Source organism: Colius striatus, chromosome 18 (assembly GCF_028858725.1).
Source record: "Colius striatus isolate bColStr4 chromosome 18, bColStr4.1.hap1, whole genome shotgun sequence".
Taxonomy (NCBI): Eukaryota; Metazoa; Chordata; class Aves; order Coliiformes; family Coliidae; genus Colius; species Colius striatus.
The window spans coordinates 10,383,376-10,525,530 of record NC_084776.1 but is presented as its reverse complement, the minus strand read 5'-3'; the positions used below and the strand labels follow the sequence as shown (position 1 = coordinate 10,525,530).

At 52.7% G+C, this 142,155-nt stretch overlaps 1 protein-coding gene across 5 annotated transcripts; it reads right to left on the bottom strand.

Annotated features, from left to right (window-relative positions):
* Nucleotides 1-53,353: 53,353 nt before the first annotated feature.
* On the bottom strand, nucleotides 53,354-120,568 carry MGAT5B (alpha-1,6-mannosylglycoprotein 6-beta-N-acetylglucosaminyltransferase B). Of its 5 annotated transcripts, none has more exons than XM_062010761.1 (17): nucleotides 120,338-120,568; nucleotides 114,963-115,075; nucleotides 96,971-97,115; nucleotides 87,525-87,637; nucleotides 86,131-86,204; nucleotides 84,527-84,697; nucleotides 83,608-83,772; nucleotides 82,765-82,955; nucleotides 72,064-72,195; nucleotides 71,087-71,220; nucleotides 70,269-70,399; nucleotides 67,246-67,401; nucleotides 66,461-66,607; nucleotides 63,833-63,949; nucleotides 57,444-57,518; nucleotides 56,387-56,661; nucleotides 53,641-53,921 (listed from the first exon to the last, which is right to left on the bottom strand). In XM_062010761.1, the coding sequence occupies exons 1-17, from the start codon at nucleotides 120,403-120,405 to the stop codon at nucleotides 53,723-53,725; spliced, it is 2,406 nt and encodes an 801-aa protein (XP_061866745.1). In that variant the 5' UTR covers nucleotides 120,406-120,568; the 3' UTR covers nucleotides 53,641-53,722. The 5 variants fall into 5 exon arrangements, with proteins under 5 accessions (XP_061866743.1, XP_061866744.1, XP_061866747.1 ...); XM_062010762.1 differs by having other exon boundaries at nucleotides 82,786-82,955; XM_062010759.1 differs by lacking the exon at nucleotides 56,387-56,661 and having other exon boundaries at nucleotides 53,354-53,921.
* Between the last annotated feature and the right edge of the window lie 21,587 nt (nucleotides 120,569-142,155).

The following is a 142,155-nucleotide window of genomic DNA, read 5'->3' as shown; positions in this document are numbered from 1 at the left end:
CATAGTCCCATGCTGTTCAAAACCCACCCTGAATACCAAACTGTTCATTTGCCTGTGATTTTCCTCACGGTGCTTGTGAATATACAGGCAGAGTGTTTTACAAATACCCGGGAATGTCTTTCCTGTCCCTCTGAAATCAGAGGTCACGATCCCCATTGTGCACACAGAGCTGTGATGCAAAGGGATGAATGGAAACAGAAATGCCCCCAGGTCTGAGGAGCTGTGTCTGCACTTCTCAGGGTACAAAGCCCTTTCCTTCTGCCCCTTGACCAGTGGTCGCTGCCTGAGGGACTTTGCCAACATAGCCCAGGTTTTCATGGGATGCTGTTTTAACGTTGGATGTGGTAATGCTCAGTGTTTGGTATTCTTCTTATGATCACAGTGACATCCTTTAAAGGTAGAAAAAGGTATCTTGAGTATGGTGGAAGAGCCCTGCAGCCAGTCTGCCTGGGGCTGGACCCTGGGATCTCTTGTGCAGTGGCCACACAAAACTCCTCACGGGGCCAAATGTGGGGACCCCAGGCACCCTCACAAAAGAGATGGGCTTTTCCAGCTGAGCTGGAAGGGCTCTGTGATCATAGAATCATAGAATGGGAGGGTTGGAAGGGACCTTTAGAACTCATCCAGTTCAACCCCCCTGCAGAAGCAGGGTCACCTAGATCAGGTCGCACAGGAACATGTCCAGGTGAGTCTTGAAGCCCTCCAAGGAAGGAGCCTCCACAACCCCTCTGGGCAGCCTGGGCCAGGGCTCCCTCACCTGAACAGGGAAAGAGATTTTTCTTATATTTAAATGGAACTTTTTCTGTTCCAGCTTCATCCCATCACCCCTTGTCCTTGTGATCCTCACAACCTTGTCCAACAGCAGCCTGGCAGGGAGATACAGGGGGCAGCCGCACACCCTGCTGCACACAGACATCCCCTTCCCCCAGGGCATCACGTCAGGGTGGCACAGGGTCACACATCTGCAGAGCCTGAACACAAAACCATTTAAGCTGCATACCTTTGCCATGTCCCCCTCCCCTCACACATCCTTTTGTCTCTCCTCTCCTCTCCTCTCCTCTCCTCTCCTCTCCTCTCCTCTCCTCTCCTCTCCTCTCCTCTCCTCTCCTCTCCTCTCCTCTCCTCGAGAGGAGCTATGGGAACACACAGCAGCCCAGCATCCACCATCCACCCTCCCCACAGCCCCAGGCTTTCATTTCTCCTCGGTGTCAGGCTGCCAGGGCTGCAGCCAGTTTTAAATGTTATGTATCTCATTTGTGCAGCTGAACCCCGGCCGTCTGGCTGATGGCAGGGACAGTTCTGTAAACAAACGAATCCTTCTTCTTCCTTTTCCATAAAAGAAAACATTTCCCCTCTGAGATTTACACACTAGATCAAGCAGAAACCTGAATTATCTCCCACTTGCTTTTTTTCCAGGGAGCAGATAATAGATAGATCCATCCATCCCTCTGCTTTGTTCCACGTCTCCTGGCTTGGCAACGTTTCTGTTGCTGTTAAACCGTGCTCATCCCCCTTGACATTTAAAGGGCTGTTACATGATTACTGTCACAGTCTCATACATGGATCCTTAAACCAATTCTCTCCTCTTCCCACTGCTGATGGATTTGCTCGTTTATGCCTTAGTAATATGTTTTTTCCTCATACTGTGCTCCAGCAAAATGCTTTCACTGTCAAAAGTGGTTTTCTGTGCAGCTCTTCCCCGTGGTGCCATGTTACAACCGAGCAGCTACAGGCAAATTGGAGCTGCCCCATCTTTCAGCTGCAGTAGGAAAAGGAAATAGCAGATGTCCTGGGGAGTTTGATTGTGCTGGGACTGGATGCTCCTGTGCTCACAGTCATTGCTGCACAGTCTGACATGTGGCGGGTCACAATGCTGTGATTCCCAGTGAAAGGGCCACCAGCTACCACAGCTGCTCCATCACCCCCATGCAAGATGTCCTGTGAGACATGTGTGAGGAGAACATGGCATTTGAGAGGAGGGAGTTGAGGTAACAGGCACAAGCTGGAACATGGGAAGTCCCACTGGAACGGGAGAAGAGACTTGTTCAGTGCTGAGGTGAGGGAGCCCTGGCCCAGGCTGCCCAGGGAGGGTGTGGAGGCTCCTTCTTGGGAGGTTTCCAAACCCACCTGGGCACGTTCTTGTGCCCCCTGCTCAAGGAGAACTTGCTTTAGCAGAGGCTTGGGCTGGGTGAGCTCTGGAGGTCCTTTTTGAGCCCTGGGGATGAATGCTTGACACCCTCTTGCTCTGAAAAACCTGCAGCCCTGAACATCCCCCCTCCTCATCCAGGCACTGCACCACTGGCAGAGCTCTGGCTGCCTCCCCACCACCTTGACAAGCTGCTTTACATGACACAGGAGATGCTTCCAGTGAGGGTGCCTCAGGTGAGTTGGTGCCCTTTGCAGTCTCCTTCTGTGCATTCCTGTAGAGTTTTGCCAATTTGCATAACAAACACGTGATACAGGTGTCAAAATCAGCCACATCAATATCTTATTTTCACTTCAGACTCCAATGGCATCATTTTGACTCTGAGTTGCCTTTACAAATAGATGGAACCTGGCACACCAGGGATGTTGCCTTCCCAGATCCCTGGGGCTGTGCTGGAGAGCTCAACATCCATCTCACTTAACAGCTGCCTGAGAGCTCCTGCCTTTCCCACAGATGCAATTAGCAGCTCTGCCATGGCTGCCTGGCACAAATGAGCCCAGGGAGGAGAGAAAAAAAACACATGTTGAGCCAAGAGACAGACCTGCATGACAGATGGTCTCTTCTGCATGCCAGGAGGGAAATTGAGGCAGAAGCAAACAGGGGCCTGGCTCTCCATTGCACTCTGCAGATCTGGGCTCCTGATGCCACCTTTATCTCACACCCTTATCTCATGACCTGCCATGAGAATGGATGTGCTCAGGGTGCTTTTGCAGATATAGGGTGAGAGATGAGGAAAGAGGCAGCTCCAAACCCTGGGCCCTTCCAGGCTTATCTGGGGTCTCCATTCCTCCTGCAGAGCTGTGGATCAACTCTATATAAACTCTAAGTGCTGTGTAAACTATAGAAACCTACGCTGCTGCTCTCCTCGACAGCCCCACTGCCTGCATCCATTGCCTCCTGTGGGGCACATTTTGAGGCTTGAATCTTACCATTTCAGCATCCCTAAAGCACCACTTTTCATTTAATTCTGCAGAGGCAAATGAGGATTTGCAGGAAACCATTTGATTCACGGGTTCATCCTCTGTTTTGGCAGATAGCATCAGTTAAACGCCTGCTTATTTCTGCTTTGTGAGAATAATATAAACCACTTAAGTACACATCCAAGATAGACTGATCCATAAGTGCTTATGAGCTGTTTGATTTACCAGGGTGTCTTTATCTTTGCTGAGTATCTTATAAAGTCATTTATTATTTAGCAGTAAATTAAAGCAGAGGGGCTTGTGATTTTCAACGACAGGAATTAATATCCCAGCACTGCTTTGTACTGTAGATCTCTGTAATTTACAGCGCTCAAACGGGTCAGATGGAGCTGCAAGACAATCCCTTTCCCCTTCTCCCTTGTTACCTCCCTGCTCCTGCTGCACAGGGGGGAAATAAAACATGGAGCTCACAGGAGAGACACTCAAGTCAGTGAAAGATAGTTTTAAATTAAAAGTCCAGTTTTTGTGGCTCTCATGAGATGCCCTTCACTTCCCACTCTGCCCTCCCATGCACATCACTTGTGGATGATGTATTGAGCAGGCTGCAGCCTTGCCTCCACACAGATGGTTTTTAACCTTGCTGGGCCTATGCTTAGGGTTAAATAATGATACTAATAAAATAACAACAATGATAATAATTAGAATCACAGAATCATTTTGGCTGGAAAAGACCTTTGAGATCATTGAGTCCAAGCCCTCCTCTCACTCTGCCAAGCCCTCCACTGACCCATGGCCCTCAGAACCTCAGCTCTGCAGTATCTCCAGGGCTGGGGACTCCCCCAGCTCCCTGGGCAGCCTGGGACAGGGGCTGACACCCCTCTCAGGGAAAAAGCTCTGCTTCATCTCCAATCTAAACCTCTCCTGGTGCAACTTGAGCCAATTTCCTATTGTCCTGTCATTCATTACTGGAGAGAAGAGACAGACCCCCACCTCACTGCAGCCTCCTGTCAGAGAGGGCTTCTGTCTCCCCTCAGCCTCCTCTTCTCCAGGCTGAACACCCCCATTCCCTCAGCCTCTCCCCAGCACCCTTGTGCTCCAGCCCCTTCCCCAGCTCCACTGCTCCAGCCCCTCAGTGTCCCTCTGGCAGTGAGTGAGGAGCCCAACACTGAACACAGCCCTCGAGCTGCAGCCTCCCCCAGCCAAGTACAGGGGGACAATCACCTCCTTGGTCCTACTATTTCTGATACAAGCCAGGCTCTGCAAGCCTCATGAACAAATCCTGTGGGGTGCTTTACCCACCTATGCACAGCAGAGGGGTGGCCATGGTACCCACAGAGCTGGAGTAAGCAGTGGCTATCCAGAGACATGAGTGACAGAGAGGACAGAGCTCTTTCCTCTGAGGCTCCACAGGCTCATGAAGTCCATGAGTGATTTTAGGAGCAAGGCTGAGAGTGTCACACTGGAGAAAAATGCACCCTTTGAGTTTGTAACCTCTTCCTTTGGGTCTGGGCCAGGTTGCTGCCAGCAGCCTGGTGCTACATTCAAGCACAATAACATGGCCAGAAAGTTTTATGGGCTGTGTCAGGCTCTGGCTGACACAATGAAGCCAATAATTTATAGCAATCTCATGTACTACAAAGGCAAAACACGTCTCTCTCGGATGTAGCTCTGCAAGCCATGAGGATAAATCAGCTCCAGCAGGGAGTAAAGATGAGGAAAGCAGACAAATTACCCCAAACTTTCCACTTGGCTTCTCTGGAAGGAGGAAAGCAAAGGGGCCCTGCAAACACCCTCCCCGTGCTGGGGTTTGAGCCCTGCCTGCAGGCACTGTAGCTGGAGCCTGGCACCCTGCCTCCAGCATCTCCTTACATCACCTTTTGTCTGTACCTACATGAGCCTCTCACTCTTCTGGAGCCCACCTGGGCTGCAGAGTAGAAGGTTCTGCACCCCTGAGCTGCAGAGGGGCTGGGGGCTGTGCCCTAGGAGCTGGTTGGGTGATGGCAGGAGTGCACCCACCAGCCACTCCTTGTGCTCACCAGAGAAATGAGGCAGCTACAAAGCCAGATCCTCACACCTGGAGCCTCTGTGGGGACAGGATTTTGGCCAACAAATCCATCTTCTGGACTAACCCCAGGAAAATCAGCACTACTCAGGTGGGAATGGCATCTGTGGGCACTACAGATGCCTTCCCCACTCTCAACCCACCACCTCAACCCACACAAGCAGCACAAACCAACCTCCCAGTATCTACCAGAGGTGTTTCACCACACAGTGACTGGAGTGTCACCAGGACCATGGCTGCTCTTACCATAATGCCATGCAACATTCTGCCACAAAAGCCAAACTCCTGACCCACTGATTCTCTGGCATCAGATGAGATGCAACACCCCATCACCTTATTTTCACCACACTTCCTTACTGGGGTTCCCCAGCAGCTGGCTGGATGCTCCCAAATTACATGGGTGCCTTTCAACTTCTTAGCTAAATTGAGTTGTTTGTCTTGCAGTGAACCAGATAAAAAGGAGAAAAACATGAAGAAATTCAGCCTTTAACAAGTCACACTTTCCCCCTTTCTCCTTCTCAGTCTGGAGAAATTTCCAAGGAGAAACCTTTGCAGTATTGTTTGTCTTTGTTTTGGGGAAGAAAAGCAAGCTGATTAAAAGCAAACATAGAGCAAGAGCTGTGGGGCCCCAGAGGCTCCTTTGCAAGAGGTTCAAAGGCAAAAAAGGAATAAAAGTCTGGAAGCATTAGAGCAAGGCATTTAAGCTTTGAAGATCATATCAGTTCTGGATGAATTTAAGCAATAATTAGCACTGAAAACTACAATACCTGAAGAGATGGGGGAGAATCATCAAATCCTTCCAGGGATGCTTGTGCCAGGCTGGGTTTATAGTCCAGGAGCTCTCATCATCGCTGTGTGAGCCACAGCATCTGGGATGAGAGTTATTGTCAGGAAACAAGCTGTCCTTTGGGTTGTTGGGGCCCACAGCCCTCTCCCAGCCCCTGCCCCCAGCAGGATGGGGACAGCAGTGCTCTGCACTCCCACTGAGGCCTGTGCCAAGCCCTGGGATGACATGACCTGGGGGTAGAGATAAAGTGGAAGAACAAAACTCCTCCATGAGCCTTTGGAGGCACCTGAAGCTTATCTCCTCTGCACCTGCCAGTTGCAGATTACCAGCTTTTATTTCCTTCTTCCCAGTGGCATGGGAAATATAGAGAAATAGGGGGGAAAAGCATCCTGCCTGCAGAACATGAGCCTCAAAGAAATATCACAGTGATGTTATCCCATTAAAAAAGCATTTAGATTCAAGCTTTGAACACCTTGGGCCTTGCAGTACTGGGCTCTGACTGTGGTGAGCAATGGGAATATACACCTGCCAGCTGCTGTTGGCTCCTACCTGCTTGGCAAACTGGTTCCTCTCAGTGCAGAAGTTTTTTAAACAGAGCTATTTGGCTTCAGACCTGCCCAGGAGTTAATTTACTTGAAAAGCAGCAAAAACTCTGTAGATCAAGGGGCATGGAGCAAGGTCTCACCTTCCCCTTTAGAGTCAGCTCAGGCACCCCTCACTTTGCTGCTGTCACCATGGAGTTGGGAACAGGGCTTTCAGGCTGCTAATTTCTCTTCTAGATCTGCAGAAAAGGGATGGCTGGAGCATTGTGCTTCAATAGTCCTTTGAGGGCAGTGAATCAATCAGATCTGTAGCAGATGAATGGGAAGGAACTGATTTCCTCCATGCACACACACAGCCAGGGCAGAGATAAGGATGTACACTGGGCAGAAAAAACACAGGCAGATTCCTATCAAATAATGTGTTCCTGCAGAGTGGAGGCTGAGCTGGGCTCTGTGGTACCTTGGGAGGGAAGTTCAGAGCTGTGAAGGTTTTAAAAACCTGCAAAACTCTGTTTGCACAGCAACCAAGTTAATCAGATTCTGAGCTTTTTTGATAGAGAAGGTAAAATCAGTGCAGGTAGCAAAGGGCAGCTCCAGCCTGGGAGCCCCTCTGCACTGAGGGATGGGCTACACTGGCTCTGGTTTTACAAACTGGCTTTGCAGGTGCAGAGCAACATCATCTATTGGCCTCAGTGACAAAACCAGGTGGCATGTCACCCACCTCCCATCGAGAGAAACCCACCTCTGTGGAGCTGGGCACATCCCAGCCTCAGCATCCTCTGCTCTTCACACCTGCCTCTCCTGCTGCTTCTTTCTTTTCCCATTTTTCCAGCTTTTAGCTCAGTGGAGGCTGACCCAGGCTTGCCCCTCCTGCCAAAACTTATCATTCCTTGAGAAGGGAAGGGTGTGAGAAACCCATCCTTGCCCAGGAGGGCAGCTGTGCTCCTGGCTGCTGGAGGAGCAGGGCAAAGGGTGACAAAGCAGGTAACCTGCAGCCAGCCAAGGTGTGCTGTTGTATCTAAACAGCCCTGGCACAGGCCTTTTAACTCTGGATCACATATTTAAAAAGCCTTTTCATGCTGGACCATTTAGTGACTCCAGATGTCCCCATCTGCAGAGCCAAGTTAGTGGCAAGGACACTATTTGCAAGGTCCTGAGCTGGTGTGTGCAGGTTGGGGGTGGCGTTCTCCAAGGGGGTGACATTGCACCAGGGATAGGAACCTGCAGGAAAGGCTGCACCCCGCTTTCTGGCTCCTGAGCAGCCACTCCACTGCCAGCTCCACCTCTCCCCATTGCCACTAGGTGTCAGTGAAGACTGGAGCTGGGACGTTGCTTGGGAAGGGCTGATCCTGACAGCAGCGATAGGAAAGCGAAAGCGAGGTCTTTGGCTACAGGCATCCCACAGTAGTGTCCAGCAACGGGACAAGCGGTATGGGACATAAACTGGAACAAAACCAGTTCCACTCAAACACAAAGAGAAGCTCCTTTGGTGCTGAGGTGAGGGAGCCCTGGCCCAGGCTGCCCAGGGAGGGTGTGGAGGCTCCTTCTCGGGAGGTTTCCAACCCCACCTGGACATGTGCTGATTGAATTATGACACATTGGCTTCAGCCTCCCGATGAGAAGCTGCTGCCCTCCACCAGTGGACAATGATTGAGGCAGAGTTTGAAATAATTCTCCAGCCTCTCCCACCAAAACCCATCAAGAACAACCCTTTTCCCCACAAGTATTCCCTGGAATGATCATTTTCTAGTGTCAAATAAAAGGGCTTTACATCCAATTCTCAGCTACCTCTAGGTGTGGGGTGTTCACAGATACTAAATCTTACAGGAGGGTATAAACCCCATTCTCTTGCCAACCCTCCTCAAAGTAGATTCAGGGTGCTGCCTTTGTCCTCCCTGTTTCCAGTTCCACCACCCATCTGCCACACATCCCATCCCATCCCATCCCATCCCATCCCATCCCATCCCATCCCATCCCATCCCATCCCATCCCTCACATGCAAAAAGGGACAGTTGCAGTCACATTTCTATTCTTACACATGCTTTCCAAGATTCAGAAGGCTGCAGAGGAGCAATCTCTGCACCATCAGAAATCCACCTGATTAAAACAGACTTGATTTTCACTACAAAATCATTTGGGTTTTGGGGGGGTCATCTATTTCTTTCTTTCTTTTGGATTCATTTGATTTTTGGGGTTGTTTTTAAATGAGCTATTTACTGAAGGCATTCTTGGAGAAAAAAATGATTGCTTAGCACTCACCAGGCTTGGACAGAGATTAGTTGGATGGGCTGGAATAATCTCTGCTGACCCAGGGCAGAGTGAGGTGGGATGCTCTGCCAGATCTCCCAGGATTTTTAGCCAAGGCTGTGAGGGTTTTGTTGCAGGGGTCACTGGCTCTGCAGTCAGAGAAAAGCCAGCAGCAAGCAGCTTTGCCACATCCATGGCAAGCTCAGAGATGTGCACAGAGATGCTGTAAATACTAAGTGGGATTTGCAATGTATTAATCCTCAGCAGCTTCGGCAGTCCTGCTCCTGGGCTCCAGTCATACCTGTTCTTGCAGAGGGCTGATAAAAACCCATCCAGCACCACCAAATGCACAGAGCCCAGCAAGGCTGGGGGCTGCCTCTGACTTAATTGCATGCAAGAAAACAGCTATTAGGCTTTCTGAAGCCTTCTGAAGAGAATTAAAAGGGAATTAAGTTGCTCACTTCAGCTTAGTCTGTACAAATAAACCTTCAGCTGTTGGATTAGTGATGCTGGAGCAGGAGCAGTGGCTGCTGCCATTTTTTTTTCTGTCCCTTTTTTCTTTTCTATTCTTGTAATTCAGGGCAACAGAGTGTCACACCAGCCTGGATCTTGTCCAAGAAAGCTCTGCCTTTGTGGCCATGGTGCTATTGCTTTCATAACTCACAGAAATAAAGGAAGAGGCAACCCCCCCCCCCCACCCCAGTCCAAAGCCCCAAACCAAACCTCTATTCTCAATTCACACTTGTGCCTTTGATCCCCATGGAGATCCCCAATGAAGATCTCATTTTTCATATGAGATTGGACAAAGCAGCAGAACTGTCAAATCAAGAGATGCTCCCTCTCCCTCATCTGCCTGGGGTTTGCTCTGCACAGTCTGAACTCACCCTGCACCCGACGAGAGATGAGCCCAAGCAGAGGATGAACTGCCAAATAATGGACATGGAAAGAAAGATTTGACTAAAGAAACCCTCCCCTGAGGGTACCAAAGGCCAGTTTGAGAGGAGAGGCATCCCCTGAGCACCCTCACCCACCTGCTGTGGGTTTGTAACCTGGAAGCATTTGCAAAAAGCCTGTCCTGAGCACTGGGTGATGCAGAAGTGGCACAAGGGCAAGCAAGAGCACCCATCCCTTCCCTGGGGTCATTGACTGGGAGGAACCTGCCTATCTTCCCCCAGCAACTCCAGGTACAAGCCAGCTGTCTTGTGCCTCAGTTTCCCCAGCTGCAAAACCACACTGCTCTACAGTGCCAGATTGGATATTGACTTGCAAATCTGTCTGGTTTAGCTATATAAACACACACATATATAATATTTATAGTGAGAGAAAGAAGTTTCTGGCTGTGATGCAGGACATCACCTGCTCCCTACAGCCATGCTTAGGGGAGGTCACTGCCTACAGCTGCATTCACCAAGTTAAACCCAAGCAGAAGGGCTGACAACCACCAGCACAGCAGCTGGGCTCAGGTAGGGGATGGATCCAAAGGGGCTGCAGCAGGTCTCAGGGGATTCCATCAGCTGGGCCAGGCTGGAAACAGCTGTTTTGCAGAGCATCAGCAGATGTTGCATTTCTGCTCTCTTCCTGGGCAGGCAGTGAAGTGCTGGATGTCAGCTGGGGTCACTTAACTGGGGTTTTATTAATGGTTTCCCTGAGGGGTTTTGATGAGGTTAGAAGCACTAAGCAGAGCCCTGAACTCCACCAGTGTTAAAGCTCTGGTGCCACGAGGTGTCTGCAGGTCAGGTTTATCCATCTCCAGTTCCCCTCCCAGCAGGATCCAGCTTCAGCACAGAGCCAAACCCTGCACCCAAGATGGGAAGCATCACCTCAGCCCTGCTGACAGTCAGCTCCTGCTGCTGAACAAGGACCTAGGGCCATAGAATTATAGAACCATTTGGACTGGGAAAGACCTTTAAGATCATTGAGTTCAATTACTCACCTCACACTGCCAAGCCCATCACAAAACTAACCCATGGCTCCCAGCATCTCATCTATACATCTTTTAAGTACCTTCAGGGCTAGGCACTCCCCCAGCTCCCTGGGCAGCCTGGCACAGGGGCTGGCAACCCTCTCAGGGAAAAAGTTCTTCCTAAACTCCAATCTAAACCTCCCCTGGGGCAACTTGAGCCCATTTCCTCTTGTCTTATCGTTTGTTACTGGGGAGAAGAGTGGTTGAAAACTAAGCATGTGGTTGGGATGAAGGGGTGGGTTGCAGTGGGACAGAGAGAACAAACAGGAAAGCATCAATATGTATGAATATCTTGACTGTGCACTTCCTTGTCTCCTCATCCTCTGCAAGGCAACTCTTCCCAAGGAAGGAGAAGGAGGTTGGGGAGCTTGTGCACACCAGGATGGGCTTTTATGCCTTCAGGCCTGAGGGTATGGCCCCTTTTGGAGGGTCTTGGGGAGGACCTAGACATCCTGGCTCCCATTCCAGCTGCCAGCCATAAAGCAGGGGAACCTCAGCAGAGAGCATCAACTGTGGCAGGGTTTGCACCACATAGCTGCTGACTCCATACCCCATGTGAGCAGTGACTGTCTGCAAGGGCTGCAAACCCCCACTGCCCAGGAATGGCAAATATGATTGCTACATGCAGTTATTAATTGGATCAATTGCTTGTGGAACTCTTTCAGGGAAGTTTCAGTGGTCAAGAGGTTGGCTTGGCTGCTCTGGGAACACTCATGGTTGCTTGGTGCTTGTGGGTACTGCTACACCCAGGCACTTGGAGAATAAAGTCCCACTGTGCACTCATTTGTGAATATAATGGCTTGTGGCAGAGAGATGGCTTGGGGAGACAGAAAGGGGAATTACCTGAGGGCACAGGATACCCACAGCCTCTGCTCACTTTGGCATCACCACCTGGAACACAAAGGCTGCAGCCTGCTGTACCCCAGAACATCCCAGCTCCCTCAGTCCCAGTCCCAAAGGGCTATTCCAGCCACTTTCAGGGCTGCTCCCTACTAATGCACCATTGCCCAAGATGTTATCCCAAACACCAGCTCAAGAGAGGTTCAGGCAGCCAGGACAAACATGTTTGAAAGACACAGGCACATACTTATGACCCAGAGCTGGATTAGGCAGCCAGCAGCAACACTGCCTGTATCCTCTAACACCCTCCTGCTCTTCTCTCTGCCCCTACTCTCATCCCTCCCACTGCTGAGAGCCCCTCATGCCCTAGGAAGGTGGGCAGCATACTGAGTGCTGGCTGCAAAATGTTCCTGTGGCAGGTAAAACCCTACAGTGTGGTCTGTGCTGGATGCTGATGCTGCCCAAGTGCCCCCCAGCATCTCTGGGGTTGGCAGGGTGAGGCACTGCTGCTTTTCCCAGTCATAAGGTGAGACTGGATAGCAGAAGAGTCAAGAGCAACACTCAACTGAAGCAGAAAAGGAGGGAGATGCCTCTACAGAAAGGTCATGCCTACAATATTTTCATGCAGAGATAATGATCCACATAGGTCAGGGCTCCTCACCCTCACCCTATGTCCTGATGGCAAATAAACCTGTTTGTGCTGTTAGCACTGAGTTACTCAAGCTGTGGGCAAAGCTATCAACCAGTTTTCCTCTTGCAGAGCCTGGACATGAGGGGAAGGACAGGTAATTTCAACCTCAGCACATGCAAGGAGATGGCTGGCATGGGGAAAGGGTGATAGAGCAAAGGAAAGAGGCAAATCCCCTTTGGAGTACCAAAAAGTTGTGTGATTGCTGTGGATAACACCCAGGGCAGGAAGCACAGGCAGCCTGGGGCTGGCTGCAGCAGCAGCATCACCCCAGGGCTTTAACTGAGGCCTTTCCAGGAGGGAGAAGAGGATTCATCCCACGGTTGACCTCTGACCAAGCCTTTCCACAGTTCTTATTTTCAGCACCATTCTTCCCTTCAAATAACATTCTGTCTCCCTGCTGCCACCACACAGGGTGGACATGTCACACACTTGGGGACAAATCCCAGAGCTGCCATGTCCTACAGCCCAAGGAAGAAGCTGCAGGGCCAGCCAAGCCCAGGTGTCTGTCCTGCTGATGCCATTCAGCCTGACAATGTCTTTGTGATTAAACTCTCCAGATGTCAGGGTGCTGCCTGCCTGGCCTGTAACACTTCAGTTGCTAACAGGGTATTTCACCTTTGCCTTCCCCTTCTCACTGCTGCTTGCCTTTGGGCAACACTGAGGACTGTGTGTGCTCCCTCCCCTGCTTGGATGCATCTTGGCTTTCCTCTCCTCAGCTGCAAGACAGGGGTGGCAGGGCCCTTGAGGAGCCTGAGTGGTATCTTGGGTTTATTTGAGGGTGGCAATAGACCAGAATTGCTTTCTATGAGTCCTCTGGGATGAATGGTGCAGGAAAAAAGAACAAAGCAGGGCTGGGGGATCCTGCTGCCTCCTGTGCAATGTCCCACTGGGTCCAGGCAGCCCCAGGGACACAGCCCTGCACAGGTGTCATCTTTGCCTTGGCTTTGTGTGCCAAGAAGCATGAGCTCACTTTGCCTTCAGACCCACGTTTCCATGACTGCTGGGGACATATAAAGCCCCTGAGCTCCTTGGCCCAGCAGCATCCCCCAAGGGATGGACCACATGCCCCCAGGCTGCAGAAATGCTCCATGAACAGCTCCTGTGGGCTCTGGCTCAGGGGTTTAACTGGGCAAGATGTGCTTAAACACAATCATGACAACAGGATGATGGCAGACAGGACAGGGCTGTGGGACTGGCTTGCTCCCCACTGCCCTTGATGGCTGCAAGGAGCAGGAACATCCCCCCTCCATCTCCCCCTGCAAGCACACGAAGGCAGCTGTGGAGCTGCCTGACAACTGATGTATTTGGCCCTGGCCTAAAAATGTCAGTTGATGTTCTTCTTCCCTGTGACAAATGTGCTGGGGTTTGATGTGAATAAAACTGGGGGCAAGAACTTGACAAAAACTCCAAATACAGACACAGCAGCTGAACTGTCCCAAAACCCACCCCATTTAACCCTTGATCACCCTGTTTTGATGCAACAGCATTCTTTTGAAGATAGAATAGAAATTACTTCGTTTTAAGCAGCTGCCATGTGGCCCAGAGCAGTGGGGAGGGCAGATGGAGTTCAGAAGCCCTGAGGGGGTGGGGAGGGAACTGGACTGACCATTCTACCCGAGTGAGCAGCATCTGGCCCCACGGCGAGCACGGAGCTGACACGGAGTCACTGCCAGGAGCCTCGTCTTGCTAATGAAATAACTGAACATGATCGCCTGCCCTACTCGGATCGGGGCCAATCTGCATCACAGAAACATCATCCACCAAGAGATTTAGTTGTTAATGAGGGAGGAGAAGAAAAAAAAGGCAGTGCAAGGCTCAGTTCTGCTCTGAGTGATGCTGCAGAACACGGCCCGGGAGCTCCTGTGGCCTCTGCCAAGGGAACGGGGATCAGAGGGCACCTGAAGCCATCCAAGGAAGGCTTGGGCTCCTGCTGAGCTGGGGCTGCAAGTTTGCTCTGGGATGACAGAGCACTGAGGGTTTAAAAGAGGCTGGTTAGCCTCAGTGCCCATCCTCCAGCTCTAATTAATGGGGTTTGCACCCTCATTACCCAGCTGAGCAGTGGGGAACAGCCCAGCTGCTCCTGAGGGAAAGCAACAAAGCAGAAAGAGAACGTGGCCTATACCTTTGCTAACAAAGTTAACCTGTCACACAGCTGATACAGGTTGCAGGGATTTTGCACTTTTCTTATGGGCAAACAGCCATGTGGTGTTTAAAAGCTTATTGCATAGAGAAAATTCAGCTAGATTAGCAAAGCAGAAAACCCAGAAGCTCCACACTGGCAGTACATTATGGCAACAGAGCTCAGCCTTACACAAAAGGAGGTTCTATACCTTCTGCCCATGGCAAGGAAAGGCATTAGATTGTGGCTTATTTGCTCTCCAGATAGACTGCAACACCCCATCCCTTCATTCTGTACTTTGATGGTAGAACACACCCTGACTAGGGAAATATGTGCAATCTTTCCTTGGCCACTTTTCCTGTTCCAAAAGCCATTCCTTACTCTAAAGAATTTTTCTCCTTCACTATAACCAGCAGATGTGGCTGTCTGGTGTGGCATTTTCATTCCAACTCAGTGCAGAAAGTATCTGGGTCTGATCTCACAGGCTGGATCCTCACAAGGAATGGATATTGGTGACCATTTGGGGTGGTTGGCAGCTGCTCCTCACTCAGCCATGCAGGGTAAAATAACCAAACTGCTCCAATCACTGGGTTTAAGGGATTTAGAAAGGTTTGTGTGTTTTCAAGTAGCATCTTCTGGATTTGGCTCTGGAGGCTTTACATTTTGATATTGTGTATTAACTCTTCCCAGATGTTATGAAGCTCAGCAGTGACCCAGGATCCAGCAGCACAGTCCCACATCCCTAGGCTGCAATGAGGAGTAAAGGATTTCACCCTGGGGGGAAATCCCAGAGCTTGTACACATTTGTACATAAGCAAAATCCCATGTTTCTGTCCAGGCAAACCCCAGGATTTACTGGAGGTTTGGGGCAGCATCCTGGGGACACCAGCTCTCAGGGCTCCCGACAGCAAACCCACCACCCTTGGCTGAGTTTCCCATGCATCAGTTGAGAAATATAGGGGATTTTAGTGAAAATCACCCAGTTCATGAACAATTTGCAGATGGAGCACGGGGCAAAATGCCCACAAGAACACCTCTCACCAGCTCCAGTCTTGACACAGACCCTTTTCTGAAGAGCACCCTGGGCTTTCCTGCCCATCTGCAGTACACAGACACAGCCCTCCACCCACCCCAGCATGGCTGAGGCCACAGCAAACTATACACTAAACAGGTCTGAAAAATCAATCTCAATCTTCTCCTTTCTCAGAGCACTGGCAGCTCTGCAGGCAAACCTTCCTCTGCCAGGCAAACCCTAGCTCCTCTCATCCCTCAGCATCCACCTCGCTGTTGAAGTTGAGGTCAAAGGCAAAACCTGCCAGACCCCTCTTCTTTTTTCCCCTTCTTGTTTTCTATCTTTCATATTCTTTGCACAGCCTTCCTGTCTGGTGATACACTAAGACTGCCACCAAATTGAAGCTGGAAGATTAGAGCAATCAAATCCATTTCCACAGGGTACATTTATCTGGACAGGTTTTGCTTTAAACCTAAGTACCCTACTGGGGATTCATTACCAAAATCCATCCGCTTCCCATTTGTTTCTAATGGGAAGGAAGATGAGTTTTGAATAATTAAAAGCCAGCTCCTCTCTGCCTGCCCATCACTGGACAGAGCAAAGGTTGTGCTGCTGGTCTGCCCAGTCCCCCTGTGCTCCAGGGTCTGAGCCCAGCCCTCTGTGATAACCCTGCAACAGCATTTACTAACCCTGTGAAGCCCCAGCTGTTCAACCCCACAAAGACCCCAAACTACCTAGGGACCCTACAAAAGCCTGGTTGTAGAATCAGAATGATTTGGGTGGGAAGGGCCCATTAAAAGCCATCTAGTCCAATCTCACAAATGTTCAGAGCCCCATCCAACCTGAGCTGGGATGTTTGCAGGGATAAGGCGTCCCCCACCTCTCTGGGCAGCCACTGTCTCCCCATCCTCGTTGTACAAAATGTCATCCTTGTACCTAGTCTGAATCTCCACTCCTTTAAAAACCATTACCCCTTGTCCTACTGCTACAGGCCCTGCCAAAAAGCCTGTCCCCAGTAGAGTAACCCTCCAAACTCTCACCTAGCTCTTATTTGCAGGACACAGGCAGGATCCTGGCTGGGCTGTGAGCTCCTGCTGCAGGTGCTGGGTTTTGCAGTGCACATCAATCCCAGGACCAGGTAAAAGCAGTGCTTAAAAAAGAAAATCCCTCTAAGAAAGGAGCTGGGGAACTGATGTTTTTCCACACTCAAGCTCTTCCACATTCTGGTCTGTAGCTGCATCATCTCCAAAGGGCTGGGCTGCCCAAGCCTGTCAGATGGCAATCACTTTCCCCTCACAAGGGCAGAGGGAGAAAGTGATGACAAATTCCTCCAGTTAATTAAAATGCCCCACTCCAACAATGTAGCAGAGCTTTTGAAGTAATTTATGAGTGTGTGTCCCAGCACAATCTCTGTGGAAATGTAAAATTCAGCTACTGTATGATTTTCTCTTTGCAGCGACTGGAAGGAGAAAGAACGAACAGATTCTGTTAAATTAATTATCAGCATTGATTTCTTGTCTGTCTTATATTTTTATTCAGAGACAGAGCCTTCAGTAACTTTGAAGAATCTCTAGCACTCAGGCTTGGAAAATTGATCTAGTGGTTTGTGTGAAGCAGCATTTCCAAGCTCCCCCTTCCTCAAAACACACTCTAAATGTTAATTTGCATGCTCGAAAGGAACCGGCCGATTTGTCATTATATTTGCCTCCTCTCCCCACTCCCAGATGTAGCTACTCCTTCTCTTCTTAATTGATTTTCATATTTAGATTCAGTTCTAGGGAAAGTAATTTGGAGACTGAATGGGAGAGGGAATTAATAGCTGACAACAAACGGGAACTTGGAGGGGACTTCATTAGGCCGCCGAGCGCCCGAACTAGGCCTCTCTTCCTCCAGCACTTTCACTTGCTTGATCTATTATAAATCATTATGTTGAGAAATAGCTACTAAATAGAGACTCCTCGCTGCTTTTGCAAAGCAGAGGCTAAAGCTGCCAGGTAAGGGGGAAGGAGTTATTCTGGGAACGTTCACTGGAGTTAAAGGCCTGGAGGGTCTCTCCCGGCTCCGTTGGTTGATGCCGGAGGCACTCTGGGTGTACAGGATCTGTCCCTCTGCAGCCTGGAGCTGGGCTCAAAGCCCAGGGAGGACATTGCCAGCCAAGGCAGGTGCCACAAGGCCTGGGGTGACTCATGTCACCACTCCAGCACTGTGGGGTCACTTGAGCTGTGTTTGCACCTCCAGCTGCAGGTAATGCACAGGGGAGAGGAGCCCAAGGAGGTGCCATGTCCTGAAGGCACCCAGGGAAGCACAGCCACGGAAAACAGGGCAGACATCTCCTGGGATAGTTGCATTCCAGCCAGGACTTGTGCAGCTGGCAGCAGCCTCCGTTGGCAGAGGGCACATGGCAGCACACAGGATGCTCGTGGTGGCCACACAGATGGGAGCTTTGGTTGGAAAAAAGACTAAAGCCCTGAGAAACCCCAGTGCTGGTGAGCCTCCCTGTTCCTGGGCTGCTCCAAGTCTCCTGGGGCAGCCTCACAGGGATGCCATAGCACAGGCCAGTCTGTAATAGCCTCAATCATCCCTGAGCTCTCATTAACATGACTTAATTAGCAGGCACAAGGATACCAGGCAGCAGAGCAGCGCTCCAGCTGATGGGAATTACCCAACAGCAAGAGTTTCCCAGGTTTACCTACCCAGGGAGGTGCGTTTGCACTTCAGTGCTGATTTTATTAATTTCACTTTTAGCACCTGAACTTGTGCAAAACAAAACCTCCAATAAAATAACCCCACAAAAAAACCCCACCAAACCCTGACCCAAACCACATCCTTTAAAGGGAGAAATATTTTTCTACCAGTACTTTTCATCTTCACTCCAACACTAGCTGGAGAGAGAAAGCACTTTCTTCCTCTCTCCTACTGTTCTAAACACAGTTAATTCTTTTATAAATTAACTTGCACAATGTCACAGTACATTACCTCACCTTGGAATATTTTCACTCTGAACTTTGCATGGCTGATAAATGGAACAATGCTTGGATTTTCTCTGGGGATGCTTCACCCCTAATGTAACTTATTAAAATACAGCTGACTGCAGAAGAAACAGCATTTTCCCAACAGGGTCTGGGTTATCCAGTGAAACAGGGATAATGAATAATGGGTTTTGGCAAAACTGATAATTCAGCAGCTATTATATAGACTGGCCCTGTGGTTTCCTTTGATCATTGGAAATTGCTGGGCAAGGTGCCGGGGCTCAGCAGCTAGCTGTAATGCAGGGGGAGAACGGCACAAGGTCACCCTGAAGGGTGACAAATTGGGCTCACCCCAGCAGCAGCAATGTCTTGCTCACCCCCCGTGCCAGGGAGCTGTACCTGCTTCTGCAGCCATGGGGGTTTAGCCCAGCATTCTATCCCTGGCTGTTAAAAGCTGCTTTAGGTTATAACAAGGTCCATGAGGTAATGGAAGGTAGTTTTATTTCTGTGGGCAGTTGCTTTCTTCTGTGTAGATGGCAGAAAGGGGCAACAGATCTGCCAGGTCTTCAGGGTGCACATCCCTTGGGGTACCCCATCTCCTGCCAGACAAGGGATGGGAATCCCAGTCCTGCTGGCTGCCTCTGGAGAGTGAGGAGAGGCTTTTCCCCTCCCAAAGGGTCAAAGGTGCTGGGCACTGCTTCTCTTCCCTTCTCCATCACTGACAGCCAGCTCCAGCCACACCATCAGCCAGCTAACACCTCCTGCCCTCCAGGTCCCCCTGCCTGTCCCACAGCAGAGGGGAGGGAGCTACTCACAGTGCCCCATCCCCACTCTCAAACCAGCCCATTTCAGCCACCAGCAGCCTGCCTTAGGCCCAACTCATGACCCAGGGCACAACCTCTGATGCTCCCATCTTTCCATACTTCTAGAGACAGACATGTACCACATACCTCAGAGCAGCAGGAACAGCAGTGGCTCCAGACTGAAGGCACCACGTTCCTCCAGCAGCACTGAAGCCTCTACAGCATGGGGCAGGCAGCCCTTGTCAGATGAGGCTGCCCTAAACCCTGTGCCACTCACAAGCAACACCTGCCTTTGACCTCCCCCCCTAAGGAGATTAAAACCCCTTTTTCTCCTTTTCCTTTCCTTTTAGAGCACCCTGAGCTAGGGAGGAGCCATTAACCCTTCTCTGCCTGCAGGCTCTTGGCTGTAACCAGCTGCCCTCCAGGCTGGGCAGCAAGGGGATGTCATGGGAGATGCTGGTGCCTCCATGTTGGTCCCATCTCTTCCCTTTCCATCCCCACATCACTACTCAGGGTATTGCAGTGAGAAATGCAGATGGCAAATACTCATTTTGATCAGTAAGGTTAACCCAGGGGATAAGTGACAGAGGAGAACTTGTTTGGAGGATCAAAGAGTCAGAGGGGAACAAGGTGGGCAGGGAAGGGAGGTGCCACATGCCCTTGGGTGGAAGAGAAGTGCAGTCTGGGGTCACTCCACTCAACCAGCATGTCATCTACCAGGCAAACTGTGTTGTGTGAGGAGGCTGAGGCTGGCCCCAGCCCTGCTGCCATCCAGGGAGCTGCTGGGACTGCCATGGGCCTCTGGGGTAACACTAAGTGACTGCTTAAGTGCCACATCTTAATTTCTCAATTTGTACCCCAAGGCTAGCCTCAGCAATCAGCAGTGTCACAGGGACATGTCACACATCCAGAGTACAGTGAGACTCTCTGCAGAGAGATGTAAATCCGAGTCAAACGCCTCTTCATACGTCTCAGGAAAACCAGAGGGTAATTGGCAGTGACAGCAGGGCCTCAGCTGGCAGGAGCAGAACTGGGCACTGCATGCAGAAAGGCTTCCCAGCTCTGCCTCAGGTCTCAGCACCCCAATTCCACCCATGAGAAGGCTTGAAAAATCCAGAGATTTGCATGTGTGGCCTCTGCTCAGTGTTTAGCTGGACTTTAAAACACCTCCTCAGTTTTCTGTACCACCTGCAGCTGAGCCTGGCCGGGTCATCTGGGATGGGAGGCAGCAAGTGGGGTGGTCAGAGGTGACAGGCTGCTGGAAGAGGGCAGCTGCCTGAAGGATTGAATGAAAACCTCCCTCTGCATTAGTCAGACCCAGCACAGGCTGTTATCCACAGCTCAAGAGGCTGCAGCTCACTCAGCCTCCTCAAACTGCCCCAGACAGCGTCCAAAGACCTCCCTTTTACTGATTAGCAGTCACCTTTGCTTGCAGCTCCTTAAGACTCTTCCTCCAGTGTCAAAGCTGCCTGCACAGGCAGGAGCCCCTGAGCCTGCCAGCAGGAGCTGCTGGGGCAGAGGGGTGCCAGGGAAGTGGGGCAGCAGCCGCTGCTTTCTCCATCCCTTCTTAATTATCAACGATGAACACTTGCAAATCTGACCCGAGGTGGCTGTTGTTGAGTCATCCTCTGTTTAATTGCTTGCAAATATTACACTGTCTCACAGTGTGGGCTGTAAATTACCAGCAAATAAAGTGTGGAAGCTGCCTTACAGTTAATGTAGTGCTGCTTGGGAAGGTTTTGGATTAAATGAGTCTTTCTGCTGAGATAAAAGCCCCTTCCCTAGGGCCAGGCTCTGGTGAGAGGTGCAAGGGGATGGTGAGTGGAGGGCTGGGGGTTTCTGCCCTCTCACCAGACCATGCCTGCACTTAACAGGTAGGAAGAGCCCCGGAGGGGTAAAACACAGAGACATTCAGTCAGCTGCTGTGAGGATGTTTGTGCCACTCACTGAGAGCCTCACGAGTGCCAAGCACTGTTCACCAATATTTCCCAGTGCCCCCCTGGTGAGTCTTTCTGAAGGTTTCAGCATGAGAGTTCATTGAGTTCAAGTGAAAAAAAAGCCACCAAAAATTAAACCCCTCCAATCCAGCAGCACAGATTTCCCCCAGGGACTTCTGTTACAATCATCTTCCCAGGTCTGAGTGATTTAGCCTTCTTCTGCCTGGCTTGGCATACATCCTACAAATTACAGCTCCCCTTGTGAGCCCAGCCCATCTCAACATGTGGGCAGAGGGGACACAGCCACCACGGCTGCCATCACCCCTCTGCCTTCCACAGCAGTCCCAGGGCTCTGGGCTGGGTCAGCACCTCTTGTTGTCTTTTAAACTCCAGCCATGGGCAGCAGAAGAGGATTAAAAATCATTGGAGGAGATTGGGATGAAGTTTGGAGGTCTGTGCTGAGGGTCACTGAAGCCTTTGGGGCATCTTGGTTGGTGACATGTTGATCTTCACGATCATAGTTGGTGGTGACCTGAGTCAGGCAGGACCTACCAGCAACCAGCTGTGTTAGGAAGGTCTCTAAGAACAAGACTGAAGCTGCCCTCAAATTTAACCCCATTTATTTCCTGCCTCTGGACTTCAAGGATATCTGTCTGTCACCAAAACACATCTGTCCCAGGAGGAGGTGGCAGTTGTTTGGGAATCTGAGGAAGGGTGATGAAAGGCAGCAAATACCAGTGATTGTGCTGAGCTGCCTTCCAAAAATAGATGGTGGCCAAGCAAAGGAAGAAAAACATCTCCCCTCCCTGCCTTGGCTTGTTGGATTTTTTTCCCCAGGCAAAGGATTAGATGAATTAAAGGGTTACAAGAGAGACCCAGGGCTGAGCCACCATGGAGGGAAAGTCCTGTGGGGGATTTGGCCCCGGCACCAGCTGCAACAGGATCTCCAGTCACATTAAAATGACAAATTTCCAACCTGTGGCAAACATAAAATGATGCCTTGGATGTGATTTGGCTGTGAGTAACGGGAAATAAGATTGCACATTGTTTCTAGATCATTCTCATAGTTGTGCTGGAAGGAAATGGTGCTCTTTGAAGCAAAGCAGCTCTTCCAAGAAAATCAAGGTTATTCTGAGCTTTTATAATTTCCCTTTGGCCAAGACAAAATCAACAGCAGCCTCAGTCAAACAAACCCCAACCCACTGTGTCTGCTTTCCTAGAAAAGGCAAATTAAGGGTAAAGAATCTTACCCCAATCTTCCTCCATAACTCCAAGAGGAAGCATAATTAATGGATGAAGGATAATTAATTGATGAAGGAGCTTCTTTCTATGAAGACACTTTACTCTGCAAAGAAATGCAAACTGTAATGAGCAGGTTTATTCCTTTCAGTCCTTGGGGGCTGCTGTGCCAGGGGGTGGATCGTTTAGAGGTGTTGAGCAAGGGTCAGTCCTTCAGGCATCTCAGCAGCAGCTGGTGGCAAAAATGAAGGTTTTTGGGAACCAGCCAATGAGTTTAGCTACATTTCAACTCAAAGTATCACCCTGAGGCAGAAGGAGATGTGCCCACGGTCTGTCAGTCCCAATGTCTCCATCAGTGATGGCTTTTAAAAGTCACAGAATCACAAAATCATTTAGGTTGAAAAAGACCTTGAAGCTCATCGAGTCCAAGCATTAACCTCCCTGTCCCTTCCCACCAGCCACCCACCTCACTCTTTCCTTAGAAAACATTACCCATCCCTTAGAAAAAGCCTGGGACAGCCAGAAAACCATTTCCTCTACCAGAAATACCTGGAAGAGAGCACAAGAAGCAGGGAGGAAGGAAGCCATAAAGCCGAGGAAGCTCTGAGGCAGCTCCAAAACCTCTGTATGGGGGCACTTGGGAACTGGAAAGGAATAAAAGAGTATCTGGTCTTTGTTCAGCCCTGGAGCCATGGCTCTGGCAAAGAAGAGCAAGAACAATAAAACTTCCACCAGTCCTAGGTTTTTCTTGATCCATGTCAAGGATTGTCACAAAAGAAAATCCTCTGAGTAGCGTGAAAATCACAATGGAGAACATTTTTGTTGTCTCCAGGGAGGAAGATGCACACAAAGTGTTTTTTCCCTGGCTGGGTCATGCAGCAGAGGCCCTGGGTGCAAATAGCTGCTGCACAGATATCAGGAGCCACCCTTGGAGAGACACTGGAAGGAAGCTCACCCTTCCCTCCTTCCCTCTCCCCTTCAGCTAATTTTGTATTTCTCTTTCTGGCTGTGCTGCAGAGAGTAATGAACGTGGGTGATTTGCCATCAGATAAATTGCATGCCATTAGCTGCCTGTTTGGAGACCATATTTCCTCTTTGTGATGAGAGCTCAATATCTTTCCCATGAGTTATTACGTGGAGATCTTCTAGACCTGGACTTTAAGTACCGAGCAATTACTGTGCCGTAATTCCAGGGCTGCTCACCTCCCTGCTACACACAGTCTCTTAAGCCTCATCAGGTTGACTGGAGGAAGCTTTTTTTAGGTTTAAAAGAATGATTTAATGGCAGCTGTTTTGAGCAGCTCCCTTTTTTGCCTTCTTTTCCATCCAGCCTCTTCACCCACCCACTGCAATCTCCTCACCCTGCCCAGCAAGGCTGGCTGGGGAAGGAAGGGGTTGCTGGGGCTCGAGTTGTACCTTGTAACAGGGTACCTTGTAACATTGGGAGGAAAAGAAAAGAGGCCAAAAGCTTACACCTATACACATTAAACCATGGCACTGCTGCCCTGTTGTGCCCAGGCTCTCCCAGGAGGCTGACACAGACACAAGTCTCAGTCCAGCATCCCTGGGGGATGCAGCCTGTTGCTAACCCTGCTCCCATCTCACTTCCTTGGTACTTCCATCTGCTCCAATGGCCTTGGGGAAACTCCTTCCCACTCCAGGGCCATCTGCTCTGTTTGCAAAGCAGGAAGGAAAGTCCTTCCTTCCCTTTGGGAGAAGCCCTTTGTTCTAGGACACATTCCTTGAGCCCCCTTTGTATTTTTAATACAAGTGATTGTTGCCCTCTGAGCACCAGCTGAGGCCAGAGCTCAGCCTGGCAGCAGCAGAGGTTCAAATGGTGGGTTTGACTTTAAATCTCATTACTGGGGGAGCATCAGCTCATCCTGACCTTTTGTATACCTCAAGAGAGTAGTGTATGGTGTTGGGGGCCCTGTCTGGAGCTGTTTGAGCAAAAAGATCCCAAGACATCCTCATTTTCTCCTCTTAAATGATAAATTACAGAAGTAATATGTGCCTCTTCAGGCTTTGCATGGAGCTGGAGTTGAGCCCATCTCTTGTCTGACACGGTCGTGGCGTGGCTGGAGGGAGAAGCTGGGCTTGTGAGAACCAGATGCTCTGAACCCAAAGGAAAAACACCAACATTTTGCAAAAAGGCTGAGGCAGCCCTTGTGCTCCCAACATGTCCAAGCACAGGCAGTACCACCCTCAGGGGCTGGAGGCCGAGGGGAGATGATGTAGCTGGGAGCATCATCTGTTTTAGTGCACACCAGCAGCTCCTCTGCCTGCAAACCTGTGCAGCCACTGCCAGGCATCTGCTCCCCAAATCCCATTTCTTTTTTATTAAAGAATGTAGCAACAACAAGCAGAAAACTCAAGGCTAAAGCTGTTAATGCAGAGTTCAGGGTGCCTGGGGGCTTCTCATGCATTTTAAAACATCTCAACCTGCAGAAATGGAAAACAAGAGAGCAGAGTACCCTGAGGCCATCCTGCTGCCCACTCTGCTCCTGCTCCAGGCACCTCTCCTTCTTCCCAGCCCCAGGGCACCTGGCTCCCTGCTGGGGAACAGCACAGCATGCAGCAGGATGGGATCAGTGAGACAGGATACAAGTGGGATGGGATCAGTGAGATGGGATCAGGGGGGTGGGATCAGTGAGACAGGATACAAGTGGGATGGGATCAGTGAGATGGGATCAGGGGGATGGGATCAGTGAGACAGGATACAAGTGGGATGGGATCAGTGAGATGGGATCAGGGGGGTGGGATCAGTGAGACAGGATACAAGTGGGATGGGATCAGGGGGATGGGATCAGGGGGGTGGGATCAGTGAGACAGGATACAAGTGGGATGGGATCAGTGAGATGGGATCAGGGGGATGGGATCAGGGGAATGGGATCAGTGAGACAGGATACAAGTGGGATGGGATCAGTGAGATGGGATCAGGGGGATGGGATCAGTGAGACAGGATACAAGTGGGATGGGATCAGTGAGATGGGATCAGGGGAATGGGATCAGTGAGACAGGACACAAGTGGGATGGGATCAGTGAGATGGGATCAGGGGGGTGGGATCAGGGGGATGGGATCAGTGAGACAGGATACAAGTGGGATGGGATCAGTGAGATGGGATCAGGGGGATGGGATCAGTGAGACAGGATACAAGTGGGATGGGATCAGTGAGATGGGATCAGGGGAATGGGATCAGTGAGACAGGACACAAGTGGGATGGGATCAGTGAGATGGGATCAGGGGGGTGGGATCAGGGGGATGGGATCAGTGAGACAGGATACAAGTGGGATGGGATCAGTGAGATGGGATCAGGGGGGTGGGATCAGGGGGATGGGATACAGTGGGATGGGAAGCAGCAGAATGGGGTCCAGCAGGATGGGATCAGCAAGATGGGATGCTTTAGGGTGGGATGTGCAAGGCAGGGAGCAGTGGGATAGGGTCCAGCATCCCCACAGAATGGATGGGGTGCAGAGAGGCACAACGAGGCAGAGAGGCCAAGGAATTAAAGAATTGAGGAAGAACATTTCTCATGAGCAATTAAATGCCTAAGCAAGCCCCAGGTAGATGGATGGATGGATGGAGGCATGGATGGATGATGAGCACCACAAATCCCTGATTTACTGGGGCAAATAATATTCTCTTACAGTAGGAATGGCAAAGCTGAGCTAGCCAGGAAACTTGCCTTTTCCCCTCTGTTTTTATTAACAGTTCATCTTACTTTTGACCTCTCTCCACCTGCAGTCTCTCACTGCCCTCACAGGCACTGTGTGCCCAACAGCCTCAGTGGGGTGACCCTGGGTGCTCTTTATTCCCAATATCAGAAGCAGGAAAAGCACCTTACCCTAGGACAGGCCAGACAAGGTGTCCCACACCACATTTAGGTTTGTGTCTCTTTGCTCCTCCAGCAGAAACCAAGATTAGTCTTTGAAACTTTGGGGGGTTGTTTGGGTTTGGTTTTGAATGACCAAGTAGCAAAACAAACCTACAGGAGACATTTCAGCCTTCCAAATGACACTGAAATGTATCCAGGAGACCATGCTAATACTGTACATTAAATAGATCAAATAGTCATTGCTTTGCAAAGCCAGATTTTTACATCTCAGGCCTCAGGCAGGTAGAGTTCAAGTGGTTTTCGATAGTGTGTTAATCGTGTACTAATGAAGGCTGCACCCCCCCACTTGCCATCTTCAAAGGCACTCTTGTTTTTGAACTGTAATTGTCCACTGAGAAATGACAAAACAAACAGCAATTACACTGCAAAAGGGACTCTAAAAAAATGATGCCAGTGGGATTGAAGCTCATAAAACAGTGTTAGTGATACACACACATTAAACTGTTGCCAATTGCTGGAGAATTGAAAGCACAAAAGTGCCCTGTTTCCCTGTTTCCCTGTTTCCCTGTTTCCCTGTTTCTCTCTCTTCTTTTTATTTTTTTGGCTTGTTTTCTAGCATTAAATTATTGCAGTGTGAGCAATGCCCAGGGATGAAGGCAGATGGTGCATCTGCAGCCATACCCATGAGGAGGTCCCAAAACATCCCAAGGCTGAGATGAGGACCGGGGCTGGTCCTCTGGCATCCCTGAGCTGACAGGAGATGTGATCTCTGAAAATTCCAAGTAATTCCTCCACACCCAAGGTGCTTGATGGAGCTGTGAGACTGCTCCCTTCCAGCATCACTCCTCTCCAGCATCACTCCTTTCTAGGAGCAAAGCTGCATGACATGCCCTGAAATCTGCTCCAGTCTCTCCAAAGAGATGAGAGCTTACCCACCCAGAGGACAGTTTTATTAGCATGATGCTAATAATCAGTTATTTTTATTAGAGTAGCACTGTCCCTCTCCATGTGCAATCTGCAGAATTCTTTTCCATGAGATAATATAGCCCATGCTGGCCCCAGTGTGCAGGAAACTGTGGATAACACCACGGGGCCATTTATTTTGTGTGGTATTATTAAAGTGAAAACACCAGCCAGGCAGCAGTGGCCAATTACTGTCAGCTCCTACCTGCAAATAGGGAAAAATTCCCTTTCTTAGGAAGGAGAAAGAGAAGTTATGGACTGGACTCAGTGCTGCAGCAAGGCAAAGAAGACTTTCTGTGTCTGGAAAGATTAGGGGCTGAAGTGCTCCTTTGCCTGCTCCAGCACGTTGGGTTTCCACCTTTATTTTTGGAGCATTTCTGGTGTTTCAGAGCTGTTTCTCTTAAGTACACTTCTCTATTAAAAACAGAGGAGTGCATCTCTGAGACGTAACCCTGGGTAATTTAAGCAGCTTCTATAAAAACCTGAAGCAGCACATGGCTGCTGTCAGCTCCATAAAGAAGCTCTAAAACCACTGAAGCATCAGAAGGCTCTGGCTGAGGGGCTGCACCGATGCCTGCCAGCATCAGCACCCTCCCAAAGCACAATTCATACCTCTCTGCATCGACATCTTCCACTAATGCACTCACTGCAACTCCGAGGAGCCTGGGATGGGAAAAAGCTCATTTGCCTTTTCCTGTCTGTGAGTAAAACCCAAGTAATATATTACATTTAAAACCATAAAGAATATGAAAATCTGGAGCAAAGCACTCAGCTCCCTCACTGCAGATAGTACTTATCTCCTTTAGGGAATCAGTTTTAAATGCATGCTCAGATAAGCTGATTTCTTTGGCTGTAGCCAGCACATTTAAAATGGGTTTATTTCACTAATAAAAGCCCTTTTTTTGTTGTTGTTTTGTTGATGCTGGTTTTGGGGGCTCCTTCTTAAATTGAAAACCAATTTCCATCCAAATAGATTGTAGTGAGGCCAAAATTAATCACCTCCTCATCAAAAAGAAAGGCATCACTCCCTGTGTGATAACACAATCAAATGCAAACATGGAGAATTGCCATAAATGCACATTAATGTCATTGCTCAAGTCACTTCACACACAAAAGTCTTTTCTTCCCTTTAGCAGGCCAAAAAAAAGGAGTTTGAAGAGAAGTGAAGCTGCAGATTAGTGGTTCCCAACCAAGAATCGAGTTAAGAACATTAATATAGGTACAAATGAGAAACAAGATTAAGGCTGAACTTTAAGCTGAGCTTTCTGCTTTGTTAATTTGAGTCATGATTCAAATGAGTGGCTGAAATCAATCGTCTCCAAGGTCTTCAGCCACCCCAGGGAGAGCTGGGTGGGTACAGTGGGATGTGGTGAGACAGTGGCAGAGGATCTAATGGGTCTCACCTCCTCTGCAGCTCTGAGGCTGGTGCTGAGCTCTCATGGATTAAAAAACCTAAGTTACATGTGCCAAGAGCTGCCCAGGGTCAGGAAATCCTTCCCAGCCCCAGCCCCATCAAATAGTGCTTGCTTTGAAAGACACCTGTTCCACAGTTGTTCCTGCAATGGGTCAAGGAAAGAAGATGGGGATTCGAGGTGGCTGAGGGTATTAGAAAATAAGTGCTGAGATGGTTGATGCTCCCTTTTGATCCACATCATATCATTACACAGAGCAGGGAGTTGGGGTCCCAGCACCCATCAGATCCATCCCCTCTCATGTTTCATAAGGGATGTACAAGCTTTACAAGCAAGTGCTAACAGGGACCCTGCCAGGTAGGAGTCCTGCAAAGTGTAAAGGGTGAGAGGGGCAGAAAATGTGTGCCAGCCCCACAGCTGCTAACCCATCCCACCCTGATGGGAGATGGGGAGCACCTTGGTGCTGCCATCACTGTCAGGCTGCTGTTCAGAGCCTGGGAATGTGCTGTGTTCTCCAAGTCCTGCAGCAGCAGCCACACCAGCACCCTCCCCACATGCATGGCCGTGCCACCACTGAGGAGCAGTTGGGGCTTCACAGCCCTCCATGCTGGGCTCCCATGGTCTTTTCATGTTGCTCTCGAGGAAACTCAGTCTTTTGGAAGCAGTTGAGAGGATTTTGGGCTTGAGCAGGGCCTGGGGCAGCTCAGGGGACGTGCAGGGACATGGCAGTGCAGCTTCCCACTGCCTACAGCAGCATCCTGGGGAAAAGACTCAGCAAAACATCCAGTTCCCTCTTGGCATCTCTCACTCTGACTCTGCTTCCAAAGCACACCCCCAACTCCTTGAGCAAACCAGACCATCTTTCTTCCATAGGAAAGAGAGAGGCTCAGCAAGCTGTAGCAATAATCTGTCGTTTTCTATTGCACTGCTCAGCGAGGAGCCTCTGGGGATGGTGGGGAAGGGACCTCAAAATAGCATCAGCCTTTCTGTGCAGCTGGAGAAGCTTCCTGAAACAAACAAAAACCTGGGATAGAGCAAACATTCCCCTTCTCTATTCCTATCCCAAGGAAAGGGCTTGGGTGGGAGTGGCATGAAATGCTTTGGTTGGGATTAGCAAGCAGCAGCCTCTTGGAAGCAGCAGGAGGCTTCAAAGGGGCATCATCAGTGAGCTGTGACAGCACAGGAGTGGGACTCTGACTTTAGCCATGTCTGATTTGGAAGTTACCAACAGCTTATAGTTTTGGAATGAGTCCAAAAAGGGCATTGGCAGAGTGCTGGGTCTGAGGGAGAGGCAATCCCTGAGCATGTCACCCAGGGGCTCCCTCCAAGCCATTGCCAGTGAGAGAAATGCCCCAAACGCCGTCACCTCTGCTGGGAGGAGCAGCCAACAGCTCCAGAACATGAGCATCTATCTGCTCTCCATGACTGGCACTGGAGGAGAGCACCAGGCTGTACCATGCTGGTTTGGGGCTGCAGGAGGGACAGGGTCCCCCATGCCCACAGGAGCCACTGCACACCCTCAGGGTGACTGCCAGGGCACGGGGAAGGCAGCAGAGGCATGACCAGCTTGAAGCCCCACTTTGTAGCCCATTGACTGGTGGGGCTGTGGTGAACTGAGCCTGCTTGGTCCCTCTGCCATGCCTCCAGAATGAGACCTGAGCATCTGAGCTTCATACCCTTCATCAAAGAGTGTAGGCCTTTATACCCTCCCCATCGAGATGAGGGCTCCAAAAAAGAGAGAAGTCTCAAGCCACTACTTGGGGAAAGTGCCCTATAGCCAGCCCTGAGACCTGCTCCTTGCTGGGGATGGGATGACAGAAGGACCAGCACAGGGTAATTCCTTCTGCTGGAGCACAGAAGCAGAGATTTTGTCTCTGGGAGGAATGAGAGGCACCTTTGCACCACCCAGCCTCCAGAAGAGCTCAGCCCCAGGCCAACACAGACCCCACAGCAGGTTCCCTGCCTGAGGAGCAGGCAGCAGGGACCAGGCTGCTGCAATATTTGGTGCCTCCCTGACTTGAACTCTGGCCACATCCCAGCTCAGTCATTTCTGAGTTCCTTCCATCACCTTGTTAAACCAAACTAGGCATAGGAAAGCAAGGAATGTGTTTGCAAAGCAGCAGCACCAGATGTCCCAGGTCCTGGGTGAGCCCTGGCTGCCATCAAATGCACCAGCTCAAGGCTTTGTCTTGCCAAAAACCCAAGTGCTAAGGCTGCCAAGGGATATAAATTGGCACCTATTAGCCAGCCTCAAAATAACTCCAACTTGTTTGACATAATAAGGTGATTAAATCAGCAGGAGAAATTCTGCTTGGTGAAGCCAACAGGACACAGGGAGAGGAATTGTTTCAAACCTCAGCACAATTAGGGAAAGGACAGAGCAGGGTTTGGGGAGGGGAAACATCTGTGTGGGCTTCAGTGAGCTTGCTGTGTCATGCCAGCAGTGCCAGGCTGGGGCACACAGGGGATGTGCATTGATCCAACTCCTCTGGTAATGCTCTGAGGGCTGGCAAAACACAAAGGTTGCCTAATACACCTGATTTCACCCATTTTTCATCCCCTAAACCCATCAGGGCACATGAGGACACTGCTGCAATGGGTGCCAGCTCCAGTCTGTGACACGCCACCATCTCCCACACCTACTGCCCATGTGTTTTCCTGACACCAAACTCTTGCTGGAGCAACTGGCTGCCTTACAGCTGATGTTAGCACAGACAGGCTCCCCCGGGCTGATCTCTCTTAGCCAAGAGCATTCTGGCAAGGAATTTGCTTTTGCTTTACCAGGCAGGGAAAAAGGAGTGAGAAAGGTGTTGAGAGGACACAGACCTGGCTGTAAATGGAGTTTGCTGTGCTGGTGAGGAGCACTCAAGCAGTGTCAGGTCTGGAGCAGGACACCATCTGCATGCCATGATGCAGGAGAGGATCAGCCAAGCATGAACACAGGGGTGACAGCTCCAGAAATCAACCTTCTGCCAGCATCAGTAGAGCCAGGAGCTCCTCAAGATCCCAGGGGAGCTGCCAGACCCCCTCCAGCCTTGCACTGCCTTGGGAGACTGTTGGTGTCTCCACGTGAGTGTGGATGTCTTCACCAAGCTATCTGCCTCCTTCCCTCTGCACAGACCTTCCCAGCAGATTTGCAATGACCTTCAAAGCATTGTTTCTGTTTGGCCAGCTCTTGTCTCTGATGATTTGGTGCCTCTCTGATTCCTGTCAAGCAATTGGAGAGCCAGCAAGTCTCTGGCCAGTAGTAACTCACATCTAGACATCACCAGGAGCTGGAGATAATGAGGGGGTTTGAAATCCAGTAGTCCCTAAACCCTTTCAGGTGCTGCCTTTGCCTTTCTATCTTCATGCTTCAGGGACAGATCATTCTCTGCAATCTGTGCTCCCAGCCCCTTTGTCCTGAGCTCTGGAGAAGGATTTCAGTTAGGTCTAGCACAACCTGTGGCCATTTGTCAGAGAATTACTTTTGTTCATTTATCTCCATTCTGCCTTTTCAAGCCCATTTCTTACGTGCTACTTGGGCCAAATTCCCAATTCCCTGAATTTATTATCACTATCAAATGGTTGCCTGCTCCACAGCATGACCCAGACACACACCCCACCGAGAAGCTTGAGAGGCCTTCGTCTGTTCCTATGGCAACTGGAGGCAGAGGCAAGCACTGCAGCCAGCACTGGGCTGCATCCTGCTCGGATGCTGACATGCCCTGCTGCCTGGGGGGCTGTGAGGAGGCCAGAAGGACATGGGGGGATGCTCATGCCAGGGTTGCGTGAGGCAGAAAACCAGCTTCCTGGTGTTTAGCTCTGTGCTGGGTCAGGGGGACATGGCTGTGCTGGGATGCTGGGTGCTGCTTTGCCTGATGCAGAGGGGCATGGGCTGGAGAGAACAGTGATGTAGGGATGTAGGCAGTGGGGTACCTGCAGTGCTGCCTGCACCACAGTGCCATCCAGCCCCGTGGCACAAAGGCTTGGGTCCTGCTGAGCTGCTCTTGCTCTGCTTTCTCACTCTGCCTGGCCTCCACGTGAAATACCTCACACAAACCCACCCTCCCACAACCATCTTTGCCACCAAAAGCTGCTGCTGCTGCAAAATCTACCACCTTTAACCTGTAGATAGACACTAACACCTTCACTTTCATTTACTGATGCTATTCTCTCCCAGTTCTTCATTGAGCAAGGCCCACATCAGCCTCTCCATCGGTTTGCCAGGGATCAAAGTGGAGCTGACAGGCCTGTAATTATCCAGGTCATCTCACATATCCTTTCCAAACGTTGGCAGAGATCTCCCCTGGGAAATCAGCAAAGCAGAGCCAGCTCTTGCTTTTGTCATAAGCAGGGCTTTGGTTTTCCTCCTGTGACAGGTCCCTGCCCTCAGGCTGTGGATGCTCTGGGAGTTGCCTCACCAGCACCTTGCTACGACCACAGACATCATCCCTGTCTCCTGGAGCATCCCAGCCTGCAAAAAGCTCTGCAAACAGCATGGAAGAGCCCCTCATCCTCTCTCAGGTGTGACAGCTCTGTGATGTCACCCTGGCACACTGAATTTTCTCAGCATCTCCTGCTCTGGGGCCTGTCAGCCCCTCACACAGCAGGATCCACATCCCAGTGCAAACCCAAATGTTTTAACCTAAAGCACATAACACTAGAGTAGGCTCTGGCCTTGTCCCAGAGAGGGGAAAAAAAGGAATCATTTCCTTCTGGACATAACCCAAGAGGGCCACAGATTTCCCCCACCCTGGGTGTTCACTGTGGTCCCTGAGCCAGTGTCCCCATGGGGGTTGGGATGGCAGCGTACACAAGCATCCCCACTCAGCTGGCCACAGCCATGGGGCTCAACCCCAAGGGCAGGTGACCTGTGTCCCCTCTTCCCTACCAAGAGCAGTAGTGTCAGGGCCAGGAGCTGCCTCACAACAGCCCTCAGCTGCTCTCTGGCCCAGGGTGAGCTTTCCATGGTCAACCAAAATACACTGAAGCTGCAAGAGCCTTAAAGAAAATGAGAAGAGCATTTGCAGGCAGCAAGCATTCACACTGGGGCTCCTTCAGCAGATAACTTATAGCCACCTATAAAAGCTACATGCAGGGTGTCTTCTGAGGCCAGGCTGCTTTTAATACCCATCAAAAGACACTGGGAAAAAAAGTGAAAGGGGATGAATAAAAGCAGCAACACTCCAGAGATGCACCCTGGCTGCATCACAGGGGAGGCCACACACTCACACACACCTCTTGCCTTTGATCCAGCACTCCCTGCCTCTGATGTTATGCTTCCAAAGGATGCTGCTGATTCAGGCAGTGCCTTGAGCAATGGACTGAACCTTGTGGGTTCCTGCTGCAGAAGGTGCAAAGGGATGGATGGGAAATGGCTTCTCCTCCATCTGCAGCCACGTGCTCACGACACGCTGGCAGGAGAGATGGGCAGAAACACCATCACTCCCTGCCATCTGGCAGCCAGAGTCCAGGGAGCTGGGGCTGGAGGTGAAGGAGAAAATAGCCTCTCTGTTTACTCACAGGTTGTTAAATTGGGACCAAGAGCCAGTTTGCAAGCCTGGCAGGGAGTGCAGGGTCACATTCACATAGCAAGAGCTTCTCCCTGAGGACACGTAAAAATAAGAGGTGTTTATTTGGTGCTGGGATGCACTGGAAACCTGAACAGGCATCACCAGGCTTCACCCAGAGTTGATCAAAACCCCTCCAGGAAGCATCTTTATACCACAGGATTTGTGTGGGATTGCTGGGCAGCAGTGGGAGGGTTTGTTATGAACAAAGGCACCACAGGGAAGGTACCAGAGGATGAAAACCCACTGCATTTTAATGGCCAAGGCTGGCTGGAGCTCGGTGGCATTTCCCTTTGGCTGCTGCTTTGTGATCCTGGTTTGTGCTTTCCAGCCTCCCTGAGGGGCAAAAGCAGGAAGGAAAAGGGCAGTGTGCTGTGTGGAGGAAGGGAACTGACTGCAAGGGATGCTCTGCACGTGGGGACTGCTCTGTGCTGCTGGGGGAAGGAGCCAGCAGCAACCCCAGGGCAGTGTTTGCCTGCCAAGAAAGCTCACAGAAAGGAATCACCCCCAGGCAAGTATTTGTGAGAGCTCAGAGCAAACATTGCTGCAAGGCCCTCACACTCAGCAGTGCTCCACACTGCTCCAAAGAGCCTGAGATTTGGGTCCAGTGTTGTCCTTCCCTCTGCTTGAAGGTATGTATGCAGGGTCCCTGGGCATGGGGAGAGACCCTTACCCCAGGGCAGCCTCAGGAGCATGGCAGGGGCTGCTCCCACCCACCACACTGAGCCCCAGACAGTGAGTGGCACAGCTCCAGCACTGCCACCACCCCCTGCCAGAGCAGCTCTGACATTTCCCACCACAATCCCTGGACAGGGAAATTTCTGCCTATGCCCAGCCTACTTCATTTTTCATCTCTCCCAGCTTCAAGTTGTTCCTCTCCTTTCCAACTGACCTTGGGCTTCTCTTCCCATGGACTGCCTGCCCAATCCTTTCACCACAGAGGTGGGACACTCATCTCCCTTCAGCAAGGTGGAGGGGGCATTGGCTGGAGGCAGCACGGACACTGGAGATGTGGGATACCCACTGCATCCCTCTGCCCTCCATGGCCACAGCACAGACATCAGCAGGGAGGGGTGTGCAGGACTGCAGGTTGTGCAGCCCCAGCTAAGAGCACCTTCAGCAGTGGCACACACCAGCCTCACACTGCCATTAGAACCCCCCCAGCACAGGCAGAGGGACCACCAAGTGCTTCCTCAGCGTGGCACACAGCACAGCAGCACATCCACGTGTCCCTGCTTCTGCATGATAAACCCTGGGACAATATAAGGAGAGAGCCTAGTGCTGTCTGAAAAGCTTTTTGAAGGCTTTGTTCCATGCATGTGTGGCTGTTGAAAAGCCAGACATCGATTCTCCTCACACAGCTCCACCAGCCCCTCCCTCCCCAGCCCCCCAAACCCAGCCCCAGCATCCCTTTGTGTGGCAGCATTTGATACAATGCACTCAACAGGATGAAGCTATGCAGTAAGACCCTCACAAATGTCTCTTGAGCACACCTAAAGCTACCTGTTAACCAGGAAGGAGATACAAAGCACCATCTACTTACTGGGATATCAGGGCTGGTGTGTGCTGCTTGTGTGTGAGCCCCATCGCTACCCTGCAGGCTGCTCAGCAATTCAATAGCACTGAGGATTTAATAGCTGCAGGGATGAAGCTGGGGAAAAAAGAAAATGGGCTTTGTTTGGTACCTTCCTGCCACTTGTGGAAGACAAAGTGGTTTCAAACAGCAGGACTTTAAAGCTGGGTATTTTTAAAATGAAAGTATCGAAGGAGATTTGCAGCTGACACCTGAGGGCTGGGATGAGCTTGTCTGGGAAAGGCTGGAGGCTTTAGAAATGCTCATCCCTTCTGCCTTCCCTTGACAGCATCAGGGCAAGTTTCAAAGGGCCTTCAGCCTCATGGGGTCTGCACTAGCCCACCTCACTTCTCGGTCCTTGGGTGGGATATCATCAGTGGGGTGCTGGGAGGTGAGAGCTGCTGCATGTACCCCTCTGCTCAGAGGTGCATGGGCTGTGTGTGGGGTGAGTACCAGCCCTGCTCACCCTAGGATGGAGCAAGATAAAGAGCCTCTGACCCACAGAAGGCAGATGGAAGCTGCTCACCTGGGGAAATACAGCCCAGCAGCTGGAGGAAGCATTTCCCTTCTTTACAGCAGCTCCCCAGGACCCCAGGTCTGAACTGAAAGTGTTTGCTCATTTGTAAGAGGCTATTTAGTCCTCTACAAGCCTAAATACAGATGGCACAGCATCTCCATAAATGTCAGCAGTGTCCACAGGGCAGCAGGATCAGAGAAAATGCCCTGACCACGAATCCATCAATCTCTTTGGGAAAGAATCCATTTTTCTGTGCTTGTAGCTGTGGGATCATTGTTGGCCTTGTGAAATCATAAATAGAAGGCACTTTTGGCACAGTCCTTGCTTTCATCCAGCTTCTTTTTCTCTTCCTTTCTCCCCCACCTGCCCATTTTTGGAAGGTAACTGCCTACTTTGCAGGCAGCCTGCCTACAGCAACCTCCTTTGGAAACATCCATGCCTTCATTTTTCTGCTAAAGGCAGAAGAGCCCCTTGATGCTCCTGAGCCTGTCTCCTGGTGGGGATGTGCCCAGGGTAGCAGCAGGGCACAGCCAGCACAGTGCACAGAGCCTGCAAGGTGCACCCAAAGCCATCATTACACTCATGTGACAAATTCTTATGGCTAATGCTTTTCTCACCATGCACTTACAGACTTCATGTTCCCACTAGACTGAGCTGCTTGGGTAGAGAGGGTCAAAGAAGGTGCATGTTCCTGTAACAACTGAGCTCATAGTTTTAAGCCATTGCACTCAAAGACAAGTGCAATGTGGAGTTTTGCTCTGGATATGCCCCCAACCCCCTTCTATTGGCTCCCAAAACATCTGCAGGCACAGCCCCCAAAAACAACATTTGGAAACAGGATCCAAAGGCTTTTGTAACAACCTTCCCTCTGCTCTGCCAGCTCCCAGCCCTTCCCCTGGGGAGACCTACAGGTCTCTTCCTACAGCAGCATAACAGCATCTTCCACCAACAGTGCCTGAGCACAACTCCATGAAGAAAACCTCTTCTTGCCTTGGGTTTTAACAATGTCACCCTGGAGCAGCAGTGTGGGATGCTCTAAGACCTGGTCCAGTCTTGGATAGGCACGTGGCTATGTTAAGCAGACACCAAGACTACCCAGCCTTGTTCCTTGGCCATTTTCTTTGCCTTGCCAGCTAAAGAAAGTGTTGGGATGCTTTTCTATTTGGTAGATTGCAAAGCTGGTAGGAAGAACACAAATAAAGAACTCATGCAAGCTGACAGTGTCCTTTCTCCCCTCCTGCCTTCAGAGCAGCCCTTCCAGCTCCCCTCATGCAGGCTGTCCCTTGGCCCAAAGCCTCAGCTGCCAGGGCAGTGGCATGAGGAGCAGTTGGGCACCATGGGGTCCTTCCCTCAGATGGATCTGATTTGTCTTGTCACTAACTTCCCATCTAAGGAAGCAGAAAATGTTTCTCCACATTATGTTTCAGTGGAAAAATGCTAATGTTTAGATAGAAAAACCTTTAACAGCCCCAAACAGTGTCTAAGCCACACCTGTGGCACCTGCCCAGTTGCACAAGCTCTGCACAGGCAGTGGGTTTGGGGTGACACCACCCCCCCTTATGCCATGAGCATCCCATGTCACTTCATTTCACATTCCTGGGGCTTTTTGGTGGTGAGAGGGTGAGTGCTGCTCATATTGTACTTGAGCTGGACCTGATGGGGCTGCACACTCTTGAGGGTCCTACCCTAAGAGCCAGGGGAAGGAGGGTCCTGGAGAGAAGATTTCACAGCACCTCCCTCTTGCCATTGCCTCTCAGCAGCCAGAAGCAGACAGTGCTTGAGCACCTTCCCTCATCTCCCTACCACAGCTGCAAGCCAGTATTGCCTGGTACTGACATGTATCCTTCCTTCTCTTCCCCTCCCCACAATAAACCAGCAAACTTGCCATTCCTCTGTGCAGCTTTTGGCCTCCAGCACCTTTACAGACCCCATCCCAAGCACAGCTCTTTCTACACCACAGTCACATTCTACTCCCTCTCACACACACATCAGTAACAAAACAAGAGCTCAGGTCTCCACAGGTCTTAAGGAAACATGAGAGCAGAGTCTGACTTACAGGGGACAGGAGCAGTGCTGGGCTGCTGCTGCCAGGCAGCTGGGGGCAAACAGCTCTGCTGCTCAACAAAGGCAACACAGTGCCCCAGCAAAAGATGATGAAATGAATGAACAGAAAGCAAGACAGGCAGCACAGGCAGTGCTTTAATCAGGCCAGGTGAAAAATGAACAAAAACCAAAACCATCATCAGATTCAGACCTGGTTTCTCTCATCAAGAGTGGCTCTGCTGCAGAGAATGAGCAAGGGGAGAGGATGAGGGCTCTGCAAAGCATGAAGAGATCTGTCTGGGTCCTGTTCTCCTCTGCTCAGCACCAGCTCCTGGTGCACATCCTGGGGATGTTCAGTGCTGGGCTTTTCTGAGCAGGGACCACAAGCATCCTACAACTAGGATTTAAACCCAGAATTGCCCTTTTCCAGCTACAAGCCCAGATGTGGCCAGAATGGCCCTGAGCAGCACCTCAGGGATCATACAGATCCAAGAGCTCTCCTCACCACTCATCTACCCATGGTATCCAAACACAGGAGGGATCCCATTACTCCCATAGCTCTCCTCACCTCCAGCCCCTGGACAATCAGCAACATTCAATCACAGCCAGCAACTTGTGGCCACTGGAGAAAATGGGGACACTGTGACAAGCCCAGCCAGTGGGCAGCAGCTTTCTACTAATAGGGGTATTTAGTCTGGAGAAGAGGAGGCTGAGGGGAGGCAGGAGAACTCTCTGCAACACCCTGGAAGTGAGTTGTAGTGAGGTGGGGGTCAGTCTGTCCAGTAATGAATGTCAGGCTGAGGGGAAATGGGCTCAAGTTGCCCCAGGGGAGGCTGAGGCTGGAGCTGAGGCAGAACTGTTTCCCTGAGAGGGGTGTCAGCCCCTGTGCCAGGCTGCCCAGGGAGCTGGGGCAGTGCCCAGCCCTGGAGGGATCCCAAAGCCGTGGTGCTGAGGTGCTGAGGGCTGTGGGTCAGTGCTGGGCTGGGCAGGGTGAGGGCAGGGCTTGGATTTCATCATCTTAAAGGTCTTTTCCAACTGAAATGATTCTGTGATTCTCAACTCCATTACCTGATGTCCACCTCGTTCCTCCAGCTCTCCCATCACTCATGGCATCAGGACATCACAGTCACCTGCCTGCTGAGGCTGCTCCTTCCACCCACACTTCATGTCAGCCCAAGCTTCTCCCAAACCCAAGGACAGGCTGGTTTATTTTGGATGGAGACACACTGCAGCCTCTCACCAAAACCTCTCACCCATGCCAGGAGAGTGGCAGCAGCTTGGCTGCTCCAGCATGAGCTGCAAGGCTGGGTCAGATCCCACAGCACTGAGGCAGGGCACAGGCTTTGTAAAACTACTAAAGGGAAAATATAAACCCCACAAAACTTACTTTACAGACCCATCTTCTGCAGACAGGAGACTCTTTGAAAGCTGGAGTGCCACATAAAATCTGGGTCAGTTTTGTGAGGCTCTTTGGAGGGAGTGGGAAATCACTTTGACAACTTCAAACTGCCCCATTTTAGTCTTTCTCTTTTTTTCCTTTCCCCTGAATAAAGTGCCTTGGAATGACTTTTTGTCTTTATAATCTACTGAAGCTAAATGGAAGTGAAGACCCCCAAATAAAACACCCTGAGTGGTGGCAGAGGTCTGTGCTCTCCCCACAGCACTGGCAGGGAGCAGCCAGGTCTCACCCAAACCAGCACTGCCACAGCTGATTCACTGAGGCAGTTAAATCACTCCTTGGCTTACCAATGCTCCTCATTTAAGCTCAATTCCCTTGTATCTCCAGCCCAGCACACACCACCCTGAGAGACAGAGAGCAGAGGGTTGTGTTCCCATTCAGGAGCCAGTCACCCTGTTTATGGGATGAGGAAATATTCCTGTTAGAGCAGAGGAACACAGAGCACAAGGATGGAGCTGGTTAATGCAGGCTCACTGCCCAGCCATGGGCAGGACCATGGAAGCAAAGCCTCCAACCTTCCCATCACATGTGTGAGCCAATGCCATCACACATGATGAGACTCAGCTGGGGACATGAAGGTGGGAGGCAGCAGCATCACACTGTGAGTGTCCTGGGTGCCACCACAGCAGGATTCACCTGCTTCAGGGAGGATCTCATCCTGATCACCATCATCTTCTCTGCACACACCTCCCACTCCTATTTCAGGAGTGACTGCCCAGCAGCTGCTGCTGCAATTTCCCCTAAGCACAGCACAAAGGGTGCAAGATGAGGCTTTGAGGAACAGAGAGCTGGCAAAGGAGATAACAAGGCCACCCCACAGACAAGCAGATCACCCCCAGACCCCTCAGGGGCTACAACAACCCCACCTACACGAGGAAGGGCAGCCAGGAGGGGTGGGCTGTGCTCCCACCCACGCCAGCACTCTCCCCACACAGCTCCTCAGGCTCTGCTGTGTGAGGGCTGCAGGTGACAATTGCATTTCCCTTGCAAATGAAGCCCCAATTCCTTCCCCATCCCCAGCACTTCATCAGCAGAGCCATCATCACCACCCTGCTCCTCAACAGCCCCCATCACCTCCTCCCCTCCCTCTCTGTGCTCTCACCCTCTCCTTGCAGGCAGCTGAGCAGGGAGGTTTGCTCACTAATGAAGTTATGACAGTTAACTAGCAAGACTAGGGGTGATGGCCATGAGCTGGAACACAACCAGTTCCACCTAAACACAAGGAGCAAGTCCTTTGGTGCTGAGGTGAGGGAGCCCTGGCCCAGGCTGCCCAGGGAGGGTGTGGAGGCTCCTTCTCAGGAGGTTTCCAAACCCACCTGGACACGTTGCTGTGCCCCTGATGGAGGGGAACCTGCTTTAGCAGGGGTTGGGTGAGCTCTGCAAGGACCCTTCCCACCCCCACCACTCTATAACTGTATGAACTATTAGTAACAGCAACACCCCTCCCTCCTGCAGCCCCACTGCTGCCCCCAGGGAGTATTTTACCCCTCTTTCCCTTGCCCTCCATCAAGGCTTTCCCAACCCTGCTGATACCTCTTGAAGTGTGGGGGTCCAGCATCAGGCAGACCAAATCCACAAGCTTTGCAAAGACACCAACTGTTCTGCTGCAATTAAACAGCCCTGGGAGCACTCACTATCTCAACAGACCCATTCCCCAGCAAAGCTGCTTTTGCACTACACTGTGCCCTGGCAGAGTCATTAAAAGTGAGCCTGAAATCTTCCCAGGGAACTCAAAACACCATTGAAGTTACAGAAAACAGAGCCTTGGAGCTCCAGATGCCTCTCCCAGGCAGGGAAGGGGTGCAGACACTGGGAGGGAGGGCACAGGGGAGCAGGAACAAGCTCAGGCCACCTCCTGGGGCAGCACTTGCCTCAGTTTCCCCACTCTGGTCAATGCACAGTCTCCCATGGCATTGATTCAGCTCACAGCAGTCAGTGACCTCCCAGAGAGAGCTGTGCCCCACAGAGGGAATCCTGCACTGCCCTGGCTGCAAATCCTACAGGGAGCAGCAAAGGAGCCATTTACTGGGGATCCCCTTGACCCCCAGATCTCTCCTTACCCCAGCCAAGCTCAGCACACTGGTGCCCCCCAGCCAGGCTCCCCCACTCCTGGATAGACCTGAGGCACTGGGGATGGGCTTCATCCTCCCCCAGCCCTCCCTCCCTGCAAAGCAGCTCAATGTTGGCCCCACTAGGAAAAGCCAAGAGAGCCAGCAGGATCCAGCCCCACTTTCATCAACTCCTGTTGAATAATTAAACCCTGGGAAGTGAATACTTTCTGCTTAAAACCCCAAACTGCAGTGTTTGTAATTACTGTTTTATTGGAGCATTCAAAATGAAAGGGCATCCAAGGCTGCAGTTAGGGGGAGAGCTGGGCTTGGCCCTAGCTCAGAGGGAGCCAAGCTCTCAGGAAGCAGCCCAGCAGTGAGGGAGGCACAGCTTCACCATCTGTGCTCCTGCCACAGGCACCAGCAACCCCCCAAACCTGGGAGTCCTGGCCACAAACCCTGCCCAGCTCAACCTGCCTATCTCAGGCTGGGAAAGACCCCTGATAACCCCCAAACCACCACTCACATCACTGCTGGCACCACCCCAACCCATGGGCACAGGGGCCAGGATACCAACTCACCAAGCCAGCCTTGAGAGCCTCAGGCTCCAGCACCATCCCAGAGCCCCACCTGCACCAGCACAGCTCACATCACCTCTAACCACCCTTTATAGGCTCCAGCTGCTCCTGTCTGCCTGTGCTGCAGGGTGGGCTCACTGGAGGCCAGGCTGGCTCCAGGCTGCTGTGTCTGCACCCCTGGGAGTAGATAAGGAGGGCAGAAAGGTTCTTTTAGGAAGCAGCCCAGCAGTGAGGGAGGCACAGCTTCACCATCTGTGCTCCTGCCACAGGCACCAGCAACCCCCCCAAACCTGGGAGTCCTGGCCACAAACCCTGCCCAGCTCAACCTGCCTATCTCAGGCTGGGAAAGACCCCTGATAACCCCCAAACCACCACTCACTGCTGGCACCACCCCAACCCATGGGCACAGGGGCCAGGATACCAACTCACCAAGCCAGCCTTGAGAGCCTCAGGCTCCAGCACCATCCCAGAGCCTCACCTGCACCAGCACAGCTCACATCACCTCTAACCACCCTTTGTAGGCTCCAGCTGCTCCTGTCTGCCTGTGCTGCAGGGTGGGCTCACTGGAGGCCAGGCTGGCTCCAGGCTGCTGTGTCTGCACCCCTGGGAGTAGATAAGGAGGGCAGAAAGGTTCTTTTAGGAGCACAAGTGTGAGAAATCCTCATCTTCCCCACTCCAGGTCCTGTGTGCTTTGCCATCACTTCACCCCATCACAAGTGGAGATACTGGGAGGCAGGGAACCTGCTGGCCCCATGGGGCTGGGGCAGGACTAGGGGGAAGGATGCCCTGAGGGAGGGGGTGGATGACCTGACATGGGGTGAAGGGGGGAGAGGGGCCCAGCTGGTGTGTGTTATCTGACCAGCTGTGTCCCAGCTGACAAGAAACATCTGCAAATGGTGGTGGATGTCTTCATGCAAAGCTGAGCAGGATCACCAGCTCTGGGTGAGTTTCTCATCACCCACTTAGTGCAGCATCCTGCTGTCAGTGGGGAGAGGCTGCTGGAGAGAAAGCTGAGCTGCTTCTCCTCTGCCAGGGGTGTCAGGGAGGTGACCCTCACACCCACCATCCCCCTCTGTGCCAGGAGCAAGGCTGGAAGGGCACAGAGGCATCCTGGGGTGGTTAAAGCACTGCTGCCTGGCACAGTGAGCATGGCCTGTGGGAAGGGGGATGGAAGCCACCTCAGTCCCTGCTGGGACACTGAGGCTCAGCCCAGGGGTGATGAGGCCTCCTTTGTTTTCCCAAAGTCCTATTTTAAGCAGGAAAACAAACCCCAAACCCAAAGAGGAGATGCTTTATGGGTTCTGGGTGGGGAGGAAGAGCTATTCAGCTCTGTGCACATCACCTCACTGGTGCCAAGCCAAGAGCATCCCCCAGCCCTTCTGCTGCTCTGCCAGCCCCCCTCCTAGCCCTGCTCTTCCCTCCTGGCCTCTGGGGAATCTCTCCTGGGAGATGTGGCTCCTGCTGCATTTTCACCCTCAGTCTCTTCACTGGTTGTGTTTCTCTACAGTTCAGAGGCCTGAGTGCAGGCAGGTCAGAAATACCCATCAGCTCTTTAACCCTTACTCCAGTTTGGGCTGCTCAGGTCCCCACTTTGGGGCTGTGTTACTTCAGTTTGCCCCCCTTGCAGCCCATTTGGAGGATGCAGTGGGGCTCATCCCTGCTCTGGAGCATCCAGCTGCCCCAGCCATCCCATGCCACACAGACCAGCACCATCCCCAGGAGCTGGGAACTATCCCAAACTGGTTTCCATGGCAGCCACTCTTCAACTGTCTCATGGAGCTCCATGGCAATGAGATTTCTCCTTCCCTATCCAGGGTGGGGGGGTGTTGCTCAGGGGTTCCCTCCAGCTCCCCCAAGCTAGAGAGCATCCCCTGGGTCTCAGTTCCCTCAGTTCCCCCTGCCCTGTGAGCAAACCAGTGCAGTCAGCCTCTGCCTGGGTACCTGAGCAGCCTGATGGGGCACAACCTTGCTGCCAACTCTCCACACAAGTTCAGCTCTTCCTGCTGCCCCCTTCACCCCATCCCTCAGGGTTTTCTGTGCCTCTTGTAGCTGGGGCTGCCTGGCTGGTACTTGATGCTCTCTCTCAAAGCATCCCTCCCATAGGAGCCAAGCTTGGTAAAAACAACCCACAGTGGGTGCAGCTGAATTGTTTCACAGCCCTGCTGAGGATTTTGAGCTCGTCACTGATTTGGGACTAAAAATATCACCAGGGCCCTCAAGGTTTTCTTCTTGCTGTTCAACAACACCTACAACAAAACCCAGCCAACCTAAATAGCATCCCAAAGGTGGGCTGAGCCCCTCAGGGGTGGTGGGGAGGGGGAGGAGAGGGATGGGAATGGCACAGCCCCTCTCCCCATTGCCACAACCCCACGGTCACTGGGGCACAGGCTCTGCCTTTGGATAAAGCTGAGCCAAAGGTAAGAAGGAGCATCATCCTCTGCTTTCTGTGCTGCTTTCTACTGGCAGTAACGACTCTGGGGGCTGCTGCAGTGGGTTTGTCCTCTCTAGAGTGTTTAATAGAGCTCTATTAAGCACACAGTATTCCCTTTGGGCCCTGCTGGGAGCCAACCCTTGGGATGAAGCCTCTCCAAGGGTTCCCCTTTGAGCCCCCCAGCCAGTCCTCAGCAGGGCAGGAAAGCCAAACCAGCACTGGCATCACCTTTCATTGTGCTGGGGCAAGAGGCAGCTGGGCATGATTTGTGTTGCTGGATGTAACTCTCACCCCCCAGCCCTGAAAGCCACTTTCCCATGGTCACAGCAAAGCTGTGATGCTCGTGGGGAGCAGGGAAGAGGCTTTGGGGTTTTGCTGGGTGGGGTTTGGGGAGCAGGGAGGTTTGGAGCTGAGGCTGGGCACAGCCCTGAGCTGTTGCTGGGACTCTGAGATGTGCAGAGCCCAGCAGAACCCAGGGGACAACAAATGCAATCAAGAGCAGTGCAGGAGGAAAGGACTGCTCCATATTCCTGCTGAGAACCCCTCACAGGAGGATGCTGCTTCGTTAACGTGATCAGAAAAAGAAGAGCAAGCAGATGCTTTCATTCAGGCTCTTTTTAGCACAACCCAGCAGTGGAGAAGGATAAAAACAGTCAATGAAATCTCCCTGCAGTTCAGTGTTCTGGTAGGAAACTGCTCAAGGAGGAGCTCAAACAGCCAAATGCCCAGTGTTCAGCAATGATGTCAGCCAGTGCATCACTCCCTGGCTGTTATGGGGGGTCTCTGGAGCACACAGTGCAGCCCCCTCCCCTGTATCCCATCCTGGGGAGCAGCATGTCAAGGGGCCCAGACCTGATGCCTCTGGAGTGTGCCCAGGTGGTGGCAGAGGCAACTCTGCTGTAAGGGACATAACTCCCCCTCCTCTGCTTTTCTAACAGGGTTAAAGCAGATAATGTGGCTGTTGCTTGGGGGGGGGGGGGGGGAAGATGATTAACCACTATAATCCCAATTACAGCTTCTAATTGGGATTAATTTGTTGAGTTAATTAAGTGTGGAAGCATATTATCTTCCAGATTTCTTTCATGAACATCTTACTCCCAAGCCCAGCCCCTGTCTGGGCACAGCTGGGCACAGCTGGCAGGACAGAGAGGGCTGCTCATTGCTGTGTGACATGCAGACACTGCTTTGGCACTGCCATTGCTGGTGACAGCCAGCCAGTCAGTGGCTGCTCTTCATCAGACCTAGATGGCCACATGGCAAGATCTGGGGACAGAAACCAAGGTGCCTCAATGCTGAACAAGACTTTGCAGAGTGACAGAAATGTTGCAAGAGCCTGGGGACAGTGGTGGCCCAGGAATGTCTTCATTGCAGCTGCATCAGAGCTGATGCACCAAGGGGCCAAGGATGGAGGGTGAACCTGAGGCAATATCCCCTCTCATTTCCAGGGCAAACCATGCAAAGAAATCCCAGTGTGCCAGACTTGGTGAGAGCAAAGGACATGAGGCAAAGCAAAGGGCTCAGTGGGCAGCCAAGGTGTAGGACTGGCCATGCCAGGAACAGGGAGATGTGGCTGTCTGAGTGTGATCAGGGCAGGGGGGAACCTGTCCCAGAGGAAAGTGTTGCTGGAAGGGGGCACAGGGCTCACCCTGCCTGCAGCTGCTGTCTGAGGACATGGACTGTTGGAGTGGATCCACAGGAGGGACACAAAAGGGATCCAAGGGCTGGAGCCTCTCTCCTATGCAGACAGGCTGAGAGAGTTGGGGCTGGACAAGGGAAGGCTCCCCAGAGACCTTGTTGTGGCCTTTCAGTACTTGATACTTCAATACTTAGAGGGGGCTTACAAGAAAGATGGGGACAGACTTTAGCAGGGCCAGCAGTGACAGGACAAGGGGTAATGGCTTTAAACCAGAAGAGGGGAGATTCAGACTAGATATAAGGAAGACCTCGTTTACAATGAGGGTGCTGAGACACTGGCCCAGGCTGCCCAGAGCAGTGAGAGATGCCCCATCCCTGGAAACAGCCCAGGTCAGGTTGGATGGAGCAACTGGATCCAGTTGGAGATGTCCCTGCTCACTGCAGATGACCTTTCCTGGGCCCTTCCCACCCAAACTGTTCTGTGGTTCCAGGACACACACCTGCCCCAGCACTATCTCCCTCCCCTGGGCCACACGTGTGGTCCTGTCCCACTGCCAGGCTCAGGGAGAGCCCACAGAGCCTCCTCTGCTCCCTCCTGTCCATCTCCACAGCCTCCTGAACCTGAATTCACTCAATCAATCGATTAAATGAAGAGCCCTCCATGCTCAGCAGTGCTGGGCCAGCTGTGCACTGCATCTAGCTGCAGGAACATCACCTGCTCCTGGGCTGCCTTGCTGGGTCCCAGCCCCAGGGATAGGAAACTGGGGTCATTTGGGAGGGAATTGGGGCTGGTGAGTGAGGGGTTGCAATGCAACCTTCAGCAAAAAGCTGCACACACACACACACACACCCCTCTGCTGCATTTCCATGCAGGTTGCAAAGTCTTCCCTTGTTTCTTAGGGATGCTGTCAGCTGCTTTGAACCTTCAGATGAAAGGAACTAAATTAGGGCAGATTGTTGTTTCCTGTTTGCTGGTTTATATTTATAGCAGAGCTGATCTGTCTGGGAGCTTGTTCTACAATGGAAAGCAAACCTCTGTCCTGTTTCCAACTGCTCTCTCCTGGGAGCTGAGCTCCAGAGGCTGAGGTAGAAGGAACCTTCCAAGAAACAGCGAGGAGGGGGATTGCTCACCCTCCAGCCCATTTTCTCCCAGCCTGGGGAACAGCTACTTAAGGAGGTAGTTTTGCCCTCCCAAGGCCCTTTACAAGCAGCAGCCCCTGCATCCAGGGCCCTGGCTACCTCCCAGCTACTCTCCCCATCCTCCCAACCTTTCATTTTGCCCCTTTCCAGCAGACCTGGATGCTGAGGGCTGGATCCTGGCTCTGCTCCCACACTGCCTGGGCTGGGGGCTGTCCTGCTCCTTCCTTGCAGGTGCTGGGAGAAGCTGCAGCCTCAGCAGTTTTGCTCTGCTTTGTAGACAGCTTGCTGCTATTTCCCTGCCTGCCTGGGGAATGATGTTGGATGGGCTTTATCCCTCCTGAGGAACTATCCAGAGGTTTAATGGCTTTCCCCTAAGGAGCCCCAATGAGTGTCACCAGGCATCAGGGCTGGAGCTAATAAGGAAGGGAATGCTCAGCCCCACAGCTTTGAAAGGGGGTTTCACCTCCTTTCTACAGGAGGAAAAGAAAGAAAGAAGGGAAAAAGGCAACAGATTTCACTGCTCCTTTCACTCCACGAGTCCAAGGAGAGATTTGCAACTTGCTGACTTTCCTTACAGCTCTGGCTTTGCCAAGGGAGGGAGAGATGAGGGAAGGGGACAGGAGATGAAATGCATTGGTTTATTTTGGGAAGTCTTTGTGAAAGGGACTGGGGAGGGGGGAATATAATAGCAAATAAAAGAACCAGCTCCTGACAGCAGGGAGACAGGACTCAATTAAAGCAAGACCTTGAGATACATGAGGCAGCAGTCCCGAGCGTGGGGCCATCAGCCATCCCTGTCAGGCAGGGGTTGTGCTTACTGCAGGCTGGGTGGCAGCCAGATCCATCACCTGGGAAATAACCACCAGTGCTTACATCTTCAGCAGCTCCTTTGATCTGGCGATAAACCCGTTAGGGGGAAAACAAATGGGTTTCTCTTGCCTGGACTGGCCACGTCATGGATGCAATTTGCCATTTAACCCAGCTGCTGATAACAGGAGATTGGCAGGGTAAAGCCACTGAACCATTTCCCAATAAAGCCCCAGATAAGAGCAGAGCAGGGCTATTACCTCCCCAGGGCTGTGATTTACAGCCTGGACGGCAGCTCGGGGAGTCAGCGGTGGCTGAGCTCAGGGAGGATGCTGCCGGGGGAGCAGAGCTCTGGGAGGATGCTGCAGGGGCAGCAGAGCTGAGGGAGGATGCTGCTGGGGCAGCAGAGCTCAGGGAGGATGCTGCTGGGGCAGCAGAGCTCAGGGAGGATGCTGCCAGGGAGCAGAGCTGAGGGAGGATGCTGCAGGGGCAGCAGAGCTGAGGGAGGATGCTGCTGGGAAGCAGAGCTCAGGGAGGATGCTGCGAGGGAGCAGAGCTCAGGGAGGATGCTGCAGGGGCAGCAGAGCTGAGGGAGGATGCTGCTGGGAAGCAGAGCTCAGGGAGGATGCTGCCAGGGAGCAGAGCTCAGGGAGGATGCTGCTGGGGCAGCAGAGCTCAGGGAGGATGCTGCCAGGGAGCAGAGCTCTGGGAGGATGCTGCAGGGGCAGCAGAGCTCAGGGAGGATGCTGCCGGGGAGCAGAGCTGAGGGAGGATGCTGCAGGGGCAGCAGAGCTCAGGGAGGATGCTGCTGGGGCAGCAGAGCTCAGGGAGGATGCTGCAGGGGCAGCAGAGCTCAGGGAGGATGCTGCAGGGGCAGCAGAGCTCAGGGAGGATGCTGCCGGGGAGCAGAGCTCTGGGAGGATGCTGCAGGGGCAGCAGAGCTCAGGGAGGATGCTGCTGGGGCAGCAGAGCTCAGGGAGGATGCTGCTGGGGCAGCAGAGCTCAGGGAGGATGCTGCCAGGGAGCAGAGCTGAGGGAGGATGCTGCTGGGAAGCAGAGCTCAGGGAGGATGCTGCGAGGGAGCAGAGCTCAGGGAGGATGCTGCAGGGGCAGCAGAGCTGAGGGAGGATGCTGCCAGGGAGCAGAGCTCAGGGAGGATGCTGCTGGGGCAGCAGAGCTGAGGGAGGATGCTGCTGGGAAGCAGAGCTCAGGGAGGATGCTGCCAGGGAGCAGAGCTCAGGGAGGATGCTGCAGGGGCAGCAGAGCTGAGGGAGGATGCTGCTGGGGCAGCAGAGCTGAGGGAGGATGCTGCAGGGGCAGCAGAGCTCAGGGAGGATGCTGCTGGGGCAGCAGAGCTCAGGGAGGATGCTGCCAGGGAGCAGAGCTCTGGGAGGATGCTGCAGGGGCAGCAGAGCTCAGGGAGGATGCTGCCGGGGAGCAGAGCTGAGGGAGGATGCTGCAGGGGCAGCAGAGCTCAGGGAGGATGCTGCTGGGGCAGCAGAGCTCAGGGAGGATGCTGCAGGGGCAGCAGAGCTCAGGGAGGATGCTGCTGGGGCAGCAGAGCTCAGGGAGGATGCTGCCAGGGAGCAGAGCTCTGGGAGGATGCTGCAGGGGCAGCAGAGCTCAGGGAGGATGCTGCCAGGGAGCAGAGCTCTGGGAGGATGCTGCAGGGGCAGCAGAGCTCAGGGAGGATGCTGCCAGGGAGCAGAGCTTAGGGAGGATGCTGCTGGGGAGCAGAGCTCAGGGACGATGCTGCCAGGGCAGTAGAGCTCAGGCAGCAGCACCCATTCACCCTCTGCCACTCCCCCTGCCCCACAGGCAAGGGAAGGGCTTGGTACCATCACCTTTAAAAACAGCACAGGGGAACTGAGAAAGTTAATTCTGAACTAACTGAGAAATTAATTGAGTGGAAGAGTGAGTCTCAGACACAGAAATTGCCCCTGGTTCCATCTCTAGGTATGGCAAATGGATTTCCAGAGCAATAGCACTTTTTGACATGCCTGTCCTGGTTTCACAGCTGCCAGAAGAACAGGTTAAAAAAAGAGATTTCCAGGGGATTCTGCATGCTGGAAGCCAGCAGAGATGCTACCAAAAGGCCCACAGTCCCCCACCTCAAGGAGACCCCAGGGCTCTCCACACACGTGCTCTGGTTGGTAAATAAACTGGCCCTTCCCTCAGCACTGGAGGGGGCAACTGACAGCTCCTCGTTTGGTTTTTCACTGGTGCACTTTATTCATAGTTTTGACACTGCTTCCCCCTCCTTCCCCCCTCCCAATTATTCCTTATAATGAGCTGTGGTAATTAGAATGCCTTTCATATACATGGCAGTGCCTCAGCTTCTCTTTACATCTCTTCCCCCCTCCTACTTAATAAAGAATGAGTTTGATGTCTGTGTCTTCCTCAGATCTCCCTTCCAGATGGAAACACATCCTGGCCAGGGTGACCAGAGCAAGTGCTGCAGACCTGCTCAGGCAGAGCTCAGGAACACAATGGGATGCTGCAGAAATCATCTGGGCACAGACAGAGCCAGAAACAGGCAGAGGAATCCCAGAGTGATTGGGGTGGGAAGGGCCCTGCAGAGCTCACCCAGCCCAAGCCCCCTCCTAAAGCAGGTTCCCCTCCATCAGGGGCCCAGGAATGTGTCCAAGTGGGTTTGGAAACCTCCTGAGAAGGAGCCTCCACACCCTCCCTGGGCAGCCTGGGCCAGGGCTCCCTCACCTCACACCAAAGGAGCTTCTCCTTGTGTTTCAGTGGAACTGGTTGTGTTCCAGCTTTTGGCCATCACCCCTTTTGGCCATTACCCAGACAGAAGTGTCCCCCCATCCTTTTGACACCCACCCTTTAGGGACTTCTAAGTGTTGATGAGGTTCCCCCTCAGTCTCCTCCAGGCTGAACAACCCCAGGTCACTCAGCCTTTCCTCATAAGGAAGGTGTTCCAAGGTGACAAAGTCCCTTTTATGCCAGCTTCTGTGGGAGCTGCAGCTGATCCAGTAGCTCTGTCTCCTGCTGCCACGTGCATGTTGGGGTGCCCAGGACCAGCAGAGCTGCAGGAGCCAATGTGCCCCACAGCTCCAGCACAGACACTCCCACGGAACAATCTGGTGCCAATTCTGCACCCAAAGCTGCTGTTAATACCCAGCACTGGCATCACCAAACTGGCCAAACCCCCACCTTGTCCCTCCAGAGGATTTTACAGCCCAGGGCACTCCTCTGCTCCCAGCAGCTGGGGCTATGGGCTGCCCTGAGCCCCCACACTGTCACATCCAGCACCCACGAGCAACGTGCCCTCACCACGGGCCAAGAGAAGCTTCTCCCAGGCAGCATCTGCCTTCAGGGCAGCACAGGGAGCAGGACTCAGCACCAGCTGATGGGGCAGAGACATGACAGGTAACACCAGAGCATTACTCAGCCCCATCACCTAAATTTACAGGCTTCCTCCAGCTCCAGTAAGGTTCCAGACAGATCATTACTCCCCTGACAGCAGCGAAGGTGAGCCAGCCGCCTTTCATCTCAGCTTGGAGAAAAATGCTCCTGCCAGAGAGTAATTGGGACTGTGCAGAGGGAGGTGGGTGCTGGGCAGCTGAAAGGTGAAGGCTATTTTAAAAGCAGCTGAGCAGAACCAGTGCAGAAAGCTGCCAGGGGAGCCCATGGGCACCAAGCACCACCTCCAGAGGCAGCCTGAGCCTCTTGGTCTTTAAAGCTCACTTAGATCCCCTATAAACCCAGGTTTTATTCGGTTCTTACAACCCTGGGAAGTAAATGGCTGGTGGTTGCTGCTTGCAAATCCTCTGTGCCCACCCTGGGCTGGCTCCTTCCCCCTCCTCCACGCTCACAGGAGTGTCTGCTAGCGATGCTTTGAGCCCAAGATGCAAGGTGCCAGGGAAAGGCACAGGGTGCTGTTCAGCTCTGCACACAGAGCTTTGCACTGCTTTTGTTTATACACACGTTGGCTGCAAGACACAAAAATTACTTAATCAATCCTTCCCCTTGTCTGGCATCACAGGCAGGATGGAGGCTGCCTGTGTATTTTTGTGCTGAAGGTGACAAATTGCTCTGGGGTGATGGCAGCAGCTCCTGCTCCCACCTCACCCAGTGCAGGATGCCCAGCTGGGCTGGGGGGATGCCCAGAGGACACGAGCACTGTGTGATGTGCCCCTTCCCAGGAGATGGCAGGGGGCAGTTGGGCTCTGCCCAGTGCTGTAGCACAGCTGAAGGAATGGGATGTTCTCCCCAGACTCACCTGCAATCACTGAGCCAGGGGAGGACAGGCTGGGGGTGCCAGGGCCACATGATTCAGGAGTCTCACCATCGAATGCTTCCAGAGGGCTGAGCACCAACCTTACAGCTACACATCCACAGCTCTGCTCCAGGAAGCAACCCCACAGAACCAAACCAGCCCCCACCAGCCAGCACCAACCCAGCACGGGGCTGTGTCAGAGGGGAGACACTGGCAGCAGCAAAAACCCTCTCAAATGAGATGGATGGCACAAGGAGAGAAGACCATGCATGGAGGATGGTTGCTTGGAGCTCACCTCTTCCTGTGGCTGCAGTGACTGGGGCATGTGGAGACACGATGTTGCCTTCAGAGCAGCCCCCAGCCTCGATCTGTGCCCGCTGGCAACTTCTGTTGGCTGCTGCAGCACGTTGACCTTCCTCTGCCTGCTCACTGGCACCCTGAGCAGCCCCTGGGCCCTCGCTGCCACCTCTGTCCCTGCAGGGATGTGTAGCTCTGTGCACAGATCAGCGGGGCAGAGGGCTGCCCATGGGTTGGGGGGCAATTGCTTCAGGCAGCACCAGGAACCAGCATCCTTCCCAGGAGCCTTCCCCAGCCCCATCCTGCTCCTTGCTTCCCACAGACAGCCTGGGGACTGCCCAGCCCTCACTGTCTCTTCCTGTGGGTGCAGAGCCCGCTGAGTCCATCCAACCCACCCGCTCTCCTTGTGCTCCACAGCCAGCCACGTCAGGCACCAGCAGCCCCCCAGCAAGAACTCCCACAGAAGGGCTGGGTGTTGCTTCCCCTTTAATTTACCACTTGTCAGGGGGGAGGGATCCACAGAAAAAATAATCATCAATAAATAAAACAACCTGGGATGCTGGAAAAAAGGATGAAAACCCTGAAGCTGCAGTCTGCTGGTGGCTTGTCCCATTGCCAGGGGAGGGAGCATCCCCAGCCCCCCTCTCCCCACCACCCCACCCCAGTGCCACCAGGTCCAGGTGGGTTTGGATGTGGACGATGCTCCTCGAGGAGGAAAAGGAAACCAAAGGTGAGGACGTGGCCGTTCCCAGAGACACAACCCCCGGAGAGTCCATCGGCCCCAGCTCGGGCGCCCCTCGACAGAAAAGCCCCTCGTGGTGTGTCACAGAGAGAGAGGAGGGAACAGAGGGGCCATGTCACAAGCAGTCCCTGCACAGAGCCACCTGGCCCTGGCGGTAGTCGCGGCAGGGGCAGAGGCGCCGGTACTTGGGGTGGTGGCCGGCGCAGCTGAAGAGCAGCGGCTCCTTCTGGAGGTAGCACTCGCGGGCAGGGCTGGCCACGGCTGGGTACAGGTGGTTCATCTCCAGCTCGGTGCTGTCGCAGCTGACGCCCAGCCTGTGGCACAAAGGCAAAATGGGGTGGGTTCAGGGGGCCTGAGGGGTCACTGAAGGGGTTTTAGAGCTGTTGTGGGAGGTTGCTGAGCTGGGCGCAGTGGTGAGCGCTGTCTGGCACCCTTGGCTGGAAGGGGATGTTGTCACCCTGTAGGTGACCTTTGCAACTCAACCTGGCAGCCCACAGCTCACCTCAACCCTTGTGTGGGCCAGGGATGCCTTGGGAAATCACACCCAAAGATCCACCCAGATCTTTTGTATCTCCCCTCTGCCCAGCAGCTCTCTGTGGACACCTCTCACAACACCCACCAGTCCCTGCAAGGACGGGAATTCACCAGATGCCCACACGGTCCCTGTGAAAACCAGGCCCTGAGGAGCAGCAGAAATGCCCACTGTGGATCTCAGCATCCCTCTCCTCACAGCCAGGGTGACAGCACTGGCACTGCCCTCCTACCAACCCCATTCCAGTCCCTGAGCCAGCTCGTGCTAAGGCCTGGAGGGCAGACAGCAATCCAAGCCCAGCTCTCACTGATCACATCAAAGGGTCAGTGGGCCTTGGCACCTGCCTGAGTGCCCCTTTTGCCATCTGAATGCCCTGAGCAGCTCATTTTAACTGGCCACAGAGCAGCACAGAGCCTGGTGGCACATGTATACTCTATTAAACCCTCACCACTGTGTTCCACATGCATTTTTACATCAAACATTAGAAACAAAGAGATAAAAAAGGGAGAGAGTATGGAGGAAGAAGAGAGGAACAGAGTGGGAGAGGCAGCATGGAGGAAGCAGAGAGGAACAGGGTGGGAGAGGCAGCATGGAAGAAGCAGAGGAACAGGGTGGGAGAAGCAGCATGGAGGAAGAAAAGAGGAACAGGGTGGGAGAGAGGCAGCATGGAGGAAGCAGAGAGGAACAGGGTGGGAGAGAGGCAGAATCGAGGAAGAAAAGAGGAACAGGGTGGGAGAGGCAGTATGGAAGAAGCAGAGAAGAACAGGGTGGGAGAGGCAGCATGGAGGAAGAAGAGGAACAGGAAGAGGGTGGGAGAGGCAGCATGGAGGAAGCAGAGGAACAGAGTGGGAGAGGCAGCATGGAGGAAGCAGAGAGGAACAGGGTGGGAGAGGCAGCATGGAGGAAGAAGAGGAACAGGGTGTGAGAGAGGCAGAATGGAGGAAGCAGAGAGGAACAGGGTGGGAGAGGCAGCATGGAGGAAGAAGAGGAACAGGGTGGGAGAGGCAGAATGGAGGAAGCAAAGAGGAACAGGGTGGGAGAGGCAGCATGGAGGAAGAAGAGAGGAACAGGGTGGGAGAGGCAGCATGGAGGAAGCAGAGGAACAGGGTGGGAGAAGCAGCATGGAGGAAGCAGAGGAACAGGGTGGGAGAGGCAGCATGGAGGAAGCAGAGGAACAGGGTGGGAGAGAGGCAGAATGGAGGAAGCAGAGAGGAACAGGGTGGGAGAGGCAGCATGGAGGAAGCAGAGGGACAGGGTGGGAGAGAGGCAGAATGGAGGAAGCAGAGAGGAACAGGGTGGGAGAGGCAGCATGGAGGAAGAAGAGGAACAGGGTGGGAGAGAGGCAGAATGGAGGAAGCAGAGGGACAGGGTGGGAGAGAGGCAGAATGGAGGAAGCAGAGAGGAACAGGGTGGGAGAGGCAGCATGGAGGAAGAAGAGGAACAGGGTGGGAGAGGCAGCATGGAGGAAGAAGAGGAACAGGGTGGGAGAAGCAGCATGGAGGAAGAAGAGAGGAACAGGGTGGGAAAGAGGCAGTATGGAGGAAGCAGAGAGGAACAGAGTGGGAGAGAGGCAGCATGGAGGAAGAAGAGGAACAGGGTGGGAGAGGCAGCATGGAGGAAGCAGAGAGGAACAGAGTGGGAGAGGCAGCATGGAGGAAGCAGAGGAACAGGGTGGGAGAGGCAGCATGGAGGAAGAAGAGGAACAGGGTGGTAGAGGCAGCATGGAGGAAGCAGAGGAACAGGGTGGGAGAGGCAGCATGGAGGAAGAAGAGGAACAGGGTGGGAGAGGCAGCATGGAGGAAGAAGAGGAACAGGGTGGGAGAGGCAGCATGGAGGAAACAGAGAGGAACAGGGTGGGAGAAGCAGCATGGAGGAAGCAGAGGAACAGGGTGGTAGAGGCAGCATGGAGGAAGCAGAGGAACAGGGTGGGAGAGGCAGCATGGAGGAAGAAGAGAGGAACAAGGTGGGAGAGGCAGCATGGAGGAAGAAGAGAGGAACAAGGTGGGAGAGGCAGCATGGAGGAAGCAGAGGAACACGGTGGCAGAGAGGAAGGAACATGCCTGGAAAGGCTGTTGTTGCCTTCTGAAGTGTGAAGCTGGCCAAGGGCAACACGTGCAAGCAATGGGGTGCTTTGCAGGCCTCGGGCACAGACAGCTGCGTGGGACGTTGGCAGGGAGGACATGAAACGGGTGCTGGGGGTGGAAGGAGCAAAGGGAACACCATAGGGCTGAGGAGGCCCCAACTCACTGGAGAAACACCTCCTTCTTGTTGAGGAACCTGAAGAAGGTGGGCTCGCAGACCAGGCCGTGCTGGCGGCACGTGGCGGTGCAGGAGCGCCCAGGCTCCGCCAGCCAGCCCTGCAGCGCGCCCAGCGGCGGCCAGGCCCCGGCGGCCCGCCCGGCCCCACCGGCCCACACCACGTGAGTGCCGTTGGGAGACAGCGCCAGAGGGCTCCCAGGGCTTTGCATAGCAGGACTCTTGGCCTTGGGAGGCAGAGGAGGAGATGATGTGGTGCAGAAATCCTAGTGGGAGAGAAGATAAAGGGTCGGTGGTGGGAGGGATGGGGAGAGACAGTGGGGATGGGGAAGGGAGGCTGCTGGTGGGACAGGGGAACGCCTGAGCTGCTCAGGTTGAGGTCACCTGCTGGCACAGGTGGCATCTGCTGCAGGAGATGAAGGCACCTGCCACCTCTTCAAAGAGTCTCAAGGGCTGGAAGGGACCTGCAAAGCTCATCCAGTGCAGCCCCCCTGCCAGGGCAGCACCACCCAGAGCAGGGCACACAGGAACTCATCCAGCTGGGTTGGAATGTCTCCAGAGAAGGAGACTCCACAGCCCATCTGGGCAGCCCCTGCCAGTGCTCCCTCACCTCAACAGGGAACAAATTCCTCCTTGTGTTTCTTTGGAACCTCTCATGTTCCAGCTTGTACCCGTTGCCCCTTGTCCCATCATTGGCCATCCCTGAGCACAGCCTGGCTCCAGCCTCCTCACACCCACCCTTTATGGATTTGTAACCATGAATGAGCTCACCCTTTCTCCCAGTTCTGCTTTATTCTCTGCAGCACAAAGACCCTGACCCAGCCCCAGCACCCTCAGCCACCTTCCACCAACCCCTTGGCAACTTGATTCATGACAACTCTCCCCCAGCCTTCATCTCCTGCTGCTCTCTGCCATCAGGCTGCATGGGGCTTGTCCCTTGCTGGGGAGCTGCACTGGATCAGTGGTTGCTTGCCCAGAGGAACAAGAACAGACCCACAGGAGAAGAGAGACAGGCCCCAGGGAGGAAGAACAGGGGATAAGCCCCAACCTGGTGCTGAATGTAGGCGTGGATCCGCTCCAGCATCCCCTCGCAGGTGTACTCGTAAGGCAGGTAAGGGTCCACCTGGGAAGGGGAAGAGCAGAGGGCAGGCAGCAAGGGGGGACAGTTGTGCCTCCCCCCTGAGATCAATGGCCTGGGACAGCAGTGCCCTGGGTTATGGCTCTCCCCACTCACTGAACCCACAGCTCCTGTCCACAGAAGCAAGACAAGGCACAAAGTTCAGACTGGGAAATCTCCACAAGCTATAAAGTGCTAGAGAAAGAGAGTGAGAGATTAAATCGGGTTCAGCCCATGTACTGGTGAAATGAAGACACCCTGTTCCATTTTAGACTCAATTTTAGACTTCATTTTGGGTAAGTTATAAAATAAAATCAGCTTTCATGCAATAGGTGGCTTCCAACAAAAGCAGGAGCTGTTCAGGCCAAAGAAATACTCCACAGGGAATCATTTTAAAAGAGAGGAGTTAGGACTGGTAAAGATGCCAAGCTAACCCAGAGCAGGAGCACCCCACAGTGCCCTGGGCCTGGTCCAGCATCCTCTGTCCCTCTGCTCCTGCTGCCCTGGACCTGGCACAGCTCTCCTGCTCAGAGAGGAAGCCTCAGGCTTGGTTGCCACAGTGCTACCACCCACCAAACTAGCTGGTGAGAAGCCCAGGGCTGGGGCTGGCCAAGCACTACACGGGAAAAGAGGTTGAACAGCCCCAGGTCCTGCAGCCTTTTCTCATAAGAGAGATGTTCTGGTCCCCTCAGCACCTTGGTGGCCCTGCACTGGCCTCTCTCCAGCAATTCCCTGTCTCTCTTGAGCTGGGGAGCCCAGAACTGGACACAGGACTCCAGCTGAGGCCTCACCAGGGCAGTGCAGAGGGGCAGGAGACCTTCCCTCAACCTGCTGCCCACACTCTTCTTAACACACCCCAGAATGCCATTGGCTTTCCTGGCCATGAGGGCACACTGCTGCTCATGGTTAGTTTGTTATCAAACAGGACTCTTTAAGGATCTTCCTGCCCTGGGAAGACAGATTTTACCAGAGGATGCTGGTGCATGGAAGGGGCTGCTCCTGGGGCCTCCCTTTCCCCTCTGCATCTCTGTAGAGCTTCATGCCAAAAGACTGTAAGGAAAACAACCCCAAAGATCCACAAAACACTGTTACTTCTATTTCCAGAGCTCTGCACCTCCAAAACAGCTTTGTCTTTTTGAAGTACTCATCATACCCAAGCTCAAAGGCTCAGTCTGCTGAGATCTCTCCAAGCATCTCCCTGCCACAAATATCCCACCTGAGTTCTCAGCCAGGCTGGAAATCAGGGCTGCTCTGCCTAATTACAGCCCTTTGTGCTAATCAGGGCTGACACAACGACAGGCACTCATCTTGCCTCTGAACTGCTGATGAGCACTCAGCTAACTGGAGCAGAGTCCTCCACAGAGCAAAGCTGCCCATCACAAAGCCTGAGCTGGGCTGAGGGCTGCCTGGCACTGAGTCCAGGGGGACAAACCACCCCTTGCCCAGCATCACCAGTGCTCAGTCTCATCACTGCTTGCACGACCTCAATGCTGGGGAAGCTTTTCCCAGGCCCTATTGACAGCAGGTATGGTGCACATGTAACTGCAAAACAGCCTCTTTCCCTCAAAACAGCACCGTGGTACCTGGGGGGATGCAGCACATCCTTGTACCCACTCCTTGTACTCACAGGTGATGCTCCAGGCACAATCAACACCTGCCCACAGGCTCCCAGGTTCAAAGACATCAGGAGGCTGCAGCCAAAGCCTGCTGCACCTCTAATCCTCCAGCCCCCCCCAGCCCCATATGCCCCTCTCCCTGCCAGGGCTCCCCTCAAGGTTCCCACTTCCCTCTGCTGCTCTCTCCTGCTCTCATTAGGATTCTGCTCATGCACTCAGGACTGATAGAAAATGCCTATTTCAAGAAGATAATTGTTTAATTAAAATCCTGACAGGCTTGGCCTCCTCTTGACAGCCACATCCTTAATGCTGCTCCCTATGCTGGCAGCTCAGGATCTCCCCAGAGCCCTGCAGGGAGGACGGTGCTCTGAGGGGAGGCTGCTGCACCCCACTGCCCCAGGGTGATGCCACGGGAGAGAGATGAGAGAGGGCTTTGCCATCCCTTCTCCCAAGCACAGAGTGGGGGGATACAGGACCAGTGCTCTCCACCAGCCAAACTGGTGCCCCATGGTGATATCACCCTGGCTTTCTAGTCACCAGTTGGAACCCCAGGGCTGAAGAGAGCAGCAAGTCCCTCCTCACTCCAAAGGAAAAGAGAATCCAAACATCATTAAACAAATAGGTTGAAAAAAAGCCCAGTTCTCAGTCAGCAGCTAACAGCAGGCTGGGAACACCTTAACCAGCTATTTTCACTCTGATGTTTAATACTCCATTCTTTCAAGCATAGTCTGAAATGTATCATTTTCCACTATACTCCTGTATGTTTGACTTTAATACAATGAAGCTTTCTCCCTTCACTACACCAGAATATCAGGTCTATTAAATGGCTTGTGCAAGGACCATTTTTGACAATGGAGAAAGCTGAAGGCCAAAAAACAAATGGTGGTGCCTGCAAAACTCCCTCCTCCTCCAGCCTCTGACCATGGCTGATGGCCATAAACCAGCACCAGGACGAACCTCCCAGCATCACCCTTCCCAGGGGGCCACAATTTGTCTCTTGGCCCCATACAATTGTGGAATTTCATCTCTGGGGTAGAGGGGTTTGGTGCTTTCAAACCAGAGCCCTGGCCCAGGCTGCCCAGGGAGGGTTTGGAGGCTCCTTCTTGGAAGGTTTCCAAACCCACCTGGACACGTTCCTGTGCTCCCTGAGTGAGGGGAACCTGCTTGAGCAGGGGCTGGATGAGCTCTGCAGGGCCCTTCCAGCCCCCACTATTCAGGGATTCTATGATTCCATGATTTCAATTTTCAATAGGCCAGGGATGTGAGCCACCAAAGAAACCCCAAAACTGCTCCAAGGGGGATGAATTGCAGGCACAGGACACCAAAAACCCTCCTCAGCTGTTGCAGGGTGAGCTGCAGTGGGTGCCACCTCTGAAAGGATGATAGAGGGCAGCACAAGGGCTTTTCTTGGTGGAGAAAAAACCCCAAGCCACGATTCAGATCTGTCTCCAGAAGGAAGAAGTTTCTTTCAAGCAAATTCAGGTTAGCAAAGGATGCTGGCTACATCTCAGCTGCTTTATTTGCAACAAAAAGAGCAGCCAGCTCTGCCAGCAGACCCAAACACACCATGGGAAGCTCTGCCAGCCTGGCCAGAGCACCCCACCATGTGTTGCAGCTCTGGGTGGCTGCAGGATCCATCAGGACTGCTCATATCACAGCAACCCAGCCAGAGAGCCCTGGGGCTCTGCCTGCCCAGGGGCTGGGGCAGCCACAATATCCCACTGGAACATTGCTGAAGCATCAGCAAATCCCCCAGAGACACCATGCTCTAAAGCTGAGTGAGCTTGTTCCTCAGCTCAACCAGCTCAGAATTACTCCCAGGTTGATGAAATCAGTTCTCAAAGCCCTTGAAGGGTTCCCAACACCCAAGACCCTGGTTCCTGATGCCCAGCACGGTGTGGCTGCCTCCAGGAAAAGCTGATGGCTGAGGCAGAGCAAAGGAGAGATCTCACAGCTTCCCACCACATCCCATAGCCCCAGGAATGTTTTACTGAGTTTTGCCTGGGAGATACAAAGCTAAAGCTGTGGGAGAAGTGATTTTTCAGTCATACAATAACAACAAAAGGAAAGGAAAACCTGTTTCCTGACAGTTTTCAATCACCAACATCTCCACTCATCGAGGAGAGGGGCAATGCCCCATTTCAGGGTCAGCAAATCTGCTCTGGGTGGGTGAAGCAAAGGAAAGGCATCATTTTGTATAACAAGCCTGCCTTTCCTTACACTGCCAGGGTGTTTTCAAACAAAGACAGGCAGATGGGAACACAAAACCATATCATTTCATTCCAGTAACAGTGAAATGAAATGTTTTGAGTGAAGAAAAAAATCAATTGATGGCCATTATTCTGAAATACTTCACAAAGCTGTGAAATATTTGGATAACAGAACTCCCCATTTCACCTGCAGGAGAAAGAGTCAGGAAAACAGTGTCTCCAAGCTCCTGGACCTGACTGAGATCAGCACCATTAAACTGCCTGGCCACCAGTTTCCTGCTGCTCCTTCTGCTAATGCCCTTGTTTGCAATTCCTGCTGTGACAAACAGTGTTTTAAAGACAAGACACCAAGTGATTCCTGAAGCCAAAGCCCATAATAAGGCTTTTAATCCTGTAAGGTAGGTCAATTTTCAGGCTTAATTGTCTTGACAGCATATCTAATAAAGCAGATCTTCCTATTCAAAAGACAAAAAGGGGGAGATAAGGGTGGGGGGAAGGAAGTTGCTGTGAGTTATTCACACACTCCCTGCTCTGCTTCAGGAGGATTTATAGAGTATCTTTAAAAAACACCCAGAGGTGAGTTGTGGGATTAACCCAGCGCACTTCTTACTGGCAAGGAATGATTTCCCTCCAGTGTGACTGTGTGTTTTCAGTGCCAGTGAGATGTCAGCACCTGCTTTTATCCATTTGAGGGAAATCTAAGACTTCAGCCTCCCAGCAGTGGAGGGCAATGACAGCAGTGGGATGCTCAGGGTGGGGGGCCCTGGTCCCACAGGAGCTAGGGAGGATGAGACCAGGTGGTGTCACATTACAATGGCACACAGGGAGCTGCAGCTCAGTGCACCAGCTCTGCTTCCTCTGCCCTCCTCAGCTGTTCAGCAACTGAAGAAATGTTAATTAAGGGAGGGAGGCAGGACGTGTTGTGACTGCACCACAGCTGCATTTACATGAGGAGCGGAGTGGAGATGGGCAAAGCAGGAACCACGCTCCAGGTGAGGGTGGGTCCACACACCAGCTCCTCCTGCCTGGTGCCCATCACTACACCAAATCCTTTCCTAACATCTTATTTTCTTCTTTCTTTTTTTTCAACCAGAACAATCACCCAGGATCTAAATGACCCAGCACACACGCCATCAACACTGTAGCACAGCACGGCTGCTGAGGAGCCAGCAGAGCCCTTCCACCTCCCTCCCACTCCTTAATTCTCCAATCATTTTAATTATTTTAATAGCATGGCAGCACCAGGCTTCACTATTTTCTTTTTCCCTTCCTGGAAAACCTGAAAGTGTGCTTCTCCCCTGAAACAGAGCTGGGCAGCTCTCACCCTCCCTCCCACGGCATTGCTGTTGCTCTGGGGCTGTCTCTCCAGCCAGATGGTGGAGGGTCAAGCACTGACAGCTGGCCCAGCAGCACAGCAGCAGGGATGTGATTATTTTTGATTCAATTTTAATCGAGGCACCAGAATGAATGTGCAAAATAACAACTGTTTCCCAAAGTCAGCTTTGTTTGCTCTTTGCAAACTCGTGAAGCAACGAGCGCGAAGCGAAGAGCTGTGGCAGTGACCCAGGAGAAGGGGCAAGACCTGGGCAGATGCTGTGGTCACATCAGCTAAACCAAGTCCCCAGACTGTCACAGTCACCCACTCTGCAGCCTCTAATGTAGGGAAAAGCAAGGAAGGCACCTCTCTGGCCAGCACCATCTCTGTGCCCCCTAAAATCCCACTCAGCACCATCAACCCTGGACCCCTGCAGCCCGACACAGGTCCACAGCACATTGCTGTCCTCATGAGGGGATGGCTCAGCCTAAGTGAAGTAAATTGTGAGCAAAGTAGAGATCAGCACTTTTCTCCCTTCCAGGAAAATTGACTTTAATAATTTGGACAACTTGAAAGGCTCCTGCCACAGGGCAGGAGGTAAATATTCATGAGGAAGTGTTTCCAGAGCGGGTGCAGCTGCCTTGCCAGGGCTCCCCACATCCCAACCCCCTCCTTCCTTAAATCCCTTCATCCTTCACAGAGGCAACTCCTAGAGCTGTCTCTATTATTTGCTCAATCTGAACGATGAGGATGATCTGTGGAAGGGGGAATGGCAGGCACAGAGGTCGATAGCTCTCAGGGTACTTGCAGAGAGATGCTGTTTATCTTTGTTTCACGTCAGGTCCCAGCACTGCCATGCACCTCCAGCAACCTCAACCTCCTGCTCCCAAACCTCATCTCCCTTATCTCAGCTTCTTCTTACTCTGTCTCTGCCCAGAAGATTCCCAGAGGATCACCTCAAAGAGACAGTTCTGCCTGAGGTAGATGCTGGGTACCAAAGCATGTGCCTCCTGAAGCTGCTTTGCATATGCAAACAAGGGGAAGCAAGGAAGGAAAAGCAATTAACAGTCAAAAGGAAGAGCCAGGCAGCAGCAACCACTGCTGCTACCCATCCCTGCCAACCCAGCAGCAGGGAGATGGCCCCAGCGAGATGGCCCCAGCACCTCCTCTGAGCCATACCTGGGTCCTCACGATGGTTTTGATAGCAGCTTCAAACTCTTCGGAGTTATTGTAGTCCACAGTCCACACATGTGGCTTCCCAATGAAGTCTTCAGCATATGGGTGCTGGGAGGAGACCTAAAAACACAGCAGATGAGCTGGTTTTTGCAGTCCCTGCCAGGAGGGCTGCTGCCTACCACTCTCAGTCGTGTAAGCAGAGAGGGGCAGCAGGCTGAGGCATCCACACCTTGGGTTTTAACTCATGTGCTGAGAAAACGCTTCCAGTGAACTCAGCTGTCCCCTGACATCAGGCTGATGATCACAAACTCCCCCTGGGTTGGGATGCCCCATCCCCATCAATCTTGAAAGCTCCTCTCCACAGCCCTGAATATCTCCACCTCTGTAACAGGGTACAATTTAACCAGGACTTGAGTCATTTGTGGGTCTGGAGTGGCAAAAGCAGAACAAAAAGCAAAGTTCTGGGAAGCCCCCACGTCTCCCAGGTTTGGCAGCTCCAGAAACAAGGCACAGAGAAACTTCATCACCACAAAAGGCCAGGGAAGCCTGGCACTGTCAGAAAGCTGTTCTGGAAGCTGTAATCACTCCAAAGCCATGGGCAGCCCCCCACCTCTCATCAGGATATTTTTGGGAATGTCCTTTTGTCCTCTCAGCCCCTGAGCTGCTTTTTCAGCTCCACACTGCTGTGAGGCAGCCAGAGCCTCACCTCCCCTTGGGAAGGGAAGAGAGAGGATGCTGAGCAGAGGAGGTGTTTGGGGGCACCATGAAGCGTTGCAGAGGAGCCTGAAAACCTGACAGATGAAGGAGGAGAGTAGTGCATGCTCTGTGTTTTATTCTTCAGCTCGCTGTCCTTCACTATATTTTTGCTGGCAGATTGATCATCTCCTTCCCCTCCAGTGTATAAACAGCCTGGAGCATCTGACAACCCCCTTGCCCTCCCTGCTCTGGGCTGAAGCATAACCACAGCACTCACCTGGGATGGGTACTAACACTGGCAGCTAATTGGGGGAGTGCATGGGACAGAGATGGGGGTCTAGGACAGCCCAGTTGCCCCCCACCCTGTGACGGGTGCTGCTGAGCTGGGCTGCAGCTGGGCTGAGCTGCACAGCTCCTAGCAAAGCCCTTCTCAGCAAGAGTGAGCACTGCACTGCATTATCCACTTTATTAATAATAAAAGAGGCAATTTTCTCAACCCTTTAAGTTTTAAAGAGTTCCTGCTTGACTTAGACTGAATTCCCAGTGACAGGCAAGCCTGGGAGAGGTTTCATAGCCCTGAAACACCAGAGAGATGCTGGTGTCCCTGTGGGTGTACCAAAGGATGCAAAGAGGAGCATCAGAGGGAGGTTCTGCTCTGCCCTGGTGAGGCCTCATCTGGAGTCCTGTGTCCAATTCTGGGCTCCCCAGCTCCAGAGGGACAGGGAACTGCTGGAGAGAGGCCAGTGCAGGGACACCAAGATGATCAGGGGACTGGAGCATCTTCCTTCTGAGGAAAGGCTGTGGGACCTGGGGCTGTTCAGTCTGGAGAAGAGGAGACTGAGAGGGGAGCTCATGAATAGTTACAAATATCTAAATGGTGGGTGTCAGGAGGCTGGGGCAGCAGTTTTTTGTATTGTATCCAGTAGTAGGACAAGGGGTGATGGCCATGAGCTGGAACACAACCAGTTCCACTGAAACACAAGGAGAAACTCCTTTGGTGTGAGGTGAGAGAGCCCTGGCCCAGGCTGCCCAGGGAGGACGTGGAGGCTCCTTCTCAGGAGGTTTCCAAACCCACCTGGACACGTTCCTGTGTGATCTTGTCTAGGTGAATCTGCTTTAGCAGGGGGGTTGGACTGGCTGTTTCTAGAGGTTCCTTTCAAGCCCTACCATCTGTGATCCTGTGTTCAGCCCCCTTTAGGAGCAGGGTATGAAACGTGGATGGGCTATGTTTGTGGGCTGCAGAAGCTTCCTGCATCACCTTCTCCATTGCACCCCCAAACCCATGGCAGTGCCCCTTTGCATCCAAGTGCTCCAGATGGAGACAATGCAAAGATGGGAGAGGGAACTCCATAGAATAACAGAATCATTACAGTTGGAAAAGACCTTTAAGGTCATCAAGTCCAACCACTCACTTCACACTGCAGAGCCCATCACCAAACTAACCCATGGCCCTCAGCACCTCAGCTACACATCTTTTAAATAGCTCCAGGGCTAGAGGCTCCCTCACTTCCCTGGGCAGCCTGGCACAGGGGCTGACAACTCTCTCATGGAAATAGTTCTTCCTCAGCTCTAATCTAAAAGACCTCTGCGGCAACTTCAGGCCATTTCCTCTCGTCCTGTCATTGATTGACCTCCACCTCACTCCAAACTCCTGAAAGGAGTTGTAGAGAGTGCTCATGTCTCTCTTCAGCCTCCTCTTCTCCAGATTAAACACCCCCATTCCCTCAGCTGCTCCCCATCACCCTTGTGCTGCAGCCCCTTCCCCAGCTCCATGCCCGGCTCTGGCCACGCTGCACCTGCCTGTACCTGCAATTCTGCACTTGGGAGGAAATCCTGCCAAAAAGCAGCATAGTCTCAGTTTAACAAGGGCTCATCCCCAGGCTGGCCTGCAGCCTGGTGTGAAGGAGCTGGCTGCATCCCTCGTGCCAGCCTCACCTCTCTCGACGTGGGCTTCCCACGGAAGAACTCGTGGTTGAGGGAGCTGTGGGGCGGGTCGAAGCGCGCCTGCAGGAACACGCAGCCGTTGGCGATGGCCTCCAGCGGGGCAGGACCCTCGTAGGGGAACCCAAAGCCAATGAAGAGCTGCAAGGGAAGAAACCCATGTGCTGGTGGGGAGCAAACACAGCCAATCCCATAGGAATGTTTCCCAGATGACCCACCAGCATCCCTCTCTGCTGCTCCAGCCCTGCACAACGAGCCTCTAAGGCAGCAACGTGCAGTTCAACACCCCACAGCTGAAATGTGCTGAAAGTCCTGCTCCAGGGATCACAGCCCTCTTGTGCAAGGCATGGGCTGTTCAGGAGCTGCACTACAGCCAGCACACTGGCTCTGTATGGAGAAATACTGCTGTGCCAAAGCCATTTGGGCCAGTGAATCGACAGCATTTCCCCAGTCAGTGGCTGGCCAGGATGCTTCTGCACACACACTCCTGAGGAGGGAAAAACCCTCAGCCCACTTAGCAATAAATGGATTAACTGTGAAACTGTGGACAGCCTGCAAGGAGAAAGTCATCAGACTCATCCTGATTTGAACTGATGTGCTCTGCTTGGCTCCAGGCTAATTAACCTACTGACAGTGCCCACAAGCCTGGGAGGAGAGCAGATAACCAGCTCTCTCCCACCCCATCTCTCTTCAATTAGGTTTTATCTCTCAAGGCCACTGAGTCCTCGCTGCTGGCTGGTTCATGGGGCCAATGAGCAGGATCTCACCCTCTCACCCACCTTGGCCTTCCTCAGCAGCTGCTGGAACTCGTGCTGTGGCAGCAGCCCGTGGTTCTTCACGAAGGCCGGCACCTCGGGCGGCCTCTGTGTCTCGTAATAAACTGTGCCATGGATCTCCATGTACTTGTTGAGGATGGCCAGGAACTTCTCCTTGCCCTGGGGAGGAAGGTAGAGGTATGAATTGCAGTAGAAGATGGGGCTGAAACCCCCTCCAGTGATAGGGGGAGACTGAACTCCCAAACTGCTGTCCTGGAACACCCACGATGCTTCAGCCCAACCCACAGCAGAGCAAAACCTACTCCCCCCCCTCCATATTCCTCAGAAACACATCCTGGAACACCCCCAGGAGCCCAAATGGCTGTGAGATCTGGCACCCTGACCATCAGCATCTCAAGCCCCTGCCCTCCCTGCCACCTCTGCAGTCAATTTCCACTCTGGAGCTGCTGAATTCAAGGTTTCAGGGGACTCAGAGAGAAGTCTGCAAAGATCAGAGCTTGTTAATGGCCTCTTATTCCAAATAACAAGTCCCCAGGAATTTCTCAGTCAGGTTTAATCCTGTTTTACTACCTGGAAAAATCAAGGGAATCATCAGTTTTCTTCTTTTGGAGGCTTTCCTCCTTTTGCTGTCCAAAGCATCCTTCAATTTTAACAGTTCCTCTATTGCAGATAACTTTTTTGCTTGAAAAAACCACAGAGGGACCATCCTTTGGATGCTGCATTTTCAGCTTGTTCCAGTGCTGCAATAGGCCATGAAAGAGCAGAGGCCAGGAGGGAATAAGGAGGTATAAATGGGGAACTTGAGAAAACTCCATATAGTGCCTTAAAGCCTCTCTGAACACTGTATTTCTGCCCTCAGCCATGTATCCCTGGACTTTTCTAAGGCTAAGAGAACAAGGGCTTTTGGTGGGATGAGGCTGCAGGGTGGAATCCACAGTGCCACTTACACCCAAATCTGTATCATTTTTACATCAAAGAATCCCAGAGTGGTGGGGGGGGGGGGGGGGGGGTGAAGGGCCCTGCAGAGCTCACCCAGCCCAACCCCTGCTAAAGCAGGTTCCCCTCCATCAGGGGCCCAGGAACGTGTCCAGGTGGGTTTGGAAGCCTCCCAAGAAGGAGCCTCCAAACCCTCCCTGGGCAGCCTGGGCCAGGGCTCCCTCACCTCAGCACCAAAGGAGTTTCTCCTGGTGTTTCAGTGGAACTGGTTGTGTTGCAGCTCATGGCCATCACCCCTTGTCCTGCCACTGGACACTAGAGAAAAAAAAAGTGTCCCCCATCCTCCTGACACCCACCCTTTAGGGACTTATAGGTGTTGATGAGATCTCCCCTCAGCCTTTTGCTCTCCAGACTAAACAGCCCCAGGTCCCGCAGCCTTTCCTCAGAAGGAAGATGCTCCAGTCCCCTGATCATCTTGGTGGCCCTGCACTGGCCTCTCTCCAGCAGTTCCCTGTCCCTCTGGAGCTGGGGAGACCAGAACTGGCCACAGGACTCCAGTTGATGCCTCACCAGGGCAGAGCAGAGTGGGAGCAGAACCTCCCTCAACCTGCTGCCCACACTCTCATTAACACACCCCAGGCTGCCATCGGCCACGAGGGCACATTGCTGCTCATGTTATCATGTCATCATGTCTGTTATCAGCCAGATCTCCCAGGTACCTCTCCTGTAGCTGCTCTCCAGCAGGTCTGTGCTGGTGCCTGGGGCTATGTATCAACTCCCTAATGCAAAGGGCTTAGGGAGACAGGAGTGAAACACAGCTTAGAGTCCCTGGGTAGAGCCAGGCAGGATGAGGGTCTGGCACAGCAGATCTCCTCCACTGCTGCCTCTGAGCACCACAAGCCACTTGACTCACAGCAACTGAATTCTGCTCAAAAGGAGCAAATGTGCATGGCACTGAGGGTGGAGGGAACCCTCCATGCTGAGCTTTTAGTTCTCTTCAGTGCCTTCTCAAATTAAGCTAATTAAGCTCAAATGAAACTTCTGCATAAGAAAGATGGCAGGAGGAATGATAGAAATAGAAGACAAGATGCTGCAGTTCCCCTAAAGAGAGATTTGGTGGGTTTCAGTGGTGTTTTGGGGAGCTCCTGAGCTATGTGGATGCTCAGGGTTTGCTGTCTGATGTGGGGGGTGATGGAAATGCCACAAACATCCATGAATAGGAGGAGATGGTGTGGAATAGCTGGATCCTGGCCCACTGCAGGTAACCCTGTGAGAACAGGGCTGGCCTATGGGGAACGTGGGATGGGGAGGGGATGCAGACTCCAGCTGCAGTAACCACATTGACCCTGGAGCACAGAAGGACCCAGCACAGGATGAGGCAAAAGCAACATTGGTGAAAGCTTTTCCCCCATGAGAAGATGGGCAGAGGTAAAGCCCAGCAGCAGCTGGTGTGGTACAGTACCTGCAACTGGAACAGCCCCAGGAAGCACACAAAGAAGGGAAAATAGAAACATATCAAGAGATAGTGAGAATTAGCTCCATTTTTTAAGCCCTGGAAGGAAAAACAGCTGGTAAAGTCTGGTTAAGACTGGGGGTAAGCACACACATCCCCTGGCTGCTTTAGGGGAGGAGTTTGTTGGGGCTTGGGGGTGTTGCTCCCGTGCAGCTGCCCACCCCTCTTCCCCAGGCACAGGTGAGCAGTGGGAAAACACAACTCTCATAAGGTCTTTGACAGCAGAGACAAACCAACCCCATCATAACACAGGAAATCATCTCACAACAATCCCTACAGTTCATCACATCAAATCACTGATATGAAATCCTCAGTCTGAGCAGCCTGTGGGCAGGGAGCATCACCTAAAGCAATGAGCAGGGACCAGGGTCTCACCAGCCTCTGCCCTGTTTGCTTAGAGGTGCTGGACACATCACATCACTGCTGCAGCCTCAGCTTCCCCTCTATGAACAGGACAAGGATGCTGCTCTACAAACTCACTGAGATCTGGGCCTCAAAGGCTTGGAGCAGGAGCCAGAGGCTGCTGCTGCCTCACAGCTCTGCCTACCACTGCCTCAAGGACACCAGGAACACCCACCTTCCAGATGCTGGCCTCCTTCCCATACACCACTGCCATGCTGCTCACTTTGTTGGACTTGATGAATTGTCTCTCTGTCTTGTTGAGCTCCTCTGACACAAAGCCCATGAAGGAGTTGTCAGGAGTGTGAGCTGTGGACACCAAAGGGAGAAGACAGCCAGCTGGGCAGATGTCTTCTGGGACTTCCTCAGGGTTGAGGATGCAGTCCCATTGCAACAAGGAGGCTGAGATGAGTCCAGCTCCAGAGCCTTGCTGGAGCTTGGAGGAAAACCAGCACGAATCTCATCCAAGCAGCTCATAAAAGACAGGCTTTGGAACTCACTGGGCAACTCTTGAAAAAGTAAAGCATTTTTAAGGCTGCCAAATTGGCTTTATCCAGCCAGGAAAAAAGCCACATTCTGAGTCACCCAGTGCCCAATAGGTCACTGGGCTCCTGTCAGACAAACACATCTTCCCATGCCACAGGCAAATCCAAATCACTGAGCTGCCTTTCGAACCCCAGCTGACATAAAACCAGGCTTTGCTTTGCCCTGTGTTTCCCCTCCCAGGAGCTGGGAGCTCATGGCTGTACCCTGTGGCCTAGACTGTGCTGGAGCCTGCAGCCCATCATGGAAGGAGGAGCCAGGGCACTCTCCACAAAGCATTTCCATGGGCCAAGTGCTGGCCAAGAAGCTTCAGGAGCTCATTGTGGGCAGCGAGCGGGCAGAGAGAAGCAGGAGTGGAGCTGAACAGCACTGCCCCTGCATCACCTCTTGAAGGACAGGAGACCTGGGAGCCTCCAAACCCCACCCCCCACCATGCCCCTGACCCCTGCTTACGGAACATGGTCATGAACTGGGTGGGCTGGAGGTTCCAGTAGCCCCAGTTGGTGCGGTAGCCTCGCAGCGTGGCGTATTCCTCGTGGTTATAGGCTGGCTCCGTCCCAAACGTGTCAATGACCCTCACACGGCACCTGCGAGAGGAGACAGGACCCCAGAGCCCTGAGTGGAGCGACTCCCACTGCCACAGACACCCAGGCAGCTCATCCTCTGTCTGCTCCCTGAGCAGAGGGTGCAGGAACAGCACACACAGCCCTTCCCAGCCCATTGCTGCCTCTGCAGTGAGCAATTTCCCCTCACAGGGCTCCCACCTCCCCGATGGTTGAATGACATATCTCCTGAAGGCTTGGTAATGCTTTTCCCAATGTCCTGGGAATGCTGAGGCAGGCATTACTGGCACAAGATGGAGGAGAGAAGAGCAAAACAAGCTGCATGCAAGAGCAAATGCATTTATAATAAAAGCAATAACACTGCTTGTCATTTTTCTCTCTAATAAAATTGTGGGGGATAGGCAGAGAGATGGGAGAAAAACATAATAAATAGCAGGACTATCAGCACTAAATTAAATCACATATTTCCCTGCCTGGTGATGTACCAAGGGATGGTGACATTTGTCTGGATGCCAATGGAGCCAGGGACGAGGCTCCTTGCAAATACAGGAGGCTCCCACTTCCCTCTGTGGAGTGGCCAGCCCTGCCTGCTGGCACCACACTTGGAAGCACACACACACTGCCCCCAGGCACACATTGGGGGTTTTCTTCCCATTTTAGTCTCTTCTTATGAGGTTTTCTCTCAATCACATGAGGTTCTGGAGCAAGCAGATTGCCTTGTGCCATGGCAGCAGGGGACACAGCACAAAACAAAGGTGCAATCAACAGGTCTGACTCCATGGATGCAGGGACAACCCTTTGAGGTCATTAGCATTAGCCTTTGCCTGCTAATTAATGAAATGGAGAGAAAGGAGTGGCTTTGCTTACCTGTACTTCTTAAAGGAGAGCCCCATGTGCTGCTTCATCTGTTGGAGACCATGGTAGTCGGTGTAAATCAGGTCAAAAGGCAAAGGATTGGTCAAGGGGCAGTTTCCCCGTCCTGGAGGCACCCCTAAGTGACTGGAGAGAAGCAGGAGGGATCAGATGGAAGGAGAAGCACATGGTTCTCCCTTCCCCAGTCTTTACTTCCTAGGCCAAAAATTCAAGGTTCTGGGGAGTCTTGGTCCCTCTTCTCTCCATCTGCTCCAGCAGAGCTCTGCTCCCCCCAGATGGATGACAAGGCTTTTGCACAGCTTTCCCAGGCAGGGCTCAGCAGCAGCTCATTAGACACACACACAGTCCCCTGGACCTCCCCTGACAAAGACACCAGCTCTCATTGCAACCATATCAGTGGCAGACATGTAAAGCCACATCTTTCCCCTCCTCCCTGCAAGGCTCCCAGCTTAGCCTACATCTCCCCACTCCCAGCTCCAGATTCATCTCAGCACACACACACATTTCTCCTAGTCCAGTCCTTCCAGGCAGCCATCACACCCCAGAGCACCCTCAGCTTGCCCTTGACTCTGCTGGCACTGCCTGTCCTTGGGCATGTTCATTAATATTTCTCACTTTTTGTCCCATTTATGAAACAGTTCTGCAAAGCTGAGGCAGCTGGACCCTGGGTGTTGCTCATGGAGGCTTCAGCCAGTTCCTCACAGCAGCTGTGCTCAGCCCTTCTTCCCTCCCCCAGCAGATAAAATGCATTATGAAAATCCACTACATCAAGTGCAATCTCTTTATCAAGACCATGGGTTACCTTGCTGCCAGGGTGAGATGTGATTAATCTGGCATGATACAAGGCTGGTACCATGTCTCCTTCCATTTCCAATTACCTCTGTGAACTGATGAATCCCTGTCTCCCAAAGCTGTTCCACTAAGTGTACCAGGGATGTCAGCCTGACAGCCCATCTGCTTGTCTGGACCACGTTTCCTCCTTCTCAGATAAAACCCACTCCGACACCTTCCAGCTTCAGCAGGTTTCTCAAAAACCCTTGTTCCATGTACTTGTGATTTCTGAGTGCCAGTTTGCTCAGAAATACAGATGATTCACCCCTCAGTTTCAATGCTCTTGGCTTCCCCCCCTCCCTTAAAGACAATAATTCTTTATCCTCACCCTCAGTAACCCCACTCACACTCCAAAAAACCCAACAGCAGCATCCTTATGGAAAACCACAATGCTGAGCTGGCCCAGCCAGGCTCTGCCCCACTCTCCCCATGCAGCTGCCCCATTTCATTCTCAGTCCTTCTAGGAGGGCTGAGGAATTTCTGGTTTATTTTGTGAGTCTGAGCTCAGACAGTGTGAAATCTCACCCTCAGCTCCTTGCCTGCCAAGATGTCTGTCTTTGTTTTCTTCCAGGCTCTTCACTTACTCCTAGCACCTATTTGGAGATGGGAATTTATCCCAGCCACACTTCGAAGTATTTTCCCTTAGGAATAAAAGGTCCAGCCAGGTTTGACATTCCCAGGCTTTGAAGCTTTCTCTCTATGTGGCAAAGCTTCCCTCTCTCACTGGTTCTCCTAATTTCTCTGCATTTCCCCTTCTGAACCTGGCAATCCTCTTTCCAGCCCTACTTGGATTTTCCCTGTTGCTCAGCTGAAGCTCAAATGAAGCTCCAGACTCTGAGGAGCATTTCCAGCAGGTCCTCAGCCCTTGCCCAGACCTACAACTAAAGCACAGCATTCCATCTGGGGATTCCATGTCTGCCTGCAGAGGAAAGTGATGACCACCCCAGCCAGGGAGGAGCCAGGCGATGCAGCTAGCAGTATGTTTGCTCTCCAATCTCTCATTAGTCTTCAGCAACATCAGAAGGGGTCCTGTGTAGCCAGTGAAATCAGTTATCCATTAGAGATATGATCATGTGCTCTTGGTCTGCCCCTGGCCATATCTCCCCTTCTTCTTTTGATATGACTTGCAAGTCCTTGAGTGTCGGGCACCAACATCCTTCCTCCAGCCCCATCCCAACCTGAGAGTGATGGAGCATCTCTCCCCAGTCCTCACCATGACCTTGACTTCACAGAGCAAGTCAATGTGGAACCACCTCGCTTGTCAAAGCCAGGAAAACCACCAGCTTTCAGTTTGAAGCGAGAAGCTGCATCTGCAGCCGCTTCATTGCTCCTGTCACAAGGAATAGAAGCATCAGCTCAGGGCAGCCTGGCTGGGGCAGCTGCAGGGGAAACAGGAGGCAGCTTTATCACTTTTATGCACCATTTTACATGACATAGCTGATTGGGAAGATGGCAGGAATGGGAAGGCTCTCACCTCCATCAGTCAGTATGATAAACAGGGCAACAAGGACACCCAGTCCTCAGGAGGAGGCTGCAGGGGAAGGGGAATTCTGAAGCCAGTGAAAATCCCTAGGGTTTCATAGAGATGCAATACTAAACATCACATTTGCTCACACACCTGCTGCTTTTTCTTGGTCATCACCCCATGCTGATTCACACTGACCTGGCACTGCAGTGGAGCAACTCAGCTGATCCATGAGCCTGGTATTTAACTAAACACTCCATCCTCTGCTTGGTACACACCACACAAGCCACTGCATTACAAACCCATCCATGGTTTTAAACAGCCCTAACCAAGCTTGATAAGGGGCTGCAGGAGACACCAATTTGGTGCATCTCATACTGAAGCCTGCCAAATATACTTTGCACTGGTTAAATAGAGCAGGTCTGGCTCTCCCAGCTCCCCTTTGTCACTGTGGTCTGGGTGCTTAGGACTTGCCTCATCCATTTCTACTCCCAGCACCAAGACTGCAAGGCAGGAACAAATCTAAAGGCAGGACTGGTGTCAAGGAAGCAGAGCATCTCTCATTTACCCCTCTTATCCTTTCTAAACAGATTCCAACCACCTATTTTAATATTCCAATTATGCAAACCCAGGCTGCACCTCCAAGGTGGGAGGGGGGTTTGGTTTTTTCCCATTCCTCCTTATTTAAACATTCTTATTCAAGCTTTCATCACTTGCCAGTTAAGTCAACTAATTTTCTACTCAGCCCAATTTCACTCATGGCTGGAGTGAAATTTCCCTGACTTTTCCTTGTGCTCTGTACTATTAATGGTGCTTGAAATTACACAGATATAATTGATGGGCACAAATGCCTCCTCAGCCAGGGCAGGCAAGAGAATTGGTTTGGAAAACCACTTGATGGCAGCTCCTGGAGAAGCTCCCCAACCTCAAATACCATGTCCAGTGCTGGGCCCCTCACTCACTGCCACAGGGACACTGAGGGGCTGCAGCGTGGCCAGAGCCAGGCACAGAGCTGGGGAAGGGGCTGGAGCACAAGGGGCTGGGGAGGGGCTGAGGGAATGGGGGTGTTGAGCCTGGAGAAGAGACATGAGCACTCTCTGCAACTCCCTGACAGGAGGCTGCAGTGAGCTGGGGGTCAATCTCTCCTATGTAATGAATGGCAGGACAAGAGGAAATGGCCTCAAGTTGTCCCAGAGGAGGTTTAGATTGGAGACTGGAGAAGAATTTTTCCCTGGGAGGGTTGTCAGCCCCTGTGCCAGGCTGCCCAGGGAGCTGGGGGAGTGCCCAGCCCTGGAGAGATCTAAAACACACACAGGTGCAGTGCTGAGGGCTGTGGGTTAGTGCTGGGCTGGGTGAGGTTAGTAGCTGGACTCAATCTTAAAGGTCTTTTCTTACCATGATGATTCTATGACAAGCAGCCAAAGGACAGTGACCTCCAGAGCCCTGGCAGGGGTCCTGGGGGCTTATCCCACCCCCCAAGCCCCAGGATCAGTGCATCTGCTCAGCCCCTTGTCCTCCCTGGGACAGAGCAGCCCAAGCAGCTTCAACCCCAGCGCCCAGCTCGCCTCTCTGCCAGCTGCCTGCACCAGCTGTGCCTCCTCCAGAATAAATCTACAGCAGCTTCTTGTCCTGCTATTTCCCCCTTATAAGTTCTTTAATCAACCAGGGGATGCATTCCCTTCCTGAGCACGGTGCAGGCTCTGAAATCAGATGACTGCAGGGTTATCTTTATATCCCATTGACCTATTTTCAAATTAACCCAACGTTTCCTTCCCCTCTGTCACTCCTGGGGCTCAACAGTCCAGCACTAAATGCATCTCCTGGGCATTTGCTGACAGGCTGGGCCAATATCCTACATTATATTGAATTGCATCTTCTTGCTGTCATCAGCAAAAAGAGACTGCAGCAGGGGGAATGGAGGAGGGCTCCTGTCCTTTCTGCTCTCTTGGCTTCTCCCTGTCTTCAAGGGCTCAGCAAGCACAGGGCCATTACCTGAGGGATAAAAGGTGCTGGAGCTGACATTAAGCAGCTCCTGGGGGTCTGTGACAAGCCCATCACCAGCAAGTTCAAGTGCAAATCTGAGCTCATGAAACAGCCTACAAGCCTGGCATCTGCTCCCAGCTCTTCCTCCTGCTAGCAGAGAGGCATGACCAAAATGCTTTCTAAGCCATCTGCAATGGTTTTGCTTTTGTAACACCCAGGTGGATTGTTTCTCTGGCCCACCATGTGACACAGCCCTACCCATCTAGGAGTGAGCTTCAACAATCTATTGATTTATTTATGAGGTTCAACAGAACCCTGTTTTCCCATCACAGCAGGACACAGCAGTTGCTGGAAACCTTTGCAGCATGTCCCCAGAAGAGAGCTAGTGCCAAGATTTTGCTGCTCATCTGAGCAGCAGCAAGTACAGCAGCAAGTAGAGTGGGCCCAGGCTGGGCTCCACAGGAGATCCCCTGAAAGGCATTTTTTCTGCTGTGCAAAGATAAGCCATGAGGAGGGAAGGCTTTGCATCTCATCAGGGGACTGAAAGTCTTCAGAAACAGGGAGTCAACAGTTGTGTAGAGCTGGAGTGTGGGTTTGATCCCCATTGGCTCATCTCTGAGTGAGCCATAACCTCTGTCCTCCCTGACCTCAGCAGCCCAGAGGGGCTCTTGCACCTACAGAAACTCCCCAGCAATTGCTAAGGTGATGATAACCTTTATGTGACAAAGCAGAGGTTTCTGCAATGGCAAAGAAGCCACTGAGTGAGTTGGCATTTGGCTACTAAATGAGCACATTTCATGAAGAAGCACCATGTAACAGCTGGGTAAATGCTGCTAATTTATGCACCTTCCTCTCCTACAAAATAAAGCCCTCAAAGGTGGAAGAAACCCCTACATGGCCACAATTCTGTGAGTAGCTGTATCTGGCTGAAGAGGGGAGGAAGAGCAGGGGAGGTGATGGGATCCATTGTCCTCCAGTGCAAGCCACCCTCCTGGCCAGGCAGAGTCAGACCCTGCAGGTGCTCACAAAGGTGCCTGAACAAACAGCTCTTTCTGGTAAAAAAATCAGCAAATAATGAAGAAACTTCCCAGGAGAAGCAAAATAAACATTTGGGCTCCTCCAGGAAGCAGCAGAGGCTGAGCACTGATGAGCTCGTGGTGCCTGGGCAGCCCCTCAGACAGGCTGTTCCCTGCTTTCCCAGCTGCTCCAGCACATCAAAAGGGACAGCCTTAGCCAAATCTTCACAGGTACCAGTGCAGCAAAGGTGATTTCTACCCACAAGCATCCTGCCCCCCTGCCTAAGCCATCACATCAGGTATCTCTGCTGGAAGCATGTTCCAGACTGGAGAATCCAATACAGCTCAGACACACAGTGTTGTGTCCAGCAGTTGTGTAACCTCCTGGTTCAGCATCCATCACCTCTGCCTTTGCAAGAGTTTGCAGGTATCAAGTACCCACAATGAGAGCATCATCTTCAGCTCCTGCTGAGACCTGGTACCAAACATCCAGCCCTCACAAAGCTCTCAATGTCCCATACACAACCCTGTCCCAGCACCAACACCAAAGTCTGGCCAGCAAAAGAACAACCCAAGAGCTCTAACAGCTTACAGAAACACTTGCTCCTAAGTAACAGGAACATATCAAAGGCTGAGGTTTCCTCCCCACCAGCGAGGAGCTGATCAATCTCCCACCAAGCCACGCAGGATCACCCAACTGGTCACTTCTGGCTGTTTCCAGAAGCAGTTCCTGGCTCACTCAATAATGGCAGAGCTGTATTTGCCAACTGGTGAGGGAAGGTGAAGCCTGGAGCCTGGGCATTGTGCAGGTTTGCATGTGAACAGATGCAAGACAGAAAGACAGCCTTTAACTGCCAGAAAATCATTAGAAATGCCTCTGTTGGGCATCTTGTTTCCATTGAAATGGCCCCTTTTGCAGCCTGAACACACCTCAGTGACTGTGGAAAGTGCAGGGGAATGGCAGCTGTAATGACATGCCAGGCAAGGAGAGCAGAGCAGGGGCAGCAGGAGCTGAGCCTCACCCTGCTGTGGGGTCAGATCTGCTGCAGCCCATCCATGCTGCCCCCAACACAGACAGTGGCTCGTGGCCCAAGCCACATGCTGGCCACAGCTACTGCTCAGCAGGGAAAGTGCTGCCAGGGCAGGATCCAGGCACGTGCTTAAAACAAAGTGCCTTGCCAGGGCCAGTATTAGGAGTCCAGAACTTGACATGGGACCAATTAAGCTCTGAGAACACTTTGTAAAGCCCTGACCCCACGAGGCACCAAATCCTGTTGTCTTCGACTTTCTGTCCTGCCTTATGAGTAGTTCATTTCATGGGGGCACTGCAAAAGGCACCTTCCAGCACTGCCCAGATCAATACTGCTCATGGCTCTGGCAGCACTACACCCCCATCTCCCCAGGCCTCTCCCTCAGCCCCACAAAAGCAGCTGAAGATGCCAACAGGAGCATTCCCATGAGCTAATCACAGGTAGGGCCCAGCAGTGCCCATTGTGTCCCTTCTCAAGGCTGAATGCCTCCCTCCCTGCCTGTCCCTGGGCCACAGGCACTCTGGAGGAGGCAGCTCTGTTTACTGTGGCTTCTGCACTGGTGCAGCCATCACTCCCCAAGTGCTGCTTCACATTTTCCAACATCTACTCATACATAAACAACCCAGCTCAGGTCTTGCAGGCACTTCCCACTCCTCCCCTGCCAAGCAACACACACCAGCCTTGATTCTCACTTCCCTGAGAGCACATTCTGACTACTGAAGCAGCACAGAGGGTCTTCAGCAACAATCAACTGTTTGCATTCAGGTTTGGGTTGTTTCTTCCCTCTCTGCTTCAAGGCAGAGCTCTAAATGCTGGTGGCCCCTTCTGCTGCCCCTTCCCACTCAGCACAAACCTCAGAAGGAAAACAGCTCCCACTCCCCTGCTCCAGCCAGATGCTTTGCTGGCACAGAATCACAGAATCATTTTGGTTGGAAAAGGCCTTGAAGATCACAGAGTCCAACTCCTCCCTTCACACTGCCAAGCCCACCACTAACCCACCGCCCTCAGCACCTCATCTCTTGAGTCTTTGCAGTAGCTCCAGGGCTGGGCACTGCCCCAGCTCCCTGGGCAGCCTGGCACAGGGGCTGACAACTCTCTCAGGGAAACAGTTCTTCCTAAAGTGTCCTCCCAGGAGCTGTACCCACCCCCAGACCATCCCCTGATTCACCCCTTTGCCTGTCAAGACACATCAGAAGAACCTGACAGATTCACTGGGAGATGCAAAACAGGACAAACACCCAACACTTCCTTCAGCTTTGGAAGAAAAATCAGCCTCTGGAAGAACACAGCAGCAGGTCACAGGTTTTTAAGGTGGACAGAAGATAAACTGGTGAGGCAGCCCTTATCAGGGCTCAGTGGCTTCAATCCCAGACCTCAGAGGGGCATTTGACAGTGCCTAGCCCAGCCATGCAGCGAGCCTCCAGACCCCCAGAGCTCCTTGGCTTTGGTCTAGGTTAGCATTGGTCCTTCAAATTAAGGGAGGAACCATTTAACACCTTTGCTGTTCACTGCTTGGCATCTGCTGCTCTTCCCATTGGAGCTCCCTGGGATGGAGAGGTGCCCAGCACAACATGGTCACACTAACAGCCTGTTTCCACCCTCATTCCTCCATCAGGAGCTTTTTAGACCAAGAATTTCCCTTTTCTCCTCATTTGCCTGATTCCCAGCATTTCAGACCCAATCCTGCCCACCACCTCTGGGCACTGCTGCATTGCAATCAGTACAGATGCTAATAATGAATAGCTCTCAGGTAACTCCTGGTGGAAGGGTAGGCAGGCAAACCCTCCAGTGATCCCTTGCCAGTGATCAATAGGCATAGAAAAATCAGCTCAGAAATGTGAAGAGACAAAAACCAAACCAGGACAGAGATTATTCCATGCTGAATAATTTATGGGCAACAGCTTTTGCTCTGTGAAGGCCTTGCTGGGCAGAAGCAGCTACAGCTCTGAGCCATGAGAGGAGCAGGGGCTGCCAAATGAAAACAAACAAGAAGTGGATGCAACATTTCACATTGCTGGAGCAAAATATCATCAAATTCACCCCAACACCAGTGCCTGCAAGCTCATCAACAGACACCCAGGGCAGGAGAGGACAAATTTAGCCCTGGTCTGTAGTGGGACAGAGCTTTGCTGCTTCAGGATGTTGCACAGGACCAGGAGGGATAAGAAACCAGAGTACTTGGGCTGCCCCTTCCACTGTGACATGGTTTCACCTTCACTTCATCCCCACACCCCAGCTCCAGTCCCTGCCTCTCTGCATCCCAAGCTCTGCCCAAAGCACAGCTACAGGTCAAGTTCCTTCCAGGCTTCACTGAAGAGCCCAAGAGTAACTATTAGCATAAGTCAGGATTAATTCCAGGTGTTCTGCTAAGCCTCCTGCTCACCCCTGCTCAGGTAAAGCCTTATCTCAGCACTCCTGACAGCCACCCCCACTGCTGTGCCAGCCTGACAGCAGGGACACTGCTGAGAAATCTGCAAGCAGCCAGCAGGATTGCTGGCACTGCTCAGTCCTGCCCTTAGGGGAGACCTCTGCTCCCTCTCTTTCACCCACCTTAACCCATCCCTTGATGGGCTGCAGGAAGGTCCCAGTGAAGCCTGGGCTCTGTCTCCAAAAGGACAGAAGGGACCCAACTACAGCCCCAGGTGCTGCCTCTGCCCACCCCAGCCCCATGGAGGTGAGCTCATGATGTGGGGTGTCCAACATCTACAGTGTCCAAGCCAGGCACATGACATGTGCTCAGGGAGCTGGGGATGGGTTTTACTGCCCCAGCCTCGCTTGCTGCCTCCCCACCACAGCTATGAAGGGCAGAAGATGGATTTGCTGCTCCCAGGCATCCCAGAGGACAAGTCCAAAGCCACAGCACAAGAGATCTCATCAGAAAGGTGAAATACAGCAGGAGCAAGGCAGCTCTTTCCAGTGTCCCTGGCAGAGGGAAACAGATGCTGCAACCCCCCTGTAAGACTCAGGCAGCTCCTTCCCTTCATTAAACGACCACCTCAAGGCTCTTCATTAAGAAACACAACCAAGAAGCACACACCAGCACCACAACCCTCCCAGCCATTTCCTTCTCTCATCCTTGAGTACATGGATATGGTTTAGCACATCAGTTTAGCTCAGCATGCCACAGAGGTGGCTGTGCTGTGTGCTCACCTCTGAGAACCTGCTGCCTTTTGCATCAGGACCAGGATTAAGCTTTTTGAGTTAATTAGTCAGGAGCTAATTCTGTTCATTATTTCAGAATGCCACAGGGGCTGGGTTTGGGGGATTTTGTAGGGTTTTCTTCCAGGATTGTTGGGTTTTTTCAGCATGGTTCATTATGTAACCTGTGCTGGTTCAGCATGGCCCAAAACCTGTCCAGGCCCTGAGGCAGCTTCAGGCTTTTCTCCATTTATAACTCATCCTAATTTGCATTTTCCCTGGCCTTTGCCCCCACTCAAAATGCCTCACAGGAGGGGAGGAAACCTTGTGAGGTTACAGGAGGCAGCTGGGTCAGCCAGGTGATGACAGAACTACATCAGCAGAATGGAACATGGCACTGGATTACCTGGTCCCTCTCACTTTTTCCATTGAATATTGGTCCCACTTGGGGGCAGGGTGCTGTCTAGAGACACTTGTAGGGTGGTCTTGTCTAGGTGCCTGCATACTCTCACCCTGCATTGCCCCATATCCACAGCAGGAAAAGCCCAGCCCTCTGTGGGAAGAGCCCCACAGAATCTTAAGGGCTGGAAGGGATCTGGAAAGCTCATCCAGTGCAACCTCCCTGCCAGAGCAGCACCACCTAGAGCAGGGCACACAGGGACTCATCCAGCTGGGTTGGAATGTCTCCAGAGAAGGAGCCTCCACAGCCCATCTGGGCAGCCCCTGCCAGGGCTCCCTCACCTCAACAGGGAACAAGTTTTTTCTTGGGTTTCTTTGGAACCTCTTCTGTTCCAGCTTGTGCCTGTTGCCCCTTGTCCATTGTTGGCCATCACTGAGCACAGCCTGGCTCCATCCTCCTGACACCCACCCTTTATGCATTTGTAAACATTAATGAGGTCACACCTCAGGCTCCTCTTCTCCAAGCTGCAGAGCCCCAGCTCCTTCAGCCTTTCATGACAAGGGAGATGCTCCACTCCATCATCTCTGTGGCCCTGCACTGAACTCTCTGCAGCAGCTCCCTGTCCTTCTGGAACTGAGGGGCCCAGAATTGGACCCAATATTCCAGATGTGGCCTTCACAGCAGTCTTTCCCCCTTTCCTGGGTGCAGAAGGGATGGGGTCAATCCTTGCCCTGCTGTTGGTGCTCTGCACCCACCCAACACTTGCACCAGTACAGCACAAGCAACCCACACACGTGTGAGGGGGCAGATCCTCCTGGGGAGACCACGCACCTGTAGCAACGCAGCACCCACCTCTGCAGCTCCTTCAGGGAGACTGTCACCCTCAGGCTGTGTCCCAGGAGGAAGAGGGCAGCCAGGATGTCAGCCCACTGCACCATCTCCCCCAGTGGGCCTCCCTTCAGCACCCGTGGGCTGAAAACATCCCCCGACTCCTCCGTCAGGAAGCCGATATGGACCAAGATCTGCAGAGACAAGCAGAGGGGTCAGTGCTGGGATGGGTGGTGCTGGGGGAAAGAGACAATGTGGGTTTCCCAGAGCAAAATAATTCATGGTCCCTGATTCCCTCCAGCTCTTTTTGCATGCTGGAATTACTTGGGGAGATCAGTCAGGTGTAGAGCCAAGGGATCTACAACCAACTAGCAAAGACCCAAGAGTCAGAGTTTTGCAGCTCCCATCAGCTGCTGCTCTGTATCCTGGGTCCAGGTTCCTGCTCCTGACGTTCATCACAGCCCATCTCACAGCCTGGAGCCAGATCCCTGGGCACACAGGGACCAGAGGGCAGGGCACACCCACCAATGGCAGGGACACCCACCTGAGCAACCTCATAGAGATATGCCAGACTCCCTGCCTGCCACCAGTAGCTGGCTGCCAGCTGAACCATCTCCCACCTGCCAGGACCCAGCTCCAAAAGTCACCCCACTGCTCAGCAACACCAGCCCTGCAACACCCCAGCTGTGTGCAGAGTCGTGCCCACAGACCACAGACAGACCCTGCAGACCCACGTGCTTCCATAAATGAATTCTCCTCCCAGCTCCCTCACATCCCAGCTGCCTCTGTTCCTGAGGGCTCAGCTTTCCCTCACCTCCCTCCTCCCCCTGTGCTCTTTGCTCATACGTGTTTCTGGTCCCTTTGTCGACCCTTCAGCTTCTGCTCGAGGCGCCGAGTCGCCCGCAGCCACTGCTGGGCCAGGTGACGGATCCTCTTCTTCATGAAGCTGAGGGACTCCTTGCCTGTGCCAATCAGCTCCAGGAGGTGAGCCAGGTCACTCTGGAAAGCTGCCTAGGAAAGGAGCACACTCTGCATTTTAAATGTAGGGAAAGAAGTCATGAGAAAAGCTCCTGGGCTGCCATGGGGGCTGGCTGAGGTGCTGGGGGATCCTTCCTGGATGGACAGCTTCCCATGGTGCCATCACACCTGACAGCAGGGCACCAAATGCCAGGGGCCCTGCTGCACTCAGAGCACCTTGTGACATCCTGAACTGATCAGTACAAGGAGCTGCTGGAGTGGATCCAGAGGAGGGACACAAAAGGGATCCAAGGGCTGGAGCCTCTCTCCTATGCAGACAGGCTGAGAGAGTTGGGGCTGGAAAAGGGAAGGCTCCCCAGAGACCTTGTTGTGGCCTTTCAGTACTTGATACTTCAATACTTAGAGGGGGCTTACAAGAAAGATGGGGACAGACTTTAGCAGGGCCAGCAGTGACAGGACAAGGGGTAATGGCTTTAAACCAGAAGAAGGGAGATTCAGACTAGATATAAGGAAGACCTCATTTACAATGAGGGTGGTGAGACACTGGCCCAGGCTGCCCAGAGCAGTGAGAGATGCCCCATCCCTGGAAACAGCCCAGCTCAGGTTGGATGGAGCAACTGGATCCAGTTGGAGATGTCCCTGCTCACTGCAGATGACCTTTCCTGGGCCCTTCCCACCCAAACTGTTCTGTGGTTCTATGAAATCCCACGTGAAGCATCAGAGCCTTCTGGGAACATTCCCCTCCAGCAGCCCGGAAGCCATGGTGTGCCCCAAGCTGCCCCCTTACCTGTGCCCGGGGCAGGGGTGGGGCAGAGGGCAGAGCTGCCGTCCGGTTTCGCCAGGGCAGGGGAGGGCAGAACCACTCGACTTCGCTGAGGTAGATGAGGAACGAGCACTCGGTGCCATCCACGCCAAAGAACGCATAGCAGGGGTCAGAGGTCCACCTGGCCCTCATCCACTGCAAAGAAACACATGGGGCTCATCCTCCAGCCAGGAGGGATTGAGGCAGCCCTGGGAGCTGCCTCTGCTGTGGGCAACTTCTGTTCTCCAGCACCTTTCTCTAGCTGGGGAGGGGGTGGTAGGAATGATGGGCAAGGGGTGGGTGAAGGGCTGCAAACCAGCACTGGTGCTGCAGTTTGCCTGCCCAGAGCCTCCCAGGCACATGGGGCAGAGGAAGAAGAGTCAGGAGGGTTTGCTGGGGGCTCCCTGGCTTTCTAGCACTGGCTCCAGCACCAATGACGTGCCTTCCTTGGGGGCACAGCCATTAATCCTTTAGGAAATGATACACCATGAGTTTTCTTCTCATTAGCTTTGCAGGGGAACAAGCTGAGCTGCTGATCTCATGGCCCCAGGCACGGCAGGGCAAGGGGACAGAGCCAGCAGCAGTCCCCAGGGATGACTCCTCATGAAAGGAAATAACCAGCAACCAGAGCAGTGATTTATCATCCCCTACAATGGCTCCTGCCAGCCTCTTCCTAATTCAACTACAAAACCTGCTCAGGAGACAGGTTGCTGTGCCCAACATGTAAAATGCAGCAATCACCTGGATGGGAGATTGAATTACAGCCTTCCACAATTAAATTACATTTCAAATGTACTCAAACCGTGGCAGGGAGAGATGCCTAGCACCAGGGAGGAGGAAATACAACCCCCAGTATCATTTTAATATACCCTTCAACATCTTTTCAGGGAGACTCAGCCCTGCAGAAGCCTGAGCAGGAGGCTACAAAGGGAAGAAGATGCTCTTAATTAGTTCAGGTAAATATGCTCTCTGACAAAGCAATCACACTCCAGGCCAAGTGCCAGGCTGCACTCAGGTGTAAGGAGCAGGCTGGGTCAGGCAGGACATCCTATTCCAGATGGAGATCCTGGCTACCTTAATGAGATGCTCTTCTGTGCAAGGCTGAGATTATTCCCCAGACAGCAGGGAATGCTCCAGATATTTCAAGATGATGTGACAGTGCTTCCTCCTCACCACGCTCTGTCACTAAACACAGAGCCCACAGGCAGGGAGGCTGCAGGCAGGGCTGCTCTCACAGAGCTGACTGTGCTGCCTGCACACCTCTGGGTACTGTGGCTTCAGTGCTTCATGTCATTAAAACTGGAGGTATATGCCTTAATATAGGGGGAAAACAGTTACATTTGTACAGCAAAGGCTCCCAGAGGAGGTTGGACACCTCCCCTGTGTTTTCCCAGCACCCACTGTGCTTTGCTTTCCAAATCTCTGCTCCTCTTTCTGCAACAGATCACACCTTTCCTGTTTTAAAGCAAATAGTTTTATTCTGGAAAGTATTCCCCTCCCCACTACCCTTCCCACTTCAGCCTTTGTGCCCTTCCCAGCAACTTTCAGCCCAGATCAAGACCCTCTCCCAACAAGGAACCCCAACTCACCTCCACCTTCCCAGCACAGTCAGGGTACTTGGGGTCTCTGGGCACCTCGCACTGGTCCCTCCTGCCTTCCATCACTGCAGAAAGACAATTAGGGCAGGGGGAGAGACAGAGAACAGCTAGGAATGCTGTGAGGGGAGAGGATGGAGCTGCCAGCCCCTGAGTACATTCATTGGCATCGTGGCTGGGCCAGCAGACAGCTCCATGCCACCTGATGCAGCAGGACATCAAGATGTGAAGCATCTTCCTCAAGGTCAGGGAGGAAACAGAGGAAACCCCTCAGCCATGCTTCAACATTGGGAGCATGTTCCCCCTTCCTAAATCTCAGCAGGTCTCTTTATAGCACCTCCCTGCTGCTCTCAGCCTGGTGCAGACCCCAGGTCCCACCTACCTACGCTGCTGTTAATCATCCATGAGCAGGCTGCATAAGGAAGCACTTGACAGCCTTTATGCCATAAACTTGCAATAAAAATTGTCCTGCTGAGCTGCTGAGAGAAGACTCAGCCCCTGGAGTCAGCCCCAGAATAAAGTACAACAGTGGCTAAAAAAGGAATAGGATCTTTTCTTTCTCTGTGGTTGGATAAATAAAAGACATCACCCCTCCTATAAGCCCTCCTTTGCCTGTAACTAAACAAGTATGAGGTGGAATTGGCAACAGAAGCATCTTCCATTTGATAATGGCAGCTCACACCCCAGGAATCATGCATCTGTGTGAAGAAACACCTGTAGAGCCCAGTAGCCCACTCAGCACTGCCAAAGTGGGATGGGAATGTCTCTCCTGGCACTGGACCCCAGCCCCTAGGCTTTGGATCCAAATTGCCACATTCTGCTATCCAGGTGTTTATGTTGGCTCTGCTCCTCATCTTTAATTCTGTAGCATTTCTTTCTAACAGCAATTCAGATTTATCACCACTCCTCTGCTTTGCAGGCACAAGTTTCCCAGGTCTTACTCTACACACTGATCTCCCTGAATTTCAAGTCCTCCTGGGCCATGAGAGACAACACTGTTGGGAGAACATTACTGCTGTCAGAGACCACAGAGGGTAGTTCCCTATGCAGCCTCTTTTTCCAGCCTCTTTGGCTCTAACAGCAGAGTCCTGGAACTTCCAAGAAGGCTCAGACCACACTCATGATCTCCTCTCCCTCAAAGAGACGGTGTGACCACATGCTGCATCCACACAGCGTTGGACACTAACAGCTCAAGGAAGTTTGCCCAAGAGCTTCAAGTGCCCTGCTTAGTCCTGCAGTCAAGAGGGAGTTGGGTAACCTCAGAACAGAAGCCATTCCCCTGCATTTTTACCTTTTTTATTCTTGTGGTAGGCATGGCTGGATCTCCCTACTGCAACTGCCTAACCCTTGGAAGGTTTGGAGCACAGGGGAGCCCTGGGGACACTCACCTTTCCCATTCAAGAGGCTGTTCCGGAGAATCTGATCCACTTTTATTGCAATGTCTGAAACGTTCTGAGCTATAGCCTGAATCCTCTCCATCAACCCAGCTGCTGGCTGGAACCTGAGGAGAAAAGAAAACCCCAAAGGGACCCTGAAAACTTAATCTCTCCCAATGGTGACATCCAGGGGTGCTTATAGTAAGCCTGCCATCCTTGGAAGCTGCCAGCACGTTGAACTTAGCTCCAGGATGCCACATGGGCATGTCTGGTACAGTGGGTACCAGGCAAAGAGGTCATTGTTTTCCAAAAGGTTTGATGAAAAAACCTCTGAAAATCAATATTCTGCCTCTTTTCACACTGTGCTGGTAAACACAGATACATCTGTGCATTTCACATGGGGCAATATTAAATAGGCTGGAAAAAAAACCCATTCCTGTTTCAGATGTGGTATGTTTGGGAATCTGCTGCTGTGACTGTTGGCCCTGCAGTGCATGTAGGAAGCCTTGCTGGGGAAAAAAAGGGAGGAAAAAACTTCACAGAGAAAGGATGGTAAAACTGGAGGAGGGCTGAGAAAGCTTGTGGGTCTGGACCAGACTACAGACAGACACAAAACATACAGAACACCCAAGGCTTAGGTGAGTGCATTTCCAGACCCTTTGGCAAGGAGCAGCAGTGAGGGCTGTGCAGGGATGGGGGGGCTGGGCTTGAGCTGAGTGTTACAGACCCAGCACAGCCCATAAGCACCTTCCCACCAAGGCTTGGGATTGGATTCCAGTGGTTTAAATAGCTGTGTACACTGTTTATTGAATGAAAACTCGTAATCAATACAGTCCTGGGCAAACACCATTAAACTCATCTACATAACATCACACAGACAGAGCACTGCAAGGAGGCTGCATGCCCATTCCAACCTGGTGTAACAAAGGGCAAGAGAACTCAATCCATCAGCAGCAGTGCCCTGCCAGGCTTGACAAGAAGCAAGCTCTCCACCCCACAAAGCCTCAGCAGCTCCTTCCAGAGCAACCAACCACCTCATCCTGATGAGAGCAGTCATCATAGGAAATCATTTCCCCTTCTGCAGCAGCTGGGTCCTAAGTTTTTCCTCCTCTTGCTGCTGCTGCCATCATTAGGATCCAAGGAAATGTCAGCAGCAGTGAGCAAATCCAAAAGAGCTAGCTTGGATAATCTTGGCACAAAAAAGAATCATGTGCTGATGTCAGGTGAAGTCTGAACGTTTGTTCTCCAGATGAGTGAACCCAAAGGTTGGGATTTAAAGTACCTCTGTCCTCAAGGCTAAAAAAATCCTGGGTTTATGAACCGACACTGCTTTGGTTGTTGATTTAAAGTCCATTCACAAGCAGTCAGCAGCCCACATTTTCCCTCCTGGCATGGTTTATGACCATCAATATTCAGGCTGCATATCTCCATGGGGAGCCACAGATCTTTAGGCTTTTAAGAAATAATAATTAAATGCAGAGGACACTGCTGCCCCCAAGTAACTTTCAACCTTTGCAGAGAATAAACCCCAGGTATCCTGCCAGCTACTGTAACTGCTGCAGCAGCAGGGGTTGCTCGTGAGAGCCTGGTTAAGAGAGGCACAAAAATGACCTGTGATAAGCTCTGCTTGTCTGTGTGATAAAATGCTTCCAGTCTGAGGGCTGGACAGCACAGCCAGCCCTGAAAGCTTACAAACTCTCCATTTCTGCAACCCTTTTTCTCCTAGCAAGCAGCCATGAGACCATGCAGGTGATGCACAGGCACTCAGGGAACAGGGAACAGCTAGGATGGGCAGTTTAGGAGCAGGATGCAGTGGATTTAGAGCCAGCAAGCCCACTCCCCTGCTCAACAGGAGAAGCTTGGTGGAAATGCTCCTTGGGTTTCTCCAGTGCTTATGGCAGGGAGAAAGGACGAGCATAGCCCTGCTGCCATGCTTCAGAGTGCCTAGATTAGCCTATGATCCAAATTCTGCCTCCTCCCAGAACCTATCCCAATTCTCACTTGGGTTCAAACCTGCTTCCAAACACCCAAATAATCAGGCAAACCTCAAAAGTCAACAGAAACCTCAGTTCCCATCTCCTCTCTGCTGACCTCCAGACCTCAGCTCAGCCAGGACTGAGCACTGAGCACCCACAAACACGTTCAAACAAAACCCAGGATTGTTATTCTAAATGGCTTTCCTCCAGGCTCAGCCTTGCAGCCAGCCTAAGTTCTGCTGGAGCTCCATTCACAGCAATGGTTTCCACCACTGGGGCACCTGGACAAACATCTCTGCCAGCTCTCCCAGCTCTTGTAAGCTACAGTTGCTCCCCAAACACAAAGATCTCAACTCAAAGCACTTTGATTAAGTCTACTCATCGCACTCAGACATCACTTTCAGTTCTTGCAAGCAAGACAACCTCATGAGGTGGGCTCCATGAAGCTTCCCTTGAACAGAGAGATGGAAAAATGGTAGAAGACATCCCTGCAAAACAAGGAACCAGGCTCAAATCTCCCACTGCTTGCATGCTCATCACTCTTACTTGTCAAACTAGTTTTCTCCAAACACCCATGACTTTGAGCAAGGGATTTCACACATGGTGAAGAGCCATGCTCCCAGCTGGGAGCACTGATAGCCTCCCTATCAGCATCAACATGGGCAGCACTGAGTCAGCTGCCTCTGTGGTTTCACCTGCTGGGCACCAAGGTTATCACTGAGCAGCAAATTTCGTTTAACCTATTAAAGAGATGACAAGTAGGTTAAGCATAAGTTACATCCCCGATCATTACAGGGTTTTGTCACCTGGGCAGAGGACAAGCAAATAAGACACTTAAAGCAAAACCTCAAACATACAAAGGTTTTCTGCAGCTCATCAGAATGTGATGACTTATCCTTAGTAACTGGAGACACTGAGAACAACAAGGTAAAAGGCTTATTCTGCTCAGTGGCAGCTAAGCAGAGGGAGAATGTCCTACTCTGTGCCTCCACCCAGGCCAGGGTGCCAGCACAGGCTCTGCCAGCACAGCAGAGAGAAGTCACAGAATCATTTTGATTGGAAAAGACCTTTAAGATCATCAGTCCACCCCCTGACCTCACCCAGCCCAGCACTAACCCAGAGCCCTCAGCACCTCAGCCCCATGGCTTTGGGATCCCTCCAGGGCTGGGCACTCCCCCAGCTCCCTGGGCAGCCTGGCACAGGGGTGACACCCCTCTCAGGGACACAGTTCTGCCTCAGCTCCAACCTCAACCTCCCCTGGGGCAACTCCAGCCCCTTTCCTCTTGTCCTGTCATCAATTAGTGAAGAGCCTGATCCCCAGCTCCCTGCAGCCTCCTGTCAGGGGGTGTCAGAGAGGGCTCCTGTCTCCCTCAGCCTCCTCTTCTCCAGGCTGAACACCTCAGGTCCCTCAGCTGCTCCCCATCACACTTCTGCTCCAGCCCCTTCCCCAGCTCTGGTGCCTGTCTCTGGCCACGCTGCAGCCCCTCAGTGTCCTTGTAGTGAAGGATCCAGAACTGGACACAGTCTTTGAGGTGCGGCCTCACCAGTGCCCAGCACAGAGGGACAATCGCTGCTCCTACACTCTTTCTCATACAGGCCAGGGTGCCCTCAGCCTTCTTGCCCACCTGGGCACGCTGCTGGCTCCTGTTCAGCTGCTGTTGATCAACTTCCAGCCCCTCAGCCCCAGCTTGGAGCAGGGCCTGGGGTTGCTGTGGCCCAAGTGCAGGCCCCAGCACTCGTTGAACCTCATTCCGTTGCCCTTGGCCCATGGCTCCAGCCTGGCCAGGGCCCCCGGCCCTCCAGCAGCTCTTGGTTTCCACAATCCCTTCCAGCAGTGCCACTGCACAGGGAGCAGCAGGGGGATTTTCTTTTTCTTGTTGCTTTTTAAACTTTTCTATAGCAACTCTCTAAACGCCACCAAAACACACTGGGGCTGTGCCAATTATTGAAACTCTACTAAATTACTATGGGTTTTCTAGACCAAATTTTTCCCTGGGACCTCAGAACCGTTTACTACAGCAAATGCAGCACTTTTATTTCTACCCATCACTATTGATTTCATCTTTATTATTTTCAGATTTATATTTCCCCACGTTGATTAAGATTCAGATCACACTGTGCCTTCTAATACACTGTATATAGTATTCATCTTCTTTCAAAAACTGCTATTAAGATACATCTTTCCCCACTGGCAGATCATTTGCCATATAATATAGCCAGAGGTTGAGTTTTCCTCTACTTTTTGATGCATTAATTTGGTCCCATCACTTTGTCTCTCGTCCCCAACCCCGAAGCAGCAGCTCAGATTCAGCCTGTTTATCCCTTTACAAGCCATTGCATTTTTATTGCCCTTTATAAAAGTGGCATTATGAAAAGATTAATCTTTTTCTATTTGTGTGTTGTCTTCATAATACAAGCCCTAAACAGATTTGTTTGCTCATCTGATATTTCTTGCTATTAAGTGGTGAAAGCAGTGACTTTGGGAAGACCAATACAGATGGAGGAAAGCAGATGTTTTAAAAGAGAATACATCAACAAATGCAGTGTTCACACAGAGGGGTGTACCAAAGGATTTCAATTTGCTCATCACAATGTCTGTGCTGCCATTTGCCTCCTTAAAGGTATTTTTTGTTGGCCCAAAGACCAAAAGCAGAGCAGGGTTCTTGGGGCTCCTGCTGCTTCCCCGCTCAGCAAGAGCACACCATGTAGCACCTGCCTCACCTTGCAGATGCCCCCACTGAGCCCCACAGCATGCTGAGGAGATGGGGAGTGGGTGCATCAAGGGATCAGAGACTGCTCCAGGCTCACCTGGACAGCAGGAGATGGCAGCATCTGGCAGCAGTTCCTCTAAAGGCAGCTTATCAGCAGCAACAATTCAGGAATTAATAGAGCTAGGCTGGCAGGATGCAGGAACATCACCCATTTAGTGTCATATTGTGAGACTTTTAATTACTGGGGGAATATGGAGTCATGTAATGATTACAAGAACAAATACTTTAAGTGTGTGGAAATTAACTGAGCCTTGGCAGTAATTAAGCCTGAAGATTAATCAGCCATTAGCAAATAACACCCTTTTCAGGCTTAACCTGCAGGAGAGCTCTGACCAAGGGTGCTGCAGACCCCAGCCTTCCCCTCTGCCCCCTGGCAGAGGGTGGGCAGGGGAAGCCTGGCTCCTGGGAAAGCGAGGCCCAAGGCAGTGGGGTGATGGTGTCAGCCTGGGTCAGCCACTTCAGACCCATTCCCTCCCTCCCAAGCACTTTCCAGCAGGGGACCAACGCTTTCACTGCAAACTAATATTTTCCTTTGCCCAGTAAATAGCTCTCCAGGAGGCTTCCATAAGCACTTCTAATTTCCTTCCCCTCTGATGATTTATAAGGGTTGCATTCAATTAACAGCAGTATTGATTTTTCTGCAGCTGACTGGCAGGCTGCTCTCCCTTGTTAGAGAACCCATCACTTGCCTTCCCAGCACAGGCAGCGTGAGAGCAAGGGGGAACCCAAGGAGGGCTGGAGAAGAGATCCAGCTATGCCTGGTGGCACAGCAGGCTGGTACTCAGACACAGCCTGTGTCCCCCTACCCCAGCATGACATCCCATAAAAGCCCTCAGCAGCTCTTGTAAGGAAGACATTGGACATTTGGGTTTCCAAGAGTTTTATCTAAAGCATTGCAAGTGGACTATGTAGAGAAGCACCTGTATTCAATGAGACAGCATTTCCAGAGCAAGAAAGATCTTGGAGCAACTTTCAGCCACATAAAGCTGCCTGTCCTGGCAGCTGGGAGGCTTTCCAAGACAGGTCATTAATTACAGCCATGTATTCAAATTCCTCCTTGCCACTTTCCAAGGTGAAGAACCATCCCTGCCTTCTACCACAGCAGTGCTGGAGGGAGGCTGCTCACAGGCTACTCCTTAAAGCCCACCATAAATCCTTTACCTCCTTCTTCCTCTGCAAACCCAAACCCTCTGGATTTCATTGGAGATCCAGCATTAAGGAGGAGAGCACGTTGTAAAAACAAGAATGAATCCCTTTCTGTGCAGGTGGAACTGCAAAGCCCACACTCAAGGCTTTGCTGAGCAAGGGAGAAGATGAAGGTGCTGCTGTGTAACCAGAGACACTTTAAAGAAGAAAATCCCTTTGAAATCACACCCTTTAATTGTACTGTCTTCTGCTGACACCTGCAAATCTGTCACCAGTGATCAAAGAGACAGGGAGGGAAGAGAGAAACAAGCCCTTGGTGGAATCTCAGGGTCCAAGTATTGAACTGCATCAGGGTGGCTGCGACCATGGGGCTGCTCTGGGCTCAGGAGATGCCTGTGCCTGGTCTCCCTCAGCACAGGGGGTGCCCAGGGGCTCAGGCTGGTTACTCCAAAGGGATGGGGACCTCAGCATCCCTACTCCCTGGAGTCTCAGACCAAGTTTCACACCAGCTGCCATTTCATTCCCCTCAGGTTGCTCCACATAGCTCTGGAAAGCAACATCTGAGCAGCAGGGTCAGCACAGCAGCAGACAGGGTGTACTGGCTCTGCACCCTTCCAGCTGCCATAGACACCCTGCAAAGGGAGGCAGGGACCAGGACATACCAAGACAGGGCACTACAGATGAGGCAGCACGTGTGGCAGCAGAGATGGAGCTGCTCAAACCTACTGAGACCCAGCACAGCTGCTAACACTCCCAAAATGTCTCCTCTGACCACAGATCTCAGACTAACCCAGAGGCTGCAGGGAAGGACAGGAGCACTGAGAAAATCATAGAATCCCAGAGTGGTGGGGGTGGGAAGGGCCCTGCAGAGCTCACCCAGCCCCAACCCCTGCTAAAGCAGGTTCCCCTCCATCAGGGGCACAGGAACCTGTCCATATGGGTTTGGAAACCTCCTGAGAAGGAGCCTCCACACCCTCCCTGGGCAGCCTGGGCCAGGGCTCCCTCACCTCAGCACCAAAGGACTTTCTGTGTTTCAGTGGAACTGGTTGTGTTCCAGCTCATGTCCATTAACCCTTGTCCTGTTGCTAGACACTACTGACAAAAGTGTCCCCCCATCCTCCTGACACCCACCCTTTAGGTATTTATGTTTTGATGAGGTCTCCCCTCAGTCTTCTCTTCTCCAGGCTGAACAGCCCCAGGTCTTGAAATGCTTCACAAGTGTTTGCAGACACTGCCAGGGCTTCATTACAGACCATCATAACAAAAAAAAGACCCACAAGCAATGCACCCAGAGTGATTGTTACATCTGGAGATGCTCTGCCCCATGAACAAAACCTGATCTCCAGAAGCTATGTGAGAAAAGTGGGTGGCAGAGATTGGTTTTGATGCAGGATCAAGTGAAGGGGCTTAAAGAGTAATTTACAAGGAGCAAAAGGTGATAAAACTAGTTGTCCCTGATTTTCTGTTCCTGAAAATTAAGACACTTGCAATCTCAACTGCTCAAACCCATCTCAGCACACACACAAAGCCTGAGGCTGTTTTGATGTGCTGGATCCAGAAGCTCCCACCCTCTGTGGTCTCTCCAAGTGATGGCTCCCAGAGTCACCAGCCACATGGCACATCTGAAACACAAGATGTCCATCCACAGCAACTGCTGCCACTTCACATAAACTCTTGTCAGCTTATCTCTTGGCTGCTGGTATACTGAAATTGCCATCACCTGAAATTACTGGTTCTTTTAACATGAGATTGACCAAGAAAATCTGCAAATTAGAGCAAGTGCCCTCCAAGTCACTGGCTGTAACAGCCCTGTCCATCCCTTGCTGGGATTACTGTTGTCCTCCTTCCATGTCAGCCTCATAATGACAAAAATCCTCAGCACCTGCCATTACCAAGGTAAATTATACTTTTTAGTAGCTGAAATTGTTACTGAAAAGGCAAGAGCATGCACTCTGAGGCTGCCTGTGCAGCTCTAATTCCTGTGTGCACACAGGATGGCACAGCACAGCCTTTAATTACAGGCTCACTTACTCTGTTTTCCAATATAGGCACAAAAGAGACTCGTAAGGAAAGCAAAGGAGAAAAATGGAAATGATGGTGGAAATGGGGAGGCAGAGGAAGCCCCACTGGGGCTGAGTGTGGCCAGGGCAGAAGGCAGCAGGGGAAAGGCCAGGAGGAGGAAGCAGAGGGGCACAGCACAGCTCCCAGAGCACAGGGCAGCAGTGACAGTTACGTGTCACATCCCTGCTCATGTGTCACCTGTGACACTGTCCTCAGCAAAATCTGTGCTGGTCTTTTTTCTGCATTGCAAAGTTTGGCCCAGGCACTGCCCCTTGGTTTTTCTCAGCCCCTCCACATTCAAGTTGCTTGAGATACCATTTTGTGGGCCTTGGTGTGACAGCCAAATTAGTGTTAATAAAGTTTTAAGGCTCTCAAAGCAAAGAGAAATGGCTCTTTAGCACATCAGCATGTCATGATGGGAAGCATCCTGGCTTGTATCAGCACTGGTATGGCCAGCATAATCAAGGAGGTGGTTGTCACCCTGTACTTGGCACTGGTGAGGCTGCACCTCAAGTGCTGTGTTCAGCACTGCCAGAGGGACACAAGGGGCTCGAGCATGGCCAGAGACAGGCAGTGGAGCTGGGGAAGGGGCTGGAGCACAAGTGTGATGGGGAGTGGCTGAGGAAGTTGGGGATGTTTAGTCTGGAGGAAGCTGAGAGGAGCACTCTGCAACTCCCTGACAGGAGGCTGGAGTGAGGTGGGGGTCCACCTCTCCAGTAATTAATGACAGAACGAGAGGAAATGGGCACAAATTGCCCCAGGGGAGACTGAGATTGGAGCTGAGGAAGAACTGTTTCCCTGAGAGGATTGTCAGCCCGTCCCAGGCTACCCAAGGAGCTGGGGGAGCGCCCAGCCCTGAAGATATTTAAGACACAGAGCTGAGGTGCTGAGGGCCATGGGCTAGGGGTGGGATTGGCAGGGTGAGGGGAGGGCTTGGATTTGATCTCAAAATAATACCACGTTTCTATAAAGGTCTGAGGGCATCTCCTGGGGAAGCCAGATGGCAGCTCTGTGCAGTGAGAGTCTCAGGGGCAGACAGCTTCCTCCTCTTTCATTTGCTCAACATAAGGCTGACTGTATAAGCCCTGGATTTCAAACAACAGTCATTTCCACAGCTACCCAAGAAATATGGGCACAAGGAAACTGGTCTGAGCTTGCTCTGGGAATAATGGCTGACCCAGAGTCACAGGGTACAGGCTCCAGCCCTTGGTGAGTCCCACCTCAAGCTCCACCACAGCACAGCGGGAGGGAGACACTCTTGCAAGCTGCAAAGCCAACAACTGGGACAGATGCTACAGCTAACCCCTAAAATCACAGTAATTTCAGGAATCTTCAAAGAGAAGGCTTCCAGAAATGCCAAAGAACAAGACTGCAAAAGATCTGCCCCAGCCCTGTGACGTGCTGGGCTCCAGCAGCCCCCACAGCTCAGCCCCACAGAGCACAGTGGGGTTTTTTGTCCTGCAAACCTCCCAAGCCCAGCACTGCTCTGTGTGAGCCAACTGACCTGTCCAGAGGGAATCGTGCTTCATCCCCTTTGTGGAACTCAGTGGTATTCTCCAGCCTGGCCAAGATGTCCATCCTCTTCATCAGCAGCTCCAGCATGTCGCTCATGCGCCGCAGCACCCCTCGGGACTCCAGCGCACCCATCACTGCAGGCACACAAAGCAAGAGACTCAGTCACAGCTGCTGCCAGGCTGGACAAGGAAAGCTCCTTCCCCACAGCTTCAGTCCAAAGCTGCTCGTGGTCCTGCCCTTCCCAGCCACACTGATGGGCTCAGTGGTTTATGGATCATTTCAGTATCATGCTGTCACCAGTATCCCTTCCCTAGCTCTGCCAACAGCCCCATTGTCCCTGCCTATGCCCAAATCCAGCTGGGCTGCTGCAGCTCCTGGATAGCCAGTGGTTATATCAGCCCTGGATCCAGTTGCTTCACCTGTCTGTCTGGGCATGAACTCCTGACTTGTCCATCTGATCCAGCTTGTCCTCAGAAACCAAACAGCCTTTCATCTTGCACTTCTATTTCTCACTCTCCAAGACTCACCTAGCCCAGCAACCTGCCTCTGACAGCAGCCTGGAGGGGATGCTTAAAGAAAAGCATGGTCAACAGAGCAACCAGGTGGCTCTCCCCCAACATATCCTCCCAGCAGCACTAGGCTTTCCTGTTGTGGAGAGTAATTTCTTTTTCTACTCAAATCTGCTGGAGGGTGGGTTCACCAGCACTGGAAATAGCTCTGCCCTGCATCTCAGCAACTCCCCTTCTCACACCCCTCCAAGCAGAGAAGCCTTTAATTCCCTGTTTAATGCTCTGGTTCCTGTGGGGTTTTGCACAGCACCAACCCACTGCTGGGCTGGAAGTGCCTGGGGACACACAAGCTCCTGGCTCCCAGTTTGATCTGCTGCCTGGTGACAGGCAGCCCCGAGCCCAAAGTCAGGGAACAGAAAATAAAGCTCCTGTTTCATCTCAGCATAGCTCATTTCACATTAGTAATAACTTAATCAGTGCATAATCCCCTGAACTTCTCCCATTTAGCTTATCTCTGCTGTTCCACTCACATGTGCTTTTCAAGAGGCAGCACACATTTAATTTATGGAGCAGCAGGAGCTGGGCTGCTGGACAAGCTGGGTGGCCATTGGGATGCAGGGACACATCATGCACCTCCAAACAGATGCAAACCCAGGGCATACAGACCAGAGGGTGGCTTTGCTGTGCAGCCCTTGGGTCTCTCACCCTGGGGATGGAACGGGGCATCCCAAGGGCAATGTGACAGCCAGACATGTGGCACGTGAGAGCAGGGTTCCAAGACAATTCTTAACCCCTCCAAGAAGCTGCCTCTGAGCCAGCCAGACCTCAGCAAAGGCTGACTTCCACACTTGGCTGAGATGATCAGCAGTGCATTGTTTTTGCCTGACATTAGCTAACAAAATGCAAGAGAAATGGAGAGTAAAAACAATTCCTCCAAAAAAATCCCCTGAGATCCTGTGCAGCCTCAGACTTCCCTGGATGAGTATGGGAATGCAGAAGCCTCCTTTACCCATTCTACCAGGAAAGTCTCCCAGTCTCCTGGCTGGAACAGGAGTCACAGCCTGTCCCATTAAAGGGCAGAGGTTCTAACAAACGTGCAACTAAAAGATGCTGTGGGGGGAAGAAGAGGAAACCCTGGAGCTCAGTTTGTACAGGGGCTTCCCCAAACACAGTTGGATAAACCAGGCAAAGATACAGCCAAGACAAACAGAAAAGCCCCGAGATGGGGTTAAGGCAGAACATCCATGTGAGTTATTGCCTGCCAGGACTGAGCCCATTCTGGGGACAGCCCTACCAAGGCCAGGCTGTGCTCAAGGCTCATGCTCCCCAGCACCATCCACCTGCCTGCCTCAGGAAGCTTCTAGGACTGACTCCCCCCAAAATGGGGATTTCTGCCCAGGGTTTGCTCCTGCTCCCATGTCCCCACACCACCAGCTGGTCAGAGCTTGGACCCTGAACTCTTGGACTCTGAGTGAGGCAGAGACTGTATACTCTTCCCTGCTCCTGTGCATGAGAGTCAGGAAAAGGACCAAATACGACCCTACAGCTGGCCAGAAGGGCTGAAATCACAACCACCAAGTTTCCACAGACAGAGTAGAACCCCTGGCCCAAGGGTTTGGATCCCAGCTTGTTTTGGGGGAGTCAGGACACTGGTTCACCGGGATCATGCCTGGGAAGGCCATGGAGATGACTGAAGGCCATTGCTGCCTTTGCCACTCAGGGCTGGGCCTTCACCCCAATTAGTAGCCAGGCTGCATTCATTTAATTATGAAGGTCTGTTTAGTGATGCAGCTCATTTGAATTTTAAATGGCTGTTCAAAAAGCCTGGGCAGAGAAACAGCTCTGGCCCCTGATTAAAACCCAGACACACACAGAGCTCATCCCAACAGGAGAGACTTTGGGAAGAGTCCTTCCTTGAGGGGCTTTGGGAGGGATCCAGGAGCTTCTCCAGCCCTGAGAGGGGCGGACAAGGGAAACTGAGGCACGGAGCCACACAGGGCTCACATTCCCAGCAGTCTGCAGCAAGCCTTGTGCCCAAACAGGAGCCCAAGACAGAGATTTACTGCTGCTTGAACAACATCCACACTCCAGGCAACCCAGAGAGGCTGCCTGCTGCCAGCCCTCACCGCAGAAGCACAGCTGCCAAGACAGCTCTGCTCCCAAACCACCAAGGAGGGACAAGGATATTGTCAGTGGGGAATGGAGCTGTTTCCCCTGGATCCCAGTGAAGCTGGAAGCCCTACAGATGAGCCCCCAGCGCCAGCCCAGCCCCTCCCCTGCTGCCTTTGCTGAGATTTCCCCTCGTGTCACTGCCATCATCCAATTTCCCAGCTGGTTTCCAGTGAATCCAGGATGCTTTTCAGCAGCAAAGCTCTGAGCTTTGCTGTCAACAGTAAGCAGATATTCCTTCTCCATTAAAGAAATAAAAAATACACCCCAAACCCTAAGTACAAACAGTAATAAACAGAAGTCTCAGCCTTCATTGGGTTATCCTTTCAGGCACCCTGCCAGAAAGCAGGGCTGGTGTGGGGCATGTCTGCCCTCAGCCCTCCCCTGGCTCTTGGAGGCAAAGTCAAAGCCCTTCCTCATCAACACCTCTCTCTCTCTCTCTCTCTCTGTTCTTAGTCTTTTGTTGTTGTTGATGTTGTTGTTCCAGCAGCTTTAAGGAGGATAACAAGAACGATTTGACATTTTTTGGCAATGATTATTACATCTCTTGGAAAGTGTGTCTCATTAAAACAAGAAGAAAGGAGGAAAAGTGCTGAAGTGACTCTTTTAAAAATGCAAGAGGCAGGATTGATTTGTTAACCTGAAGCAGAGACCCAGACTGGCTGCTCAGCTGTCTGCCAGCATGTGCCAGCAACAGGGAGCCAGGGGATGGAGGCTTCACCCCTTAAACCAGTGATGAAAATCCCCAAGAGACTCCCAAACAGTCAGGCAGACAGGATAAACCCAAACCTGGCTCTACACCATGAAGACCCAGTAAAAACCATCCTGCAAAGCACTTCTTTATTTAAACAAAAAGCAAGAAAGCTGCAAATTACAAAGGAAAAAATATTCTCATTACCCTTGATAATCAGCCATGATGGGAAAGAGAACACAAGTAAAACTGCTCAACAGATTAATTGAAGTTTGCTAAAGTATGACAGGTTTTTGACAGTTCTCCTGAGTGGCAGACACTCTTCAAAGGCAATCACTGAACCTGACAGAGGTTTTCATAGCAGCACTAGGAAATAATGATTGCAATCAATCATATCTTACTGGATTTCATGAGACATGGTGGTAAACACAGCAGAGGGAGGAGAATTATTTATGGAGCTTCAGAAGAGCATACAGCTAAGTAATTGGATGAAATCACGGGAAAAAAAAAGCAAGCATCCCCTAAGGGTGATGTCTAGTAGAAGAAGAAATAGTTTCTCTGTGAAATCAGCACAATAGTCAACAGCCAATCTGCTCAAATTCAGATGGGTCCAAACCCTGGGGAATTCACTAATGACACATTTATCTTAAAAATACCTTTTTTGGAGCAAACACATCCCTGAGCAGGCAGCTCAGCCCCGGGATCACCTGCCACCAAAACCTCCAGCAACAGCAGCCAGGATGGACATGGGAGTGAGTTCTGCTGCATGTACAGACTCTCCCTGGACATGAGGGGGAAGTTCAAAGCCAGCTGCCTTGAGTGATCACACAGAGTGGGGAGCAGCTGAGAAAGCAGCATTTCATGGAGCATCTCCAGCACAGCCGTGGCACAGGAGGCTCGCTGCCAGGCAGCCTGGCACGGGGCTGGGACCAAGGGAGATGATGGGATGTGATGCTGGCAAAGCCCAGGTTGTGCCACAGGGGAAGGAGATGAGAAGGAGTTTCCACACTCAGGCATCATGTTTTAGGGTCCTGAGCATCCTCCTCATCATTGCTCATGCCAGGAGCCATCTCCACCCAGCAGCTCACAAGCAGGGAGGGAGAGTGCAGGATGTCACCCTGTGACATGGGTTTGTCTGTGGCTCAGGGACACTTGGGCTGAGGTTTTCAAAAGGAGCTGAAACCCTCTGGGAGAAAATAATCACGTTTTGGGGGCATGTTCCCTTTATCTGTTTGGATTGATTCAAAGCTCCTTGTCCTGCATAGCTGCTGGACTCGGATGACTGCTCTCTGTCCTTGGGTCACTCAGCCCCATCCTGCTAAGGGGGGTCTCACACCACTCAGCCCTGGCTTCATGCCAAGCACATGGGGAAAGAGAAATAAGGGAAACATCACACTCTGCCCACCACATCCCTTGTGTTTTCCTCCTCATGGGTGCAGGACCCTAGTGCCACCTCATGAATGCAGAGGTTGCATCTTGCCTTAGAGTGAAAGCTTTTCCACCCCAAAACCAATCCAGTTTCAATGGGAGCAAAAGCCTCCCTAACTCAGCAGCCACATCTCCCAGGGGAAAACAGGCACACAGCCTCGACCCACATGGGTGTGAACAGCACTGAAACATCCAGAATGTGATTCCACAATACATTTCTGCTGCTCATAACATGGCTGATTTGCTGTTGATTTTTTGCCCTCCTCCTCAGACATAAGTCACATCTGTGCCTGGTGTCTCGCAACAGCTGAACGCTCCAGTACAAGAGGAGAATTTGCTCAGAGATGGTAAGATATTACTTATGTCCATTGAAAATACCAGCTGAATTAATTTCAATCTAAAGCATCATTTCCTTTGCTTTGTTTTTCTCCTTTAAAGGACAACTCCAGGCTACTTAAACTCCTCAAAAGAACAGCATACTCTTGAAGGATTTCTTGGAGGAGAAACCAGAGGATCCCCATGGACCCAGATGCCACCACCCAGCTCCTTGGGTGACTGGTACCCAGGGCTGTCCTGGGGACCCAATCCCTCTCCCATGGGCACTCACCTCAGCACCAACCTGGTTCCTGAGGAACAAAGCACCAGCCCTTTGCTTCCCCTCCACACTCCTCTTTTTACTTTCACTACTGATTCTGATTCAAGCAGAAGAGCTAAGCCTGGCACATAATCCAATCAGCCCAGAGACCCAGCACTAACTGGCAGCAAGGAAGCCCAAGGCCAGGCTCAAGCTGACAGCAATGGCCACCTCCCATCCCCATCCATCCAGCACCCACCTTGGGGTGATGCTGCTCCAGGGAGGGATGAGGTCCATAGCTGCATCCCTCAAGGACACTTTCTCACCAGCACAGGCATTCAGCCTCCTGCAAACCCGCCCCCAGCTGCCATCACACTGCTGTGCATTTCAGTTACACAGAGAAAACACGGATCTGGCTTAGTGAGTGCCCCAACACAAAAACCACAAGAAGCCACACAGGCAATTGTGAGGCGCGCAGCAGCAATTTGCACCTGGAAGAGTCCACAAAGCAGCTTGTGGGCTGCCAGTGAGGTGAGCACTTGAGTATACCTCCAACTGCCCCATGGATCTGCTGCTGAGCTGCTGGAAATGGCCAACAATGAAGTGGCTCCTGGTGATCAGCCAAATTAAGCAGCCTTCAGTCACCTGCTAGTAAAGCACATTACCTGCCTGCTATTATCTACCCCCTGGATTTATCCATCCTCTTGTCAAGTGCTTTGCAATCAGCATCAAATGTTCAGCCTCAGGGATGTTTTCACTCCCTCTCACTGTATCCATGGGCAGGCAGAGCCTTGGGGCCTTGCTAGAATCAGCTCCAGGGCTGGCAGCGGGGTGCCACAACTGAGCCAGACAGGAGCTGCCCTGGGGCTCTGCTAAAGAGATGTGAGAAAGGAACTCTGCAACTCTGCTCCAGGCTCAACAGGCCCCCCAGCTTCCCCCAGCCCCCTCTGGGGTGAGACACCACAGCAGGGGTGACCCATGAGCTGTAGAAGTTCCTCAGCTGAAGCAAGAACCAGCTATGCCATGGCAGGCAGGTTGCCTGAAGCAGCACCAGCAGGTGGGAACCAACCTCAGCCTCATAAATCACTCCTGCAAGCACCACATCACCCCTCTGGCCAGACACCCCTCTGCCCACTCTGCTCAGAATGCCACAGCAAAGCTCTGCTCCCAGTGGCTTCATGAGTGATGAGCTGCATCTCTGCTCTCCTTCTGCAGCCCTGTGCCCCAGCACACTGCAGGGCTTCCCCAAGGAGGGTCACAGGGGAGCATTAAATCCCATGGAGGAGAGAGATCACAGAGAGATCCTGAGCAAAGCTCAGCCTCCACCCAACCACAGAATCCCAGAGTGGTGGGGGCTGGAAGAGCTAAAGCAGGTTCCCCTCGCTCAGGGGGCACAGGAACGTGTCCAGGTAGGGTTGGAAACCTCCTGAGAAGGAGCCTCCACACCCTCCCTGGGCAGCCTGGGCCAGGGCTCCTTCATCTCACAGCAAAGTGGTTTTTACTTATGTTCCAGTGGAACTGGTTGTGTTCCAGCTTTTGTCCATCACCCCTTGTCCTGTTACTTGAGATAACAGAAAAAAGTGCTGCCCCATCCTCCTGACACCCACCTTTTAAACACTTGTAAGAATTAATGAGATCCTTCTCAGTCTTCTCCAGGCTGAACAGCCCCAGGTCCTGCAGCCTTTCCTCATAAGGAAGATGCTCCAGTCCCCTGATCATTTCTGTAGCCGTGTGCTGGCCTCTCTCCAGCAGTTCCCTGTCCCTCTTGAGCTGGGGAGTCCAGAACTGGACACAGGACTCCAGCTGAGGCCTCACCAGGGCAGAGCAGAGAGGGGGCAGAACTTCCCTAGACCTGCTGCCCACACTCTTCTTAATGCATCTCAGAATGCCACTGGCCTTCTTGTCCAGGAGGGTACTAAAGGTCCCCCCAGTCCTTCTCCAGCCTGTTGCTGCACAGACCATGGATGGTGGCTGCCAGCCTGGTGTCCCCACACCACCTCCACTGGGTCTGGGGTCTTGCTCCCTCCCTCAAGCAGCCCTGTGCCTGCAGGACCCCGAGGTGCACCCACAGAAGGGGCTCCTGCAGCTCCTCCAGCCCTCAAAGCAAAGGCCTGTAGGAACAGACTGCAGCTATCTCCACCCTAAGGGACATTCCCTCCCTATTTCCACATAAGTAAGAGAAGGCAGGAAACTGAGCAATACACAGACACCTACACTCACAGATCAGAGTGTTTCATTATCACAAGACTGCATGGTGGGCTGAGCCCCACAGCTTTTACTACTTCTTACCCCTCTACACACACCAGAGACCTGGTGTCTCCTGTGAGACAAGGGGACAATCCCACAGGTCCTGCCATCACTCCTCAGGCAAAATGAGCCTGGTCACCTCCTCCTCTCCCCAGCAGTCCCAGGAGATGGGCTGGGAGAGGAGAGGAGCTGGTCATGAGACCATCAATATGCACAACCCCAGCACAAGCTGTACTTCAGCTTTTCTTTTTTAACCCCCTCTTTTTCCCCCTTCTCATCCCCCTTTTGGGTTTTTTATCCCCTTTTAAGGAGTACCAGCAGGGTATTTTTAGTTGCTCCTCTGTTGCCAGCCAGCACTATTTTAAATTGCATTTTAAGTTGTTCTGCAGTGATCCAAACACCGTGTGCTGCAGGCAAGGCTTGCAAACTACAAGATTAACATTGATTTTAAATTGCTTCCTAAAAGACAAGGGCTCCAGCACAGGGCTGGCTCAAGGGCACTTGCCAGGAGCAAAGGGGCTCCCAGGACATGGCTGGATGCTGCTGGCACCAGGACCAAGGCAGGACTCTGGGTTTGCAGCCAGAACTCCCAGCTCCAGGTGATGAGCAGGACACACCGGTCCCATGGCAGCCCCAGAGTGACTCCACAGACACAAGAGCCAGGGACCCACATTGACAGCCCACTCCCATTGCAGTTCTTGGTCTTTACAAGAGAGGTATCTCACCAAGGGCATCAGCTTTGACCTCAGCTAGTTCTCTCAGGAACTCTGACCTCAGGGAAACTGTGTTATCAGGAGCCAGTGCCCCAAGGATTGCAGAGAATCAGCCCAAACTCCCCAGGCAGAGGAAGGATTCAACCCAGCATTTGCATGCCAGAGGAAGGCTTCTGAAGCCTCAGCATCACCATTCCTCCTCTGGCTGCACACATCCAGCACAGCCTTACTTACAGCTGCCCCAAACCATTCTGTTTCAGAAACAGCAGAACTCCCCAGCTGAACATTTCTCCAATGATTACCATTTCTCCTTCAGCCAAAAATACCGGCCAAACAGAGCTGGGCATCCTGCCAGGCTGTTTCCAGAGGTGAATAAATCATCCCCTTCCTTCAAACCCATCAGCCTCCACCAAGCCCAGCAGCTGGATCCTTCCAGCAGCAGCTGAGCAGGGCAGCAGCCCAAAGCAGAACCTGCAGGGGCTGGGTGACGTTGGTAGAGCTGAGGGACAAGCCTCAGCTAATCTCTGCCTGAGCTAAACCAAGCCCTGGTCTCTCATTTAGGCCAGAGAAACAAATAAATCGGTGGGCAAAAGCAGCTTTTACAGAGGCTGCTATGGTTCCCACTGTGCTAGTTTTATTTTCTGAAGTACCTGCTGCCTCCAGGGCTCAAGATGATTTTTGATTTAAGAGTGAAAAGGGGTAATAAAGGCATAAAGAGCCATTAACGTTCCTCCTGGCCATGGTGGGGTGTTTGCTCATCACACATTGATGAAAATGCCATTTGACTTCCTTATGAGCTATAGAAAAATCTATTAATTGATTCACTCATTCCCTGGGAGTCATTGCTTATGGAGATAACTGAGTGTGGGGGCCAGCAGGATGCTGCTCCTCCCTCATTCACCACAGCAATGGCAGGGAAGGGGCCAGCACACATGGCTGCACCGAGAGCTCCCTCGCTGCTCCACCACTTGCAGGCTCATGAATTCACACTTCCATCTACCAGTAGGTAGAGTGGCATTGAGGTTTTTTTGTCTGTTTAAGCCTGCAGGCATCCAAATCTGAACAGTAATGGTGTCACACAGGCACTTCCTCAGTAAGAAACTTGCTCCCAGTGTGGATTAAGCCTTAACTGCTCCTACAGCAGCCCTTACACTTCCCCTTACCCTGCACTGATCTCTACTTTACTCCCCCAGTAAGTGGGAGACTCCCCACAGAAGTGGGCAGCAATCCCTGGCATCATGTCTTTCCCCTGCTCATTTCCCTGCCTGCAACAGTAACTGAAGAAGAGCAGTAAAGTTTTACACTTCCACTTTAAACCCCCTTTCCAAGCGTGGGTTGGAGATGGGAGCACAGTGCATGTTCACCAACCCAACAGGAGATGCAGCACTCTGGGACTGAAGTGGGATGGCCCATGGGGACATCAGAAGGAGGACACATGCTTTTCATCACCTCTCACTTTCTCCATCTGAGCAAAGCAATGGTCTGCTGCCCCAAAAATGCAGATTAAGGACCTCATGGCATGGTGCAGCCGAGGGCACTCGCACCCTGGGGTGCTGCACGGGGTGCAGGGAGGCAGCTGGCACCCACACTCACTCCTAGCACACCCATCACCACTGCCAACAGCCATTCCTCAGCACAGGGCACCTCTTTAATCCATAATTAAAGAAGCTTCCCCACACTCATCAGGATGGGTTGAACAGTTACTGCTGCTGTGTGCTACTGTGCAGCGTCACCCACTCACAAGAGTCCCTGGAGCACTCAGCATCTGGCAGGAGCCAGCACAGATCAGGGCTGGGGTTGGGGACAGTGAGGCAGAAAATCCCCTGCCCTGAAGCTGAGCTCTTCCTTGCATTGGAGTCTCCATTAACCTCCTTCTTCCCACCAAAGCTTGGACAATGAGGGGGCTAGAGAATTGGCCAGCTGGAGAGTCAGCCCCACCACCCCAGCATTTGGCTAGAGGAGGGAAAAACAATAATAATCCACAGCTCAGGTTGCCCAGCACAGCTCCTCACCAGAAGGTGTTTACAGCACCAGCCAGGCAGCTTCTCCCAGCAGCAGCAGGCTGCTGCAGCCCCAGAGGCTGCTTGGAGTGGCTCTGGATGGGATGAGGCAGGATGTGAGCCCCAGGTACTGAAGAGCTGCACAGCACACTCCTCCCCATGGATCTCCCCTGCCTGGCATCCCTTCAGTAGCCCATAGGCTCCAGGAGACTAATCAAGCTCTGGATGCAGCAGCAGAAAAACCAAGCACTGGGGACGTGCAGGACCTGCGTGTCCCAGCTGGTGCCAGAGAGGCGACACACACCGACTTATTCACACCCTCTGCATGGGCATCCAGGGAAATGCTCCAGCTAATGGCCTTGCAAGCACTGTGGGAAGAGGAGATCAGAGAGGGAACCCTCCCACTGCCTTTTGAGAGGGTTTTACAGAAGCAAATGCTGGATTCAGATGCTGAGAACAGGCTCTTCACTCCTCTTGGCCAAGCACTCCGGCCGCTGCCTGCGCTACCCGAGACACGCACGAGCAGCAGATCCTGACAAGCTGCTTACAAGCTGCTGCAGACAGTTACAGAGCTGCTCAGCAGACATCATCAACATGTAACACAAGCAGCCAGGGAGAGGGTCATAATTCACTTGAAAAGAAGCTGGGAATAACTAGCATCGAGTTTGCACAGCAGAGTGTGCCTGGCTCCCTCCCTCTCTCTGCCTGGTTACATGAGTCCTTGCAACTGGCTCTCCTCTTGCCTTCATGGTGAATTGAAGCCAGCAAGATAAACTTATAAACACATGTGACTTTTCTGAAAGCAAAGGGAACAGGAGCATCCCTGGAATCACATGTCTTAAGGAAACAGCAGCCCAAGCCCTTGCTCCCAGGTGCCCCCTCCATTAAGGCTGGATAGGAAAAGGGATTGTCAAAGCCACTAAGCAACTTTGGGGTATTTTGCCCAGCTCAAGCTCCTGTCAGTGGTGCTGCTGTGCTAGCTGGGCCAAACCACGACACAGATGAACCAAGTGCCCTGCTGAGAAGAAAGAACCAAGGAGCAGATTGGGATTTGTCAAAAGTGGCAGGGACCCCAGTTTGCAGAAATTACTTTTCCCAAGAGAGAGAGAACTGGGACTTGAGGATGGACACAAATATTTTGCTTTCAAAGCTTCTTTGGGCTTGGCAGCACCTCACTGCAGCCAGGACCTCTCAGGCTGAGATGAATCAAGTCATCTCCTCCTCTGCTGTCCTTCCCTCGTGATGAACCACACACGGAGGGGATGCAGCGGGTCAGGATCACACACGCACACCTCCTCCCCCGCTCCGAGCACAGCTGACTGCGAGGGAGGATGACACAGTTATTCAAGCTCCCTCTGATCGTTAGCAAACACAAGCTTGACCTTTCTGCATCTCCTGTGAGAACAACCTGTGACGGGACCTGTCCATGCTAACGCAGCTGGGATGCTGCTGGAGCAGAAGGAAAAGCAGCAGAGACGGGAGCGGGAACAAAGGACCCCTCGGAGGAAATCACGTAGGTTCTCACATTTCTGTTTGGCCTCCTGGCTCTGCTCCTCAGGGAGCAATTCAAGGGATGGAAATAACATGAGATCCCATCGCTTCACGGTACTATGCCTCTGGAATGGTGAAGATGCCCTGCACAACCTTCATCTTCCGCAGCACAATTCCCGCCCCTCTGCCCCCCTTCACCAGCCCTGCTCTGGACAGAAACAGAAGCCACAAACACTGAAGTATTCAGCTGTGATGCATGACCCTAAACAATCTCTCTCTGTCCTCTTCTGTGTTCATTGATGGAAGAAATTGCTTTAAGCAGGTGAGACTCCAGGAACTGGAGCAAGCATCAGCCACAGGAGAGGCAGAGCACTCCAGTAGCTGGAACCCAGGAGGGGTACTGGGTTTGGGGAAAGCTGGGCAGGCTTTCTGCCAGGTCATATATTAAACACTATTTCCAGTGCAACATGCCTTGGCTGTTGTCTGCTGGACCTCTCCCAAGATCCTCATATCCCATCAAAGCAAACCAAAGGCATTCCAACACACCAAGAAAGCAGTGCTCAGCTTCACTCACAGCCCACAGCTGGGCCAAGATGCCCCAAGCCAGCAAAGGGAGCTTCCCCTGCAGGCTTTTCTCCATAACTTTTCCACTTATTTTTCTTTCCCTACAAAATCAAAGTGAATTACCAAATCTCAGGGGCTTTTGCAGCAGAAACCCATTCTGTGGACACCTGCACTTCTGCTGTGCCACAGACCAAGAAAAGTACCCACAGGCACTGGTGCACTGCCCACCTCCAGACAGGTGCCAGCTCAAGGCAGTTACCATTGCATATCTGCAGAAAAGTCCCAGTGGCATAGGACTGGGAAACCCCTGCCCCAGTCCACAAGCTGTTTAATATCCCATCACAGTCCATATCTTGCAGCCCTGAGGAGATCAGACTCCTAAACATCTCATCAATGTAGGACAAGGTGCAGCAGCCTTGCAGAGGATGTGCTTCACCTTTGCTCACTTGCATTTCCCAGCTTGCACTCTAAAATCAGCTCTCTCCCACCATTGTCCTTCCTTTTCCCCTTGTTCCCACTGATTCTGTTCCCAAAGGGGTTGAAGAAACACAACATGGAAGCCCAATTGTGGTCAGCAACAGGAAACCAGCTGCTGGGAGTTCATTTTGGGGTGAAAAAAGGCAGGTGTTGAGCTCTCAAGCTAAGCACCAATCCAGGCAAGGAAACACTTGAGAATGAGTTGAAAAGGCAGTTATGGAAACAGTAAACACACAGCTCCAGTGCTCAGCAAACCACCACTTCCCAAAGGCATCGAGACTCAAGGACTTCAGCACGAGAACTGCTGTTGCAGCACACAGACCTCAAGCACTGAGATATCTAGATGAACTACTCAAAGGACAACCAAGGTCAGCTGAATGAAATTACATCAGAGCCCTCTTTCAAGAATCAGCAGCCCCCAGCAAGGGTAGAGCCCAGCTCCAGCCATTGTGGGACATCAGGGCTCATCTTGCAGGTCCCTCGGGCCTGCAGCAAATTCCTCCAGCACCTTGTACCCCACCATACAGGAATCGACAGTAGGAGAAACCAGAAGTCTTTCCATTTTTAAAGTAGCTACAGCAGTTGCAGGCAATATTCCAGCCACATCTAATCATGTTTTAACACTTAACAACCTATTTTCTTGCCCTAATCCCCTGCAGCAGCCGAGCTCCAGCAGTGGGATGCACATTGCTGAGCGCAGGCCGAGGCACAGCCATGAGGCCGCAGCCACACCACAAGCACCCGCAATCAAAGACTTTGGTGCCGTTTCAGGATCATCCCACTGCCCCACAAGACCTTGAGTCCATCAGGAAAACCAAACCAAGACAGAGGCCCTGGGAACAAAAACCCAAACATCTTAAATTGTACAGAGGAGGAGAGAAAAGGGGGCAGAAAACTCAGTGTCTCGAGTCTAGAGCCTTTCCCAAAGCATCTCCCACACCCAGGATTTATAGACCTGTCTGTTCTTTTATCTACATCTTTGTTTGTAGAACAAATTCTGTCGATGGCCGTTTCAAAACAAAGGAACCTCTGTCTGTGTTTACTTGACAGCAGCAGATTAGGACAAAATAACTTGTATTTCAGAAGGGGTTTTTTTACTTATTGTTAAGCCTCTGCTGCATCGAATCGCCAAGCAGAGAATCCATCTGAGGGATGATTTCTGGCACACATTGAGAAAGTTGGCTTTTGGAGAGAGCCTCTGAGAAGGGGATTCACATACCAAAATGAAATTACAAATGGGATTAACTCTTGGACTGTGACGTTATCCGTTTCTCCTTTTCATCCTCCTGCCTCTCATCTATCTTCATTTTGGTTTTGATCAGCTGCTTACATAGTTCAGAAGCCAAGAAAGCTCTGGGCAAGCCTGGGGCATTTTCAGAAGCTTCCCCTTGAATTGCAATACCTGAGGTTCAGTGCTGAGCTGGTCAGGACACTTGGGGAGAAACAGGAACAGCTCCAGCCTAGACTGGATTATGACCTGTGAGCTTTACCACTTCTCCACAATGCAACAGGACCTCTCCAATACAAATGACTTGTAAGTGCTTGGGTGCTGGGCTTGACCTCCCAGCTCTCTGCAGCCCCCAGTCCTGCAGGCACTTGCAGGGCCATGTTCACTTGCAGAGCATCGCTGCAGAGTCTGGCAGGACACAGGGAAACAAGGACCAGAGCAAACACAAATGGCAGGATCACCTCTGGGAAAGGCCACGGGAGCCAATGCTCACCAGCCACAGATGTACCCAAATACACCAGCTACACTGGTAAAGCAGCCCACACCCAGAGCATGTGGGGAGAGAATGCTGCCAGCTTGCAATGCAAAATTAATCCATTAATGAATAATGCTCAAACAGGCCCATTAAACCCAACAAGAGTCCATGTGCAAAGACAAGCTGCAGCATGGACCTGCCTCAGGCAGGGCCATCAGTGTGCTCCAGAGGCTTCCACACACAGCCTTCCACAGCCAGGAGATGTTCAAGCTCAGGTTCCAACCATGGCAGACCTGAGGCCACTCCTCCAAAGCCAACAGCCCTAACCCTGTCCAGGTTTGTATGAGTATCAGCCCAATTCCCTCTGTTACTCACATCAAGAGCTAATCAGCCCAGCATAATTAACCTGCTCTTTGAGCTCTTCAGACCAGCGTTGTGCCCTCAACAGGAATGAAAACAACCAGCAATATTTCTTGGATTTCCTTGGGACCCATAATGCAGGTTAATGAAATACCAGTTTGTTATTTAAACAGACCTGTTGAGACATCTCAGCACTAACAAGCAGCATATCAGTTTCTGTTTCCATTAACCCACACTAACTTCAACGTGCAGTCAGTGCTTCTCCACGTGAGCTCAGCATCACCCCAGCCAGAACAGACTTCTGAAGTCCCTTCCCTGATCTCCTGCTCCAAGTAGAGCAGACCTGGGGGTCACACTCAGCTGCCCAGAGCCTCAAGTCAGCTAGATGTGTTCTGAAAGGCTCCAAGGATGGAGTTTCCCCACCTTGACAGCTTCTTGGAGGCTTTGACTCCCCATTTCCCAGTGGCACCATGGGGGTTGCCAAGCATGTACCATCTCTCCTGCCTTGTTCCATAGGTGCAATAGCTGGGTTTTTCACCTCTCAGAGCCTCCCTCACCAGCCACAAACTTTCAAAGATGCCAGAGGGGGGTCTGTTGTGGCATTGACCAGCTCCTCTTCAGCCCCAATCTTGCACATGCCCTTTGGTTTTGGTCCCACTTTGCTTTCAGGGTTTCTCACCCCGAGCAGCTGTGAGCAGGGAGCCCTGCTGAGAGCAGATCCATCACTGTATGGGATGGCTAGTCCCTAGGTACCAGCATAGCAGGAAAAGCTGAAGCCCAACAGCCTGAATATGGTGTTAAAGAGCTAGAAAAAACCTCTCAGGTTGTGCTTGCCAAGTCCTGGGGATGAAGAATACAATCGTCTTCCAAAACAGCATCCTTCCTCCAGAGACAGGAGAGAGGATGCTTCACGTTTCAAAATGGTGTGTGAGACCAAATCCTCCTCAACAAGAAATACAGCAGCAGCCAAGTTTGCAGCAATTCATCTGAAGACAATACCTTGCTTGGTAAATCCATCCAATAGAGGAAGAAAAAAGGTTTTACACTGAATTTCTGAGCTTCCTAAGAAAGCAGGACTTTTCTTAGACAGTTACAGACCCAAGAGACCAGAAGTTTGAAACATTAGGGGACCTAGGTCATGTGGTCACTTTTTTCCTTCTTTAAAGGAGACCAACCCCTGAGCAGAGCCCAGGAGACCCATTGTGACCAGGACCTCAGATGCAAGAAGGTGAACCCATTTACACAGCTTGATTAATCACCTAAAGCACTAAGTGTGAAGGACTCAGAGGTGCAAGAGGTTTCTTTTGATCCAGTTCCAGGATTGTGATGACATTGTACCTGGTAAACTGGAGACACATAAGGATGGGAATCAGCAGATCTGGGTTCAACTGATGACAAGAATAAGGATAGGAAAAGCTACTGTACTCCAAGACATCCAGAATGGGGAAAATAAAGCTAATTGTCTTTTCACCACCATTTCAATAGAACTTTAGAAAGCCCTTTGGGGTGGGTCCAGGGGCTTCTGGAAAGAGTTGCTGCCTCTTCTCAGCTCAGGCTGGTCCCCACAGTTAATCAGCCTCTCTTTGATGTTCTTTCAGCTCTCCACAAGCTGCAGAGGACACTGGGACTCTCCTGGGACAGAAGGCAGCTGGAATAAGTGACATTGTTTATTCCAAATTCAGGACTCTTGGGATCCATCTCTTCAAAAGCCAAGTGTGGAGAAGACAATGGTCTGGGGGCTTCTGCCCCCTCTCCCCACATGCTGGTTCTCATTCTGAGAAGGAGGAAATCCCCTATAACCAGGTTTCACTCACCAGGCATCCTGGGAGCTGTGCTTGGTGTGGGGACTGGGACATTGACACAGCATCCTCTCTCCTCACAGGGGTAGGTACATGACCCTGGCCATGGGAAAACATGCAGAAAAAAACCCAAAAGAAGATTCTGACCCTGCAACCTGCTCCTGAGGGCAGCAGGCAAACACCAGTCCCTTGGATTCCAGCTTAATGGAGTCAGTAATGGAAACAATTAGGAGAGCAGAGAGGGAGAAATGCCAGGCACCGTGTGCTCCATCCACGAGGGAGAAAGCAAAGGCAGCTGCCACAGGCTGCACATTAATCTCTTGGAAAGTCAACTAAGCAGTTTACAAGCACCATTCAACTTCTAGAAACCACCACTTCAGTCCTTTCCTTCTGTAGGAAAGCAACTAGCACTTCTCAGAGCACTACAAGGAAAGGATGTAATGCCCTGCCCACCCCATCACCCCAAAAAACCCCATTCCAGGCAAGCCTGGGGAGCTGCAATCCCCCTGTGCCTTTGGTATGGCAGAGACCACCATGGTGGCCTAACCAAGACTATCTCAGCCTGCTCAGCAAAGCTCAATCTAGGCACTTCCCTCTGTGTAATTCAGCCATGCTGTTCCAGGCTGGGATCATAGAGGAGAAGGCAGGGCAAAGCTCAGTTCAATGCAGCAGAGTCCTCTCAGAGCAAGGGCAGGATATGACCCTCCCAGCAGGGAAGCTTGGCTCTTGAGCTGACTGCACATCTCACCAAAAAAAGGTGTTTAAAATAAAGTAACAGAAAGAACACTTGCTAAAAACCAGAATAATTCTCTTCCACATTTCAGTACCTCCAGGAAACCACAAAGGCCTTTTATTTTCCACTCCCTGCAGATCAAAACTGCCCAAAAGCACTGAGGCCTCTGAGCACCTGAGCCAAATCCTCAGCACACCAGGCCAGGTGCAGCCCACACCACTGTCAGCAGTTGAAGGTCTAATCCTGTCAGCCAGGGCAGCATCCACACTCCAGCACACACATCCCCACTGTGCCTGTACACCTCTGGATGTGAGCACAGCCAGCTTTCAGCCTCATGGCTGCAAAGTTGCCCCAGTGCCACCCACACGAAGGGCCAACGGGACCTGGGGCCATCCTGGCATCCCTGAAACGGGTCAGGAAGGAGCCTTTGGAACAGAGGCATCCAAGCCCCATCCTCCCTGCACCCCTGGCACTCATCAGCTGGAGCACACACGTGGGCTCAGTGAGCAGCACACAGGCTCACCTTCAGTCCGGATGGTGAAGGGCGAGTCCCCCAGGCGCTTGGCTGAGAATTGCCCTCCCAGCGATGTCATTAGGAAGCACAGGGTGAAAAATCCAATGCCCAGCACGAATATCCTGCAGGAGGGAAAGCAGAGCTGTAGTGAGGGACTGACTCACTCCTGGGACAGCCCCAACCCCTCTTCATCCCCTCTGCACAGCAGCCAGAGCCACTTTGTTTAAGGGAAACTGCAAGAGACAGCTGGGACTATCCCTGCTTCTTCCCCACCTGCTCCATCCTCATGGCTCATCCTACCCAGGAGTGCCTCGGCAACCTCAGCCCCACAGAGCACACCAGCACTTCAATCACTGCCAGACCCACACACACTTCATAAAGAGCCTTGAGATGCTTCTGCCCAAACCCTGGCACTAACCCTGCCTTCTGCTCTGACAGGCTGGCCTGGGAGCAGAGGACTTGTACCTCAGAGGGGAAAGCTGAGCCAGACCACAAGTGCCCTTACAGTGCTCCACTAGATCCAGTCCAATAATCAAGACCACAGGAACCACTACAATAAACAATACCCATTTTCCTCCTGGGAGAGTCCAGAGAAAAGTTCCCTCTGTAACTAGGCCACTTGTATTTGCCATTGTGTCCAGCACTGCCCACAGGGCATGGGCAGCCCTGGGCACAGCAGGATGAGGAAGGACCCAGGCACCTGCTCTCAGCATCAGGCAGCTCAAGAGCAAAAGCTTTCTTTCCTGTGCTTGCTGCAAGGAGGATCAGCCCTGCTTGCTGCAGACAGGCATCTAACCCCCATCCATCCTCCCACTCCTGCACATCAGCCCTGCCCAACTCCCAGCAGGGTCACCTGGCCAGAGTCTGGACAAGCAATTCCCAATTCCCCTCTCACCTCCCACCTAGTCAAGAGAAAACCCAGCACTCTGGGCTCCTCAGGATTAATAAACTCTGCCAGCAGCACACTCACCACCAGCAGAAACACTCACTAATCTTTCTGGAGCCCCACAGCCAGGTGCCCAGAGAGTTGACTCACCTGGGAGAGGGGATGCTCAAGTGCATCCATAAAACTGCCTGACACCCCTGTGCAGGCACTCCAGAAGCAAAGCAGCTCAAGTCCCTTTTATTTCTGAATGAGCCTGCCCTGGGGGGGTGGAAAGCAGACTAATGAAGCTATAAAAAGCATCATGCAGTCAGCTAATCCAGAATCTCGTCACTAAAGGCCTGGCTATAGGTAAGGCTGGTGTGCCTTATAAGAAGTGCCAGCAGGGCACAGCCAGACACTCCCCAGCAGTCACTGATGAACCACTACAGACCTCAGCCCCTCTCCCAAAGTACACCTTGGGGAAGGGCTTCCAGAGAGCAATAGTCCAGCTCTGGCAGGGAGGTGATTGTGGAGGCCACTGAGCATCCCTGATGCTGCAAAGCAACGTGGTGTCCCATAAAACACTTGGAAAGGGAGTGGAGACATCAGTCTGTTCCCATGGTCACATCCTGAGCTCAGCTACACAGAGCTGGCTCTGTAAAAGGCACTGGGGAACAGAATGGAGGTGACTGCAGCAAACAGCTTGGCCTTGGAGGGCTGAATTTGTCCTTAGGGCAGGAGGGAGGGACCCTGTCTGCTATGGCACCTCCCTGGCAGGAGAGGACAGCAGCACAGTAGAGAAAGCACAAGCTGGAGGAGGAGGTCAAAGCCCACCCTAGGAGCATGTCATGGTCCAAACCCACCCAAAGGCCCCATTCAGCTGCCAGCTGCACCCTTCCCCAAGGGCCATTTTAATGAAGCATCACCTGATTAAATAATCAGATCTGATCCTGTGCTCACTCTCATCCCTTCTATTTGCAATATCTTCATCATTATGCAAAAGCTTGTTTATGCATTTTAATCTTCCTAATTATACTCTGGCAAGGAGTGGTGGTTAAACACTGAGAGGAGAGGAAAGGAAAAGAGGAAGGGAAGAAAAAAGGATACACAGGTGATCTGTGCTCTAGCATCTCATTAGGAGACAAAATCTCTTTCATTTTGACTGGGTTACAGAGAGGACAGGGGAGACACTTAAGGTTTTTTTCCCTATAGAAAGTGAGGGGTCAGAGCCTAACTGGAGTGGAAGTGCTTGGGGGGGAAGCAGGTCCAGCCCAGCAGCAGTGCTGCAGGGAGGTGGCAGGGCTGGGCTCTCAGCCTGAGGACCCCATCCCTTCTACTTTGTGCTGATCTTCTCCAGGTGAATAAAAGCACATGGCCCTCTGCCTCATGCAGAAAACAAGCACTGTGCAGTAGGTAAAACATACCAGAGCTCAGATCTTCCAAACTGCCCATCAAATGCACTGAATCTTCCTGCCCCCAAAATCAAGTCTAACTCACTGAAAACCATGGAGCTCCAGTGACCAAGGAACAATTACTCTGCATGCTGGCTTTACCTGTCAACCCACATCACATGTTCAATTCATCACTCAGGCACAGTTCTGGTGCCAAGTCTCTCTCCACATCCTCCCAAAAGAAAATGTTCACAGTTCTGGGTTTTGGCTTGGTGCCCAAGAGGAGGAAGCCAAATTCTCCAAGTCTTCAGGGAAAATTGGAAGTGATGTCCCAGTCACTGCAGATTTTGGCCCACAGAACTGAAAGCTGGGTGCATTCAGGAGGGTCTGAGTGATGAGATGGGGAGGTGACAGGGGGAGGAAAGCCAGCAGCACCCAACAGGACAGGGCTGTGACACTGGGAATGCCTGCCCACTGCATCACCCAGCTGGGACCCACAGGGGGAACATTACCCAAGTGCACAGAGATGCCAAGGGCTACAGACAGGTAACATCTTTTATTTGACAAGACTTCAACACCTAAGTCTCCCAAGCCCAAAAGCTGAGCCACAATTACCAGCAGTGGCAGGCAGGCTAACAAAAGCTGCTCCCTCTCCCACGAACCTGGCTGTGCTCAGAGCCCAAAACTGTCACAGTGCTGTTGGAAATGACACTCAGCCATGGGAACTGTCCTCCACAACAGAGTGAATTCTCCTGCTGGCCAATATTACAGACACACAGGAAGCTTTGCTTTGCTTTCCAGCTGTTAGAATTGCCTGAACTCCCATATTCTGCAAAACCAAGAGCTGGGCAAGCTGGACCAGGGCTCCACGGTGAATTTTTGCTCAAATCCAACACTGTCACAAAGGAAAGAGCCTTTGCTGCTGAGATGAAGTCAGAGCCATCCTTGGGCATTTCTAAAAATGGTTCCTACACTGCTTTGCTCTCTCTCCCCTTCCCATTTGCTGCAGGCACTTTCACAGCTCAGGGCTTTGTATTGCCTTGCTAAGCATGTCTGGAGCATCATTAATGAAATGTTTTGGTGCAAAGGGTCAGGTTTCCTGTTTGTTGTTCGCTGCCAGGAGCCTACAGCAGGCAGGGGATGGCACCACAGGCTTCCCCAGAGCAGCAAGGTCTGCCCAGCCAGCCATGAGCACCCCATTTACAGCACCCATCCTCCCCTGCTCCTGTAGCTCATCCCCAATTCACATCAGTTGAGAATGCAGGGTGCTGATTTTAAGGGAGTAGAGCTGATTTACACCAGGTTCCAGCTGGAGCAGGGCAGTGCCAATGCTTGCCCAGGCTGGGCTGGGAGCAAGGTGACAAAGGATGGTGACATGGAGGAGTCCTGCTCAGCGTGACACTAACGTGGAGGAGATGCTGAGCTGGACACTGTGGGACAGCTGGGAGAGGGTCTTGGGAATTTCTCCTCTTACACAAGGAAAGCCTGACTGGTTAACAACAGGGTAAAACCTCACTGGTTCCAGCAGTGGTCTGCAGTGGATTGAGAGCAGAAGCCAGCCCAGGACATGCAGACAAGGCTGGTTCAGGTTCCCTGCTCTGCCACTGACACCAGGGACCCCTCTTGCCATCACAGCCCCTCATCCACACACATCCTCATCTCCAACAGGACTCTGGGATGCCCCCCAGCAGTTCCCTCCCTGTGCTCCCTCAGCCTGATCCCAGGTCACTGCTGAAGGTGGGCTTCCCTGTGCCAGGGGGGATACCCAGAGCATGGGGGAGAGGGATGCTCAGCCCAGTTACTTGCTCACTACAGATTTCAAGCACACTTAAGAAAACAAACAGCCAGGCAAAGCACATACCCCTGGGGTGTGGGAGTCCTTCCCACCTCTCTCAGTCATTTTCCACTCCACACTCACAGCAACCCCAAGCCATCACATCCCTGCTCTACCACCACTTTCCAACACCACCGTGGCTCAGTTTCTCAGCCCCAGGGCACTGCCAAGGGATCCAGCAGCAGGATCTCTCCAGGCAAGCAGCACAGAGCTCAGGCAGCTCCCAGGGAGAGGCAGACAACATCTCCAAACCTGAGCACAAGTGAATAGCAGCAGGCAGATCCCTCTGGTGACTCCCAGCTCAAACACAGAGGGAAGGGCTGGCAATTGCTGGGCTGGGCACATCCTACCCTGTGCTTTGCCCCTCTGCACTTCCCCCTTCTGTGGGTTTTTAGTCCCTCTCCTCATCATAAAACCAAGCAGTTATTGGTATCTCCCTGTGTCTCAAGCCTGGGAGTAACCAAAATGCATCTCCAGTGAAACAAGGAAGCAGGGAAGAGGGGAAGCAAAGGCATAGAGGCAAAAATGGGGAGAGTTACAAGGAAAAAAGCAAGAGGTGAGCACAGGCATGCTGAAGCCAGAGGGTGTCATGCTTGGATATCAATCCCAGCCCTGCTGCCAGTGCACAGTGGGTTTCAAAATGCCCATCAGCACCAGCAGATGAAAACCAGAGGAATCGATTCCCCCAGAGTACCAACATCTCCCAGAAAGGGATTAAAAAGAGACAGAGACAAGAGCCCTGTCATTAACCCCCAAATGATATCGGTGTGGGAAGTGATTTGGGAGCTGCCAGCTGGCAAAGTGCTGCAGGACCTGCACACTGACTGGTGGGCAAACTTGCCTGGACCCTGCCATCCTCACCTGGACCCCTCATATCCTCACCTGGACCCTGCCATCCTCACCTGGACCCCTCATATCCTCACCTGGACCCCTCATATCTTCACCTGGACCCCTCATATCTTCACCTGGACCCCTCATATCCTCACCTGGACCATGCCATCCTCACCTGGACCCCTCATATCCTCACCTGGATCCTGCCATCCTCACCTGGACCCCTCATATCCATGTCTAGACCCGTCATATGCTCACCTGGATCCCCGACACCCTCACCTGGACCCCTCATATCCTCACCTGGACCCCAGCATCCTCATCTAGACTCCTGGCATCCTACCTTGGGCTCAGTCCCATCCTCCCACGACTACCAGCTGCTCCCCCCGGGCCAAAAGTGCTCCGACACGCGCGTCCCCCCGCAGGGCCCGAGCCGGGAGAGGGGACAAGGGAACGACAACTTTACCTAAAGGGTCTCAAGGTGACGAGGCATCTTCTGACCATTATCTTCCCATCCGCGTTGACTGTGATCATCGTTCCAAGTTGCGGGGGGAGCGGGGAGGGGGCGGCCCCCGCACCCCCCACTCCCCCCCGCCGTCTCCTTCCCCCGAAGGCAGCTCAGCGGGCGGAGCGCGGGGCTCCGCGGGGGCGCATGGCGGGGAGCGAGCGGCGCGGGCACGTCCCGCCCGCCCTGCGTCCCTCAGCCCAGCCCGCTGCCGCGCCAGCCCATGGCCGCCCCGCACTGCCCCGCGCCGCCGCCCGTGCGGGGCCCGCCGCAGGCCCCGCCCCCAGGGCACGCCCCCACCACAGGGCCCGCCCCCAGGGCACGCCCCCGCCGCAGGGCCCGCCCTCAGTCCCCGCCCCCCACCGCAGGCCCCGCCCCAAGGCCCCGCCCCCCGCCGCAGGCACCGACTTCAGACCCGCCTCAGGCCCCGCCCAAGTCCCCGCCCCCGCCCCAGGCCCCGCCCCGCCCCCGCTTGGCCACGCCCCGGCCACGCCCCGGCCACGCCCCGGCCACGCCCCGCGGAGGCGGCGCGGTTGCGGGGCGCCATCTAGCGGGCGCGGGGCGCCATGCTCGGGTGCGGCGGCCCCGGGGGTCGCGGCAGTGGTGGGGACGGGGGCGCGGCGAGGTGGCCCCTCCGCGGCCGCAGCCCGGGCCGGCGCTTGTTAAACCCGCGGGCGCCGTTGCTCTGGGGGCCGTGAGGAGCGGTGAGCCCCGCGGCGCCGCGGTCTGGGACTCGATGATGTTCAAGGGCTTTTCCAACCGCAACGCTTCTGTAACTGTCTGATTCTGCCCTGTGATCCTGCCACCCCTGATCTGCTCTCTCCTTTCCCAGCTCCTGCTCCTCGGCCAGGAGACCCTTATCTGAGCTGTAAACCCACCCTAAACCCTCCCCTTTCCCCACTTGCTGCTCTCCAGAGCAGCCAGAGCCTTTCACTCGTAGCCCAGCTCGGTGCCACGGGGCTGGAAACCTGCCCAGTGCATGTAAACACACCACATGCCAGGAGCCAGCTGCAGCTCCCCAGGAGGCTGCGAGGAAAACAAAGCATCCCATCCCATCCCATCCTATCCCATCTCATCCCACTCCATCCCATCCCATCCCATCCCACTCCATCCCATCCCATCCCATCCCATCCTGTCCCATTCTGTCCCATCCCGTCCCATCCCGTCCCATCCCACCCCATCCCATCCCATCCTGTCCCATTCTGTCCCACCCCATCCCATCCCATCCTGTCCCATTCTGTCCCATCCCATCCCACTCCATCCCATCCCATTCCATCCCATCCCATCCCATCCCATCCTGTCCCATTCTGTCCCATCCCGTCCCATCCCATCCCATCCCACCCCATCTCATCCTGTCCCATTCTGTCCCATCCCATCCCGTCCCCTCCCATCCCATCCCATCCCACTCCATCCCATCCCATCCCATCCCACTCCATCCCATCCCATTCCATCCCATCCCATCCCATCCCATCCTGTCCCATTCTGTCCCATCCCGTCCCATCCCGTCCCATCCCACCCCATCCTGTCCCATTCTGTCCCATCCCGTCCCATCCCGTCCCATCCCACCCCATCCCATCCCATCCTGTCCCATTCTGTCCCACCCCATCCCATCCCATCCTGTCCCATTCTGTCCCATCCCATCCCACTCCATCCCATCCCATTCCATCCCATCCCATCCCATCCCATCCTGTCCCATTCTGTCCCATCCCGTCCCATCCCATCCCATCCCACCCCATCTCATCCTGTCCCATTCTGTCCCATCCCATCCCGTCCCCTCCCATCCCATCCCATCCCACTCCATCCCATCCCATCCCATCCCACTCCATCCCATCCCATTCCATCCCATCCCATCCCATCCCATCCTGTCCCATTCTGTCCCATCCCGTCCCATCCCATCCCATCCCACCCCATCCCATCCTGTCCCATTCTGTCCCATCCCATCCCGTCCCCTCCCATCCCATCCCATCCCACTCCATCCCATCCCATCCCATCCCACCCCATCCCATTCCATCGCACTCCATCCCATCCCACTTCATCCCATTCCATCTCACTCTATCCCATCCCATCCCATCCCTTTCCATCCCACCCCATCCCATCCCATTCTGTCCCATCCCATCCCATCCCATCCCGTCCCATTCCGTCCCATTCCGTCCCATCCCATCCCACTCCATCCCATCCCATCCCATTCCATCTCACTCTATCCCATCCCACTCCATCTCATCCCATCCCATTCCATCGCACTCCATCCCATCCCACTTCATCCCATTCCATCTCACTCTATCCCATCCCATTCCATCCCATCCCTTTCCATCCCATCCCATCCCATCCCATCCCATCCCATCCCATCCCACTCCATCCCATCCCACTTCATCCCATTCCATCTCACTCTATCCCATCCCATCCCATCCCATCCCATCCCAACCCATTCCATCCCATCCCTTTCCATCCCACCCCATCCCATCCCATCCCATCCCATCCCATCCCATCCCATTCTGTCCCATCCCATCCCATCCCATCCCGTCCCATTCCATCCCATCCCACTCCATCCCATCCCATCCCACTCCATCCCATCCCATCCCACTCCATCCCATCCCATTCCATCCCATCCCACTCCATCCCATCCCATCCCACTCCATCCCATCCCATTCCATTCCATCGCACTCCATCCCATCCCACTTCATCCCATTCCATCCCATCCCATCCCAACCCATCCCATCCCATCCCATCCTGTCCCATTCCGTCCCATCCCACTCCATCCCATCCCATCCCATCCCACTCCATCCCATCCCATCCCACTCCATCCCATCCCTTTCCATCCCATCCCAGCCCATCCCATTCCGTCCCATCCCATCCCATCCCATCCCATCCCACTCCATCCCATCCCATCCCACTCCATCCCATCCCTTTCCATCCCATCCCAGCCCATCTCATTCCGTCCCATCCCATCCCATCCCATCCCACTCCATCCCATCCCAGGGAGCACAGAGCAGGGGGCTATGTGAGCCCCAGTGTGGGGAATCTTGCTGTGGGATGAGACCAACCCTCCCCTCAGCTCCCTAAGGACGGTGCCGAGGTCGCTCTGTGCATCCCTCAAGCTCTGGGTCGTGCCCAGTGGCAGCTGTTCCCCGAGGCCAATGGCAGAAAAAGGCCAGGGCATGGCAGGGTGTGTAAGACTTAGGGGTCAGGGTCATGAGGGGGAAGAAGAGACCAGGAAGGGAGTGGTGCCCCCCAGTGCCTCTCTCCAGGGCTGACCCCAGGCTGGAAGCAGCCCCCTGGGCATTCTGGGGCAGATAGGGGGCAGCTGAGCTGCTGTGGGCTCTGCCAGGTGCCTGCTGCTGTGCCAGCCAGCAAAACCACCACAGAAAGCAGGCAAAATGCAGAAACGTGCTGCTGGCACTCTGCAGTCAACCAGCTTTTATCTTGGCTCCAGCCAAGCTCTCCATTTCCCTGCAGGGCATCAGCAGTGCCCTGACAGCCCCAGCACCAAGTGCAAAGCTCCATGAGCACGGATTAGCAGAGAGCCCTGAGGGGCAGGGAGGGAAGGAGGGAGGGAAGGAGGGAGGGAAGGAGGCAGCAGAGCCCAGGGCCTCCCTTGCTGCAGGTCTCCAGCCATCCAGCCCCAGCCTGAGCCCACAAGCCCATGGCAGAGGGACTGGCCTGGGAAGGTGCTGGGATGGTGAGGAGCAGCAGTTGCACCCCCAGTGCTGGGCAGGGAGCCAGGCAGTGACCTCTGCTGCTCTCAGCTCCTGCCAGCACCATCCTGTGCAGGACCCAGCACCCCCCACATGGCCCATGGCATTCACTGGCCTTCATCCCTGAGGAGAACCACTGCAGCAGATCATCCATTCCCCAAGCTGCTGCTTGAAACAAAGCTCAATCAGCTCCTGGTTCCCTGTCTGTTCAGAGAGATACAGCTAAGATGCAAGGATGGCAATAAAGCAGTGAGTTATCTTCCTCAGCAGCTGAGAGGCCATGGCCCCACAAATCAATATGCTGAGGTTATAGGTGTACACACACATCTCTGTTTGGTATTATTATGAATCAGGCAGCAGCAGGGAGTGGAGAAAAGCAACCCAGCAGCCAGCTGCTGTAAAAGAAACCAGTTTTCCACCAGAGTTCCTGCACAAGCTGAGGTAGACATGGAGCATCTCTGCTATAGGCTCCAGACAGCTGACTCCACAGTCCTGTCCATAACCCTGGGCAGAGCTGCAGTTCCAGCAGCCACACCAGAGCATCCTCCAGCAGCCAGGACTCACCCTGTGCCACTGACCAGACCTCAGCAACTTGCAACTGATCTTGAGTAATCCTAGGACCAGGAGTCCCAAAGCTCCCTAACCCAGCCATTGGTGGGCAGCACATGGTGATTTAGGTGACAGCACTGGAGAAAAGGGGTTATAAATGCAAGGTGAGCTGTAAACCACCACAGACAAAGCTTCAGATACCATGTTCCTGGAAAGAACACAGCCTGGCAGTCATTACTGCTCAGCTGTGGGCAGCACAGACAAGCAAGTCACAGTGACAGGGTTGGCTTTTGGTGAGTGATGCCTGAGTGCTACCAAAGGCAGCCCAGAGCCCTCCAGAGAGTCCCCACTCCAGCCCAGGACCTCTTTCCAATGCCTTCCAAAGCCTGAGGCTCAAACTCTACCCATGTTTCTTCTTGGAGCTTCCTCTTGAACCTCAGGCTACTGAGTCTTCATGGAAAAACAATGATGACAGAGCAGGAGGAACACAGCAAACCACCAGGCTCTAATGTGCTATGACAAGCTACTTTCTCAAGTTCTACACACACAGTTTTGCCCTTGAAATAAGAAATATCATTTGATTGCAAGAGCTGCAGTGCCCAAATGCTTTGGGCAGAAGATCACTTAGTCACAGTAACCTCTGCATCCCCCTCAAGGGATGTTGCTGGGTACAAGGCACTCTTTACTGATATAAAACAACTGAGCTCCAGCACTGGTTCAGCTTCAGCTCCTGTGTTCATGCCTCTATCCATCTCTGCAGCAACAAGGTGGGAAGGTGAGCCCTGCTCCTCCCTGCCCTGCCTGCTCCCAGGGCAGCACAAACAGCCCCAAACTGGCCCCTATGTCAGTTTGGAGAGGGCACCAAGCAGAGAGCAGGGAGGGGGTGGCAGGGTCCTAAAGCCACCTTTGCATCCCCATCCACAGGGAGCCAGGAGCCACATGGGTCCCCAAGGCTGTCCTCCCCTTCTTTGCCCTGCTGAGGCCTCAGCTGGAGTCCTGTGTCCAGTTCTGGGCTCCCCAGCTCCAGAGGGACAGGGAACTGCTGGAGAGAGGCCAGTGCAGGGACACCAAGGTGATCAGGGGACTGGATCTTCCTTCTGAGGAAAGGCTGTGGGACCTGGGGCTGTTCAGCCTGGAGAAGAAAAGGCTGAGGGGAGACCTCAGCAACACTTATAAGCACCTAAAGGGTGGGTGTCAGGAGGATGGGGTGACACTTTTCTGCTTCTACAGTGCCAGGACAAGGGCTGATGGACATGGGCTGGAACACAAGCTGCTCCACTTAAACCCAAGGAGCAAGTCCTTTGGTGCTGAGGTGAGGGAGCCCTGGCCCAGGCTGCCCAGGGAGGCTGTGGAGGCTCCTTCTGTGAAAGCTACCATGAGAAACTGTGAGGGGCTGTGGCTGATGGGACATCTCCAAGAGCAGGCAGCATGGATGGCCCTGCTGCTGCCAGAGCTCTGGAGCTGTGGGTGTTGAACACCCACCAGTGTGATTGCAGCCTCCAGAGGATGCAGCCTTTCCCTTTAAGCCTCAAGCACTGCTCAGCTGAAGGGCAGCTGCCAGAGGGCACCTGATACTGCCTGAGGGGTGTTTTATCTGTCCCCAAGTTCTTGGGGGCTGTCCTCTGGTCCCTGGAGCTCTCTGCATGGCTCAGGTCTCAGTGGGGTGGAACATAACCCCAGACAGATGCTGTTCTCTGCCCCCTCCTTCTGCACTGCTCAAAGGTCAGAGCCAGCAACATGCCCCAGGACAGCCTGGGTTAGAGGCTGGCTGCAGCCCCCACCAGATCCCTCTGTGCTGTGTGGGGAGCTGCTCTGCAGCCCTCACCAGGTCACCATGGAGTGCTGCAGCCCACGGTGCCACGGCTCAGGGGCTCTGCTACCTGCTGGAGCTGCAGAGCCAGATCAGGTGCAGCATCAGCCCAGCCTTGGGGCATTTGGGAAGCTCCTGTCCTTACAAGCCTGTCAGCACCATGACTCCTTCCTTTCCATTAGCTGCTAATTCACTTCCAGCAAAGGAAAACAATAGAGGTAAGGATCATTCCTCAGCTCCCAGTGGGATTCTGTGCTTTGAGAGCAGAAGGGAAGCTGATTTTCCCTCTCTCTTCTTGGAGGAAGAAATTGGTGCATTTGTCTTAGTGTGTTAATTAAAGGCAGCAATGCCCCTAACTTCACCAGGGAGATACAAAAGGGAAGAGGAAAGCCTGAACCAGCTTTGTTGGTCAGAAAGGTCCTCTGACTGCCCTGCTGCAAAGGGAGATGGGCAGAGGAAACCAGAGCAGCAATTAAAAATTAAAGAGAGAGGGAGAGCAGATTACAGAGATGGGTTTGTGTCACTGCAGGGCATCGAGAGGACTCCAGCTCCCTGGGGAGACACCCAGGGGGGACACAGCTCCCTGCCTCACAGCAGCTCTGCTCAGTGCAAGTCCAGGCAGAGAGGGGGAAACAAAGAAGGGACAAAGCCCTGGGTAAATGAGAGCAGCAGGGCAGGGTGGGGGATGCTGCATCACAGCTCCCAAGGGGAAGAGAGCATCCTCCCAAGAGCATCCTCCCTTTGGGTGAGGTTATTTGAGGCTACATCACCCAGAGAGCAGCTGCTGGGAAAGGGACAGGGCAGCACCTTCTGGGTTGGATCCAAACACCTCAGCAAAAGTCAGACCCAAGGGCTGGATCTGTCCCTTTGAGGAGCAATCTCCTCAGAGCTGCCAGGTCAGCTTTGCATCCTCCTCAGCCTTGCTGTCACACTGAGCTGAGCAGCATCTTCCAGTGCTATCCCAGGAGGACATTCCATGGCTCAGCCATTGGATTAGCATTGAAAGGACATCACACAGGGAAGGCTGCAAGGAAAGAGGCTGGAGGAGCCCCTCTGTGTGGGGCTGTATTGCCTGGAGGATGCCCCAAGAACAGGCTGAGCCTCATCTCACTGGGAGAGCAGCATTTTGGGGACACCCCTGTGCTTGGGCTGGGCAGGGCAGGATCAGAGGCCAAGCAAAGGGTAAATGTCCTGTTTAGGACACAGGCAGGGGAGGAGCAGCAGAGGCCAGCACAGGCCAGGCTCTCACTGCAGTGAGGACATTGGGAGCCTCTGAGTTTGGGGGTCCCTACCTCCTGCTGGGCTCTCTTTCCAGTCACCTCTTCAAGATCTGGAGAGTCAGAGTCCTTGCCATGCTCTGAGTGCTGCCCAGGGCTGTGTCTGATGGGGCTTGGCCAAGCTGCTGCACCCCAACAGTCCCAAAGCTGGGCACCTAGCACAGCATGGGCACTGCCCCCAGCAAAGCAAGCACAGCAGCCCAGGGCTGAGCGAGGCACAAGCAGACACTGGGCACAAGGAGCTCTTGTTCTCAGCCTCTCCCCTGACACAAAGCACCTGGGAGACCCATGAGAACCTTCCTCACGCTCTCAGCCTCATCCAGGAATCGAGGTGAGCTCAGGCACAGGCTGGTGATGAGGAGGCACCAGCCACAGGTCTCTCCAGCCAGCAGGTGGGGGATGCTCAGGGTGATTTCCTTGGGTACCCACCAGCCCATGGTGAGGGTCACTATGCTGAGGGGCAGAAACTGGGCTAAGTTTCATTTTGCAGCCCCATCTCTGCCAAAAGCCTTCAAAAATGACTCAGAAAATACCACACCTTGGCCTGACTGATTCCAATCCACAAAGCAGCAATGGGGAAGGCTGCAGCTATGGGCTGAGATCATGCCATGAGGAAAGAAGCCTCTGGAACCCTCAGGCATTTCAACCTGATAGGCCACATGAAGAGCAATGTTCCCTTTTCACACACAATGGGGGGAAATCATTCTAGATTTTAGTGTTGTTATTATGATTTTAGAAGGGAAAGAAGCATATTTCAGCCCAGTCAAGAGTGAAATTGAGTTTAACAACAAGGCAATTGCTGTTAGTGGAGAGCCAGGGAAAAAAATCCAGATGAATAGAAAGAAAAGTGAGAGAGGAACGTGTGAGACAATGGGGGAATTAGGAATTAGGAGCAACTTTGCTTTACTGCTGCTAATATAAGCACATAATGATCTACCTCATTGCCAACCTGCTCCCTTCCCATGTAAACTCACAGCAGCAGCAGACTGGGGCTTGGTTCTGCCCCCCTCCCAGTGGGGAGGGGAAGGAGGTGCTGGGCTTTGCTGAACCCTGTCAGGGCTGGTCTGCTGTCTCCTGGAGAGTGCCTGCAGCAAGATCCTGGCAGCAGGATGCTTTAGTCTGGGCTGGAAAGGGAGTGGGTTTCACCCCTGTTGAATGGTTGGGGCAGCTCCCCACAGGCAGCCTCGTGGGCAGAGGCAGGGAGGTGTGAGCTGCCCTTCAAGCTGGGTTCTGCCCTCCTACCTTGGCACAGGCAGAGAGGCAGGCAGCAGCCTGGCAGGGCTGGTGTTTCCCAGAGGCAACTGCTCTGGGAAAGGGTATCCAGTCCCCAGGGCTGTTCCCCAGCCCCTGCCACCTGAGGCATGTGTCCAGGAGCCCAGGCTGAGCTTCCCAGGAGGGAAGTGGAGCCCTTTCAGTCCTCTCCCCAAGCTCTCAGCTGCCCAGATCTCCTTGGTGAATAACAGCCTGTAATTAGCTGCTGTGTTTGCTTTGCTTGGCTGTGTGCCTTGCTTTCAGGCTGCCTTCCTGACCCTGCACCCCAACAAGGACAAGGGAGAAAGATGTTTCTGCCTCCTGCAGCCTCCATGCCCTGGGATGGATCTGTCTGGGGCTGGTGGAGGCTGGGAGAGGAGAGGACCCCTCACACTCTCTGCACTTGTGGGGTCCAAAGCAGGGGATGCTCAGCAGGGGCAGATGCAGAGGGCTATGGGTGAGAAGCATCCCTGCTCAGGAGAGGAGCAAAGGGGAGCTCCTGAAGCCAAGCAGACCTGCATCCCAGCTGCAGCCTGCACCTGCCAAAAGCCACCCTCATGACCACCAACTCCTGGCCAAATCCTGCCCTCTCATGCAGACCATGCACCTACCTTACCTCCTTGTGAATCCTTTCCCATCCTGCTCCTCTCCATCTTCTCTACTCACAGCTTGTGCTGCTGGGGTCAGGCAGCATCCAGCTCTCATTTGTTGCTCACCACCACGGAGCTGTGAGCAAGCCCAAGGGTCCCAGAGCCCACAGCATCCCCAAGGGTCCTCTGCAGGACACCAGGGGGGCATTACTGCTCCTCTTGAATCATCTCCATTGCCAAGGATCTGGGTCCTTGGGTTAAACATTGAAAGTCTGAATAAAGTATCACATCTTAAAGCAATTACACTGTCCTGACTCTGTATTGGCTTTAAGGATTAACTTCTCATCTCCAAGGAGGCAGCTCCTCCTCAGCAGGATTCCCACTGAATATGGAGACAGAGGCATATTGGTCACATCATCTATTACTAAATACATCCTTTTGGCACCATTTTCTTTCTCTTTTCCTTTCTTTCTATCATGCTTCTCCTGTAGCTGAAGCAGTGAAGGGGGACTGCTGCAGGAGCTGGGGTCACCGAGTCCTCTGCCATGAGCAAGGCAAAACTGGATTGCAAGCAAGTCCTGGTCCCTCTGAAGTCAATGAGGCAGCTCCTGAGGACCTTGTTGGAAGGAGATGGATGGATGGAGGCACTCAGGGGGAGAAGCAGCTGAGTAAGAGAGCAGGAAAAGCATGGAGCAATTCCCTAAAATGCTGCTGATCCATCAGCTAAGAGGGTCTGGGAAGGCAGGCAGGATCTCAACATGGGATTTTACAGCAGCCCCCCAAGCCCAGCCCAGCAGAGCTGCCAAAGCCACCCTGGTGCAGTGGGATGGCTGTGACACAGCACACCCTGGGCTTCCCCTGGGGACACATCCAGCCATGGGCTGGGAACCCAGATATGTCTGTTAGGGACAAGACCTCAGCACTTGGCCCTGTCTCTGGGGGGATTACCTTTGCTTCAGGCTCAGGATCCCCCTGGACACGATGGGCAGCCCGAAAGGGGCATCATGAGAAACACGTGGTGGCATTTGTGTGACTCAGAGAGGTCCTGGCAGGGATGGAAAGACAACCAAGAGCAGACAGGACACGTTCCTCAGGACATGCTGGTTTCAGGGTCTTCCCTTATCCTTACTGACACAGTAGAGAGTGCTGCTGGCAGAGTGTGTATTCCCATGTTCACTCTCCTCAAAGCCTGTCTCTGAATTACCAAAACCAACAGAAGAAAACCAGAATCAGCAGGCTGAGGAGCAACTGGAGCTGTGCTTGGTGGTGGTGGGGATTGATAAATCTCCTCCAACACCAGTAAATAACCAGCCTTGGCTCCTTGCTCAGAGGAGGGAGCATCTCCCCCCTAATAAGACAATTACAATTACTGCTTTGTCTCCTGGAAACAAGTAAATAACTCAAACAAATCCCCCTTTTTTTCCCCCTTTTGTTTTCCATTTTAATTAATCCACATAGAATTTTATCCTCCAAACACAATCACAGCAGCACAGGAACAGCAGGTACAGAATCTCATTACCCAGCTTACCAGCCAGATCCTGGAGCCATTATTAATAGAGGCTTCAGCACACGAGGAATTAATGAAACCTGACAGTGAGGAGGGAGGGAAATGCTCCTTCCTGAGTGCTTCCCCCTTCCCACTCTGTCCCCAGGATGGCTGATGGTTAGAGGTGAGGCAGGAAGGGTGCTTGGCCCTGCAGCCAAGGGTCACCTTCCCCTCTCAGGGCACGTGGTTCTCAGGCTCAGAGCAGAGTGAGGAGATGAGGAAACCCATCTCAGTGTGTGCAGCTCGTTGCATGGACTCCTGCCAAGGTGCTGGCAGTAGCCAGAGTCCAAACACATGTTCTCATGGTGCTGGGTGAATCCTCCCTCTCTTTCACACCAGCTGCAGCAGTGCTGGCCACATCCACAGAGCACTGCCAGGACCCAGGCATTGCCCATCACACAGATGCAAATGCCTGGGCCCTCCCGGGTGCCAGCTGTGAGGGGGGAGATCCCCCTGCCCTGTTGCTTTTAGGGGTTTGCATCCTGCCCTCATGCTCACTCCTGCAAGCCCCTGTGTTGTCATGCAGGGAGCATCCCTCCCTCCCTCCCTCTCTCCCCAGGAGATGGATCTGCTTTCTAGGTGCTCAGCTCTCCAGTGACCCCACAGGGAAAGCACCCAGAAGAAAACTCCTCCTCCTCCTCCTCCTCCTTAGAACACCCCCTGTGCCAATGCCAGCCACAGGCAATGCCAATGGCACAACACTGAACACAGGCACCTGCAGGAGGGACATCTTCCTCTCAGTGGGCACTGCATGCCCTGCACACTCCTGTAACCACTGCCAGAGAGCAAAAGGCCACTGTCACCTGCAGTCACTTGCACAGGGACAGGGTTTGGCTGTGGCATGAGCTTGTTCTGTACTTTCTTTCCTCTCTGGCTGCCTTTCCCCTTGCTCCCCCCATGCTGGGAGGCAGGGAGCTGTGATTCCCCATTAGGCTCGATGGCTTCTCTGCCTTGATCAGCTGCACTTAGACAAACAGCAGTACATCAATAAACAGCTCTAATTAGAGGTGTTAATAGCCCTGGGAGCTGGGGGGAAATGCATCAAGGCAGAAGGGATAACAGTTTGCAATCTAGAGAGGGTGGCAGGAGGAGCTGGGAGGCTCAGGAGCTTCTCTTGCTGCTGCACAGCCTGGTGGGACATCAGCCTGCAGGAGCTCCCAGGGGGTTGCTGGGGAAATGTCCCCCCTGCTGCTTATCTCGAGTAATTTATGCAGATGTTATGCATTCATATTTTATGGAAGCCTTGCAAAGCCATCACTGTGGTTATTCACAACCATTTGCTCCCTTGCAGTGGTGGGTGTGAGGATGAAGCCCTTGTGCAGGTTACACCTCGGGGATGGAGCGTGGAGCTGCAGCAGGGCTGCCACACTCCCAGGGCACCAGCACAGGCTGGGTTCTGCCCCTCCATCCCAGCATCCATCCCCCCAGGGCCCCCAGGGAACAGGCACCTCGGGGCAGAGGGGACAGGAGCTGCTGACAGCTATGGATGTGGCACAACCCTGCTCATGCACCCGCCACCTCACAGCCCTCTGCAGCCCCAATCCTGCAGAGCAAAGAGGTTCCACAGCCCCAAAGGAGGGACCCACGAAAGGGCCAGTCCCTGTGGCACTGCCCCCTCTGCCCATGAAGCTGTGACACTGCAACGCTGAGCAGGACAAACAGGCAGGAGCTGCCCCAGGGCAGCAGGTTCCTCTGTCCCCATGGGGAGGGAGGCAGTGGGGGGACAGAGGGGAGCCCAGGGCACTTGTTACCTGGCTGGGCTGTGCAGTCCTGCCCACTGCAGAGCTGCCACTGTTTCCCAGCCACTGTCTCCCTGGAAACTGGAGCTGGTGCTGAGGTGGGATGCAGGAAGGGACACAGCTTCTCTTGAGGAAAGGTGGGTGGATGAGCTGCACAGCAATTTCTTCCAGCAAGAGGGATAGAGGAAAGGCCATGGGTGCTCTGCTGCCCTGCCCAAGGTGTGGTGGCAGGACCCAGCCTGCCCAGGCTTCCCTAAGGTGACAGAGGGACATGAGCCATCTCCATCTGGTTTGGGGTCGGGAAGACTCAGCATCTTGACCCAAGGAGGGCAACAGTTGCTGCAGGAAAGACAATGGACTTTGTGGGGAGCTGAGAGGGAGCAGGAGGAGGAGGAAGGGGCAGGTGGTGGGTAGAGTGGGGGGAAAAAAGATGGGAGCAAGGGGAAAATTTGAGGAACCCAAGAAGAGGGCTCAGACTGTGCTGGAAGAGAATGTGGCTGCAGGGGAGGCTGCCAGTGCCCAGCAGAGCAGAAAGTCAATGCTATCACAGCAAAGACACTGGATAACTGAGTTCCCTGAGGCTGCTGCTCCTCAGAGGACAGCAGCAACATCTGAAACACAAGCAGAAATTAAACAAGAGGCATCTTGGTTGGGTTGTTCAGCCTGTAAAAGGCTTGGGGAGCAGAGAGGACACACAGCTCCCAGCAGGGCAGGTGGGACTGGCACGTGTCCCAGCCAGCCCCTGTCACACATCCCTGGCAGTGCTGTCTCCTCTCTGCCACGCTCTGGGCTTTGCTGTTCTTTCTTTCCCAAAGCCCAGGAAGCCTTTGCTCAAGCCAGGCTGCCTCCACCTGCACCAGCTTCCATCTATTTCAATTAGAGGGCCTCCCCCATAAAAGGGACCAGAAACCTCAGCTCCTGCCAAGCAGAGCACGGAGACACAGACAAATGGCCTCTGCTATGCTTGAGGCTGCTGCTCAGGGCCTCATTTATCATCTACCATCAAGACAAGCATGTCCTCCCCACCCTCCCTGGGCAGGGGATGTGCAGCACCCTGGCACTGCCTGGGGCTAATCAAGTTTGGCCTCTGGCAGCAGCATCCCAAAGGCTCTCACTGCAGATCCAAAGGCAAGCAGGAACCTGGAGACTGGCCCAGAGCTGAGTGTCCTCTGGGAGCTCACATCAAGCTCAGGTAGAGCAGCAGTGATTTATCAGCAGAGCTACTCCTCAGAGCAGCTGTGAGCTGCAATGTGGTAGCTGTGTCTGCCCCTCCAGCAAGGCTCTGAGCAGCACAGGGTGATTTGCACAGGGCAGAAGCAGCTCCTTTAGCACAGGGTGAGCCAGAGCTGCTTTCAGCTGGGGTAATTTTCTTCCCAGTAGCTGCCCCAGGGCTGTAGTTTGGGTTTATGCTGAAGAGGATGTTGGTAACAGAGGGGTGTCTGGGTATTGCTGAGCAGTGCTGCACAGCATCAAGGGTGTCTGCTTCTCACCCTGGCAGTGAGTGAACTGAGGGGAGAAGGTGGGATGAAGCCCATGGAGATGGGAGGGAGCATGGCCAGGACAGCCCACCCCAACTAGCCACAGGGCTATTCCATACCACAGACCATCATGCCCAGTACAGAAACTGGGGGCTTGGCCAGGAGAGAGGGAATTGCTACTTGGGCATCAGTCAGCAGCTGGGGAGCAACTGCAGTGGGCAGCACCTGCCTTGTTCCTGGGGTTTGTTTCTCTTAATTCCTATCATTACACTTTATTCTTCTTACTGTATTTTGGTTTGGTTATTACACTTGTTCTTAACCCACAAGTCTGGACTTTCTCTTCCACTTCCCCTCCCCATCCCACAGGAGCTGTGGGGATAAAGTGAGTGGCTGTGTGGGGCTGCATTGCCCCTGGGCTGGAACAAAGCAACTATGAGCCCCACTGGCTCTGAGCTGAGAAACAGAGGAGGCAGGGCCAGCTCAGCTCAGCTCCAAACCTACAAACCAGCTCTTTTAAAGATCTTTTCCAGGGAAACAGCTTCTCCACTTTTTGTCTGGAGCAGCCAATCAAACCCAGACTTGCATCCAAATTCCAGGGGGGGAATCCAGCTCTATTAAAAAATGATGAAAGGCACCTTGACAGTGTCCTTTTAATGTAATTAAAAACCTATTGAGAGGCATGCCAAATGTTTACTAATTAAATGAGTGGTGCCAGAATGAAAATAAAGGTAATTTTAGCAAATCCCAGGTTTTTAGGGAACTAATTACTAGAGAGAAAAGCAGTTACTGATGAAACCATTCCCACCTGCTGGCTTTGGCCTTTTGCTCATCTTGTGCAGCAAGTTGAGTCCTGACATCACCTGGGACAGATTGGTTTTTGTCCTGAGTAATGAATATTTCAAAGGAAATAGAGAGAAGAAAAGGAGGAACCACCAGTGAGTCCCCAAAGCTGGTGGGAAAAGCATGAGGTGGCTGGAGCAGCGATGGCAGAACCCTCCAGCAAACCCTCCCAGCATTGCTTCAGCCCCTGAGACAAGTGAGGACCATCAGGGGAGGCAAAGCCTCTGCAGCTTGGGCACAAGGGGCATGGCATCACAGGATGTTTGGAAGGGACCTTTAAAGGTCACTTGGTCCAACCCCCTGCCATGGGCAGGGACATCATCAACTAGATCAGCCCCTGGACTGAGATTGTCATCTCATCCCCTGAGGATGGGAGATGTGGGGGAGGCTCCATCCTTGGAGATACCCAAAAGCCAAGTGGACACAGTCCTGAGCAACCTGCTGTTGGTTGGACCAGATGACTCCAGAGGTCCTGCCCAGCCTCAGTCTGGGCTTTTGTGATGAGCAGCCTGAGGAGCAGGAGGGCAGGAAAGATGGTGTTGTAGAAGTGATGCTGCAAACCACAGCCCCAGCTGCAAACCTCAGCTCAGAAGTCACAGAACATCTCTGTGTCCTAACTGCAAATCAGAGCCCTCAGCCTCTGAGTTCTTCTGAGCTTCTCTCTGCCCTCTCCTTCCACAGCCCCTCTCAGCAGCACTCCAGGCCAAGAGAAGGCTCTTGTTTCTGTACCAGAGCACACAGCACTGAACATGGCTCTATGAACCACCCAGTGCCTGTTTTGCAGCCAAGGTGTGTCTGAGTGCTTCTGCCTCAGCTCTACCTGGCCCTTCCCCAGAGCAGCCACAGGCTTTGAACACAAGCCCACTAATCTAAGATGACACTGGCTGCTGGTGCCCAGGCATCTGTGCAGGCAGGAGGCAGGAGGCTGGCTCCCAGTGCTGGGGTCACAGGGGCCTTTGGTAGCAGATGGAAAGTCTGATTGCATTTGCTGGTAATGGATGAGGAGGCTTAGCTCTGATCTCCACTCTCTCCTTTTTAGCCCATTTCTTGAGGGGCTCTGCAGGGAGGTGTTACAAGAGATTTATTAGCAAGATGAACTGCAATGGCAGGAAAAGCTCCTTCTGCAAGATGCACTTTCCCTCTCACACATGCACAGGCTTAAACCCACTCCCTGTTTGAAGGCACTCAGCATCTTTCCTCCTCAGGGGACTCAAGAAGATCTGCTCCTTCCCTCACCCTGGGCTGGCAGAGTGTCACCAGTGCAAGGGGAAGCTGCTGCAGTCCTTGCTCAGCCATCCAACAGCCTCCAAAACGTCCTTAATTTACCAACAACAGCAAATGTAGGCACCCAGGGAAGAAACTGCAGGTAGAGGTGGTTTGTCCCCAGTGTCTCCAGCACCATCACAGCCTATCCCCAGGCAAACTCCTTTCAGCTGCTCTTGCAGCAGGGTGCAGGAGCTCAGCTCTTCCTGGGGCCAGGGAACAGGCAGCCCCTCCAAAGATGTCCTGGTAAGGTGAAGGATTGGTTGTAATGCCCACAGGGTTTTGGGAGCTGGGTCTGACTGGCAGACCAGCCTCTTGGCTCAGCTTCTGCAGAGGGCACACGCTCCCTGCTCACCTTACACAGCCTCCAACAGCAAGTGCTTCCAGCAGCATCACCTGCTCCTTGAGCAGCAGGGAAGTAGCAGGCACACAGTTCCCTCCTGGGTACAAGGCAGCTTATTTGGGCTGCCTGAGGGGAGGCACCACATCTGGAAGCCCTGCCTGTCTCCCCAGAGCATTTGACACAGCCTCAAACAGAGCTGCTCCTGCCAGGATTGCTCCCAGCCCAGGAAGAGCCACCTACCCAAGATGTGTGTTGCTGGCCAGCAAGTCTGAATAATCCATTTCCAAGTGTTTTTACCTCAAACCTGCTCACCAAGCACATCTCATGTTGCCCCAGATGTGGGCTATTTTAGCAAGGATCCCAGCTGCAGGTGAGGAAGCCAAGACCCTCTCTAAGGCAGCTGTCAGGGTTAGAAATGCAGAGCTCAAAGCCCAGCTCTCCAGACTGCCTCAGTCTGTACCACACATGGGCAGGGCAGGAGCTGACACTGCCCTGCTGAGGCCTCATCTGGAGTCCTGTGTCCAGGTCTGGGCTCCCCAGCTGCAGAGGGACAGGGAACTGCTGGAGAGAGGCCAGTGCAGGGCTGCCAAAACGATCAAAGCTCACAGCCCATCCCAATGCCAGTGCTGAGGATTTGGCCACAACCTGGCTTCCTAGGAAAGGATGAGCACAGGGGTAGGGGAATGAGAGTCTCCCTTAAACAATAAGCTGCCTGCTACATGTTTAACCTGCTTCACTACCAGGTACCCAAATTGGCTTTGGTCTGAAACAACAGCCATGGTGCACACTGTCACAGAGCCTGGGAGCCTGACAGCATCTCAAACCCAACACCCAGGGTGAGTTGTTGCAAATAACCAAACCCCAGATCACAGCAGTTGTGTTGCCTTTTAGCATCCTTCTTGCTCTCTAAGAATTAACCCCTTATCTTGTGACCTCCTCTCCCTGGGGAGTGGTGTAGGATGGTCTGGTCCTCAAATGCCATTGCCAAACCAAGCACAGGTAACCCCCAGGGCTGTGAAGCAGCAAGCCTTGGTCTTTCTCCATCAGCAGGGGGGATATTTGAAGCAGAGGAGGCCTGAGGCAGAGGAGGAGTGTGGTAAGTGTGCAGCTCACACTGCACAGTAGCTGTTCCCATGTCTGCCCTCAGACCCAAGGGTGAGCAATGGATTCAGTAGCCAAGCCACGATTCATCTCAGCTGGCTAAGGTCTGCCTTTACAGCAGGGATCTGAGCACAGACACCACTTAGCCTGACCAACTTCCTGTGTTGCTGCTTCACCCAAGGCCCTGGCAGAAGAGACTAATAAATTACAGAGGCTGGAATTGTCCCTCCACTCCATGAGGGGGAAGTCAAACACAGGTCAACAGCTGTAGGAGCCCAACAGAGCAAACCAGCAGCGAGCGCTGCAGAGCAGCCCAGGCAGGGGATGCCACTGCTAACAGGTCCAGCCTGGGGGGTAGAATGACAAGGCCTCAGGGAGCTGCTGCATGCTCAGGACTTTATTGCCAGCTGTGGGCAACAGAAGAGCCATTCCCACTCCCCTCAGGTGCTTTGCATCTGCTTTTTTGCCCACTCCTGTGCAGGAGCTCTGCAAAGAGACCAAGAGCTGTGCAGGGCACCATCCCCACAGCAGCAGCAGCCCCAGGGACAGCACTGACTCCCATCACATCCCCACTGCAAAGCAGGAGTGAGGCACCTCCTGCCCCCCTCACCCCCTGCTGCAACTCCAATTACTGACACAGAGGGAAATGCAGAAACAGCATCAGAAGAGCTCAGGTTTGAGAGCAGCTGGATCCCTCCCCTGAACCACAGAGCACTGTGGCCTGGCTGCTTCAGGAGGATGCAGGAGACCCTTTGCAGACACACAGAGCAACCTGACCTTGCTCAAACCTCATCCTGGTTTCTAGTACTGAGAAACTGGCTCAGATCCCCCAGCACAAGGTCCATGAGCCCTTCTGCTGTTTCTGTGGTCATTAATTATGAGAACTGAGTCTATCAGGGTCTTATATGCCAGAAGTGCTGCAGGTACAAAAGCTGATTATCATTGTGCACACCCTCTAAGCTCTTGTTCTCACAACCTCTCACCTGAGCCACAGCTCTGCAGAGAGTTGCTACCAGAGAAGGAAGAAGGGGAAGAGAAGGGGTAAAATGATCTTGGCTCCCAGCCCAAACCTTTCTCTTCTTAAGATGCATTTCAAGAATCTGCTGGCTGGTAACCTCCTGGAGTTACAAGGGAGGCTGCTTGTCAAAAGCTGACCTGAGCTGGATTAAATTGAACACTAGTTAGTGGCAGTGGGAGGGAGATGGGAAAGGGCAGCTTGGGGAGGCTGAGCAGAGTGAGAGGGGAAAGGACAGCTTGGGGAGGCTGAGCAGAGTGAGAGGAGGCTGGGTCTCCACCAGTGAGTGTCTCCAGCCCCAGGACTGGCCCCTGGGGACCCACTGACCCTCCCCCAGCCGCAGCCCAGGATGCCCGTGCCCTCAGGCACATCCCTTCATGTGCTGTTGCCAAGTGCTGTTCTGCAGTAGTCTCCTGCATGAAGGGTTGGTGGTCTTTTGGTGGGAGGAATTTATTAGCAGAGGAAAACCAAATCAATTTCCCAGCAGTACTTTATGGTAGAAAGTACTGAGCAGCCTCTGCATCTGTTACTGAGGCCCTCAACCTTTAATTCCACAAGAGACAACACAAGGTCATTTGAGAGCTTCAGCCAGTGACCCAGGAACATGATTATTCTTGCTAAGTAAAGCCAAGGCAGGCAGGCTCAGCTCCTCCTGTGCTCATAGGTTCCTCCTCCTGGAGCAGAACCTGAGCTGTGCTCATCCCTCATTATCACTCCTTAGCAACACATCATCATTTTATAACTCCCAGTTGCCTAAATGTGAAAGAGAATCCCTTTGCTTTCCTTGTACATATTTAAGCACTGGTCTCTGCTTCTCAGCTGCCTTGTTACTGGCCTCTGGCTCTCTCACAACCTGAAATCTTTTGCCTTGATCCTGCAGTGAACCCAGTGGGGGGGAGCTGGTGTTGGAAAGCAGAATGAAACTCACCTATGTGTTTCCTTTTCCCCACAGTTTGCACTGGGGTGTGTGAAACTGCCCAAGCAGAACAAGCTCATGCCCTGGGACCCCTTTTCCCACTCCAGTCAGGAATGCCAGGCATTACTTCACTTGCCTGGTGCAAAAAGAATGCTCATGGTGGGTAAAAATTCAAGGTTTGTTTGTGTCTGTCCTGTAACAGCCCCAGGAAAGCAGCCCTCAGCCCTGAGCTCCCTCCTGGGCAGACCCCCAGCCCAGCCCAAGCACACACTGGGCGTTATCAGGCAGTTTTGCTGCTCAGCACCCAGGAGCAGCAGTGGCAGCTCTGCAAGATGAGCCAAGTGCCATCACCAGCAAGAGCACAGGCCCACAGCCCCCAAGCCAGGGCCAGCAACAGCAGCCAGGGCAAGCCAGCACCAGTGATAGCCAGATGAGGCAGGGCCAAGGCTGAGTAAGTGCCATCAATGGGGCCTGCTCAGGACCAGCACCTACTGTGGAGCTTAAACATGGGCCAACAGCAAGGACCTGGGCTCAAACAGGGCTTCAGAGGGTAGAGGTGGATGAAGCAAGGTGGCCAGGCAGGCTGTGCAGCTGGGGAAACAGCCACATGCCTGTGCTGAGAACTCACCTGCTCACTGGACACTACAGACCCAAGTGTCCCCCCATCCTCCTGACACCCACCCTTTAGGGACTTGCAAGGGCTGATGAGGTCTCCCCTCAGCCTTCTCTTCTCCAGGCTGAACAGCCCCAGGTCCCACAGCTTTTCCTCTTTATATCCAAGAGGTATTTTCTAGGAACATGTAATATGGGCAGGTAGGTAGTTTAGCAATGGAGTCTCCACATTTTAGGTGAGCATTTGGAGACCTTTCAGCAAGGGAAGAGGCTGAGCACCTGCAGCTATCCTCCAGCCACGTTTTGCTCCATGAGGCCTGCAGCAGAGGCAGGCTGGCAGCACGTGTGCAGACACTGAGTGCCAGGGGCAGGAGCAGGCAGGCAGCCCTGGGCACCCTCTCCTGGGTGACTGTGAGAGAGGGAACATTTGACTTCCTCAGCACAATCATTCAGCACTGGAACTGCTAAACAAATGCTCTGTAGCTCAGTTACACAAAGCAAATCCTGAGGTAGGGTGGTTGTTATTAACAGGATATGATCTGTGTAATTGGTTTTTTACAAGGATTAACACTCACAACCTCCACAGGTCAGGCATTATCCCATGAGTGGCTCTGACAAGAAGCAGTCCCCACTGCATTCAGCCAGGATGTTTAATTGGAGTTAATTTCACTAAGTGGCTTTAACAAACAGCAATTTCCCTTTAAGATGATTCAATGACTTTTTTGCCTTTAAGGCACAAACCTCCTATTTTTTTCTCCCCCTTCATGAAGTGCAAACTCCTAAATGTCCCTTTATCCAAACTGCAAGGTTCTTGTCTATTTGTTCACCTAAAGGATTTCACAGGCAGCTATAGAACAGAGATTCCTCCTCTCAGGAATGAGAACATCAAGGCCATCCAAAGCTCACACTAGTGGAACCATGATGGAGTTTTATGAATCTCCAAACTACCGAATCTCAAGAGGAAAAGGCAGCAGATACCATTTACCTGCAACATCTGCACCTTCTCAGCATCTGCACCTCTGCAACCATGCTCTGCCCCATCCAACCCAACAGCAATGCCAACAGCCAGCCAGGGAAGCAGATCCCTTCAGGCACAGGGTTAAGCCAGGGTAGAGTTCAAGATGCTGAGGGAACAGGAAAGGCTGTGAGACCTGGGGCTGTTCAGCCTGGAGAAGGCTGAGAGGGGATCTCATCAACACCTGTAAGTCCCTAAAGGGTGGGTGTGAGGAGGATGGGATGACACTTTTGTCTGTAGTGGCCAATGACAGGACAAGGGGTTATGGACATGAGCTGGAACACAACCAGTTCCACTGAAACACAAGGAGAAGCTCCTTTGGTGCTGAGGTGAGGGAGCCCTGGCCCAGGCTGCCCAGGGAGGGTGTGGAGGCTCCTTCTCAGGAGGTTTCCAAACCCGCCTGGACACTTTGCTGTGCCCCTGATGGAGGGGAACCTGCTTTAGCAGGGGCTTGGGCTAGGTGAGCTCTGCAGGGCCCTTCCCACCCCCATCACTCTGGGATTCTATGCAGTTGAGCCTCTCAGCCATGTAGCTTTAACTGGACAAGCACACTCCCCATCTGCATCTAATTTAGATAAATACAACCCTAATACTCCACAGTTCTGATGAACTTTGTGGAGTCTTTCAGAGACACAAGTCAGGAGAAAATACCAAATGTCATGGGAAAGGATAATGAAAGAGGAACCCACAACAACAAAAAAAGTCACACTGAGGCAACCTCCTCTCAACATGAGCATCAGTT

Coding starts and splice junctions, on each gene's coding strand:
- MGAT5B (XM_062010759.1), bottom strand. CDS start 120,405: ATGATCACAGTCAACGCGGATGGGAAGATAATGGTCAGAAGATGCCTC. Junction 97,116..114,962: donor CTTCACCATCCGGACTGAAG/GTGAGCCTGTGT, acceptor GTGTGCCTGCAG/TGATGGGTGCGCTGGAGTCC. Junction 63,950..66,460: donor GGAAGCCCACGTCGAGAGAG/GTGAGGCTGGCA, acceptor CTGTGTTTTTAG/GTCTCCTCCCAGCACCCATA.